This window comes from Salvelinus namaycush, chromosome 8 (genome assembly GCF_016432855.1).
Source record: "Salvelinus namaycush isolate Seneca chromosome 8, SaNama_1.0, whole genome shotgun sequence".
NCBI classification, from domain to species: Eukaryota; Metazoa; Chordata; class Actinopteri; order Salmoniformes; family Salmonidae; genus Salvelinus; species Salvelinus namaycush.
The window spans coordinates 8,638,979-8,762,929 of record NC_052314.1 but is presented as its reverse complement, the minus strand read 5'-3'; the positions used below and the strand labels follow the sequence as shown (position 1 = coordinate 8,762,929).

The 123,951-nt window shown below is 43.9% G+C and overlaps 2 protein-coding genes across 3 annotated transcripts in view; both read left to right on the top strand.

The window, feature by feature from the left end:
• Positions 1-7,977, top strand: part of LOC120051694 (tyrosine-protein phosphatase non-receptor type 5-like) — a 9,905-nt gene extending 1,928 nt beyond the window's left edge. The window contains exons 4-12 of the mRNA XM_038998581.1: positions 19-272; positions 2,471-2,663; positions 3,084-3,168; positions 3,300-3,379; positions 4,662-4,799; positions 4,884-4,994; positions 5,167-5,327; positions 7,484-7,597; positions 7,884-7,977. Coding sequence (XP_038854509.1) covers positions 19-272; positions 2,471-2,663; positions 3,084-3,168; positions 3,300-3,379; positions 4,662-4,799; positions 4,884-4,994; positions 5,167-5,327; positions 7,484-7,597; positions 7,884-7,977 — 1,230 coding nt within the window. The remainder of the gene's footprint in view (positions 1-18; positions 273-2,470; positions 2,664-3,083; positions 3,169-3,299; positions 3,380-4,661; positions 4,800-4,883; positions 4,995-5,166; positions 5,328-7,483; positions 7,598-7,883) is intronic.
• A 24,654-nt stretch (positions 7,978-32,631) lies between these two features.
• LOC120052369 (dual specificity protein phosphatase 8-like) lies at positions 32,632-123,647 on the top strand. 2 transcript variants are annotated; one of them, XM_038999229.1, is made up of 6 exons: positions 32,632-33,155; positions 66,182-66,320; positions 117,238-117,398; positions 117,545-117,704; positions 118,923-119,046; positions 119,442-123,647. In XM_038999229.1, exons 1-6 carry the CDS (start codon positions 32,919-32,921, stop codon positions 120,688-120,690), a joined length of 2,070 nt encoding a protein of 689 aa, XP_038855157.1. In that variant the 5' UTR covers positions 32,632-32,918; the 3' UTR covers positions 120,691-123,647. The 2 variants fall into 2 exon arrangements, with proteins under 2 accessions (XP_038855157.1, XP_038855158.1); XM_038999230.1 differs by lacking the exons at positions 32,632-33,155; positions 66,182-66,320 and adding an exon at positions 104,247-104,940.
• Positions 123,648-123,951: the final 304 nt, after the last annotated feature.

Sequence of the window (123,951 nt, the reverse complement as noted above, 5' to 3'; positions counted from 1 at the left end):
TTGATGTTGTGTCTCCAGGTCTACCGCATTGTGTGTAAGTTGGGGTACGGTGAAGCGTGGTGGTCCACGACGGTGGTGACTAACCATGGGGACAGACGTCAGTCAGTGAGTCGCCAGCCTTCCTTCACCCTGTCAGAGTGGACAGACGCCCAGGAGGACCTGATGAACCTAGAAGCTGAACCCCAGACACCTGTCTTTGACCTGGGTCTGGACACCAGGACGGAGGGGGACATCACCACCCTCTCTGTTACACCTGTGGGCCTGCAAGAGAGGTCAGTGGGAGGATGGAGATGGAGAGGTGATCTCCAAGGGGGGGGGGGGGGGGGGGGGGGTCTGTGTGTGCACAATTGCAATACATTTTTCTTGTACATGGTAAACCCTAATGTGCTGTCGTGACTCATAACTTTTGAGGAAACCTGTTGCACTTCATATATCTGAGTATAGTTACTTAAAGTGATTTTGTAGTCTTTACTCAAATTGATTGTCACTGTGACTCTGTAGGGGGTCCAGATTTGAGTTGTGTTAGCTTGAACATTTTGAGTAACTCACCCACTAAGCCACCCCTCCAATATAATTTCCCAGTGTGCCTTGCCTTTTCGAGTGAATTGTACAGATGTAGGATTTTAATATGATCAATCAAATGTATTTATAAAGCCCTTTTTACATCAGCCGATGTCACAAAGTGCTATACAGAAACCCAGCCTAAAACCCAAACAGCAAGCAATACAGATGTAGAAGGACGGTGGCTAGGAAAAACTCAGGAACATAGGAAGAAGGAACCTAGGAAGAAACCTAGAGAGGAACCAGGCTCTGAGGGATGGCTAGTCCTCTTCTGTCTGTGCCGGGTTGAGATTATAACAGTACATGGCCAAGATGTTCAAGCGTTCATAGATGACCAGCAGGGTCAAATAATAATAATAATAATCAAAGTGGTTGTCGAGGGTGCAACAGGTCAGCACCTCAGGAATAAATGTCAGCTGGCTTTTCATAGCCGAGCATTCAGAGTTAGAGACAGCAGGTGCGGTAGAGAGAGAGTCGAAAACAGCAGGTCCGGGACAAGGTAACACGTCCGGTGAACAGGTCAGGGTTCCATAGCCGCAGGCAGAACCGTTTAAACTGGAGCAGCAGCACAACCAGGTGGACTGGGGACAGCAAGGAGTCATCAGGCCAGGTAGTCCTGAGGCTTGGTCCCAGGGCTCAGGTCCTCCTGGAGGGGAGGGAGAGGTAGAGAGAGAGAATTAGACTTAAATTCACACAGGACACCGGATAAGACAGGATAAGTACTCCAGACATAACAGACTGATCCTAGCCCCCCGACACATAAACTATTGCAGCATAAATACTGGAGGCTGAGACAGGAGGGTTCGGGAGACATTGTGGCCCCGTCCGACGATACTCCGGACGGGGCAAACCAAGCAGGATATAACCCCACCCACTTTGCCAAAGCACAGCCCCCACACCACTAGAGGGATATCCTCAACCACCAACTTACTGTACTACCCTGAGACAAGGCTGAGTATAGCCCACGAAGATCTACCCCACTGCACGAACTCGAGGGGATCGCCAAACCCAGATCACTCTTTTGTTGCTGAGGATTTTCCTGAACAGCAAGAAATGCAAACATGTAGTGTTTAAAAAGGCTTGTAAAGTTGATAATTTCCACTTTAAAATGTCAGACTTGATTTGCCCTGAAGAAAAATGTATCAAGCCCTTGTAAAAATGTAAATATTTAACTAGGCAAGTCATTTAAGAATACATTTTTATTTACAATGACAGCCTACCCCGACCAACTGTGTACCGTCCTATGGAACTCCCAATCACAGACAGAGGTGAAACAGCCTGGGTTCAAACCAGGGACTGTGGTGACGCCTCTTGCACTGAGATGCAGTGCCTTAGACCACAGTGCCACTGCTGTAGTTTCAGTATTCAAACTTCCCTAACTTGGCAGTCATTCTGAATGCAGGTTGCGGGTGATTAACAATTCCACTTGTTGGATATCCTAACTCTGGCTGGATTCCAATAGGAATTAAATATCACTTTGCAAGCATAATGTGATTTGCAGGCTTGATGTGGCCTGTAAACCAGAAGATTCTGAACACCACTGAGTTAGGGTATAACTAGGCCCTCAAAGAAAGGCCTTGTGATATACACTGAGTGTACAAAACATTAAGAAAACCTTCCTAATATTGGGTTGCCTAACTTTTTTTTTAAATGTGTTGATCTGACTTCTCATTTAGTTTTGAGTCAGTACCACAAAAACATTTGAAGAAATAATGAGTTCAATTTACTAGAAGTATTTGAGTTAAAAAAATGTGTATACAAAATTACAGTGTATGCGTCTGTGCCATCCAATGTGTGTGTGTGTGTGTGTGTGTGTGTGTGTGTGTGTGTGTGTGTGTGTGTGTGTGTGTGTGTGTGTGTGTGTGTGTGTGTGTGTGTGTGTGTGTGTGTGTGTGTGTGTGTGTGTTAGGAGGGGCTCCAACGTGTCCCTGACCCTGGACATGTGTTCTCCTGGCTGTACGGAGCCCTATGGCTACGGTGCCCAGCTCTCCCCCAGAGACCAGACTGCCAAGGAGTACCTGAGAGAGGGAACAAACACACTCAGCCCTGCCCAGCTCCACACACGCGCTATGGACGACCAAGCCCTACAGGCAGAGTTCTATGTGAGTAACACACAAACCCACCAAGGAGCTCTCAACACCCAGAGGCTACTATAAACAGTGTATGAGATGTTGACACAGTGAAAGCATTAGCATTCTCAGCTCCATAGAGGATGCATTACACCTTTAGGCTGAGATATACACTCACAATCACACACACTATCTCTAAGACAGAGGTAGGTCTACACAATCACACACTCTCTAAGGTAGATGTACACACTCACTACTAGTGTAAACCAAAGTTTCCCAAAATCAGTCCTGGGGCCCCCTCTGCGTGCACCGACTTTGGGCAACCCTGGTCTAAACTGTGTGTGCAATAGACACAAACCAAGACGAGCACACACAATCATGCACCAGGGAAACCATTTCCTGGACACAACCACACATCACTAAGCTACTGTACATCCATTGTTCTGTTGCCAGGAAACTCCCATGAACTTTGTGGACCCAAAGGAGTACAACTACCCAGGCCTGGTGAGGAAGAACCGCTATAAGACCATCCTGCCCAGTGAGTGGACTCCCAACAGCAGTCATTTCCAATCGCTCTCTGAACCTCACAAATGAAAGCAGAGACACACACACACACATACACACACAGGCAGTTGTCTGGGTCTTGTGATATGGTCCTGTGTTTTCCAGACACACACAGTAGAGTGATCCTCCAGACAGCAGATGAAGATGAATTCCTCAGGACCTACATCAATGCTAACTACCTACAGGTAGGTCTCTGTCTAACTACCTACAGGTAGGTCTCTGTCTAACTACCTACAGGTAGGTCTCTGTCTAACTACCTACAGGTAGGTCTCTGTCTAACTACCTACAGGTAGGTCTCTGTCTAACTACCTACATGTAGGTCTCTGTCTAACTACCTACAGGTAGGTCTCTGTCTAACTACCTACAGGTAGGTCTCTGTCTAACTACCTACAGGTAGGTCTCTGTATATCTACCTACAGGTAGGTCTCTGTCTAACTACCTACAGGTAGGTCTCTGTATATCTACCTACAGGTAGGTCTCTGTCTAACTACCTACAGGTAGGTCTCTGTCTAACTACCTACAGGTAGGTCTCTGTATATCTACCTACAGGTAGGTCTCTGTCTAACTACCTACAGGTAGGTCTCTGTCTAACTACCTACAGGTAGGTCTCTGTCTAACTACCTACATGTAGGTCTCTGTCTAACTACCTACAGGTAGGTCTCTGTCTAACAACATACAGGTAGGTCTCTGTATATCTACCTACAGGTAGGTCTCTGTATATCTACCTACAGGTAGGTCTCTGTATATCTACCTACAGGTAGGTCTCTGTCTAACTACCTACAGGTAGGTCTCTGTCTAACTACCTACAGGTAGGTCTCTGTCTAACAACATACAGGTAGGTCTCTGTCTAACTACCTACAGGTAGGTCTCTGTATATCTACCTACAGGTAGGTCTCTGTCTAACTACCTACAGGTAGGTCTCTGTCTAACAACATACAGGTAGGTCTCTGTCTAACTACCTACAGGTAGGTCTCTGTATATCTACCTACAGGTAGGTCTCTGTCTAACAACATACAGGTAGGTCTCTGTCTAACTACTGCTCCATCTCAACTAATTAATGTACAAGCAATGCCGTCCCAGCCAATAGCCACATAAGTGGACGATTAGGGCCCAGCGGCTTGTAAGCTAGGGCCTTGTGTACAAGTTTACTCATCCATGGTCCTGCGAGAACTACTATGTTGCTGTCACTAGAACTACTGTGTTGCCGTCACTAGAACTACTGTGTTGCCGTCACTAGAACTACTGTGTTGACTTCACTAGAACTACTGTGTTGCCGTCACTAGAACTACTGTGTTGCCGTCACTAGAACTACTGTGTTGCCGTCACTAGAACTACTGTGTTGCCTTCACTAGAACTACTGTGTTGCCGTCACTAGAACTACTGTGTTGCCGTCACTAGAACTACTGTGTTGCCGTCACTAGAACTACTGTGTTGCCGTCACTAGAACTTCTGTGTTGCTGTCCACAGGGTTACGGGGGTGAGGAGCGGGCGTACATCGCTACCCAAGGTCCTACAGTCAACACGGTGGGAGATTTCTGGAGGATGGTGTGGCAGGAACGCTGTCCTATCATCGTCATGATCACTAACCTAGAGGAGAAGAATGAGGTAGGGAGGGAGGGAGGGAGGGAGAAAGAGATAGACCAGAGGTAAATTCCCATGTGAACTCTGGCTCTCTGTTGCCCCTTACAGAAATGTGCAGAGTACTGGCCTGAGGACTCTGTGTCCCACGAGGGCATCCTGATCACGGTTGTCACGGTAACCCAGGAGGACGACTACAGCCTGAGGGTCTTCACTCTGAAGGTGAGACTAAATCTACAGTATGCATCTATACATCAATGCCAAGAACACCAGGACATCACAGGAGGCTGCTGAGGGGAGAACGGCTCATAATAATGGCCGGTACGACGCAAATGGAATGGCATCAAACACCTGGAAACCATGTGTTTGATGTATTTGTGTGTCTGTGAGACAGTGTGATGGAGAGGAGCGCAGCCTCAGGCAGTACTGGTACACCTCCTGGCCTGACCAGAAGACACCGGACAAAGCCCCGCCCCTCCTGGAGCTGGTACAGGAAGTGGAGCAGGCAAGAGAGGAAGCTCTGCCCACCAGCGGCCCTGTCATCGTCCACTGCAGGTGGGGTTGGAAACACAGACATTATACCCACACCTATTACCGTCAGTAGGGAGGACGTCTCAGTGGATTTTTTGGAAGGTCTGTGCCCCTGGAGATAGAAGACTTGTGGCAGCATTGGAAGGTATGTGCACCTAGAGATAGAAGACGTGTGGCAGCATTGGAAGGTCTGTGCCCCTAGAGATAGAAGACTTGTGGCAGCATTGGAAGGTCTGTGCCCCTAGAGATAGAAGACGTGTGGCAGCATTGGAAGGTCTGTGCCCCTAGAGATAGAAGACGTGTGGCAGCATTGGAAGGTCTGTGCACCTAGAGATAGAAGACTTGTGGCAGCATTGGAAGGTCTGTGCACCTAGAGATAGAAGAGGTGTGGCAGCATTGGAAGGTCTGTGCACCTAGAGATAGAAGACGTGTGGCAGCATTGGAAGGTCTGTGCACCTAGAGATAGAAGATGTGTGGCAGCATTGGAAGGTCTGTGCCCCTAGAGATAGAAGATGTGTGGCAGCATTGGAAGGTCTGTGCACCTAGAGATAGAAGACGTGTGGCAGCATTGGAAGGTATGTGCCCCTAGAGATAGAAGATGTGTGGCAGCATTGGAAGGTCTGTGCCCCTAGAGATAGAAGATGTGTGGCAGCATTGGAAGGTCTGTGCCCCTAGAGATAGAAGACGTGTGGCAGCATTGGAAGGTCTGTGCCCCTAGAGATAGAAGATGTGTGGCAGCATTGGAAGGTCTGTGCCCCTAGAGATAGAAGACTTGTGGCAGCATTGGAAGGTCTGTGCCCCTAGAGATAGAAGACGTGTGGCAGCATTGGAAGGTCTGTGCCCCTAGAGATAGAAGACGTGTGGCAGCATTGGAAGGCCTGTGCCCCTAGAGATAGAAGACTTGTGGCAGCATTGGAAGGTCTGTGCCCCTAGAGATAGAAGACGTGTGGCAGCATTGGAAGGTCTGTGCCCCTAGAGATAGAAGATGTGTGGCAGCATTGGAAGGTCTGTGCCCCTAGAGATAGAAGACGTGTGGCAGCATTGGAAGGTCTGTGCACCTAGAGAGAGAATACTTGTGGCAGCATTGGAAGGTCTGTGCCCCTAGAGATAGAAGACGTGTGGCAGCATTGGAAGGTCTGTGCCCCTAGAGATAGAAGACTTGTGGCAGCATTGGAAGGTCTGTGCCCCTAGAGATAGAAGACGTGTGGCAGCATTGGAAGGTCTGTGCACCTAGAGATAGAAGACGTGTGGCAGCATTGGAAGGTCTGTGCCCCTAGAGATAGAAGACGTGTGGCAGCATTGGAAGGTCTGTGCCCCTAGAGATAGAAGACGTGTGGCAGCATTGGAAGGTCTGTGCCCCTAGAGATAGAAGACATGTGGCAGCATTGGAAGGTCTGTGCCCCTAGAGATAGAAGACGTGTGGCAGCATTGGAAGGCCTGTGCACCTAGAGATAGAAGAGGTGTGGCAGCATTGGAAGGTCTGTTCACCTAGAGATAGAAGACGTGTGGCATCATTGGAAGGTCTGTGCACCTAGAGATAGAAGACGTGTGGCAGCATTGGAAGGTCTGTGCACCTAGAGATAGAAGACGTGTGGCAGCATTGGAAGGCCTGTGCACCTAGAGATAGAAGAGGTGTGGCAGCATTGGAAGGCCTGTGCACCTAGAGATAGAAGACATGTGGCAGCATTGGAAGGTCTGTGCACCTAGAGATAGAAGACGTGTGGCAGCATTGGAAGGTCTGTGCCCCTAGAGATAGAAGACGTGTGGCAGCATTGGAAGGTCTGTGCACCTAGAGATAGAAGACTTGTGGCAGCATTGGAAGGTCTGTGCACCTAGAGATAGAAGACGTGTGGCAGCATTGGAAGGTCTGTGCACCTAGAGATAGAAGACGTGTGGCAGCATTGGAAGGTCTGTGCACCTAGAGATAGAAGACTTGTGGCAGCATTGGAAGGTCTGTGCACCTAGAGATAGAAGACGTGTGGCAGCATTGGAAGGTCTGTGCACCTAGAGATAGAAGACGTGTGGCATCATTGGAAGGTGTGTGCACCTAGAGATAGAAGAGGGCAGCATTGCAGAAATCCTCTAAAACCGTGGTTGGTCAGGTCTAATACATTAATGGTTCCTCTTCATCCTCCTCCTCTTCATCATCATCCTCTTCTTCCTCTTCATCCTCCTCCCAGTGCTGGGATAGGTCGGACAGGCTGTTTCATCGCCACCTCCATCCTGTGTAAACAGCTGAGGAGTGAGGGTGTGGTCGACATACTGAGAACTACCTGCCAGCTCCGCCTCGACAGGTCAGTCTACCGTCTGTCTTTCTTTACACCTGTCTGTCTTTGTTTCTTCCCTGACACGTATGTGTGTGTGTGTGTGTGTGTGTGTGTGTGTGTGTGTGTGTGTGTGTGTGTGTGTGTGTGTGTGTGTGTGTGTGTGTGTGTGTCTGTGTGTGTGTGTGTGTGTGTCTGTGTGTGTGTGTGTGTGTGTGTGTGTGTGTGTGTGTGTGTGTGTGTGTGTGTGTGTGTGTGTGTGTGTGTGTGTGTGTGTGTGTGTGTGTGTGTGTGTGTGTGTGTGTGTGTGCGACAGAGGCGGGATGATCCAGACGGGTGAGCAGTACCAGTTTGTGCACCACGTCCTCAGCCTGTACGAGAAGCAGCTGTCCCACACTGCAGAGGAGTAGAGCACCACACCTGTACCTCCATCTTAATGTCACCCTTTAACGCACAGAAAACAACAACATCCTGGCCCCTCCATTTCAGAGGCCCACATACGAAAAGCCCGATCTTGATTTGAGAACTTTGCTTATAAGACGGAAACTGCTGAGGTTGAAGTTTCATTATGCTGCAAGAAATTATTTTAAATAAAACAACTGCTATGAATTAAAACTATTTTACTGATTTGCTTTGAGGACGATGCTCTAAAAGTAGTGATGATGAAACGTTCTGTCACTTCTAACTCAAACATTTGTTTTCACACTTGCCAGAGGTCTATCCAGGATATCTTATCCAGGATGCCCTATCAAGTGCCAGTTAACTTTGGATTATTCAGATTCCTCCAGATCAGAAAAAGTTCAGCCTATATTAAAACAGTGATGTTAAACAATCGCATAGTGAGGGGTCACATGTTTGTCTGAAACGTAAGCATACCAAACTATCCCCTATGAGCAGGATGAAAAGACATGCTCACTGGGTCTCTTTATGTTAAAACAGTACAGCAGCCTTTCAAACTCCTGGTGTAGTCAGGAGTCACCTCATCTTCAGGTTGCATGGTGCTCCGTGTTCATTACCATTGACTGAGCCATGTACAATAGAACTCTACAGAACCATAGAGGAATGTAACCATTAGGTAACTAGGCATTGTGTGCAGTCCCTACAGTATTACAGTGTCATGTGTATGTGCAGTCAGTCCGTCATCATCATGACCTCCATGGTGCCATCATGACCTCACACAGAGGCATCATGTGACCACCGATACTGAGGGGGCGTGTGCATGTCTCATCTCCTGGGTTCACACATGAGCTGTTAGGACCATCACATAGTGGAAGAATCCAGAGAAAGAGGAGTAGCAAAACTTGCCCCTGTTCTTTTTTTTGAAGGTGTAAAATAACCTGGGTGCCAGTCTGCATCGGCTCAGTGACAACCTCTTGTGGAATTGTCATTCCTTGACCATAACAATGGAGTCAGCAAAAGCACAAACAGGTCTGGGACCAGGATAGGAGTAAATCAGATAGGAGCAGAAAAGTACAAATGTAAAGGTTGCGAGAAGAAACAACACTTCAAACTGGAGTTTATCTTAACCCTATTTGATGATTTTGCTTTCTTTCTTAGTTGTTATTTCCCCTCTCACAAAGGATGCATGCTGGGAAAACCTGACCCCCCTAACCCTTCCCATCAGTGCCCCCTCAGTGGTGTTGGGAGGATGACACATCTACTCTCAACAGTAGCCTAAACACATGCGTGATGTTAGCTGCCCATGATTGTTGTATAGATAGGCCAAGCCTAATCCGTATGAAGCACAACAGACCAACTATGGTTGTGTCTCTGATGTTCAGCTGTAAATGTTCTTTTCTGTATCGTGTTTTGACTGTGTTGACTTAAATGGATTGCATGTGCTGTATGGGACTCTCGTAAGTCCACAATCAAAGCGAAGTGATTGGTTGTCCAGCTTTCTGTTGTGTACGGGTTCTCCTATTATGTTGCAATGCTTTTGATACAGTTTGCTTTTGTGAAACCAACCAGAGATATTTTTAGAACATTTTGATACAATTCTTTCGAGTAGATGCCTTGTGTATATTACCATTTACACCACAATGGAATGTAGCTCATACTGTGGTCAAACCATTGGTTTATATCGCAAGATTTGACAGATAAAAAAAATGTGACAACTAACTAAGTTACCTTACAACAACAACAAAAAACACTGATTATGTTTTGTCTACAGTATTACTTTGATGCCTCTAGGCTTTGCTTTAATATGCTTTGCTTTATGTGTCCAAGATTTTATCTTGTTTTCAGTTTTCACAGAGTCCTTAAATATTCCCCATATTCAATTGAATTACATAAGGAAAATCACACTGTGGTTTCCCTCTAAATGTTCACGCTGTAGTTAGGACATGTGTGGAGTGTGGTTTCTCCTCAATGCCAATGTCCATGAGAGGAACAGCTTGCAGCCAGGGTTTAGATGTGGTTAACACCTCCGGTACTTAATATTCTGACCTACAGTGTGGTTTCTCTTGGTGTGTAACTGATTGAATTGGGGCCTGTGACTCTTGGGCAGACGGGCTTTACAACAACATGAGAAATAATATGAGCTACGTGTATGGCAGCTAAAACAATGATTACGAGTTGTATGTAAGAAATCTCTGACAACTTTCATCTTGATTGAATACAACTGGTCAATTACAGCGAACATCACCAGGAGACAATCTCCTTGTTTTGGTTTTAACGGCATCTCCAGAGGTCAGCACTAGTATTTCATCCTCTGATTTGAAACTGACAAAATGTTGAGTTTTGAAGATGGAAAATAGCTGAAACTTGGAGAAGCTGGAAATTAAACTGTGAAATCCTTTCTTGATAACACTTATTGCAATTGATCCAACAGCTTCACTTTGAGTGCTTGTTTTCTGTGCTGACCGGGTCTCATTCTCGTGATTGTAAAAGAAGATAGGTCAAATTGAAATAGCCAATCCAGTGAGCAAAATCGGTTGAATAGACATGGAATATATGTCTCTTTGGTTGAAAATATGTTGAAAGTACATATTTTTGGTTGAAAGTATGTTGAAAATACATCTTTTTGGTTGAAAAGATGCTGAAAATACATATTTTTGGTCGAAAATATGTTACAAATACATTTTTGGGGATGAAAATATGTTGTAAAAGTGTCCTTTTGGTTGAAAATAAATGTAAAGCCAGTTTTCGACCAGTTCTGCTCACTGGGAAAATATCAGACTCCAACCAACCAGCAAACAACCTACTCCTCTCCTCTGCTACTACAGTATTGCTTTAAGTTGTGAGTTTTTGCATCCAAATAAAAGTCGATTTTCATGAATCTGTGTTGTCATTTCTCTAAGAATTCTTTGTCTGACTCTAAATAGCAAAGTTAAAACAAGTTTTTAAAATAACACATTTATGTGAATTCCTTTATCATAGTATTACTTCAGTAATGACACATTTCCATGGAGGATTTACCCCAGCCTTTTACCCAACATGCTCAGACTTTTCTGTTTCCATCTATGTAGCCTGACACCCGTGTCTCACTGGGCCATGGGTCCAGCGGACCCGGAGCCAAGGCAAGGCCCTGGGTACTTTTCAGCGAGCATTTACATAACAATGGCTAACTGTGAACTTTAGCACTTCACAAAGCAACAGTCTTGAATGATGCAGAGGTTGTTGATTCTGCCTGCCACAAGTCTTTAGTGTCACACTCCTGATGGAAACACAATAAAGCTAGAGCTAACATTAACATAAATCACTGGCGACACCCTGGTGTGGGGGTAAGTCTAGATGGAAAAGCACCATGAGGTAACACTCCACAGAGGCTGAGACTTGAGAATCCCTGTTGCAGCAGTTGCCAATTGAAGTAGACAACCATGACCACTAGATGTCAGTCTATACAACGTAATACAGTGCTATATTGTGCAATGAAAACAACACGTAAAGAACGTCCCGTTTTATGAGAAAAAAAGACGTGTAAATCTCACAATGAGCATTGACCACCACTACAATAATATGATTATATTTATATGAATCTAATGCACTTTGGTATAGTGTTGATGTTGCTACTATATTTCTTGAATAGGCCTATAGTAACAGTGCAATTACAATGTAATATATTGTCGCTAACAAAAGGCCAGGGAAGCGAACCAGAGTCGCTGGCAAACACCCTACATATCACCCAATAGGATTATCCTACATGGAGGGAACTGTAATGTGGTTCATATAGTGATGATCACTACAATATGTTTTTGTTCTGTTGGGTAGTGGTGAATGTTTATTTTACCCCTTTTGTTGCTTTTTGTTTAAAGCTGCAATATGTATCTTTAATTGGGCGACCTGACCAAATTCACATAGAACTGTTAGTTATAGATACGTTATTCTCATTGAAAGCAGGTCTAAGAAGCTGTATAGCTGTTCTATGTGCACTATTTCTATGCTTCCCATTCTTACGTTTCGTTTTTGCATCTTTTAGTTTCAGTTTTGTACACCGGCTTCAAACAACTAAGTACACAATATTTTTGCTTATGGAAAATATATTTAGATGGTACAATGATTATGTACACTATACTTAGTTATTTTGTCACATAAACTGAAATTAGGCGAATTATTCGAATTTTAGCAACCAGGAAATGGCAGCGTGATTTCTGCATAGTGCACCATTAACTGGCTATTCTTTATTTTCATTCCCTGCATTGTTTCCATATTTGAGTTAGCACCTGTCTTGACTCTCTCTCGTTGTTTTCTATATCCAATTTGGTCCCTCTTGACATTCTCATAAAATGTGTCTTCGTTTTATTAATGGTAAAGTCATGAAATAAAACATTCTTTACATTGGAAATTGTGATTTAGAGAGTTTATATTTAATTAATGCCATGCTCTTATAGCCAAGGGGGGCATATATATTTGTTTACCTTTATTTAACTAGGTAAATCAGTTAAGAACAAATTCTTATTTACAATGACGGCCTACCGGGGAACAGTGGGTTAACTGCCTTGTTCAGAGGCAGAACTACAGATTTTTACATTGTCAACTCGATCCAGCAACTTTATGGTTACTGGCCCAACGCGTTACCCACTAGGCTACCTGCCGCATATCCTAGGATTCCGCACACCCATCCAGCAACATTTAATCATGGTTGGACAAATCGCTTTTTCCTGTCTCAACAAAGGTGCATGACCCATACCATCCCTGTGTGATTCCCAGCAGCCCGCCGCGCCGCACGTCTCCTTTAAAAACCAGAGTGTCCCTTTAATCCATGGCTCAAAAGGCTGACGTCAACTAACCCCTGAGCCATAGGCTCGGATTGGCTGAAGGTGACGTCAACTTGGATTTTTCTCTCTCTCCCCTCTGAACCATGACCTCATCCTTAGTTCATTTTAGTGCTCTAGCTCACCTTCTGTTCTCCCGGGACGTTAATGCCTAGTAAATGGAGACTGCTTATCTACAATTGCGGTCACACTGCATGCCCCATATGCGAAACAATTTATTATTGTGCTTTAATGTGTTTCGCTCCGTTCTATTCTAGCGCTGTCAACTTTGCACTGGGACAGTAAAGGCTCAGCTGTCGCACATTATTCCATTGCCCTCGACCCATGACAAGTAAACAGTGACCAAAGTTAAAGCGCTTTGAAGAGGGCTGACATGGCACACTGTTCCTTTACACATGGAGGTTAGCTGATCACACATCACCAAGCCGGGGAGACAGAGGTGAGTGTCTATGTTTGTGGACCCCTCCTGTTGTGCAGTGTGTGATCAGTCAGCTATCTGTCAAATAATTCCTACACTATAATTCCTGCTAAATATTACGTTAGCAGGGGGTTGCTAGTTGGCTAGCCACAATAGCGCGCTGCTGCAGCTAGTCCGCCAGTGCGCAACCCCGAATAATGGAAATAATCAAACCTGGGCTTATTTCAGCTTTATTTTGACAAATAGCTTACCGCTTCTCTTCACATTTTCTCTCAGAATTTTATGGTTGGTGGAATGCAGTTATTTTTCTGTTTTTGTTTTGGTGCCGTTAATCATGTGCACGATGAATGGATGCGGTGGTTGTTTTTGCGTGCAAATATCCACACGTCACAAGTTCACAATAGAAGAGTCTACCGCACCGCACCGCACTGTATCATTCTCCATTGACGCACCGCGTGTATAATTTCATTGTCATTATCAAACCATTCACATTTTTGTGAGGTAAAAAAATACCACTAAACATTTTGTCACGATCATATCTATTCCATAGCTGGTCTCCATTGGGTTTATTGTGGTGTGCTGCTCTATTCTCCCCACCATCTCAATGCTGAGACTGGGGGACAGAGTATTGGCAACAGGCCAGAACTACACAAAACTACAAATAGATTGTAATTTGTTTGTTTTCCATCCAATATTAGCCTACCGTTATTGTTATGATCATGTTTTTTATTTTGCAATAACATAAGGTTATAAAACATTATAGGCTACTGCTATTTGCGTTGTTGTTATGTAGGCCTATTGATCATAGAGAGGAGATGGTCAGCTACAGTAGGCAACCTCTGTGTTATGGCAGGATGATCTCTTACCCTGTTCATCAAAGCATTCAGAGGGGTCCTACCTCCTGCACTGTCATCTTCTGCCTGGGGATAGCCCGTTACATTGATAGAACTAGTTTGAATGGAAATATCTGTTCTATTTAGATTTGTGTTTACACCTGGGGAGTATTTTTCTACACTAATACAGGAGTAATGGAGGCCTAGATCACACTTCCACTCACGCCTGGCAAAAAATTACTAATTGAAAGCTACCCCCCCCCCCCCAACAAGCCACACATTCAATATAATTTCTCATTGAGCCTTGCCAAGTGAATTTTAGAGTTCTTGTAAAAAAAAAATGTTTACCCCTTTTTCATGGTGTCCAATTGGTAGTTACAGCCTTGTCCAATCGCTGTAACTCCCATACAGACTCAGGAGAGGCAAAGGTCGAGAGCCACGCGTCCTCCGAAACATGACCTAACGACGCCGCACTGCTTCTTGACCAAATGCCCGCGTAGCCAGCCACACCAATGTGTTGGAGGAAACACCATACACCTGGCGACCAGGTCAGAATGCATTCACCCGGCCTGCCACAGGAGTCGCTAGAGTGCGACGGGACAAGGACATCCCTGCCAGCCAAACCCTCTCCTAACTCCAACGACGCTGGGCCAATTGTGCACTGGGTCTCCCAGTCAGCTGTGACAGAGCCTGGACTCAAACCAGGATCTCTAGTGGTACAGCTAGCAACTGCGATGCAGTGCCTTAGACCACTGCGCCACCCAGGAGGCCCAACATTCAATATAATTTCTCAGTGTGCCTTGCCTTTTCGAGTGAATTGTTGCATTACCACCAATTACTGTATTTGTTAGTGACAGAGAAACATTGTTTAATTCGTTCATTTTCAGTCCTGTGGACTTCAGCAAGTGAGTTCCTACTGTAGGAGAATGTTATCATTACAATTATACTCTTTAATTGTAAACTGACAGTGTTATTGTAACACCTCAAAGAACACTATAAATGTTACACTGACAAATGAACACTAGGTAACACTGGCCAAAATACTGTGTGTGTTCCACAGATTCCCAGCCTATGTGAGGTCTGTAGATGACGTTACTGGGAAGTGAATGATTATCTTGGATGATGTTACCTCATCGTTGGGTGTACTCCAGTTAATCTCTTTGTGTTTGCTTTCCCTCCACAAGCTTATGTGTAATTATTGACCTGAAGAAGACAGGTTTATTTGACATGTATTGCATAGAAGTGAGTTAATTGTTTTAAATGTATTGCAAAGCATTCTTCCTGAAAATTCTTTGTTAAAATAATTTACTCAGTTTGAGACTTCTGGTAATTTTTTTAAAGTCATGTTTCATTACTCTTGGGCTACTACAGCACCAAAAGTTTCATCTATATTTTGGATAGCATTATCCTGACCCTATTTTGTTATTCTTCTCCTGGTTAGTGTATGAACCTGTTCCAATGCAGTTGTAATTGGTCAGTAGTGTTGGAGCCAGCTCTAGCCCCTGTGGTGGTGGTACACTACCCTACAGTACCCACTACACAGCTTCCTCCCTCTGTCCTCCTCGTGCCCCCTGCTCTCCCCAATACGGGCTGTTTCCATGGAAACCTAGCAATCTGCTCCAGTCAGTCTCACCTGTTTCCTACTTCTTCTCTTCTGTACCTCCGACTTTTAGAAATAAAAACAGGCTCCCGCTGGCTATTTTAGCTAGTTAGGGCTTTTTCTTCTAAATCTCTGAGGGTTTCTAAATGCAGGATGGAGGAGACTAGTTGTGCAGGGTAGGGAATGTCAATGTGGTTTGCTATGTTCAGTAAGTATTCTGCGTTGCCATGTTGGATGGATGAGGATGCTGAGGTTGGGGGCTCCCCTTCTCTCCTCTCTTCCCTCCCTTTCAGTCTAGACAGACAAAAGCGAATGAGAAGCGAGCTGTGATGCAATGATGGTGTGAGTTTGTACCTCTACAGATCTAACCTGCACACCCCTCCTCTCCCTGCTGGTACCTCTCTCCTGCTCAATACTACACCCCTCCTCTCCCTGCTGGTACCTCTCTCCTGCTCAATACGACACCCCTCCTCTCCCTGCTGGTACCTCTCTCCTGCTCAATACTACACCCCTCCTCTCCCTGCTGGTACCTCTCTCCTGCTCAATACGACACCCCTCCTCTCCCTGCTGGTACCTCTCTCCTGCTCAATACTACACCCCTCCTCTCCCTGCTGGTACCTCTCTCCTGCTCAATAATACACCTCTCCTCTTCCTGCTGGTTCCTCTCTCCTGCTCAATACTACACCCCTCCTCTCCCTGCTGGTACCTCTCTCCTGCTCAATACTACACCTCTCCTCTCCCGCTGGTACCTCTCTCCTGCTCAATACTACACCCCTCCTCTCCCTGTTGGTACCTCTCTCCTGCTCAATACTACACCTCTCCTCTCCCTGCTGGTACCTCTCTCCTGCTCAATACTACACCCCTCCTCTCCCTGCTGGTACCTCTCTCCTGCTCAATACTACACCTCTCCTCTCCCTGCTGGTACCTCTCTCCTGCTCAATACTACACCTCTCTTCTCCCTGCTGGTACCTCTCTCCTGCTCAATACGACACCCCTCCTCTCCCTGCTGGTACCGCTCTCCTGCTCAATACTACACCCCTCCTCTCCCTGCTGGTACCTCTCTCCTGCTCAATACTACACCTCTCCTCTCCCTGCTGGTACCTCTCTCCTGCTCAATACTACACCTCTCCTCTCCCTGCTGGTACCTCTCTCCTGCTCAATACTACACCTCTCCTCTCCCTGCTGGTACCTCTCTCCTGCTCAATACTACACCTCTCCTCTTCCTGCTGGTACCTCTCTCCTGCTCAATACTACACCCCTCCTCTCCCTGCTGGTACCTCTCTCCTGCTCAATACTACACCTCTCCTCTCCCTGCTGGTATCTTTTTCCTGCTCAATACGACACCCCTCCTCTCCCTGCTGGTACCTCTCTCCTGCTCAATACTACACCTCTCCTCTCCCTGCTGGTACCTCTCTCCTGCTCAATACTACACCCCTCCTCTCCCTGCTGGTACCTCTCTCCTGCTCAATACTACACCTCTCCTCTCCCTGCTGGTACCTCTCTCCTGCTCAATACGACACCCCTCCTCTCCCTGCTGGTACCTCTCTCCTGCTCAATACTACACCTCTCCTCTCCCTGCTGGTACCTCTCTCCTGCTCAATACTACACCCCTCCTCTCCCTGCTGGTACCTCTCTCCTGCTCAATACTACACCCCTCCTCTCCCTGCTGGTATCTCTCTCCTGCTCAATACTACACCTCTCCTCTCCCTGCTGGTACCTCTCTCCTGCTCAATACTACACCCCTCCTCTCCCTGCTGGTACCTCTCTCCTCTCCCCACCCCTCTGCTACTCCTCTCCTCCCCTCTTCACCCCTACCCTCCTCTCCCCTCACAGCCTCGTCCTTGTTGTCCGCACGAGAGAACGATAGAGAATGAGGGAGGGAGGGGGAGAGAGAGAGTGAGAAAGGGAGGAAGAAAAAGGGAGCTAGGGAGGGCGGGCTCGGGCGCCATTAGACATATGCAGCGGTCAGTGTCTGTTGCGCTCAACAGCAGCAACACAGAGAGGATATGATCACGTCTCATCCTGCTCTAGTACTGCACTGTCTGTCTGAAGGACTCTACTGACATAGCCATGCTATGGGGATGTCATAAGGCATGGTAAGGATGACACAGGGATGCTAATATCCTTGGTGCAGTGAGGCTACACTAGCTGCTAGCTAAGGTGAGGAAATCAAATCTGCCTTTGTATTGGTCTTGGGAGAGAGGAGGGGGCGTGTGTGGATCTTTGTTTACATGCATTGCATGTGATGTGTTTTGTACTATGTGTTGTTGTGTGTGCTTTACTTGTATCCCCTCTTACATGTCAAGAGACGGTAGAGGCATTAGTGAGCACAAGATGTTGAAAATACATATTACATATAATACATATATAATACATATTTTCAACCAAAGATACATTTGCTATGTCTTTTCAATGTCTTTTGCTCAGTGTACTGTAGTCCCAGTGTCCTTGTGTTATGCAGGAGGACTCTGTTAGCTCTAGCAGTCTACATATAGAAGTTAGTTAGCTCTTCCATGTTCCAGATGCTGTGCTAGCACTGGGCACATTGCCAAGCAGCCACTGTAGATAGATTGACACCTATGTCAGATTGCTGCCCACTTGCTGGTGTAGGAGATGATGGTAGGAGATGATGGAAGAAAATACCCCTGTTATGTAAGAACTACACTAGGAAGACATGTAATGGATGTTGAATGCTGAGGACAGTTTCAAATGCTCTTATCGTGACATACTCTATTCAATATGAGTCGCTGAAGTTCAGAGTTACAGCGTGATTGAAATTTAAAGGCCATGTTCCTGCATTAGCGGAGACTGCATTCACGGTAAACACTGCATATGTCGGCTCTATTGGAAATACATTAACATTTCTATGGCACAATTTGTAATGCTTCAGCGATACAGATTGAATAGAGTCCTTAGTGATGGAGATTAAGACTGTCGGTTTCACACCTAATTCTGTTAATCTTTCGCTCTCAATCTAATTTCAAACGCATTTTTTTATAAAGCCCTTTTTACATCAGCAGATGTCACAAAGTGCTTATACAGAAACCCAGCCTAAAACCCCAAACAACAGCTCTCTTCTCTCTCTCGTCTATCTCTCTTTCTTCTGCTTCTATATTCTATATAGCTCTATCATATCTCTTCTCTCTCTCTCTTTTCTCTCTCTCTCTTTTCTATCTCTCTCTCATACCTCTATATCAGGGTTATTCAACTCTTACCCAACTAGGTCCGGAGCCTGCTGGTTTCTGTTCTACCTGATCATTAATTGCACCCACCTGATATCCCAGGTCTAAATCAGTCCCTGATTGGGAGGGGAACAAAGAAACAATGCAATGGAACTGGCTTCGAGGTCCAGATTTGAGTTTCAGGGCTCTATATTCTATATCTCTCTCATCTATCTCCATCTCTCTCTTCAATCTCTATCTCTCGTCTCTTCTATCTCAATCTCTCTATACTGTCTCTCGCCTCTTCTATCTCAATCTCTCTTTTCTATCTGTCCTATTTTTGGTATTTGGTATTTTATTACTATCCCCATTAGCTGTTTCAACAGCAGCTGCTACTCTTCCTGGGGTCCAAAACATGAAACATGACATAATACAGAACATTAATAGACAAGAATAGCTCAAGGACAGAACTACAACAATCTCCTGTTTCCATCTCTCTCTTCTATCTGTCATGTCTTCTATCTCCATCTCTCTTCTATCTGTCCTGTCTTCTATCTCCATCTCTCTTCTATCTGTCCTGTCTTCTATCTCCATCTCTCTTCTATCTGTCCTGTCTTCTATCTCCATCTCTCTTCTATCTGTTCTGTCTTCTATCTCCATCTCTCTTCTATCTGTCCTGTCTTTTATCTCCATCTCTCTTCTATCTGTCCTGTCTTCTATCTCCATCTCTCTTCTATCTGTCCTGTCCTGTCTTCTATCTCCATCGCTCTTCTATCTGTCCTATCTCCATCTCTCTCTTCTATCTGATCTGTCCTATCTCCATCTCTCTCTTCTATCTGTCCTGTCTTCTATCTCCATCTCTCTTCTATCTGTCCTGTCTTCTATCTCCATCTCTCTCTTCTATCTGGCCTGTCGTCTATCTCCATCTCTCTCTTCTATCTGGCCTGTCGTCTATCTCCATCTCTCTCTTCTATCTGGCCTGTCGTCTATCTCCATCTCTCTCTTCTATCTGGCCTGTCGTCTATCTCCATCTCTCTCTTCTATCTGGCCTGTCGTCTATCTCCATCTCTCTCTTCTATCTGGCCTGTCGTCTATCTCCATCTCTCTCTTCTACCTGGCCTGTCGTCTATCTCCATCTCTCTCTTCTATCTGGCCTGTCGTCTATCTCCATCTCTCTCTTCTATCTGGCCTGTCGTCTATCTCCATCTCTCTCTTCTATCTGGCCTGTCGTCTATCTCCATCTCTCTCTTCTATCTGGCCTGTCGTCTATCTCCATCTCTCTCTTCTATCTGGCCTGTCGTCTATCTCCATCTCTCTCTTCTATCTGGCCTGTCGTCTATCTCCATCTCTCTCTTCTATCTGGCCTGTCGTCTATCTCCATCTCTCTCTTCTATCTGGCCTGTCGTCTATCTCCATCTCTCTCTTCTATCTGGCCTGTCGTCTATCTCCATCTCTCTCTTCTATCTGGCCTGTCGTCTATCTCCATCTCTCTCTTCTATCTGGCCTGTCGTCTATCTCCATCTCTCTCTTCTATCTGGCCTGTCGTCTATCTCCATCTCTCTCTTCTATCTGGCCTGTCGTCTATCTCCATCTCTCTCTTCTATCTGGCCTGTCGTCTATCTCCATCTCTCTCTTCTATCTGGCCTGTCGTCTATCTCCATCTCTCTCTTCTATCTGGCCTGTCGTCTATCTCCATCTCTCTCTTCTATCTGGCCTGTCGTCTATCTCCATCTCTCTCTTCTATCTGGCCTGTCGTCTATCTCCATCTCTCTCTTCTATCTGGCCTGTCGTCTATCTCCATCTCTCTCTTCTATCTGGCCTGTCGTCTATCTCCATCTCTCTCTTCTATCTGGCCTGTCGTCTATCTCCATCTCTCTCTTCTATCTGGCCTGTCGTCTATCTCCATCTCTCTCTTCTATCTGGCCTGTCGTCTATCTCCATCTCTCTCTTCTATCTGGCCTGTCGTCTATCTCCATCTCTCTCTTCTATCTGTCCTGTCTTCTATCTCCATCTCTCTTCTATCTGTCCTATCTTCTATCTCCATCTCTCTTCTATCTGTCCTGTCTTCTATCTTCTATCTCCATCTCTCTTCTATCTGTCCTATCTTCTATCTGGCCTGTCTTCTATCTCCATCTCTCTTCTATCTGTCCTATCTTCTATCTCCATCTCTCTTCTATCTTTCCTGTCTTCTATCTCCATCTCTCTTCTATCTGTCCTGTCTTCTATCTCCATCTCTCTTCTATCTGTCCTGTCTTCTATCTGTCCTATCTTCTATCTGTCCTATCTTCTATCTGTCCTGTCTTCTATCTCCATCTCTCTTCTATCTGTCCTGTCTTCTATCTCCATCTCTCTTCTATCTGTGCTATCTTCTATCTCCATCTCTCTTCTATCTGTCCTGTCTTCTATCTTCTATCTCCATCTCTCTTCTATCTGTCCTATCTTCTATCTCTTCTGTCTTCTATCTCTTCTCTCTTCTATCTCTTCTGTCTTCTATCTCTTCTGTCTTCTATCTCTTCTGTCTTCTATCTTCTATCTCTTCTATCTTCTATCTCTTCTGTCTTCTATCTTCTATCTCCATCTCTCTTCTATCTCTTCTGTCTTCTATCTCCATCTCTCTTCTATCTGTCCTGTCCTCTATCTCCATCTCTCTTCTATCTGTCCTGTCCTCTATCTCCATCTCTCTTCTATCTGTCCTGTCCTCTATCTCCATCTCTCTTCTATCTGTCCTGTCCTCTATCTCCATCTCTCTTCTATCTGTCCTGTCCTCTATCTCCATCTCTCTTCTATCTGTCCTGTCCTCTATCTCCATCTCTCTTCTATCTGTCCTGTCCTCTATCTCCATCTCTCTTCTATCTGTCCTGTCCTCTATCTCCATCTCTCTTCTATCTGTCCTGTCCTCTATCTCCATCTCTCTTCTATCTGTCCTGTCTTCTATCTTCTATCTCCATCTCTCTTCTATCTGTCCTGTCTTCTATCTCCATCTCTCTTCTATCTGTCCTGTCCTCTATCTCCATCTCTCTTCTATCTGTCCTGTCCTCTATCTCCATCTCTCTTCTATCTGTCCTGTCCTCTATCTCCATCTCTCTTCTATCTGTCCTGTCCTCTATCTCCATCTCTCTTCTATCTGTCCTGTCCTCTATCTCCATCTCTCTTCTATCTGTCCTGTCCTCTATCTCCATCTCTCTTCTATCTGTCCTGTCCTCTATCTCCATCTCTCTTCTATCCGTCCTGTCCTCTATCTCCATCTCTCTTCTATCCGTCCTGTCTTCTATCTCCATCTCTCTTCTATCCGTCCTGTCTTCTATCTGTCCTGTCTTCTATCTCCATCTCTCTTCTATCTGTCCTGTCTTCTATCTCCATCTCTCTTCTATCTGTCCTGTCTTCTATCTCCATCTCTCTTCTATCTGTCCTGTCTTCTATCTCCATCTCTCTTCTATCTTTCCTGTCTTCTATCTCCATCTCTCTTCTATCTGTCCTGTCTTCTATCTTCTATCTCCATCTCTCTTCTATCTGTCCTATCTTCTATCTGTCCTGTCTTCTATCTCCATCTCTCTTCTATCTGTCCTGTCCTCTATCTCCATCTCTCTTCTATCTGTCCTGTCCTCTATCTCCATCTCTCTTCTATCTGTCCTGTCCTCTATCTCCATCTCTCTTCTATCTGTCCTGTCTTCTATCTCCATCTCTCTTCTATCTGTCCTGTCTTCTATCTGTCCTGTCTTCTATCTCCATCTCTCTTCTATCTGTCCTGTCTTCTATCTCCATCTCTCTTCTATCTGTCCTGTCTTCTATCTCCATCTCTCTTCTATCTGTCCTGTCTTCTATCTGTCCTGTCTTCTATCTCCATCTCTCTTCTATCTGTCCTGTCTTCTATCTTTCCTGTCTTCTATCTCCATCTCTCTTCTATCTTTCCTGTCTTCTATCTCCATCTCTCTTCTATCTTTCCTGTCTTCTATCTTCCATCTCTCTTCTATCTTTCCTGTCTTCTATCTGTCCTATCTTCTATCTGTCCTGTCTTCTATCTCCATCTCTCTTCTATCTGTCCTGTCTTCTATCTCCATCTCTCTTCTATCTTTCCTGTCTTCTATCTCCATCTCTCTTCTATCTGTCCTGTCTTCTATCTCCATCTCTCTTCTATCTGTCCTGTCTTCTATCTCCATCTCTCTTCTATCTGTCCTGTCTTCTATCTCCATCTCTCTTCTATCTGTCCTATCTTCTATCTGTCCTATCTTCTATCTGTCCTATCTTCTATCTGTCCTGTCTTCTATCTCCATCTCTCTTCTATCTGTCCTGTCTTCTATCTCCATCTCTCTTCTATCTTTCCTGTCTTCTATCTCCATCTCTCTTCTATCTGTCCTGTCTTCTATCTCCATCTCTCTTCTATCTGTCCTGTCTTCTATCTCCATCTCTCTTCTATCTGTCCTGTCTTCTATCTGTCCTGTCTTCTATCTCCATCTCTCTTCTATCTGTCCTGTCTTCTATCTCCATCTCTCTTCTATCTGTGCTATCTTCTATCTCCATCTCTCTTCTATCCGTCCTGTCTTCTATCTCCATCTCTCTTCTATCTGTCCTATCTCCATCTCGCTTCTATCTGTCCTGTCTTCTATCTTCTATCTCCATCTCTCTTCTATCTGTTCTGTCCTGTCTTCTATCTCCATCTCTCTTCTATCTGTCCTGTCTTCTATCTCCATCTCTCTTCTATCTGTCCTGTCTTCTATCTCCATCTCTCTTCTATCTGTCCTGTCTTCTATCTCCATCTCTCTTCTATCTGTCCTGTCTTCTATCTCCATCTCTCTTCTATCTGTCCTATCTTCTATCTCCATCTCTCTTCTCTGTCCTATCTTCTATCTCCATCTCTCTTCTCTGTCCTATCTTCTATCTCCATCTCTCTTCTATCTGTCCTATCTTCTATCTCCATCTCTCTTCTATCTGTCCTGTCTTCTATCTCCATCTCTCTTCTATCTGTCCTGTCTTCTATCTCCATCTCTCTTCTCTGTCCTATCTTCTATCTCCATCTCTCTTCTATCTGGCCTGTCGTCTATCTCCATCTCTCTCTTCTATCTGGCCTGTCGTCTATCTCCATCTCTCTCTTCTATCTGGCCTGTCGTCTATCTCCATCTCTCTCTTCTATCTGGCCTGTCTTCTATCTCCATCTCTCTCTTCTATCTGTCCTGTCTTCTATCTCCATCTATCTGTCCTGTCTTCTATCTCCATCTATCTGTCCTGTCTTCTATCTCCATCTATCTGTCCTGTCTTCTATCTCCATCTATCTGTCCTGTCTTCTATCTCCATCTATCTGTCCTGTCTTCTATCTCCATCTCTCTTCTATCTGTCCTGTCTTCTATCTCCATCTCTCTTCTATCTGTCCTGTCCTCTATCTCCATCTCTCTTCTATCTGTCCTGTCCTCTATCTCCATCTCTCTTCTATCCGTCCTGTCCTCTATCTCCATCTCTCTTCTATCCGTCCTGTCTTCTATCTCCATCTCTCTTCTATCCGTCCTGTCTTCTATCTGTCCTGTCTTCTATCTCCATCTCTCTTCTATCTGTCCTGTCCTCTATCTCCATCTCTCTTCTATCTGTCCTGTCCTCTATCTCCATCTCTCTTCTATCTGTCCTGTCCTCTATCTCCATCTCTCTTCTATCTGTCCTGTCCTCTATCTCCATCTCTCTTCTATCTGTCCTGTCCTCTATCTCCATCTCTCTTCTATCTGTCCTGTCCTCTATCTCCATCTCTCTTCTATCTGTCCTGTCCTCTATCTCCATCTCTCTTCTATCCGTCCTGTCTTCTATCTGTCCTGTCTTCTATCTCCATCTCTCTTCTATCTGTCCTGTCTTCTATCTTCCATCTCTCTTCTATCTGTCCTATCTTCTATCTGTCCTATCTTCTATCTGTCCTATCTTCTATCTGTCCTGTCTTCTATCTCCATCTCTCTTCTATCTGTCCTGTCTTCTATCTCCATCTCTCTTCTATCTTTCCTGTCTTCTATCTCCATCTCTCTTCTATCTGTCCTGTCTTCTATCTCCATCTATCTGTCCTGTCTTCTATCTCCATCTATCTGTCCTGTCTTCTATCTGTCCTGTCTTCTATCTCCATCTATCTGTCCTGTCTTCTATCTCCATCTATCTGTCCTGTCTTCTATCTCCATCGCTCTTCTATCTGTCCTGTCTTCTATCTCCATCTCTCTCTTCTATCTGGCCTGTCGTCTATCTCCATCTCTCTCTTCTATCTGGCCTGTCGTCTATCTCCATCTCTCTCTTCTATCTGGCCTGTCGTCTATCTCCATCTCTCTCTTCTATCTGGCCTGTCGTCTATCTCCATCTCTCTCTTCTATCTGTCCTGTCTTCTATCTCCATCTCTCTCTTCTATCTGTCCTGTCTTCTATCTCCATCTCTCTTCTATCTCCATCTCTCTCTTCAGCATATCACTCTGCATCCCACTGCTGGCTTGCTTCTGAAGCTATACAGCGTTGGTCCTGGTCAGTCCCTGGATGGGAGACCAGATGCTGATGGAAGTGGTGTTGGAGGGCCAGTAGGAGGCACCCTTTCCTCTGGTCTAAAAAAAGATCCCAATGCCCCAGAGCAGTGACTGGTGACATTGCCCTGTGTAGGGTGCTGTCTTTTGCATGTGACGTTTAACGGGTTTCCTGACTCTCTGTAGTGACTAAAGATCCCATGGCACTTATCGTAAGAGTAGGGGTGTTAACCCCGGTGTCCTGGCTAAATTCCCAATCTGGCCTTCATACCATCACGGTCACTTAATCATCCCCAGTTTACAATTGGCTCATTCATCCCTGTAACTATTCCCTGAGTTGTTGCTGTAAATGAGAATGTGTTCTCAGTCAAATTGCCTGGTAAAATAATGGTTTAATGAAATTCTATCTCTCTCTTCTATCAGTCTTATCTTCTATCTCCATCTATAGAGTAGCTGTACTGTAAAATTTACAGTAAATCGCTGGCATCAATTGGCCAGTAAGATACTGTAATTTATTTTATTAGTACCGCTACTATAATCCATTCTATGCAAATCCATTTTACGGTACCAAAATGTTGGTGTAATCAATTTGACAGTGTATTACTGGAATTACCCATGCAGCGACATTTTACCCAGTGTTTTTTGCAAGTAATTTCTTTTTACATTTACATGTACCTTTTGGTCTTTTAGCGGGCACTCTTGTACTTATCAACCAAGTTGATTAAAAACAACATATCACAGTCATTGCAAGTAAAACGTTTCTGTAACCGTTACTCAAAATGTTGTTATAGTTAAGGATACATTGGTCTTCAAAATAATTGTAATTACAACAAGATTCACTACATGGCCAAACATATTTGTACACCTGCTCGTCGAACATCTCATTCCAAAATCATGGATATTAATATGGAGTTGGTCCCCCTTTTGCTGCTATAACAGCCTTCAATCTTTTGGGAAGGCTTTCGCTAGATGTTGGAACATTGCTGCGGGGACTTGCTTCCATTCAGCCAAAAGACCATTAGTGAGGTCGGGCACTGATGTTGGGCAATTAGGCCTGGCTCGCAGTCGGCGTTCCAATTCATCCCAAAGATGTTCGATGGGGTTGAGGTCAGGGCTCTGTGCAGGCCGATATCGACAAACCATTTCTGTATGGACCTCGCTAAGTGCATGGGGGCATTATCATGCTGAAACAGGAAAGGGTATTTCCCAAAACTTTTGCCACAAAGTTGGAAGCACAGAAGCGTCTAGAATGTAATTGTATGCTGTGCCGTTAAGATTTCTCTTCACTGGAACTAAGGGGCCCGAACCATGAAAAACAGCCCCAGATCATTATCCCTCCCCCAACAAAACTTTACATTTGGCACTATGCAGTCGGGCAGGTAGTGTTCTCCCGGCATCCGCCACACCCAGATTCATCTGTAGGACTGCTAGATGGTGAAGCGTGATTCATCACTCCAGAGAATGCGTTTCTACTGCTCACGATTCCAATGGCTGCGAGCTTTACACCACTCCAACTGATACTTGGCAATGCGCATTGTGATCTTAGGCTTGTGTGCGGCTGCTCTGCCATGGAAACCCATTTCATGAAGCTCCCGACAAACAGTTATTGTGATGACGTTGCTTCCAGAGGAAGTTTGGAACTCGGTAGTGAGTGTTGCATCGAAGCACAGAGGATTTTTACATGCTACGCACTTCAGCATTTGACATTGTTGCTCCTAGACATTTCCACTTCACAATGACAGCAGTTACAGTTGACTGAGGCTGCTCTAGCAGGGCCGAAATTTGATGAACTCACTTGTTGGAAAGGTGTCATCCTATCACGGTGCCACATTGAAGTCACTGAGCTCTTCAGTACGGGCCATTCTACTGCCAATGTTTGTCTATGAGGATTTTATGGATGTGTGCTCAATTTTTTTTTACACATGTCAGCAACATGTGTGACAGGGTGTCCACATACTTTTGGCCATGTCGTGTATCTTATAATATATCTCTGACCATCTCTGGATAGTGACAATATAATACTGAGATATTCACAGCAACTTGATTCCAGAGCAATGAAGCGGAGCAATAAAAGTGAACATTTTAAACTGTAAGAAATGTATTTAAACAGCATTTTACTGTAATTACAAGGGATTCGAGTGAGAATGTTGGCTGTAGGGATTTGCATATTAATGAATACTTGGTGTTTTGTATGAATTGCACTTCTAGAAGCCTAACAAAAGGTTTCCCAACTGGCTATGATGACAAGGCAAAACATACCAAATGTACATGGGTAAATATTCAACCATTAAAATGTTTAAGACCCACTACAACTCTGACCTTTTCCTTTCATACAGTTAATTATTTAGGAAATACTACCACATATCAGTTAAAGTGGTACAGCACTCTCACTAACGGGTGCAACAAATATAGCTTCTTACAAGGCACGCCTTAAAATATGTTAATGTCCCAGTGATTTGTTCTACTCCCACAATACACTGAGTGTACAAAACAGTAGGAACAGCTGCTCTTTCCATGACATAGACTGACCAGGGGAATCCAGGTGAAAGCTATGATCCCTTATTGAAGACACTTGTTAAATCCACATCAAGCAGAGTAGCTGAAGGGGAGGAGACCGGTTAAAGAAGGATTTTTAAGCCTTGAGACAATTGAGACATGATTTAAGTGCCTTTGAACAAGGTATGTTTGTAGGTTCCAGGCACACCTGTTTGAATGTGTCAACAACTGCAACGCTGCTGGGTTTTTAACGCTCAACTGTTTCTCGTGTGTATCAAGAATGGTCCACCACCCAAAAGACAACCAGCCAACTTGACACAACTGTGGGAAGCATTGGAGTCAACACGGGCCAGCAGTCCTGTGGGACGCTTTAAACGCCTTGGAGAGTCTATGCCCCAATGAATTGAGGCTGTTCTGAGGGCAAAAGGGAGTGCAACTCATTATAAGGAAGGTGTTCCTAATGTTTTGTACACTCAGTGTATTGCTCCACGATGCACCATCATTTACAGAATGCTGTAGTAAATATAACAGCATAGCAATACAGTTCTTTATTCTTAAATTGTATCAAATAAAATCAGCAATTGCAAAAAGTGAATATTTAATGATATATTACACTATGCCAACTGATATATGGTGTTTTCTATCATTTTCACTTTAGGCCTTAACAAAGGATTCTAAAATATCAATACTACCGGGCAGAACAGATCAAAAGGACATGGCTAGCCACTCAACCGTTAAAGGTCTGTGACTTGCTGCCACTTTGATCTGTTCCCTATATACGTTTAATTGGTAGGGAAACACTACTACATATCACTTAAATTGGTACAGTACTCTCATTAACAGGTGCAACATATATAGCCTCTTATAAGACACGCCTTGTCACGATCGTCAATAGGAGAGAGTGAGGACCAAAATGCAGCGTGTGGAAAGTACATCTTCTTTATTTAAGGAAAGAAGACGAAAACGACACGAACACTATATAACTAAACAAAACAACACAACAGACGACCGTGAAGCTAATCAAACATAAGTGCTGACACTAAACACTTAGACATAGACAATTACCCACAAATGCATGATGCCCATGGCTGCCTTAAATATGGCTCCCAATCAGAGACAAATGAAAGACATCTGTCTCTGATTGAGAACCACTCAGGCAACCATAGACATACCTAGACACATTCACTCAACCATAGACATACCTAGAAACATTCACTCAACACAAACTCATACACTACACCCAACACCCCCTTTACCATATAACCACCCAAAATGACAAAACACAAACATTCCCCATGTCACACCCTGACCTAACTAAAATAATAAAGAAAACAAAGAATACTAAGGCCAGGGCGTGACACGCCTCAAAATGTTAATGAGCAATAAACAACAATACTGTGCACCCAAGGTTTTTGGCTCTCTACAAAATGCAGTATAGTATTGTATTTTGAATTCCAGTAAATTACTTGCAGCAATTAGCTTGTAAGTTACTGTAGAGTTTCCAGATAAGGTATATAGAATTCCTGAAGTACAGTATATTGCGGTATTCTGTGAGGGTACAGCGTTCTCACTCACGGAGTGAAACAAATATAGCCTCTTATAGCACACAACATTTTCCCACAATGCATCATAATGAATACTGTAAAACACATGTATGGTATTTTACTGTGCATTCTACAGTGTTTTGCTGTTGAAATGACAGAAAAGTTTTACAGGGTGCTTTTACTGATAAGAAAGCTAACAGTGTAGCCTTGAGCTAGATGTGTTGTTAGGCTGAGAGTTCCTCACAGAATAACAACCCTTCCTTCCCCCTCCTCCTCCCCTCCCTGTGCCGTGGCGATAATGTCATAGTAGGGGTTAGAGGTTGTTGAGTAGATCATGGCCCCCGTCCATGGACACTGCTGACTGACTGCTGACCAGAGCTCTCTCTCTCTCAATTCAAGGGCTTTATTGGCATGGGAAACACATGTTAACATTGCCAAAGCAAGTGAAGTAGATAATAAACAAAAGTGAAATAAACAATAAAAATTAACAGTAAACATTACACTCACAGAAGTTCTAAAAGAATAAAGACATTTCAAATGTCATATTATGTTTATATACAGCGTTGTAACGATTTGCAGATATTTAAAGTACAACATGGAAAATAAATAGACATAAATATGGGTTGTCTTCACAATGGTGTTTGTTCTTCACTGGTTGCCCTTTTCTTGTGGCAACAGGTCTCTCTCTCTCTGTGTTTCTCTCTCTGTCTCTCTGTGTTTCATTTTCTGTGTTTCTCTCTCTGTGTTACTCTCACTCTGCATGTCTCTCTGTGTCTCTGTCGCCCACCATGTCCCTATTGGACAGGACTGAATGTTTCTTGTTTTTCTCTCACTCACACACACGTTTCTGTCTCCCACCTCTCTCTCATACATACACAGAAATTCTTTCCCTTTCTCTCTCACACACTCTTTCTTCCTCTCTCCCACTCCTTACACACATGCTGCCTTTCTTTCTCTCTGTCTCCATCTCTTTCACCTCTCTCTTCCTCCCATTCTCTCTGTGTAGTACATGGTATGTAAATGGTACATTTCTACTCTCCAGGAAAGCTATACTGGCTCCTGTTGTTGTCGTGGAGATGTTGTCCTGCTGCATTGTTTACAGTCCTGTATTAGACGCAACCTCTGTTTCTTCATGGGAAAGCCTCTCTCTCCCCCTGTTCCTCTCCCTCTCTCTCTCTCTTACTTTCTCTTTCGTCTGGGGTGTAAACCTTCCTTTACACAGTAAGCGAGAGGAGAGGTGACATGTATTTTTCATGATGCAGCGTAGCAGAGAATAAATAAAATACCATGGCTGCTCTGCACCATCTTATGTAAAGTAGCACTTTCTGTCACCCCATCAGACAGTACCTCGGAATGTAATGTTTGTCCATCATGGGATTTCCTCAAATGTTTGGTCTACACTGTGTATGTGCAAATGTGCATGCATGAACGGTGTGTGTGTGTGTGTCAGCTAACAGTATGACAGTTGTGGCGGTGGGAGGGAAAGTCATTGTGTGATGGAGGAGAGGAGCTTATAGAGGGGTCTCTGTGACATGTGACACACACACACACACACACACACACACACACACACACACACACACACACACACACACACACACACATACACACAGGCTGTTTATCTGTGTCCAGACCTGCTCTGTGAATTCCCCCCTAGCTTAATTTATCTCAGCTCCTCAGTTTCCTGTTTCACGAGCTGCCACCCAAGAGACCTTGCACCCACCACAACACACACACACACACACAGTTTCAATTGTAGTACAGCGCTGTAGTCAGTGTCTAAAGGCACTGTGTATTGTTGTAATTTCACCTGATAGTCCTCATAGTAGATTCCTCAGATCTCAGAACAGATTGAGCTCAGGGATGATCCAGAGCCCCTGTGAAGTCCTAACATGTTATATATTTGTTTAGTACCTTGGTTGTTTTTTATATGCGAAGCCTGCAAAGAGACTGTAAATGCAAGAATACTTTACACTTGACATTGCGGTTATGGTACTGATGTAGTTTGTTTTAGGTTGCTCTCATTAGCAGCCCAGGGTCTGGCATACAGGATGGAACATGGAAGACAGCTACTTTGTCCACTTGGTCACTATGTCATGTGTGGTGTGAATCATCACTATGTCATGTGTGAATCATCACTATGTCATGTGTGGTGTGAATCATCACTATGTCATGTGTGGTGTGAATCATCACTATGTCATGTTTAGTTTCAATCATCACTATGTCATGTTTCATAACTTCTCAGGATGATTGTTTCAGTACACCTTAAATCTGTCTCATAACCCTCACACCCATGTGTTTCAAAACTCCAGCAAAGTTTTGTCTCAAAGTTGGTCACAGCTCAATTGCCACTAGTGTGTTACAAAGCATTTCATTTGAACAGTGTGTAGATGATTCACTTTAGATGGATCTTTCACATACAGGTTAGAATGTTTGACTTATAACCATCTACATGAAAAGTGCCTCCACTCACTCACTCTCTCACTCTCTCTCTCTTACTTCTCTCCTCAGACACCATGGCTCTCCTGAGGTCCGTTACAGTCGCGGTAGCTTCTCTCCTCCATTGACATCCTCTCTTCTCCTCTTCCACCACCACCACCCCTCCCCCATCCATCCACCCCTCCACCCTCAGCACCACCAATCCCTCTCTCCACCCCTCCACCCTCAGCACCACTCCCTCTCTCCACCCCTCCACCCTCAGCACCACCAATCCCTCTCTCCACCCCTCCACCCTCAGCACCACTCCCTCTCTCCACCCCTCCACCCTCAGCACCACCAATCCCTCTCTCCACCCCTCCACCCTCAGCACCACTCCCTCTCTCCACCCCTCCACCCTCAGCACCACCCCTCCCCATCTATCACCCCTCCACCCTCAGCACCACCCCTCCCCCATCCATCCACCCTCAGCACCACCTCTCTCCCATCCATCCACCCCTCCACCCTCAGCACCACCCCTCCCCCCATCCATCCACCCATCCACCCTCAGCACCACCCCTCTCCCATCCATCCACCCATCCACCCTCAGCACCACCCCTCCCCCATCCATCCACTCATCCACCCTCAGCACCACCCCTCCCCCATCTATCACCCCTCCACCCTCAGCACCACCCCTCCCCCATCCATCCACCCTCAGCATCACCTCTCCCCCATCCATCCACCCTCAGCACCACCCCTCCCCCATCCATCCACTCATCCACCCTCAGCATCACCCCTCCCCCATCCATCCACCCTCAGCATCACCCCTCCCCCATCCATCCACCCTCAGCACCACCCCTCCCCCATCCATCCACTCATCCACCCTCAGCATCACCCCTCCCCCATCCATCCACCCATCCACCCTCAGCACCACCCCTCCCCCCATACATCCACCCCTACAACCACAGCATCACCCCTCACCATCCATCCACTCATCCACCCTCAGCACCACCCCTCCCCCCATACATCCACCCCTACAACCACAGCATCACCCCTCCCCATCCATCCACCCATCCACCCTCAGCACCACCCCTCCCCCCATACATCCACCCCTACAACCTCAGCATCACCCCACCCCCCCTTCCATCCACCCATCCTCTCCACTCCTCACTGACCTCGTTGCTGCCCATCGTTGTGGCATCATGGCGGGGGAGAAGGGACCAACCAGGCGGAGTGCCATGGACATCAAGCGCCTAGCGGGGCTGATCCAGAGGGGGGCGGGTCGTCTACTGGTGATTGACAGCCGGACGTTCTCGGAGTACAACGCGTCCCATGTACAAGGGGCGGTCAACGTGTGCTGCTCCAAGCTGGTGAAGAGGCGACTGCAGCAGGACAAGGTGTCCGTCACCGAGCTACTACAGCCCAACGGCAAGGTCAAGGTAGGTCAAGGGGACATGGGTTAGAGGTCAGGGGTCAGAGTTCGAGAGTGGATGGAAGTTACAGTTTATTGTCCTTCAAGAATAAATATTTTCAACAGCTCACCAGTTACACTGCACAGTTCACAACAGGAAAACATGCTGGTAATGAGGGCCAAGGGGCTGCCTACAGTGTATCATTCTATCATAGATATCGAATCTAGATTCTATTTCTATGCATTCTATGTCTGTGTTCCAGGAGACCAGCACCAGTCATTAGTTCAGGATTATTTCCCGGATGTGAGAGATACTTTTTGAATTGATCACTATGTTGATAACTGTAAGGGCGGGAGAAGAACAGCAGCCTAAGGACATGAACATTATCTGCTATTGTTCTATGCAACAGTGTCAGGTAGAGGGCTGTGTACTGTTCTGTTCTGTAGTCAGTCTGTGTCTCTCTGGCTAGCTCCTACTCTGCTCTGGATTTCTGGGTGCTATATTTGGCAGGCAGGCAGGCAGGCAGGCTGGCAGGCGGTCATACTGTAGGTTTATTGCAATGAAACCGAATCCTCCCGTTTTCCATGACTTCTGCTCCCAATATGACAGCCTTTTTTCCATGGCCCAGCCATGGCATGCTACGCGAATCCTGTATTTTTAGTCGCTGTGTGAAACTGGAGGTTGGGTGTTTGTCTGGGTGCATGTCTGTGCATGTCTGTGTGCATGCGCGCGTGTGTGTGTGTGAGGGTGGTTGGGTGTGTGCATGTCCGTGTGTGTGTGTGTGTGTGTGTGTGTGTGTGTGTGTGTGTGTGTGTGTGTGTGTGTGTGTGTGTGTGTGTGTGTGTGTGTGTGTGTGCTCCATCCAGTATTTTTACATGATGGGTAAATCCATCTCAACAGAGCTGTGGAAATGACCTCTTCCTTCCCACAGCACCAACAAGACAGAAACAATGAAGACAGTGGCGCAATTTGAATGTAATTACACCTGTAATGCCAAAGAACACGACCACGCCATTGATTCTGTGATGCTATAAGATATGGATGACACATGCCCTTAGTATTGTGATGACGGAAACATTTGGGGGAATTTTTTAGGTGTGACACACACAGTTTGAGTGGCGACTCATAAAAGCCAGTCGTCTACTTCCCGATGTGAACCAGCGGGCCCTGGATGCCTGACCTGTCATGTATGTGTGTGGCTCGTGCTTCGTCTCATTCTCTCCTTCCCCCTAGCTGCTTATATTCATGATTTAGCACTTGGAGTCAGTCCTTCCAACTCAGCCTGTCAATGTAACTACCCATCCACCCTCAGTGAGATGTAGAGGTGTCTAACCCGCTCTACATGAGTGGAAGCAGCAGTGCCTTAGACCTTTATTCAACTTAATGAATATATGTATTTGCTCCCTGGGATTGAAAGACATCTTTAGCTGGCTGGAGAAGCTTGGCATTCCTTCCTTCCTTCCTCCCCCTCTCTCTCTCTCTCTCTCTCTCTCTCTCTCTCTCTCTCTGTCTCTCTCTCTAGAGTCATTATTACCCTGAGCAGAATGCTGTTGCACAACTCTTCTTTTAATAGACCAGTGGCTGATGTCTCCCAGTCAGTGTGTAGAGGCTTTGGACTGGTCGGAAGGCTAGAACTGGTTTACATCAGGGCTGGGTTCAATTCCAATTTCAGAAAGTGAACCCAATTCAAAGTTTTCCTAATTGAAAAGCATTAAAGATAATTGAAATTTCAGACTACATCCTGAATTGAGTGGAATTTAAATGGAATTGGTCCCAACCCTGGGGTGTAATCATTACTCCAAACTAGAGGTCGACCGATTAATCGGAATGGCCAATTAATCGGGGCTGATTTCAAGTTTTCATAACAATCGGAAATCTGTATTTTTGGGTGCCGATTTGCCGATTATTTTTAATGTAATTTTTTATTTTTATTTTTTTACACCTTTATTTAATCTTTATTTAACTAGGCAAGTCAGTTAAGAACACATTCTTATTTTCAATGACGGCCTAGGAACGTTCTGCCTTGTTTAGGGGCAGAACAACAGATTTTTTACCTTGTCAGCTCGGGGGATCCAATCTTGCATTGATTACATTGCACTCCACGAGGAGCCTGCCTGTTAGCGAATGCAGTAAGCTAAGTTAAGTTGCTAGCTAGCATTAAACTTATCTTATAAAAAACAATAAATCAATGACTGTCATTGCTCCAATGTGTACTTAACCATAAACATCAATGCCTTTCTTAAAATCAGTACACAAGTATATATATTTAAACCTGCATATTTAGCTAAAAGAAATCCAGGTTAGCAGGCAATATTAACCAGGTGAAATTGTGTCATTTCTCTTGCGTTCATTGCACGCAGAGTCAGGGTATATGCAACAGTTTGGGCTCTTTGCGAACTAATTTGCCAGAACTTTACGTAATTATGACAACATTGAAGGTTGTGCAATGTAACAGGAATATTTAGACTCATGGATGCCACCCGTTAGATAAAATACGGAACGGAATAAACGTTTTGTTTTTCGAGGTGATAGTTTCCAGATTAGTCAAAGGTATATGGTTTAGAGAGAAATAGTCGACGCGTTATAATTCCTGTAATAACTTGCGGCTGAATTTGAAAGGGGTTCCTTCGTTATTTTACCGTTCATGTCTTCCATAGAGAATGTCTTGATCTACTTCAAATAAGGTCTGTTTCGTGCAGGCTTAAACCGCCTCGACGTTTTGATACCCGTGTAAATCTCACTAGGATAAGGTAACGTTTGTCAACATATTTTCATAAATCCACTCTACAATTTTTTTTATCTTCGCTTATATTTAGCCAATATTGATCAGAGTTACCTTGTCCTATGGATATCTATACAGTTATAAAATTGGCACGGTGATGGAAGCCTACACGAAACACAGACCTTATTTTAAGTGAATCTAAAAAATATCCTATGGAATAAATGAAGGAACCGCTTTTCAGATTTTGCTAGGTGTCATGGGAATTATGATTCGCACTTTGGTTGTCAATTCTTACCATGCCCATTATTAAAATAGGATTTCCTGCATATAGAAATTAAAGTTTTTGTTTTCAGACTCTTCAGTATCATTGTCACTTCAGAGCTGTGTGCGTGTGTATTTATGTATTATATTAAGTTAAAATAAAAGTGTTCATTGTTCATTCAGTATTGTTGCAATTGTCATTATTACAAAAATGTGTGTGTGTGTATGATATATATATATATATATTTAAAAATATATATATATTATTAAATAAATCGGCCGATTAATCGGTATCGGCTTTTTTTGTCCTCCAATAATCGGTATCGGTATCGGCATTGAAAAATCATAATTGGTCGACCTCTACTCCAAACATTTGCAAAACGTTCTATTGTGCAACAAAAACTAACGTGTCTATTGGACAGATTCAGGTAGGTCCCCGTCCCTGTTTGCTGAAAATGTCTGGAGTAATGATTACACCCCAGGTTAACATAATCATTTAGGGCCCGATTCTGATCCGAGTTAAGCGCAAGTACATAGCTTGCTATTCACCTGCTATTCGTTTTGAATACGCCGTATTCTGACCTTGACTTAATTCCCTAGTAATTCCACCACCTTTACGCACGAGGAAACTGTGAATAAGTTCTAGCGAACCTACCGGTTCCAAGTGGAAAAAGCATCTACTTAATTTTTTCCTGATAGAAATAACACCTTCTCCATCCACTGTAATGTACTTGGTATTAATTTGATAAGAGCTATTGATAAGAGCTAGGTAAATGAGTTCTCCGTTTGTATAAGGGAATTGTAAATATAAGTGACACTTGTTTTAGATATATTTTACCCTATAATCGCTGGAGACAAATGTGAAACCAGTCACATGGCAGCAAACTGAAGCATATCAAGCACAGTGAAGTTGATGAAATGCTGTGCCATTATGCAGAATATTAATTGTACAGACTTCTAACTTGCAGGGATGGGCACTCTTGATTGTCTTATAGACTACCCTGACTTTTTTTCATTTCTATCATGTTAAATATTAGTCACTATCAGTATCGACCGTCAGTAGACCAAATAACAACACAATTCAACTAACAATTTACTGTTAGTTTTCTTCAGTTGGTATCATTTCATTTCATTTCATTGTTTCATTTACCTTCATTTGCTTCCTCTGTAAACGCTGGCCATGTGGTTGTTGCTGATGATCTTTAGTAACAGTTGATAATATTAAAAAAAAAGGTGAATTAAATCATTATGGAGCGCAGACCATGCCGTGACAGTTTGAACTCGCAGGCACAATACTTAGCTGTGTCATCACACAGTTCCATGGTTAGTGCAGGCAATAGATGAGGGTATAGCCTACTACTGTACACTATTATCCCTATTATGATTATATGTACACCAGTGGTGTAAAGTACTTAAGTAAAAATACTTAAAAGTACTACTTAAGTAATTTTTGGGGGTATCTGTACTTTACTTTACTATTTATATTTTTGACAACTTTTACTTCACTACATTCCAAAAGAAAATTATGTACTTTTTACTCCATGCATTTTCCCTGACACCGAAAAGTACTCGTTACATTTTGAATGCTTAGCAGGACAGGAAAATGGTCTAATTCACTCACTTATCAAGAGAACATACCTGGTCATCCCTACTGTCTCTGATCTGGAGGACTCACTAAACAGAGAACATCCCTGGTTATCCCTACTGCCTCTGATCTGGAGGACTCACTAAACAGAGAACATCCCTGGTCCTCCCTACTGCCTCTGATCTGGAGGACTCACTAAACAGAGAACATCCCTGGTCCTCCCTACTGCCTCTGATCTGGAGGACTCACTAAACAGAGAACATCCCTGGTCATCCCTACTGCCTCTGATCTGGAGGACTCACTAAACAGAGAACATCCCTGGTCATCCCTACTTCCTCTGATCTGGAGGACTCACTAAGCAGGGCACATCCCTGGTTATCCCTACTGCATCTGATCTGGAGGACTCACTAAGCAGGGCACATCCCTGGTCATCCCTACTGCATCTGATCTGGAGGACTCACTAAGCAGAGAACATCCCTGGTCATCCCTACTGCATCTGATCTGGAGGACTCACTAAGCAGAGAACATCCCTGGTCATCCCTACTGCCTCTGATCTGACTCACTGAACACAAATGTTTCATTTGTAAATGATGTCTGAGTGTTGGTGTAACGATAGTCGTCATATTCCTCCTCCTCAGACGAGGAGAGGAGAGAGGGATCAGAAGACCAATGTGCAGCGAGGTATGTAGACATCATGAATTTATTAGACAAGACGAACACTGAACCGAACTATACTTGATAAATACAAAATAACAAACAGACAACGTAGACTGACCTGAACATGCAAACTACATAAAATGAAGAACGCACGAACAGGAAAGAACGAACGAACGAATGAGACGAGACAGTACCGTGTGGTGCAATAAACACAGACACAGCGACAATCACCCACAAACAAACAATGTGAAACCACCTGCCTCTAATTGAGAACCATATCAGGTCACCCATTTACCAACATAGAAACACATAACATAGAAATGCCCACCCACACTCACGCCCTGACCGACTAACACATACAAAACAACAGAAAACAGGTCAGGAACGTGACAGTTGGAGCCTCCCCCTGGCTATCCGTCTTGTTTGCTTAATTATATGGAATTTGAAATTATTTATACTTTTTCTTTTAATACTTAAGTATATTTGAGCAATTACATTTACTTTTGATACTTAATTATATTTAAAACCAAATACTTTTAGACTTTTACTCAAGTAGTATTTTACTGGGTGACTTTCACTTTTCTATTAAGGTATCTTTACTTTTACTCAAGTATGACAATCGGGTACTTTTTCCACCACAGATGTACACTAATCTTCCAGTATTACCATGGGTTAAACAGTTCAATATAACTAAATGTAATAAATTGGTGAGGTGTAGTCACTTTTTAGGACACAAGCTCAATACAATACAAAACTGTATTAATAAGGCTTGAAATTACTTCGATGCTTTCTAAATATAGCATAATCAAATTATAAAATGACTAACTATAAGATTTGACCTTCCTTATAACTGTAAAATACATATTTCTATGTTTAGTGTTAGAGAAAATGTGCATATTTTCTAAAGTTCTCTGTTGATCAAAGCGTCTGCCCCCTTTGCTGTAAACGTCTCACAGAGCTCTAGCTTGGCTTCCTGAACTCATTAGGAACTCGCCTTCCATCTCATATTAATCCTGTCCATCTGTGACAAACAGAAACTGTTGTTTCTTTAAAATCTATGAATTATTTTTAGATTAATGGCTATAAATCGATCTCTGAATGTGCTACCGTGATGATTGCAGGCATGTGCTTTGTCAGTGGCTGTGACAGAGCGAATGAAATGGAAGGAGGGACGTCCCAGCTTCAAGTGGTTTCAGATTTCACATCCTACGTCGCACAGGCTCAGAAGAAAATACTACTGTGTCCTTGGGAACCAGGGATATCACTTAAAGCGAGCCATTTCGATCTATGGTATCCACAGATAGATGAGGAAGTGAAAATGTCGGTCGGAACCGGTACCAGAAACATGCAGGTCCCCTAAAAAGGGTACCTTACATCAAAGAGGTTTTAAAGAACTTTTGATTCCCAGGAGGACCAGTATGAATGGAAAAAAAAGATGGAAATGTACTGTAAGTTGCTCTTGATAAGAGTTTCTGCTAAATGACTAATGATTTGAGAAAAAAAATGAGTTGAGAAAAAATATATATATCACGCCCTGACCTTAGAGATCCTTTTTATGTCTCTATTTTGGTTGGTCAGGGCGTGAGTTGGGGTGGGCATTCTATGTTTTTGTTCTATGTTGTCTATTTTTATGTGTTTGGCCGGGTGTGGTTCTCAATCAGAGGCAGCTGTCTATCGTTGTCTCTGATTGAGAACCATACTTAGGTAGCCTTTTCCCACCTGTGTTTTGTGGGTAGTTATTTTCTGTTTAGCTGTTTTGTTTGCCTGACAGAACTGTTCGCTTTCGTTCTCCTGTTTGTTGTTTTTGTTTCGATTGTTTTTTTGGAATAAATCATGAACACTTCAAACTCTGCACCTTGGTCCACTCTTCCTTCAGCCCACAAGAAGCGTTACAATATCACCATCTCTCTGTCTCTCTGTCCTGGTCCCCCCACCTGTTTATCACCATCTCTCTATCACCATCCCTGTTTCCTCTCTTTCTCTCTGCCCCTCTTTTCTCTCTCTGTCTTCCCCGTTTTGCCCTGTTGCTGGCTAGCTGTTGGTATTCTCTCCACCACAGTAAAGAGGATAATGCTGCCGATTTAATGCTAGGCTGGATAAAGCTGGAACTAGCCGGGTGACACGGGATGGCCACACGGCCCCAGAGTCCTTTGTTATTGGCTAAGCATGACATCATCCCCCTTTGTGTGGCCACTGGCAGGCCGTGAGCTGGGCACGTGCAGAGCGGCTGCGCGGTATTAATGCAGGCTCCCGCCCCCACCACACACACAGACACACACTGCCTCCCACAGGGCTTTCAGCATCACCAGGGGCCGCCTCAGCGAGCCTGTCTCAGTCAGCCGATGAAGCAAAGGACATCATTGTGGGTCCTTGTGGGAGTGAATGTAGGAAGCTGAAGAGAGAGGGGGTATTCATGGGTGGGCTACCTCCTGCCTGCATCCTATTGAGTCATAATGGCAGGCGTCCCCCAAGGCTCTACTATGCTCGGCCCTTTCAGATTTTATCATCACAGGATTAGGTTGAGTGAACTAAGTGTATGGACAGGAATAAAAATGGTGTCCTCCCTCCCTACATAACCCCCATGTAATTCACTGTACTGACTCTACTAGGCTTAAACTAGGTCAGTTAAATACTGTAGGCTGTGTGTGTGAGCGTATTTGTGTGTAGTGTGTGGGTGGACCTCGACCTCAGCAGGAGCATGGTCCCTAGTCAGTGACTGTGTGATGGTCAGGCCGGGTTGTTTCTTGACTTCAGCAAAGCTAATCTTCCACGCTGCTCCATGCTGCTGGATGTGGTGTAGGAGTGAATCAGGGCCAGGACCAGGGCAAGTCTTAAAATATGGCCCAGAGGTTGGCTAGCTCCAGTCAGGGCCAGGGCAAGTCTTAAAATAGGGCCCAGAGGTTGGCTAGCTCCAGTCAGGGCCAGGGCAAGGCCTGAGAGATGGCCCAGAGGTTGGCTAGCTCCAGTCAGGGCCAGGGCAAGGCCTGAGAGATAGCCCAGAGGTTGGCTAGCTCCAGTCAGGGCCAGGGCAAGGCCTGAGAGATTGCCCAGAGGTTTGTTAGCTCCAGTCAGGGCCAGGGAGACTCTTAGACTAGCATTTAGGGAGGTCACCAGGCTCTGTTCTGTACTGCACTGTATGCTGACTGACACAGTGCAGTTCACCAAATTCAAATCAGAGTCGCAAACACTCTCTCTCTATCACACACACTCTTCTTCTGTCTTCTTCTCTCTCCAGTTTTATTTCCACTACAAACAATTTTAACACGTTTAACCTGAACTGATGTTCAAGTGTCACTGGTTAGTCTTTGATACTAATTGGTCCTTTTGCTGGAAGACTGGGTTCCGGCTGCACGTGTCCCGTAAGCCATTTACTAAATATTTATCTCTGTCACCTACCGGTATCTACCTGCTAAGGATCCTGGGTAATGACTTAATGAAGTGTAATGCCTCATGGGATTGCCCCACCGCAGACACGACACCTAGAAAAGACGAATACATTGTCTTCTTACCATATGACAAATCTCTTACATAATTTGTCTTGAATATGGATAAGAATAGCAAAATGGATAATGTTACAGTATTTGCATGATGAGCATTGAGCACTATATCAGGAACTATAGATTTGTGTTATTTACATTCACTAGTAGTGACTGAAATGGATTAGCAGTTTACGGTATCATCCTTATTTTAACTTAGGACTGCAGTATACAGTTCGATGCACAAGTGTGATATCCTGACCCTTGACATTGACATTATTTCCAGGTAATGGTAGCGACGGAGTTAGCATATGCGAGTACAGTGTCATACTTATTTCCATCCAGGACAATACAGTGGTGTAGACATTGTTTTTAGGTCCGTATCCTGTTCTAGCCAGGTGTACAGTATCATGGCTATAGCACCACTCAGGATAACTAACCCGCTGGTTGTCATAGCCAGGTAGCCAGGTTGATGGTAACAGAAGGGCGCAGCAGGATGTTTGGCGATTTTTATGACACCGCCTGGAATGTTTTGGTGATTTCCTGAGGCAGACATTTTTAGCAACACTCACATTTTAGCCCCGACCGTGGCAATACTGTGGGAGAGGCTATACAGACATGCCTGGTGCCCAATATTATGATGTACAGTGAGGAGAAGAAGTATTTGATACACTTCCGATTTCGCAGCTCTTCCTACTTACAAGGCATGTAGAGGTCTGTAATTTTTATCACGGGTACACTTCAACTGTGAGAGATGGAATCTCAAAAATCCAGAAAATCACATTGTTTGATTTTTAAGTAATTCGTTTGCATTTTATTGCATGACATAAGTATTTGATACATCAGAAAAGCAGAACTTAATATTTGGTACAGAAACCTTTGTTTGCCATTACAGAGATCAAATGTTTCCTGTAGTTCTTGACCAGGTTTGCACACACTGCAGCAGGGATTTTGGCACACTCCTCCATACAGACCTTCTCCAGATCCTTCAGGTTTCGGGGCTGTCGCTGGGCAATACGGACTTTCAGCTCCCTCCAAAGATTTTCTATTGGGTTCAGGTCTGGAGACTGGCTAGGCCACTCCAGGACCTTGAGATGCTTCTTACGGAGCCACTTCTTAGTTGCCCTGGCTGTGTGTTTCGGGTCGTTGTCATGCTGGAAGACCCAGCCACGACCCATCTTCAATGCTCTTACTGAGGGAAGGAGGTTGTTGGCCAAGATCTCGCGATACATGGCCCCATCCATCCTACCCTCAATACGGTGCAGTCGTCCTGTCCCCTTTGCAGAAAAGCATCCCCAAAGAATGATGTTTCCACCTCCATGCTTCACGGTTGGGATGGTGTTCTTGGGGTTGTACTCATCCTTCTTCTTCCTCCAAACACGGCGAGTGGAGTTTAGACCAAAAATCTCTATTTTTGTCTCATCAGACCACATGACCTTCTCCCATTCCTCCTCTGGATCATGCAGATGGTCATTGGCAAACTTCAGACGGGCCTGGACATGCGCTGGCTTGGGCAGGGGGACCTTGCGTGCGCTGCAGGATTTTAATCCATGACGGCGTAGTGTGTTACTAATGGTTTTCTTTGAGACTGTGGTCCCAGCTCTCTTCAGGTCATTGACCACGTCCTGCCGTGTAGTTCTGGGCAGATCCCTCACCTTCCTCATGATCATTGATGCCCCACGAGGTGAGATCTTGCATGGAGCCCCAGACCGAGGGTGATTGACCGTCATCTTGAACTTCTTCCATTTTCTAATAATTGCGCCAACAGTTGTTGCCTTCTCACCAAGCTGCTTGCCTATTGTCCTGTAGCCCATCCCAGCCTTGTGCAGGTCTACAATTTTATCCCTGATGTCCTTACACAGCTCTCTGGTCTTGGCCATTGTGGAGAGGTTGGAGTCTGTTTGATTGAGTGTGTGGACAGGTGTCTTTTATACAGGTAACGAGTTCAAACAGGTGCAGTTACTACAGGTAATGAGTGGAGAACAGGAGGGCTTCTTAAAGAAAAACTAACAGGTCTGTGAGAGCCGGAATTCTTACTGGTTGGTAGGTGATCAAATACTTATGTCATGCAATAAAATGCAAATTAATTACTTAAAAATCATACAATGGGATTTTCTGGATTTTTGTTTTAGATTCCGTCTCTCACAGTTGAAGTGTACCTATGATAAAAATTACAGACCTCTACATGCTTTGTAAGTAGGAAAACCTGCAAAATCGGCAGTGTATCAAATACTTGTTCTCCCCACTGTATGTCACGCAACGAGAGTTGAGTGTGGACGAACAGATTCGGTTAAGACCTCCGAGCTGTAATAACAATGGTTCTGACAGTTCAGTCAGTCATCCAAAATGAGCCCTCCCCAGCTTGCAAGTTTATGCTTGTTTCTAGAAACTTCCGCGAGAATTTGAAACTTGTCTGCAGAAGTTATCGGACTACAAAATTAACATGTGCTTTAGCTGTCACCCTGGCCTGGTATTAGCTACACTATCTGGCTACTTCCCATTCCCTACTGCAGGACAGCAGTGCTCGGCAAGTGGGAATGGGTTGCGAAGGACACACTGTGCCCTGTGTTAGGGTGCTTGAGGAGTTAGGGTGCTTGAGGAGTTAGGGAGCGTGAGGAGGTAGGGAGCGTGAGGAGGTAGGGAGCGTGAGGACGTAGGGAGGGTGAGGACGTAGGGAGGGTGAGGACGTAGGGAGGGTGAGGACGTAGGGAGCGTGAGGACGTAGGGAGGGTGAGGACGTAGGGAGGGTGAGGACGTAGGGAGCGTGAGGACGTAGGGAGCGTGAGGACGTAGGGAGCGTGAGGACGTAGGGAGCGTGAGGACGTAGGGAGCGTGAGGACGTAGGGAGCGTGAGGACGTGGGGAGCGTGAGGACGTGGGGAGCGTGAGGACGTGGGGAGCGTGAGGACGTGGGGAGCGTGAGGACGTAGGGAGCGTGAGGACGTAGGGAGCGTGAGGACGTAGGGTGCGTGAGGACGTGGGGAGCGTGAGGACGTGGGGAGCGTGAGGACGTAGGGAGGGTGAGGACGTAGGGAGGGTGAGGACGTAGGGAGGGTGAGGACGTAGGGAGGGTGAGGACGTAGGGAGCGTGAGGACGTAGGGAGGGTGAGGACGTAGGGGGGGTGAGGACGTAGGGAGCGTGAGGACGTAGGGAGCGTGAGGACGTAGGGAGCGTGAGGACGTAGGGAGCGTGAGGACGTAGGGAGGGTGAGGACGTAGGGAGGGTGAGGACGTAGGGAGGGTGAGGACGTAGGGAGCGTGAAGACGTAGGGAGCGTGAGGACGTAGGGAACGTGAGGACGTAGGGAACGTGAGGAGTTAGGGAGCGTGAGGACGTAGGGAGCGTGAGGACGTAGGGAGCGTGAGGACGTAGGGAGCATGAGGAGTTAGGGAGGGTGAGGACGTAGGGAGCGTGAGGACGTAGGGAGCGTGAGGACGTAGGGAGCATGAGGACGTAGGGAGCATGAGGAGTTAGGGAGCGTGAGATTTGGATCAAGGGGTCCAGAGGCAGGGTGTTTGTGGGTGAGGGGCAGTGTGTGGTGAACGGTCATCATCGGTCATTTGAGTGATTTGGTCACACGATACACCCCCCCCCCCCCCCCCCCCTACACCCCCGCTAGCACTTCATAATAGCTCCACATAAAGCATTCAGAATGGATTAGTTAATAGTTTATTCATAATTGATTAATCATTACTCCATTCATAAGATGATGAATGTAGGTCCTTATAAACCATTTACTAATCAGTTAGATGTTATCAGCTAAAGTGTGGGGTATAAATACTTTATAAATCATTTATAAATGTTTTGAGTGACCAGTGTAATTTCTCACAAAAAGATGAACAGATGGACATTCCAACAGTACATGATGTTCCTTAAGGTCTCAAAATGACCTGGATCCTATCAATGGTTAAACAATAAGCACACAAACAGAGGATGTTAAAGAAAATATTTTAAACATTTTATTCCAAAACAGTAACTTCAAACTTCAAACTATGCTGAGTAAAGTAACATAAGCATTTCTTGGCAGTGACTTTTCTACCATAACCAAAGTGTGGATTACAGTCACACCTCAGAGCAGTCTAATATCGGTTAACCCAGAAATAAAATCTTGTGCAATTTGGTCAGCTGCATGACTAAATTATGGGTCCATACTTTTATTGAACCTTTATTTAAACGTTGAGATTAAAAATCTCTTTTTACAAGAGAGCCCCATACGTGTTAGAAATTGGGAGTTGTGGTTTGCTGCGAAGACTCCACCCAAAAGCAAAGGCACCTACCCCCACCTCAATCACATAACAGGAGTAATGAAGGCACAAATGCATAAAAAACTAACTAAAAGTCCATTTAAAACTTCTTATGGATCAAATCCCGTTAGCAGGATCGATTTGACAACATCCGGTGAAATGGCAGAGCACCAAATTCAAATTAAATGAATAGAAATATTTAACTTTCATACAAGTACAATACACAAGTACAATACACCAAAATAACGCTTAACTTCTTGTTAATCCAGCCACCGTGTCAGATTTCAAAAAGGCTTTACGGCGAAAGCAAACCATGCTATTATCTGAGGACAGCACCCCATCAAACAAACACATGACAATCATATTTCAACCCGCCAGGCGCGACACAAAACTCAGAAATAACTATATAATTCATGCCTTACCTTAGAAGATCTTCTTCTGTTGGCACTCCAATATGTCCCATAAACATCACAAATGGCCCTTTTGTTCTGGAATAGTAGATCTGAATAGAAAACACTCTGAAGTTTCTAAAACTGTTTGAATAATGTCTGTGAGTATAACAGAACTGATTTGGCAGGCGAAACCCCGAGCACAATCCATCCAGGGATTTTTTTTTTAGAGGTCAATCTGTTTTCCATTAGATTTCTATGGCAAGCCCGTTTTAATAGAAATATGCTTGCAGTTCCTATGGCTTCCACTAGATGTCAACAGTCTTTAGAGGGAGTTGAAAGTCCGTGTTGCCCAGCAACAGCCCCAAAACATCACTGCTCTAGAAGAGATCTGCATGGAGGAATGGGCCAAAATACCAGCAACAGTGTGTGAAAACCTTGTGAAGACTTACAGAAAATGTTTGACCTCTGTCATTGCCAACAAAGGGTATATAACAAAGTATTGAGAAACTTTTGTTATTGACCAAATACTTATTTTCCACCATAATTTGCAAATAAATAAATTAAAAATCCTACAATGTGATTTTCTGGAATTCTTTTTCTCATTTTGTCTGTCATAGTTGAAGTTTTAAGTGGGAGAAGTTGCACAATTGGTGACTGACTAAATACTTTTTTGCCCCACTGTAGACATAGACAATAACCCACGAACTACCCAAATGAATATGGCTGCCTAAATATGGTTCCCAATCAGAGACAACGATAGACAGCTGTCTCTAATTGAGAACCAATCTAGGCAACCATAGACATACATACACCTAGACTAGACACTGCCCCATAAACATACAAAACCCCTAGACAATACAAAACACATACATCCCCCATGTCACACCCTGACCTAACTAAAATAATAAAGAAAGCAAAGATAACTAAGGCCAGGGCGTGACAGTACACCCCCCCCCCCCCCCCCCCAAAGGTGCGGACTCCGGCCGCAAAACCTGACACAGAAGGGGAGGGTCCGGGTGGGCCTTCTTACGGCGGCGGCTCGGTGTGGGACGTGGACCCCACTCCACCATAGTCAATACCCGCTTTGGTGGCGCCTCTGGAGCGAGGACCCTTACAGCGAGTCCCGGACTGAAGACCATCCTAGAGGGCGCCACTGGATGGAGGGGCAGCTCCGGACTAAGGGGTGGCTCCGGACTGAGGGGCGGCTCCGGACTGAGGGGCGGCTCCGGACTGGCGGGCGGCTCCGGACTGGCGGGCGGCTCTGGCAGCTCCTGACTGGCAGGCGGCTCTGGCAGCTCCTGACTGGCGGGCGGCTCTGGCGGCTCCTGACTGACTGACGGCTCTGGCGGCTCCTGACTGGCGGGCGGCTCTGGCGGCTCCTGACTGGCGGGCGGCTCTGGCGGCTCCTGACTGGCGGGCGGCTCTGGCGGCTCCTGACTGGCGGGCGGCTCTGGCGGCTCAGGACAGACGGGCGGCTCTGACGGCTCAGGACAGACGGGCGGCTCTGACGGCGCTGGGCAGACGGACAGCGCAGGCGGCGCTGGGCAGACGGACAGCTCAGACGGCGCTGGGCAGACGGGCAGCGCAGGCGTCGCTGGGCAGACGGGCAGTGCAGGCGGCGCTGGGCAGACGGGCACACCTGTAGGGAGGAGACGGAGAGACAGCCTGGTGCATGGGGCTGCCACAGGACCCACCAGGCTGGGGAGACCTACAGGAGGCTTGGTGTTAGGAGGAGGCACCGGAAGGACCGGGCTGTGGGGGAGCACTGGAGCTCTGGTGCGCAGTCTTGGCACCACTCCCCCAGGCTGGATAACTACTCTAGCCCGGACCCGCCAGAGTGCAGGCACAGGTTGAACCGGGCTGTGGGTGAGCACTGGAGATCTAGTGCCTACTATGCGCACCTCTCACTTAGGCTCCACTCCCACATTTGCCCGGCACGAGCGGAGCGCAGGCATAGGACGCACTGCACCCTCCCAGCGCCCCGGAGACACAGCACGCAGAGCCGGCGCAGGATAACCTGGACCGAAACGGCGTACCGGAGACCAGACACGCTGAGCAGGCACAATACGCCCTGGCTGGATGCCCACACTCGCAAGACACTTTCGGGGGGCTGCCCTATAGCGCACCGGGCTATGGGCACGTACTGGCGACACCGTGCGCTTAACCGCATAACACGGTGCCTGACCAGTAACGCGCTGCTTATAATAAGCACGAGGAGTGAGCTCAGGTCTGCTACCTGGCTTAGCCACACTCCCTGTGTGTCCCCCCACAAAAAAATTCTGGGGCTGCCTCTCGTACCTGTCGCGCTGCCGTGCTGCCTCCTCATATCGCCGCCGCTCAGCCTTCGCTCCCTCCAGCTCAGCTTTGGGGCGGCGATATTCCCCAGCCTGTGCCCAGGGTCCTTCTCCGTTTAAAATCTCCTCCCATGTCCAGGAGTCCTGATATTTTGGCCGCTGCTGCTGCTGCTGTTGCTGCCCGTTACCATGCTGCTTGGTCCTTTTGTGGTGGGTGATTCAGTAACGACTGTCTTCGGGTGAAAGAGAGGAGGACCAAGATGCAGCGTGAATATCATCCATATTTAATGGGAAATACTTAAACACCGAACAAAACAACAAACCGACAAAAAGGAACGAAGACGATACAGTCCCGTAACGTGACACTAAACACTGGTACACTGGAATAGGAACAATCACCCACCAACAAACAGTGAAAACAGGATACCTTAATATGGTTCCCAATCAGAGACAATGACAAACACCTGCCTCTGATTGAGAACCATATTAGGCCAAACAACAAACCCAACATAGAAACACAAAACATAGAATGCCCACCCAGCTCACGTCCTGACCAACTAAACAAAGACTAAACAAAGGAAATAAGGTCAGGAACGTGACAGCAACTCTGCCTAGAATGCCGTATCCCGGAGTCGCCTCTTCACTGTTGACGTTGAGACTGGTGTTTTGCAGGTACTAAACTAAGCAAAAAAAGAAACGTCCTCTCACTGTCAACTGCGTTTATTTTCAGCAAACTTAACGAGTGTAAATATTTGTATGAACATAACAAGATTAAAACACTGAGACATAAACTGAACAAGTTCCACAGACATGTGACTAACAGAAATGAAATAATGTGTCCCTGAATAAAGGGGGGTCAAAATCAAAAGTAACAGTATCCGGTGAGACAAAACCGCGACTCGTCAGTGAATAGCACTTTTTTCCAGTCCTGTCTGGTCCAGCGACGGTGGGTTTGTGTCCATAGGCGACGTTGTTGTCTACAAGCCCTCAGTCCAGTCTCTCTCAGCCTATTGCGAACAGTCTGAGCGCTGATGGAGGGATTATGCGTTCCTGGTGTAACTCGGGCAGTTGTTGTTGCCATCCTGTGCCTGTCCCGCAGGTGTGATGTTCAGATGTACCGATCCTGTGCAGGTGTTGTTACATATGGTCTGCCGCTGCAAGGACGATCAGCTGTCCATCCTGTCTCTCTGTAGTGCTGTCTTAGGCGTCTCACAGTATGGACATTACAATTTATTGCCCTGGCCACATCTGCAGTCCTCATGCCTCATTGCAGCATGCCTAAGGCACGTTCACGCAGATGAGCAGGGACCCTGGGCATCTTTCTTTGGTGTTTTTCAGAGTCAGTAGAAAGGCCTCTTTATTGTCCTAAGTTTTCATAACTGTGACCTTAATTGCCTACCGTCTGTAAGCTGTTAGTGTCTTAACGACCGTTCCACATGTTCAAGTTCATTAATTGTTTATGGTTCATTGAACAAGCATAGGGAAACAGTGTTTAAACCCTTTACAATGAAGATCTGTGAAGTTATTTGGATTTTTATGAATTACCTTTGAAAGACAGGATCCTGAAAAAGGGACGTTTCTTTTTTTGCTAAGTTTATTTAATGAAGCTGCCAGTTGAGGACTTGTGAGGCGTCTGTTTCTCAAACTAGACACTCTAATGTACTTGTCCTCTTGCTCAGTTGTGCACCGGGGCCTCCCACTCCTCTTTCTATTCTGGTTAGAGCCCGTTTGTGCTGTTCTGTGAAGGGAGTAGTAGACAACGTTGTACGAGATCTTCAGCTTCTTGGCAATTTCTCGCATTGAATAGCCTTCATTTCTCAGAACAAGAATAGACTGACGAGTTTCAGAAGAATGTACTTTGTTTCTAGCCATTTTGAGCCTGTTATCGATCCACAAATGCTGATGCTCCAGATACTCAAATAGTCTAAAGGCAGTCTAAAAAGACAGTTTTCAGCTGTGCTAACATAATTGCAAAAGGGTTTTCTAATGATCAATTAGCCTTTTAAAATGATAAACTTAGATTAGCTAACACAAAGTGCCATTTTGAACACAGGAGTGATGGTTGCTGATAATGGGCCTCTGTAAACATATGTAGAAATCTGCCATTTCCAGCTACAATAGTCATTTACAACATTAACAATGTCTACACTGTATTTCTGATCAATTTGATGTTATTTTAATGGACAATTTTTTAAATGTTCTTTCAAAAACAAGGACATTTCGAAGTGACCCCAAACTTTTGAACGGTAGTGTAAGTGTTTAGTCAAATCATTAGTTAGCTAACTATCTATCACATGAATTGTGCAAAAATATGATACTTAACGTTAACTAGCTAAGCGCTAGCCAGTCAGTCAGTGGCGCTGACAGATTAAACTGGTATCAACAAAATGTGTTTCACTCTATCCCATAAAACATGACATTGTTAACTATGCATGTATGCCATTAGTTGCAATAAATATTGTTGTTGCCAAAGGTTTGCTGCAGATTCACCACTAGTGGCAAACGTTTGCAAAATCTGGCAATATTTTGTGGCACACTATCTAGTTTGCATCAAATTTGTCACAAACTAACGGGATGTTTGCAGCAACAAATTCATTTCTGTAAGGGAATTTGTAAATAACTAGGTTACAAAAATGTACAAATGTGGGAGTAATGATTAATAAATGATGAATAAACTATTTAGTAATCCATTATAAATGCTTTATTATGTGGAGGTATTATAAAGTGCTACCACACCCTTTCACAGCAAATGATAGAGGGGACCTTTGCCCCAACACGACAGACAGACAGACAGACAGACAGACAGACAGACAGACAGACAGACAGACAGACAGACAGACAGACACACACACACACACACAGACACACACACACACACACACACACGCATAGCAGTGCCAGCTGCCAGTGCCAGTCAATGACATCATATCACCATTGAGTGTTATCTTTACTGACGGGGTTGTTTGTACAGTCTCAAACCCTGCTGGTAGACTAAAGCTTTGATGGTTAGAACCAGCACCCACCTGCATCTACAGCGCCTTCAGAACGTATTCACACTCCTAGACTTTTGCCACATTTTGTTACAGCCTGAATTCAAAATGGATTAAAGATGGTTTTTATGGCAAAGTGAAAATATGTTTTTAGACATTTTTGTTAATTCTTCAGAAATGTCATATTTACATAAGTATTCACACCCCTGTCAATCAATACATGCTAGAATCACCTTAGGCAGTGATTAAAGTTGTGAGTCTTTCTGGGTAAATCTCTAAGAGCTTTCCACACCTGGATTGTACACTATTTGAACATTATTATTTGTTTAATTCTTCAAGCTCTACCAAATTGGTTGTTGATCATTGCTATACAGCCATTTTCAAGTCGTGCCATTGATTTTCAAGTTGATTTAAGTCATAACTGTAACTCGTCCACTCAGGAACATTCAATGTCGTCTTGGTAAGCAATTCCAGTGTACGGTGCATTCAGAAAGTATTCAAACCCCTTGACTTTTTTCACATTTTGTTACGTTACAGCCTTATTCTAAAATTGATTAAATCTTTTTTCCCTCATCAATCTACACACAATGCCACATAATGACAAAGCAAAAACAGGTTAAAAGCACACCTGTATTTGGGGAGTTTCTCCCATTCTTCTCTGCAGATTCCCTCAAGCTCTGTCAGGTTGGATCGGGAGCGTCACTGCACGTCTATTTTCAGGTCTCTCCAGAGATGTTCGATCAGGTTCAAATCCGGGCTCTGGCTGGGCCACTCAAGGACATTCAGAGACTTGTCCCGAAGCCACTCCTGCGTTGTCTTGGCTGTGTGCTTAGGGTCGTTGTCCTGTTGGAAGGTGAACCAAAAAATGTCTGCAGCATTGAAGCTCCCCAAGAACACAGTGGCCTCCATCATTCTTAAATGGAAGAAGTTTGTTGGAACCACTGGACGCCCTGCCAAACTGAGTAATCGGGGGAGAAGGGCCTTGGTCAGTGAGGTGACCAAGAATCCGATGGTCACTCTGACAATGCTCCAGCGTTCCTCTGTGGAGATGGGAGAACCTTCCAGAAGGACAGCCATCTCTGCAGCACTCCACCAATCAGGCCTTTATGGTAGAGTGACCAGACTGAAGCCACTCCTCAGTAAAAGGACGATGACAGCCCGCTTGGAGTTTGCCAAAAGGCACCTAAAGACTCTCTGACCATGAGAAACAAGATTCTCTGGTCTGATGAAATCAAGATTGAACTTGGCCTGAATGCCAAGTGTCATGTCTGGAGGAAACCTGGCCCATCCCTGCAGTGAAGCATGGTGGTGGCAGCATCATGCTGTGGGGATATTTTTCAGCAGCAGGGACTGGGAGACTAGTCGGGATCGAGGGAAAGATGAATGTAGAAAAGTACAGAGAGATCCTTGATGAAAATCTGCTCCAGAGCGCTTAGGACCTCAGACTGCTGCGAAGGTTCCAGAGTTTAAGAGGATCTGCATAGAAGAATGGGAGAAACTCCCCAAATACATGTGTGCCAAGCTTGTAGCATCATACCCAAGAATGCACTGTATGTACTGAACAAAAATATAAAGGCAAAATGTAAAGTGTTGGTCCCATGTTACATGAGCTGAAATAAAATATATCAAAAATGTTCCATGTGCACAACAAGCTTATTTCTCTCAAATGTTGTGAGCAAACTTGTTTACATCCCTGTTAGTGAGCATTTCTCCTTTGCCAAGGCAATTCATCCACCAGACGGGTGTGGCATATCAAGAAGCTGATTAATCAGCATGATCATTACACAGGTGCAACTTGTGCTGAGGACAATAAAAGGCCTCTGAAATGTTTTGTCACACAACACCTGTAATGCCCGGGGTGTCGTGGATGCAAGGAGTCAAACGCAGGAGACAGAGAGTTCAGAGTAGCGTTCAAATTTAATTCCCCACACGGGTGAAAACACGACGCTACTCTAACCCAAAATGCTTCACCACAAGCAAAGTGAGAAACACAAATAAACATAAACCAACGAACATGTATCCTGACACACAAGAATGTACAGGCTGTACACACAACAATCCCGCACACCCAGCAGGCCGGGCTGCTGGGTAATAAAGCCCCACAAATCACCCTAACCACAAACAGGTGTCAATAATCAACAAAAAGGGAGGGGGAGGAAAAGTCAGTAGCAGCTAGTAGGCCGGTGACGACGACCGCCGAGCGCCACCCGAACAGGAAGGGGAGCCACCTTCGGTGGGAGTCGTTACAACACCATGCCACTGTTGTCTCACGTTATGAGGGAGCGAGCAATTGGCATGCTGAGTACAAGAATTTCCAACAGAGTAGTTGCCAGAGAATTATCACACCCATCATTATCGTATTTCCCAGCATGCTGGATTGCTGGTAGATTTAACAAAAAATTGTTTGTGCATTTACTTTGATTGATTGATTAACCTTATGTTACACAAAGATAAATAACATACATTTTCTAAATTAATCGAATCTAAATGAATCCAATTTTTTTGCACCCGTTACTGTAATGTTTGTTCCAGTTCAGACTATTTGGGTAGTCCCAACCCGGACACTCATTCTGAGTGCATGTTGCATTTGAATGAAACATCTTATGGTGTCTGGATTCAAACACATCACTTTACAAGTCATCAAAATGTGACTTGTGAGTAGGGTGGCACAATTCTGTTAACTTTGGCAAAATTCCCAGGATTTCCAGAAATTCTGGTTGTGCATTTACTGGAATGGAAGCAGGAAATTCAACCAGGATTTTGGAATAATCTGGGAGTTTTGCAACCCTACTTGCAAGCCTTATAACTAATGGTATGAAGGATGACCTTACAGGGTACTGTGATGTTGCATTTGATAGCAAAGCTCCGAGGAATGCTTAAAAATTGCTATGCAGTTTACCGATCCCTGTATCACTTTATCAGAAGCACGTGATCAATGACGTACGAAGCTTCGTTTTGTCGAACAACCACCTGATTGGTTTGGTATTGGTTTGGTAGAAGTCAAAACGGCTACGCTATGCATGTGCTATGGAGTGTGGGACGTCATCTATAATCATTTGGCTGTTCTATATTATTTTGACCAGCAGGCGCCACTAGTGTACACTGTGTTAATCAAAGCCTCGAGAATTTAACCTATTTTCGACCGAATTGGCTGGAAAACGTCAACGCTTCAGGAAGCTTCATTTCCCCATCACTACAGGGTACCACTACAGTGACAAGTGTTTGTACCCCTTTAGGAACACATCTAAACCTTTTTCTCTGAGAGTTGACTACAATGGCCTGAAACTCATCAGGCCTGCAAGTCACATTATGCTGGCTTGGAAGGTGATGTGTAATTTCTATTGGAATCAAGCCAGTGTGGGGATATCCATGTTTAGAATTGTTTTCATCACCTGCATCCTGTATTCAAAATGACTGCCACGGTTGGGTAGACTAAGCTACAAGACTACCTGAAGTGTCTAAAGTGGAACAACCATTTCAGTAACAGGGGCAATAAATCCAAGCAACATATTGGATTAGTTTAGAACATTTTATAATTTTTATTTGAGTAGCATAAGGTGATTAAAATTAATAAATCAATCATGCACAAACAATTAAAAAAAGAAACCTGCAATAGAGTTTGCTGGGAAATATGATAATGATGGTAGTGGTTTTGGTTCAAAGTGATGTGTATGAGTTTCAGGCTCCTGTATCAGGGTAAAAGTAGGCCCTCAAAATAACGCTTATTTTGTTGATTATTTTTTAATGATACCATATTCACTTAGGATCTCACTTGGTGAAGTAAATATAACCGAAAATGTCTCTGTCACTAACAAATACAGTAATGTGTGGTAACTCTACAATTTACTCGAGGCAAGGCACTCTGGGAAATATTTGAAGGCTTTACACTAAGCAGTATGTTAATTTAACACTGTTCCCATGTCTACATGGGTCCACAGACTCAACACGGTCAGTGTTAATTTAACACTGTCAGTGTTCATGTGTTTATTTTTTAACACGGGTATATATGCTGTGTCTGTCTTCTCTGCAGCAGCAGTTGAAATCATTAGGTTTCTACCTAGAACATTTTATGCTCTCACTGCAGGCCATTTTCCCTACTGCCTGTGTCATGTTTGTTGCTCATAATGTCCTATTTGAAGCCAGACCTCTCGTTATTGTACACAGATAAAACACCCGCTGAGAGGCAGAGCGTGAGGTCTTAGACTCACAGGCCAGTAACGGAGGGGAAAACGCTCTCCCACTCCCTCCCTCCCTTCTTCTCTTTCTGTGGAGGAGGTAAGAGAAAAGACATCTACTTACATCCTGCTGTGATGCTCTCTCTCAATTTCAATTTAAGGGGCTTTATTGGCATGGGAAACATATGTTTACAATGCCAAAGCAAGTGAAATAGATAATAAACAAAAGTGAAATTAACAATATAAATTGAACAGTAAACATTACACTTACAAAATTTCCAAATGATCATAGATGCTTCATCTCTCTTTCTCTCTCTCTGTCACTATCTCTCTATTTCTGTCTGTCTCTCTCGCTCTCTCTCTGTCACTATCTCTATATTTCTGTCTGTCTGTCTCTCTCTCTCTCTCTCTGTCACTATCTCTCTATTTCTGTCTGTCTGTCTGTCTCTCTCTCTCTCTCTCTCTCTGTCACTATCTCTCTATTTCTCTGTCTGTCTCTCTCTCTCTCTCTCTCTCTCTATTTCTGTCTGTCTGTCTCTCTCTCTCTGTCACTATCTCTCTATTTCTATCTGTCTGTCTCTCTCTCTCTCTCTGTCACTATCTCTCTATTTCTGTCTGTCTCTCTGTCTCTCTGTCTCTGTCTCTTTGTCACTGTCTCTTTCACTATCTCTCTGTCTCTGTCTCTGTCTCTCTGTCTCTCTGTCACTGTCTCTGTCTCTGTCACTATCTCTCTATTTCTGTCTCTCTCTCTCTCTCTGTCTCTGTCTCTGTCTCTCTGTCTCTCTGTCACTGTCTCTGTCTCTGTCACTATCTCTCTATTTCTGTCTCTCTCTCTCTCTCTCTCTCTCTCTCTGTCTCTCTGTCACTGTCTCTGTCTCTTTCACTATCTCTCTATTTCTGTATCTCTCTCTGTCTCTGTCTCTCTGTCTCTGTCTCTCTGTCACTATCTCTCTATTTCTGTCTCTCTCTCTCAATTCAATTCAATTCAAGGGGCTTTATTGGCATGGGAAACGTGTTAACATTGCCAAAGCAAGTGAGGTAGATAATATACAAAAGTGAAATAAACAATAAAAATTAACAGTAAACATTACACATACAGAAGTTTCAAAACAATAAAGACATTACAAATGTCATATTATATATATACAGTGTTGTAACAATGTACAAATGGTTAAAGTACACAAGGGAAAATAAATAAGCATAAATATGGGTTGTATTTACAATGGTGTTTGTTCTTCACTGGTTGCCCTTTTCTCTCTCTCTCTCTGTCTCTGTTTCTCTGTCACTGTCTCTGTCTCTGTCACTATCTCTCTCTCTCTCTCTCTCTCTCTCTCTCTCTCTCTCTCTCTCTCTCGCTCTCTCTCTCTCTCGCTCTCTCTCTCAATTCAATCCAATTTGCTTTATTGGCATTACGTAACAACGTACATATTGCCAAAGCGTACTTTGGAGATTAAGTGAGACATTTACAATATTAACCTCTAATTCCTCCCAAACCCGGATCCGGGAGCACCCCCATCAGTAAAAAAGCTGACTAGCATAGCCTAGCATAGCGTCACAAGTAAATACTAGCATCTAAATATCATTAAATCACAAGTCCAAGACACCAGATGAAAGATACACATCTTGTGAATCCAGCCATCATTTCTGATTTTTAAAATGTTTTACAGGGAAGACACAATATGTAAATCTATTAGCTAACCACGTTAGCAAAAGACACCACTTTTTTTACTCCACCAGTTTTTTACTCCATCAGTAGCTATCACAAATTCGACCAAATAAAGATATAAATAGCCACTAACCAAGAAACAACTTCATCAGATGACAGTCTGATGACATATTTATTGTATAGCATATGTTTTGTTAGAAAAATGTGCATATTTCAGGTATAAATCATAGTTTACCATTGCAGCCACCATCACAACTCTCACCAAAGCGACTAGAATAACTACAGAGAGCAACGTGTATTACCTAATTACTCATCATAAAACATTTCTTAAAAATACACAGCGTACAGCAATTGAAAGACACAGATCTTGTGAAAACAAGCGTAAACACAATATAGCGTTATATTAGCTTACCACAATAGCAAACATCACAACAGCATTGATTCAAGCCAAAAATAGTGATAACGTATAAACCACCAAAAGATATTAATTTTTTCACTAACCTTCTCAGAATTCTTCAGATGACAGTCCTATAACATCATATTACACAATGCATATAGAGTTTGTTCGAAAATGTGCATATTTAGCGGCACAAATCGTGGTTATACAATGTGATTAGTGGCCAAAAATTCAAGCAATCTGTCCGGCGCCATCTTGGAGAGGCACCTATTCTAATCGAAAACTATTCATAAACTTGACTAAAAAATACAAGTTGGACAGCAAATGAAAGATAAATTAGTTCTTAATGCAATCGCTGTGTTACATTTTTAAAATTAACGTTACTTCAAGCATACAGCGTGCGCTAAAGCGAGACGCACCGAAATTCATGGCGGAATTATTATTTGACATTTGTCAACATAAGTACGAATTAACAGCATAAAGACTGCTTACTATTAGCTGAGCTTCCATCAGAATCTTGGGCAAGGTGTCCTTTCTCCAGAACAATCGTCTTTGGGTTGAAAGATGTCCTCTTGTCCTGTCGAAATAGCCGCTAACGTTAGCCACCCACTGGAGAGGTGTCCAACTCGTGAAAGCGCATCAGAAAGAAATCCAGGAAAATTGCAATAAACTGCTATAAACTGCTATAAGTCGGTTTAAATTAACTACCTTATGATGTCTTTAACACCTATAACGAATAAAAACATGACCGGAGATATAGAACTACTAAAACGAAAGCGTTTGCAGGACGCCATTGTGATGTCTTCTTGCGCCAGGCGCACCGTTGAAAAGGACGGTACTTCCGTTCCACGGTCTTATATAGGGTCCCAGATTGCGCAATCCACTCCATTCAAATTCTCCCCGCTTACTGACATCTAGAGGAAGACGTATGCAGTGCATGTAGCCCGATGGCTTACATGGGGACTTATAAACTGGCCTCAGAACAGGGACCTCGATTTCTGAAATCTCACTCCCTGACAGGAAATGTGCTGCAGAATGAGTTCTGTTTCACTCAGAGAAATAATTCAAACGGTTTTAGAAACTAGAGAGTGTTTTCTATCCAATAGTAATAATAATATGCATATTGTACGAGCAAGAATTGAGTACGAGGCAGTTTAATTTGGGAACGAAATTATTACATAGTGCAAATAGCACCCCCTATTGCCAAGAGGTTATTAACATCATTAAAATAATAATAATCAAGATTGTCAACGGGACAATCAGTAACAATAATAATCAAGGGTAAAAATAACCATACAATTAACAGTAACAATGGCATGAAGGACATGTGCAGGTTGGTTTGTCTCTCAATCTCTCTGTCTCTCCCTCTCTCACTCTCACTCTCACACTCACTCTCCTCAATTCAATTCAAAGGGCTTTATTGGCATAGGAAACATATGTTTACATTGCCAAAGCAAGTGAAATAGATAATAAACGAAAGTGAAATATACAATAAAAAATGTACAGTAAACATTACACTCACAGAAGTTTCAAAGGAATAGAGACATTTGGAATGTCATAGTATGTGTTATAACTATACAAATGCACAATGGGTTGTATTTGCAGTGGTGTTTGTTCTCCACTGGTTGCTGCGGTGATGCACACTGTGGTATTTCACCCAGTAGATATGGGAGTTTATCAAAATTTGATTTGTTTTCGAATTCTTTGTGGGTCTGTGTAATATGAGGGAAATATGTGTCTCTAATATGGTCATACATTTGGCAGGAGGTCAGGAAGTGCAGCTCAGTTTCCACCTCATTTTGTGGGCAGTGTGCACATAGCTTGTCTTCTCTTGAGAACCAGGTGTGCTTTCGGCGGCCTTTCTCAATAGCAAGGCTATACTTACTGAGTCTGTACATAGTCAAAGAGTTCCTTCATTTTAGGTCAGTCACAGTGGTCAGGTATTCTGCCACTGTGTACTTTCTGTTTAGGGCCAAATAGCATTCTAGTTTGCTCAGTTGTTTTGTAAATTCTTTCCAATGTGTCAAGTAATTATCTTTTTGTTTTCTCATGACTTGGTTGGGTCTAATTGTGTTGCTGTCCTGGGGCTCTGTGGGGTCTGTTTGTGTTTGTGAACAGAGCCCCAGGACCAACTTGCTTAGGGGGCTCTTCTCCAGGTTAATTTCTCTGTAGGTGATGGGTTTGTTATGGAAGGTTTGGGAATCGCTTAGTTTTAGGTGGTAGTAGAATTTAACGTCTCTTTTCTGGATTTTGGTAATTAGCGGGTATCGGCCTAATTCTGCTCTGCATGCATTATTTGGAGTTTAACGTTGTACACGGATGATATTTTTGCAGAATTCTGCATGCAGTCTCAATTTGGTGTTTGTCCATTTTGAGAATTCTTGGTTGGTGAGTGGACCCCAGACATCACAACCATAAAGGGCAATCTCTCTCTATCTCTCTCTCTCCCTGCCTCTCTCTCTCTTTCTCTCCCCGCCTCTCTCTCTCTCCTCTCTCTCTTTCTCAGTTGTACCTATGCAACACCTGCATTGTTAATGGTAAAAACAGCAGTATAGTAGTGTAGTGCTGCTGCCTGCTGGCTGGTGAAGGGGGAGGGACTGAGTCTTTTCATATGCTGCAGTATGTCAACTCCAGAGGTTATTGACCTCTAACAATGCAGTAATCATTCTCTCTCTCTCTCTCTCTCTCTCTCTCTCTCTCTCTCTCTCTCTCTCTCTCTCTCTCTCTCAATTAAATTAAATTAAATTAAATTCAAGGGCTTTATTATCAAGGGACACATATGTTAACATTGCCAAAGCAAGTGAACTCAGATGGTATCAGTGGACTCAGATGGTATCAGTGGACTCAGATGGGTATCAGTGGACTCAGATGGTATCAGTGGACTCAGATGGTATCAGTGGACTCAGATGGTATCAGTGGACTCAGATGGGTTCAGTGGACTCAGATGGTATCAGTGGACTCAGATGGGTTCAGTGGACTCAGATGGTATCAGTGGACTCAGATGGTATCAGTGGACTCAGATGGGTTCAGTGGACTCAGATGGTATCAGTGGACTCAGATGGGTATCAGTGGACTCAGATGGGTATCAGTGGACTCAGATGGTATCAGTGGACTCAGATGGTATCAGTGGACTCAGATGGTATCAGTGGACTCAGATGGTATCAGTGGACTCAGATGGGTTCAGTGGACTCAGATGGGTTCAGTGGACTCAGATGGGTTCAGTGGACTCAGATGGTATCAGTGGACTCAGATGGTATCAGTGGACTCAGATGGGTTCAGTGGACTCAGATGGTATCAGTGGACTCAGATGGGTTCAGTGGACTCAGATGGTATCAGTGGACTCAGATGGTATCAGTGGACTCAGATGGGTTCAGTGGACTCAGATGGTATCAGTGGACTCAGATGGGTATCAGTGGACTCAGATGGTATCAGTGGACTCAGATGGTATCAGTGGACTCAGATGGTATCAGTGGACTCAGATGGGTTCAGTGGACTCAGATGGTATCAGTGGACTCAGATGGGTTCAGTGGACTCAGATGGTATCAGTGGACTCAGATGGTATCAGTGGACTCAGATGGGTTCAGTGGACTCAAATGGTATCAGTGGACTCAGATGGGTGTCAGTGGACTCAGATGGGTATCAGTGGACTCAGATGGTATCAGTGGACTCAGATGGTATCAGTGGACTCAGATGGTATCAGTGGACTCAGATGGGTATCAGTGGACTCAGATGGGTGTCAGTGGACTCAGATGGGTATCAGTGGACTCAGATGGGTATCAGTGGACTCAGATGGTATCAGTGGACTCAGATGGTATCAGTGGACTCAGATGGGTTCAGTGGACTCAGATGGGTTCAGTGGACTCAGATGGGATCAGTGGACTCAGATGGGTTCAGTGAACTCAGATGGGTTCAGTGGACTCAGATGGGTTCAGTGAACTCAGATGGTATCAGTGGACTCAGATGGGTTCAGTGGACTCAGATGGTATCAGTGGACTCAGATGGTATCAGTGGACTCAGATGGGTTCAGTGGACTCAGATGGTATCAGTGGACTCAGATGGGTTCAGTGGACTCAGATGGTATCAGTGGACTCAGATGGTATCAGTGGACTCAGATGGTATCAGTGGACTCAGATGGTATCAGTGGACTCAGATGGTATCAGTGGACTGCTGTACTGGAGGTTGTGTTTAAACGCAGACTAGGTGGTCAGGTTGAGATGCTATCTACCCTCTCAGATGGTCACTGACCACACAAAAGTAAAGACGGGGAACAACAGTCTTTTACAGGTGTTGTAATGTACTCTTCTATTCTGTACTCATCCATTCTGTACTCATCATCCATTTTGTACTCATCCATCCATTCTGTACTCCACCATTCTGTACTCCTCCATTCTGTACTCCTCCATTCTGTACTCCTCCATTCTGTACTCCTCCATTCTGTACTCCTCCATTCTGTACTCCACCATTCTGTACTCCTCCATTCTGTACTCCTCCAACCATTCTGTACCCCCCCATTCTGTACTCATCCATTCTGTACTCCTCCATTCTGTACTAATTTATTCTGTACTCATCCATCCATTCTGTACTCATCCACTTTGCATCACTGGCATTTGCTGACTCAAAAACATGTTTTCACTTTTTCATCATGGGGTGTTCTATGCCGATGGGTCAGGAAAAACATGCATCAGTCACCTGTGTGTCTGTCAGCCAAGACACTCTGGTACGGCTGCTGTGTAACGTGAAGCACAAACACACACTGACACACACACATTGACACACACACACACACTGACACACACACACACACACACACACTGAGGCACGCACACACACACACACACACACACACACACACACACACACACACACACACACACACACACACACACACTATTGCAGAGTAATAGACTCTCTGATACACACACCCATCCACTGCATGGCTTGAACTGTGTGTACCATCCACACTATAGACCTGTGTGTCTACCATGACCCACTGCACGGTAAAGCTCACAGAGAAAGACAAGGGGGCCACTGAGCAGTGAACAGTGTTCTTGGAGGAAGTGTTGTTTTGCCCAGCATCTATAGTGTAGTCTTTATGCTATCTGAAGGTCGGAGGAAGTGTTGTTTTGCCCAGCATCTATAGTGTAGTCTTTATGCTATCTGAAGGTCGGAGGAAGTGTTGTTTTGCCCAGCATCTATAGTGTAGTCTTTATGCTATCTGAAGGTCGGAGGAAGTGTTGTTTTGCCCAGCAGCTATAGTGTAGTCTTTATGCTATCTGAAGGTCGGAGGAAGTGTTGTTTTGCCCAGCAGCTATAGTGTAGTCTTTATGCTATCTGAAGGTCGGAGGAAGTGTTGTTTTGCCCAGTATCTATAGTGTAGTCTTTATGCTATCTGAAGGTCGGAGGGAGTGTTGTTTTGCCCAGCAGCTATAGTGTAGTCTTTATGCTATCTGAAGGTCGGAGGAAGTGTTGTTTTGCCCAGCATCTATAGTGTAGTCTTTATGCTATCTGAAGGTCGGAGGAAGTGTTGTTTTGCCCAGCAGCTATAGTGTAGTCTTTATGCTATCTGAAGGTCGGAGGAAGTGTTGTTTTGCCCAGCAGCTATAGTGTAGTCTTTATGCTATCTGAAGGTCGGAGGAAGTGTTGTTTTGCCCAGCAGCTATAGTGTAGTCTTTATGCTATCTGAAGGTCGGAGGAAGTGTTGTTTTGCCCAGCATCTATAGTGTAGTCTTTATGCTATCTGAAGGTCGGAGGAAGTGTTGTTTTGCCCAGCAGCTATAGTGTAGTCTTTATGCTATCTGAAGGTCGGAGGAAGTGTTGTTTTGCCCAGCATCTATAGTGTAGTCTTTATGCTATCTGAAGGTCGGAGGAAGTGTTGTTTTGCCCAGCATCTATAGTGTAGTCTTTATGCTATCTGAAGGTCGGAGGAAGTGTTGTTTTGCCCAGCATCTATAGTGTAGTCTTTATGCTATCTGAAGGTCGGAGGAAGTGTTGTTTTGCCCAGCAGCTATAGTGTAGTCTTTATGCTATCTGAAGGTCGGAGGAAGTGTTGTTTTGCCCAGTATCTATAGTGTAGTCTTTATGCTATCTGAAGGTCGGAGGGAGTGTTGTTTTGCCCAGCAGCTATAGTGTAGTCTTTATGCTATCTGAAGGTCGGAGGAAGTGTTGTTTTGCCCAGCATCTATAGTGTAGTCTTTATGCTATCTGAAGGTCGGAGGAAGTGTTGTTTTGCCCAGCAGCTATAGTGTAGTCTTTATGCTATCTGAAGGTCGGAGGAAGTGTTGTTTTGCCCAGCAGCTATAGTGTAGTCTTTATGCTATCTGAAGGTCGGAGGAAGTGTTGTTTTGCCCAGCAGCTATAGTGTAGTCTTTATGCTATCTGAAGGTCGGAGGAAGTGTTGTTTTGCCCAGCATCTATAGTGTAGTCTTTATGCTATCTGAAGGTCGGAGGAAGTGTTGTTTTGCCCAGCAGCTATAGTGTAGTCTTTATGCTATCTGAAGGTCGGAGGAAGTGTTGTTTTGCCCAGCAGCTATAGTGTAGTCTTTATGCTATCTGAAGGTCGGAGGAAGTGTTGTTTTGCCCAGCAGCTATAGTGTAGTCTTTATGCTATCTGAAGGTCGGAGGGAGTGTTGTTTTGCCCAGCAGCTATAGTGTAGTCTTTATGCTATCTGAAGGTCGGAGGAAGTGTTCTTTTGCCCAGCAGCTATAGTGTAGTCTTTATGCTATCTGAAGGTCGGAGGAAGTGTTGTTTTGCCCAGCATCTATAGTGTAGTCTTTATGCTATCTGAAGGTCGGAGGAAGTGTTGTTTTGCCCAGCATCTATAGTGTAGTCTTTATGCTATCTGAAGGTCGGAGGAAGTGTTGTTTTGCCCAGCATCTATAGTGTAGTCTTTATGCTATCTGAAGGTCGGAGGAAGTGTTGTTTTGCCCAGCAGCTATAGTGTAGTCTTTATGCTATCTGAAGGTCGGAGGGAGTGTTGTTTTGCCCAGCAGCTATAGTGTAGTCTTTATGCTATCTGAAGGTCGGAGGAAGTGTTGATTTGCCCAGCAGCTATAGTGTAGTCTTTATGCTATCTGAAGGTCGGAGGGAGTGTTGTTTTGCCCAGCATCTATAGTGTAGTCTTTATGCTATCTGAAGGTCGGAGGAAGTGTTGTTTTGCCCAGCATCTATAGTGTAGTCTTTATGCTATCTGAAGGTCGGAGGAAGTGTTGTTTTGCCCAGCATCTATAGTGTAGTCTTTATGCTATCTGAAGGTCGGAGGAAGTGTTGTTTTGCCCAGCAGCTATAGTGTAGTCTTTATGCTATCTGAAGGTCGGAGGGAGTGTTGTTTTGCCCAGCAGCTATAGTGTAGTCTTTATGCTATCTGAAGGTCGGAGGAAGTGTTGTTTTGCCCAGCATCTATAGTGTAGTCTTTATGCTATCTGAAGGTCGGAGGGAGTGTTGTTTTGCCCAGCATCTATAGTGTAGTCTTTATGCTATCTGAAGGTCGGAGGAAGTGTTGTTTTGCCCAGCAGCTATAGTGTAGTCTTTATGCTATCTGAAGGTCGGAGGGAGCGCATGAAAACAACATGAAGAAAAGGGTTAAAGAACCCCCTTCCAGTGGTGGTTTAGAGCTGCAATGCGATAGGCTAGGCACTGGTCATGTGACCAAAACCTGCCTGACAACATGGAGAAGGAGCCTGGCTGGCGTGTCACACACACAGCATAGACAAACACAGCCTTTCTTCCTCTTTTACAAACACATTGTGACAAAGCATCTACAGCATGCTGATGCATTGAAGGTGCTTGTACTGTCCATTTACACACATGCATTTGGATGGAATGTTTTGTATTTAACAGATAATATGTCATCATTATTTAGCCGTTATTTACTGTTACGACATCGATTCCTGGATATCAATGTGAAAATACCTTTAGATTTTTTTTTACTCTGTCCAGATGATGTAATACTTGTAATACTGTAATGCTATGTTCCCAAATGTTGTTTCAGTAACCCCATGCACCACCCACCCAACCCCCTCTATATCACATGATTTAAAATGAAGATAAATGTGTGCTTTAATGCAAACAGCATTGCTGTTTTTATCAGTGCAACTTGTTTTACTCATGGGTTATGACAACTTCATATTCCTTTTGCAATAAATGATACTAACCCAAACCTCCATTGACATCTTCTTGCTCACTGGTGTTTCTACAGGTTGAGATGGGCAGGAAACAGGAAGTGGTGGTGTACGACCAGAGTTCCAAAGAGGCGGGGCAACTGTCCAAAGACGGCTTTGTCCACATCCTGCTGGGCAAGCTGGAGGGCACCTTCCATCGAGTCTCCCTGCTCACAGGTAGGCACTTGCTGTGTGTGTGTGTGTGTGTGTGTGTGTGTGTGTGTGTGTGTGTGTGTGTGTGTGTGTGTGTGTGTGTGTGTGTGTGTGTGTGTGTGTGTGTGTGTGTGTGTGTGTGTGTGTGTGTGTGTGTGCATACGAGTGTGCGAACCACCATCCTGGAATCAGTGTTTACAAGCAGATGGTGTTTCACAGCTGATCCAAAGTCAGTTCCTGTGTGTATATTACAATGTGGCCTGCATTGAACAAGTAGGCATGGTGCAGTGTGCGATGCTTCTGTTTGGACAGCAGGTATCACTAGTGGGCAACATCTGTAATAGTGTTCATCATTCTTTCACTCACTCATTAAATGTTCCACTCATACATTGTTAATAATGCATTGATTTATTATATGACATATTGTTCACTCTGTAGAAGGAAGGAATAGGAAAATAGTCATTGTGAACATCTATGAGTTTTGCATTGCAGACCTCTCCAAAGAGTCCCCCACCCCTCTCTCTTTCACTCTCCAAGTCCTTTGAAATTGAGGCTTAAGCTTAAATTCAACTATTAATACCTGTTTCTCAAATCAGCCAGTCTTATTTACCATGCTTAATAGCTTTTTCGTTTTGGCTGGTAAGCACCCTCAGACTTAGAAAGGAGGCCTGACGTGGGTATTAATCTGGCTCTGAAGAGACTTAATACCTTCTCAGTATCTATCTAGGACTGCAGCGCTGCAGAGAGACAGTGGCAGTAAGCACACAGATGCTCACACACACACGCAATAATCTCCCTCACTCAGGATTGGGAGAGAGACAGTGTGTATGTGTGTGAGTGTGCATATGTGTGTGTAAAGTTGTTTCCTACCCCTGCAAATCTCCAAAAGCATAGTAAGATTAAACTTTCCATGAGTCATTCACACATAATCACACACACACACACACACACACACACACACACACACACACACACACACACACACACACACACACACACACACACACACAAGTAAGCCTGGAATTTTCCATTTCAGCTTTTTGATGAGGCTACCACCTATCCCTCTTAAAAAAGACCCATCAGAGATTCTCTTCTCAGTCTTTCTGCATCTCTCTCTCTCTCTCTCTCTCCCTCTCTCTCTCTCTCTCTCTGTCTCTGTCTTTGTGTCTCTCTCTGTCTCTCTCTGTGTCTCATCTCTCTCTCTCTCTGTGTGTGTCTCTCTCTCTCTGTGTCTCTCTCTCTCTCTCGCTCTCTCTTCCGTTCTCTGCTGTTTCCACGACAACAGTGGAAGAGAATATGCTGGAGGATGATTCAACCAATGGGAAAGACTTTTGTTGTGTGGTATCGGGGTCAGTGGTGTTAACAGTCATAGCGGAATAATGTGTGTGTATGTGTCTGCATGAATGCATGCATTCGTGTGTGTGTGTTTCGGGGTCATGTGCGATAGATAACAGTGGTCTGTCTCCATCTGAGCTCCATATTACTGGGTCATAAACAGGACTGGCAGTCTGAGCCAGTCCACTACCTGTAAGGATGTTACTTCCTGTTTAGAGTGGCATGTGTGGGCATGCATGTGTGTTTGTGAGAGAGAGAGAGACAGACGGACAGTGTGTCAGCTCCCCTGCTGTTCTGAGGGAAGCAGCGCTGGCCGGTTGGCAGGGCGGCATGGAAGTGACGACGTCAGGGGTCAGAGGCCAATCTGTGCCAGCTTGACCATCTGACATCTGGTCATGCGTCGTGTGACATTGGTTCTGGCGTCTGGTCACACGGGTGTTAATTGCCGTTTTTCACCTGTCTCTCTTCTTCAGTCTTCAGCATATCAGAATTAGACCTTCAGTTAACAAAGTTCATTTATTTCCCCCATCCTCCATCCCTATCCTCAGATTCATTTAACAGTTATTCTGGTTTAATTGTCTCAGAATACCCAGGGAATACCCCATTTCTTCCCCCCACTCCCCCAGTCTTCAGGGAACAGGGCCTGATTTATGATGTCATTAACGGTGCCAATGACTTCATACCAAGGGATGGCTTGATGTGGGCCCAACAGCTCACACACTCACTCACTCACACACACAATTATAAACGTGTACACACACACACACAATTCTAAACATGTAGACGCATACACACACAATTATAAACGTGTACACACACACACACAATTATAAACATGTAGACGCATACACACACATACACACACATACACACACACACACACACACACACACACACACACACACACACACACACACACACACACACACACACACACACACACACACACACACACAATTCTAAACATGTAGACACACATAACAGCACAGTGCTCCAAGGGAGATAAAGGAAGAGGGACGGCTAGGATAGAGAGATGAAAAGAAAAGAAGCCTTTAAATGGGATAGACAGAGTGAATAAAGGAATAATTGCAGCAGTTTGGTCTCGCTGTCTGGGGGAGAGCAAATTTACTGCCTAAACTGTAATGTACACACAGGCATGTTAAATGGAGGATTAAAACACACACGTGCTGCTATGGACACACAGACACACACACACACACACACACACACACACACACACACACACACACACACACACAGTCCTACCAGGGCCAGTCCAGTCCCCAGTGGGTGGAGCCAGTATGTTTGTTACAGTGGTTAGCTGACAACAACACTAGAGCATAGCTCTTATCCCATTGTTCCTATGTTAGCATAGCTATCATAGGAGAGAGAGGGGGAAAGAGAGAGAGAGAGGAAGCCAGAGAGATGTTTGTATGAGCAATGCAGGCATGACTATAAAATCAAATCAAATGTTATTTTCATATGCGCCAAAATACAGCAGGTACCTTACCTTGAAATGCTTACTTACAAGCCCATAATCAACAATGCAGTTGAAGAAATAGAGTTAAGAAAATATTTACTAAATAAACTAAAGTAACGTAGAGAGAGAAGAAAAGGAGGATATAGAGGGGGTCATCTAGGGTTAGCAGAGGTAGAGAGATATAAATTAGATGGGGAGAGAGAAAGGTAGGGTCCCACTTTATTTGGATAGTCTGGATAGATGGTCTACAGATGGTCATACTATCAACAAACTATCTGTTAATAAGCAACTGCTTGTCTAAGGTTACGGTTAGGGTTAGCGTTAGGTTTAGAATAAGGGTTAGGGTTAGGGTTAGTAAACAGTCAGTTGAAATGTTTGTCTGTAGAGCATCTACAGACGAACTATCCAAATAAAGTGTTACCAAAAGAAAAGATGCAGATGATGAGAATGCGCCCTCTGCAGATGAGAGTATGTGAAGAGAGAGAGAGAGAGAATAGGAGAGGATGGAGAGAGCGAGAGACAGCGGTGCAGCTTCCGAGTGAGCAAGCTCTGCAGATGAGATGAGGACAAAGGCAGAGATTGGAGATAGAGAGAGAGGTAGAGAGGTAGGGGGAGATGCAGGTGTGAGAGTGTGTGTGTGGTCTTCAGATGTGCAGTGACTGTTTGTAATCTCTCCAAGTGCCATCTGCCTGTTTTTTTCTCAGGATTACTAAAGATACACACCAAAGTGGAAGGGAGAGGGAAAGAGAGAAAGAGGGAGAGGGAAAGAGAGAAAGAGGGAGAGGGAGAGGGAGAGGGAGAGGGAGAGGGAGAGGGAGAGGGAGAGGGAGAGGGAAAGAGAGAGAGAGAGAGAGAGAGAGAGAGAGAGAGAGAGAGAGAGAGAGAGAGAGAGAGAGAGAGAGAGAGTGAGAGTGAGAGTGAGAGTGAGAGCGATTAGAGAGAGAGGGAGTGAGAGCGATAGCGAGCGAGAGAGAGCAAGAGAGAGAGAGAAAGAGAGAGGGAGAGAGAGAGAGAGAGAAAGAGAGAGGGAGACAGAGAGAGAGAGCGGGAGAGGGAGAGGGAGGGAGGGAGGGAGGGAGGGAGGGAGACAGACAGACAGACAGACAGACAGACAGACAGACAGACAGACAGACAGACAGACAGACAGACAGCATGTGCCACTTGTGCCTAGATGCCCTACATTGGCAACGGGGATGGAATGGGAAAATAAATCATCAAATCCGTATGCTACTTGCAAGATCCATCCAAAGCCCTGTACATTGTGTGCAATCATTACTCCACCTCCACCAATGTGTAGCAATGACATCAGGAATAGCCATTTTGAGCCAGAATGCTCAGCACACATTAGTGACGGAGAAGGGCAACATCTTATGAGTTCCAACCCAACTTCCCTATTTAAATAAAATAAAATAAAATGTTATTGGTCACATACACATGGTTAGCAGATGTTATTGCGAGTGTAGTGAAATGTTTGTGCTTTTTGTTCCAACAGTGCAACAATATCTCACATGTAATCTAACAATTCCACAGCAACTACCTAATACACACATATCTAAGTAAATTAATGGAATAAGAATATATACAATACCGTTCAAAACGTCGGGGTCACTTCAAAATGTCCTTGTTTTGAAACATTTTTGTCCATTAAAATAACATCAAATTGATCAGAAATACAGTGTAGACATTGTTAATGTTGTAAATGACTGTTGTAGCTGGAAACGGCAGATTTTTTATGGAATATCTACATAGGCGTACAGAGGCCCATTATCAGAAACCATCACTCCTGTGTTCCAATGGCACGTTGTGTTAGCTATTCCAAGTTTATCATTTTAAAAGTCTAATTGATCATTAGAAAACTCTTTTGCAATTATGTTAGCACAGCTGAAAACTGTTGTTCTGATTAAAGAAGCAATAAAACTGTCCTTCTGTAGACTAGTTGAGTATCTGGAGAATCAGCATTTATGGGTTCGATTACAGGCTCAAAATGGCCAGAAACAAAGAACTTTCTTCTGAAACTCGTCAGTCTATTCTTGTTCTGAGAAATGAAGGCTATTCCATGCAAGAAATTGCCAAGAAGCTGAAGATCTCGTACAACGCTGTATACTACTCCCTTCACAGAACAGCGCAAACTGGCTCTAACCAGAATAGAAAAAGGAGTGGGAGGCCCCAGTGCACAACTGAGCTAGAGGACAAGTACATTTGAGTGTCTAGTTTGAGAAACATACGCCTCACAAATCCTCAACTGGCAGCTTCATTAAATAGTACTCGCAAAACACCAGTCTCAACATCAACAGAGAAGAGGCAACTCTGGGATGCTGGCCTTCTACGCGGGGGGGGGGGGGGGGGGTTATTTTAGATACTCTTTGGAGAGTTAGGATTTCAGATGTTTTCAGAAGATGGGAAGAGACTCTGCTGTCCTAGCTTCAGGGGGAAGCTGGTTCTACCATTGGTGTGCCAGGACAGAGAAGAGCTTTGACTGCCCCCATAGGGGTCAGAGGGCCAAGAGACCAGAGGTGGCAGAAAGAAGTACTCGGGTTGGGTTGTAGGGTTTGAGCCTGGAGGTAGGGAGGAGCAGTTCCTCTTGCTGCTCCGTAGGCAAGTACCATGGTCTTGTAGTGGATGCAAGCTTTGACTGGGAGCCAGTGGAGTGCGTGAAGGAGCAGGGACACATTGGAGAACTTGGGAAGACTGAACACCAGGCGGGCTGTAGCGTTCTGGATAAGTTGCAAGGGTTTGATGGCACAGCAGAATGGAGATGACAAGTTCCTGGATTAGGACTGGCGCCGCTTCCTGTGTGAGGTAGGTTCATACTCTATGGATGTTGTAGAGCATCAACCGGCAGGAGGGAGTCACTGCTTTGATGTTTGCAGAGAACGACAGGGTGTTGTCCAGGTAACGCCAAGGTTTTTGCACTCTGTGAGGGGGACACCGTGGAGTTGTCAACCTTGATGGAGAGGTCTTGGAGCGGGCAGGCCTTCCCCGGGAGGAAAAGATGCTCAGGGTTGTTGAGGTTGAGCTTTAGGTAATGGGCCAACATCTAAGCTGAGATATCTGCCAGACACGCAGAGATGCATGTCGCCACCTGGGTGTCAGAAGGGGGAAGGAGAAAAGTAGTTGAGAGTCCCTGAGGGACACCAGTAGTGAGAGTACGTGGTGCAGACACAGATCCTCTCCACATCATCTGGTAGGAGTGGCCTGTCAGGTAAGAGTGTGCAGAGCCTGAGATGCCCAGAGGGTGGAGAGGAGGATCTGATGGTTCACGGTAGAGGTCGACCGATTATGATTTTTCAACGCCGATACCGATTATTGGAGGACCAAAAAAAGCCGATACTAATTAATACAACAATACTGAATGAACACTTTTATTTTAACTTAATATAATACATCAATAAAATCAATTTAGCCTCAAATAAATAATGAAACATGTTCAATTTGGTTTAAATAATGCAAAAACAAAGTGTTGGAGAAGAAAGTAAAAGTGCAATATGAGCCATGTAAAAAAGCTAACGTTTAAGTTCTTTGCTCAGAACATGAGAACATATGAAAGCTGGTGGTTCCTTTTAACATGAGTCTTCAATATTCCCAGGTAAGAAGTTTTAGGTTGTAGTTATTATAGGAATTATAGGACTATTTCTCTCTATACCATTTGTATTTCATATACCTTTGACTATTGGATGTTCTTATAGACACTTTAGTATTGCCAGTGTAACAGTATAGCTTCCGTCCCTCTCGTCGCCCTTACCTGGGCTCGAACCAGGAACACATCGAAAACAGCCACCCTCGAAGCATCGTTATCCAGTGCTCCACAAATGCCGCGGCCCTTGCAGTGCAAGGGGAACAACTACTTCAAGGTCTCAGAGCGAGTGCCGTCACCGATTGAAACGCTATTAGCACACACCCTGCTAACTAGCTAGCCATTTCCCATTGGTTACACCAGCCTAATGTCGGGAGTTGATAGGCTTGAAGTCATAAACAGCTCAATGCTTGAAGCACAACGAAGAGCTGCTGGCAAACGGACAAAAGTGCTGTTTGAATGAATGCTTACGAGCCTGCTGCTGCCTACCACCACTCAGTCAGACTGCTCTATCAAATATCAAATCATAGACTTAATTATAACATAATAACACACAGAAATACAAGCCTTAGGTCATTAACTTCTAGTTCCTCCCAAACCCGGATCCGGGAGCACCCCCATCAGTAAAAAAGCTGACTAGCATAGCCTAGCATAGCGTCACAAGTAAATACTAGCATCTAAATATCATTAAATCACAAGTCCAAGACACCAGATGAAAGATACACGTCTTGTGAATCCAGCCATCATTTCTGATTTTTAAAATGTTTTACAGGGAAGACACAATATGTAAATCTATTAGCTAACCACGTTAGCAAAAGACACCACTTTTTTTACTCCACCATTTTTTTATTGCATCAGTAGCTATCACAAATTCGACCAAATAAAGATATAAATAGCCACTAACCAAGAAACAACTTCATCAGATGACAGTCTGATAACATATTTATTGTATAGCATATGTTTTGTTAGAATAATGTGCATATTTCAGGTATAAATCATAGTTTACCATTGCAGCCACCATCACAACTCTCACCAAAGCAACTAGAATAACTACAGAGACCATCGTGTATTACCTAATTACTCATCATAAAACATTTCTTAAAAATACACAGCGTACAGCAAATGAAAGACACAGATCTTGTGAATCCAGCCAATATTTCAGATTTTCTAAGTGTTTTACAGCGAAAACACAATATAGCATTATATTAGCTTACCACAATAGCCAGAAACACAACACCATTTACCAGCAGCAAAGGTTAGCGATCGTAACAAACAGGCAAAAGATATATAATTTTTGACTAACCTTGATATTCTTCATCAGATGACAGTCCTGTAACATCATATTACACAATGCATATAGGGTTTGTTCGAAAATGTGCATATTTAGCGGCACAAATCGTGGTTATACAATGTGATTAGTGGCCAAAACTTCAAGCAATCTGTCCGGCGCCATCTTGGAGAGGCACCTATTCTAATCGATAAGTAATCATAAACTTGACTAAAAAAATACAGGTTGGACAGCAAATGAAAGATACATTAGTTCTTAATGCAACCGCTGTGTTAGATTTTTAAAATTAACGTTACTGCGCAATACAGCGTGCGCTAAAGCGAGACCGCACCGAAATTCATGGCGGAATTATTATTTGACATTTGTCAACATAAATACGAATTAACAGCATAAAGACTGCTTACTATTTGCTGAGCTTCCATCAGAATCTTGGGCAAGGTGTCCTTTCTCCAGAACAATCGTCTTTTGGTTGAAAGATGTCCTCTTCTCCTGTAGAAATAGCAGCTAACGATAGCCACCCACTGGAGAGGTGTCCAACTCGTGAAAGCGCGTCACAAAGAAATCCCAGAAAATCGCAATAAACTAATATAAACTGCTATAAGTCGGTTTAAATTAACTACCTTATGATGTCTTTAACACCTATAACGAATAAAAACATGACCGGAGATATAGAACTGCTAAAACGAAAGCTTTTGCAGGACGCCATTGTGATGTCCCTCTTGCGCCAGGCGCCCCGTTGAAAAGAACGGTACTTCCGTTCCATGAGCTTTTATAGTCCCCCAGATGGTGCAATCCACTCCATTCAAATTCTCACCGCTTACTGACATCTAGAGGAAGGCGTATGCAGTGCATGTAGCCCCATAGCTTACATGGGGACTTATAAACTGACCTCAGAACAGGGACCTCGATTTCAGAAATCTCACTTCCTGACAGGAAATGTGCTGCAGAATGAGTTCTGTTTCACTCAGAGAAATAATTCAAACGGTTTTAGAAACTAGAGAGTGTTTTCTATCCAATAGTAATAATAATATGCATATTGTACGAGCAAGAATTGAGTACGAGGCAGTTTAATTTGGGAACGAAATTATTACAAAGTGCAAATAGCACCCCCTATTGACAAAAATTAATATGGTCAAATCCAGAAACTATATTTTTGTAAACAAAACGTTTATTCTTTCAGTGAAATACGGAACCGTTCCGTATTCTATCTAACGGGTGGCATCCCTAAGTCTAAATATTGTACAACTTTCAATGTTATGTCATAATTATGTACAATTCTGGCAAATTAATTACGGTCTTTGTTAGGAATAAATGGTCTTCACACAGTTCGCAACGAGCCAGACAGCCCAAACTGCTGCATATACCCTGACTGCTTGCACGGAACGCAAGAGAAGTGACACAATTTCCCTTGTTAAAAGAAACTCATGTTAGCAGGCAATATTAACTAAAAACGCAGGTTTAAAAATATATACTTGTGTATTGATTTTAAAGAAAGGCATTGATGTTTATGGTTAGGTACACATTGTTGCAACGGCAGTGCTTTTTTTGCGAATGCGCTTGTTAAATCATCACCCGTTTGGAGAAGTAGGCTGTGATTCGATGAGAAATTAACATGCACCGCATTGATTATATGCAACGCAGGACACGCTAGATAAACTAGTAATATCATCAACCATGTGTAGTTAACTAGTGATTCTGTTAAGATTGATTGTTTTTTATAAGATAAGTTTAATGCTAGCTAGCAACGTACCTTGGCTCCTTGCTGCACTCGTGTAACAGGTAGTCAGCCTGCCATGCAGGCTCCTTGTGGAGTGCAATGTAAGGCAGGTGGTTAGTGCGTTGGACTAGTAACCGGAAGGTTGCAAAATCGAATCCCCGAGCTGAGAAGGTAAAAATCTGTCGTTCTGCCTCTGAACAAGGTAGTTAACCCACCATTCCTAGGCCGTCATTGAAAATAAGAATGTGTTCTTAACTGACTTGCCTAGTAAAATAAAGGTTAAAAAAATGTAATTCAATCTGCCACAATCGTTGTTCAAAAATGACGATTACCGATTGTTATGAAAACTTGAAATCGGCCCTAATTAATCGGCCATTCCGATTAATCGGTCGACCTCTAGTTCACGGTGTTGAAGGCACTGGATAGATCTAGGAGGATGAGAACAGAGGAGAGAAGTCTCTGATCCGCCTTAAAGCCTGACTGGTTAGGTTCAAGAAGATTGTTCTGAGAGAGATAGCGAGAGAGAGCTCAAGTGTTTTGGAAAGAAGGGATACCGGTCTGTAGTCTTTGACTTCAGAGGGGTCGAGTGTTGGTTTCTTGAGGAGGGGAGCAACATTTTGAAGTCAGAGGGGCAGCCAGTGTTCAGGGATGATGCGGGAAGTGAGAAATGGGTAAGGTCTCCAGAGATGGTCTGGAGAAGGGAGGAGGGGATGGGGTTGAGCGGGCAAGTTGTCGGGTGCCCGAACCTCACTAGTCACAGGATTTCATCTGGAGAGAGAGGGGAGAAGGAGGTCAAGGCGTAGGGTAGTTCTGTGTGAGTGGTACCAGTGGACTCAATAGGCTGAGTGAATGAGGAGCGGATGTCATCAACCTTTTTTTCAAAGTGGCTGACAAAGTCGTCAGCAGAGAGAGAAGGGGAGGGGTGGAGGATTAAGGAGGGAGGAGAAGGTAGAAAAGAGTGCTAATCTGTTAATCCTCCTGGTATTGTGCAGCTTCTGCTCAGAGCTCTGAACAGGCCTGGAGGGATGGCTGCAATGCTAACATGCTAACAGTTAACAGGCCTGGATATTGCTGTAATGCTAACATGCTAACAACTAACAGGCCTAGGGTAATGGCTGTAATGCTAACAGTTAACAGGCCTGGGGTAATGGCTGTAAAGCTAACATGCTAACTCTGAGTCTCAGACTGCCTGTCAGTCTGTCAGCCTGATGAGGAAACATAAACACATCATAATAGGGAGACGTTAGGAGATGAAAGAGACCGCGCACACACACACACACACACACACACACACACACACACACACACACACACACACACACACACACACACACACACACACACACACACACACTCACACAACACACACACACACACAGAAGCCGCTGTGCAAGTGCCTTTAGGCCTTGATGAGATTGGGTGTGGGTGTGACTGCACAGTCTACAATGCAAAGTTTAATCCAATTATGTGTCATTCCTCTGTGCTCTTATACAACAGGGCGGCGGCCCTTGTGTGTGTGTGTGTGTGTGTGTGTGTGTGTGTGTTTCTGTGTGTGTGTGTGTGTGTGTGTGTGTGTGTGTGTGTGTGTGTGTGTGTGTGTGTGTGTGTGTGTGTGTGTGTGTTTCTGTGTGTGTGTGTGTGTGTGTGTGTGTGTGTGTGTGTGTGTTTCTGTGTGTGTGTGTGTGTGTGTGTGTGTGTTTCTGTGTGTGTGTGTGTGTGTGTGTGTGTGTGTGTGTGTGTTTCTGTGTGTGTGTGTGTGTGTGTGTGTGTGTGTGTGTGTGTGTGTGTGTGTGTGTGTGTGTGTGTGTGTCTGTGTGTGTGTGTGTGTGTGTGTGTGTGTGTTTCTGTGTGTGTGTGTGTGTGTGTGTGTGTGTGTGTTTCTGTGTGTGTGTGTGTGTGTGTGTGTTTCTGTGTGTGTGTGTGTGTGTGTGTGTGTGTGTGTGTGTGTGTGTGTGTGTGTGTGTGTGTCTGTGTCTGTGTGTGTGTGTGTGTGTGTGTGTGTGTGTGTGTGTGTGTGTGTGTGTGTGTGTGTGGCGCTGAGTTCATCTTGGGAGACAGACTCTCACAATGCAGCCGTTCAGAGAGGTATTCCAATGCGCTATATAAAGCGGTCTGTGTGTGTTTGTATGTGTATTGGTTAGATAGACCTATTGAGGAGGTGAGATAATTCACGTCATTCCATCCAGCTGAGTGACGGTCTGTGTGTGTGTAGATGTCCATTTATTGCAGGCCTGTAGCATGACATGTCTGAGGTCTCGCCACCATTCTCAGAATGGAAGCTTTGTGTTTCTCTTTCCTTTCCAACACCGGGTGGAAATTCCCATATCCTATTGGCTATAGACCCAGAGTAGCACACGCTTATATTCAAAGGCAGTTACAGTGTGTGTGTGTGTGTATTCAGTATTCTATATGTGGCCTGTGCAGGATTCAAACCAACAACTCCGGTATTCCAAGGACAGTGCTCTTACCAACTGAGCCAATTGGAATCAATGGCCAAATGATAATCCCAGCACATTTTACAAGCACTCAACTGCTCATACGCTTTGTATAAAGCCTTTTTAATGTGGGAATTAAGCCACCATAAAGTCCACTGTAATACATGGAGCATGTTGCCATTTGGCACAGATTTTGTATTGAATTGCATGGCTTTTTCAAAATGTTCTCTAGCAACCTCACTACATTATTGACTACCAAATGGTTCGAGCTGAATAATGATTGGGATGTGTGTGGTCTGAAGTGGATGTATGGGATCATATGATTGGATGGTTTAGGTTCCCAGCTGCATTTTGATTGGTCACAGTTGAGGTCATTGAGGTCACAGTTATTATGGTTGGCTGCCATGGGTCATGGCCCTGTCTCTCGCTCTCTCTTTATTTCTCCCTCTCTCTTTCCCTCACACTTCTCCTCCAGATCTCCTTCCCCCTCTCCCCATTCACACCTCTCTACCCTCCCTGTCATCCCCCTCTTCTTCCTCTCTTCCTATCTGATCCTTCACCATTACGCTCCAGGTTCTCCTGCCAGATCAATGATTTCATTGAGAAGAAGCCAGTCGTGCCATTAAGAGGTCACCATCCCACGGGTCTGGCACATTATTCTCAATGACCTCCTCCCCTTCTTCCTCTCTCCTCCTCCCCTTCTTCCTCTCTCCTCCTCCCCTTCTTCCTCTCTCCTCCTCCCTCTTTTCCCTCCACCTTTCTCTGTCTCTCTGTCTTCTCTCCCTCTGAGCTACCCCTTTCCTCGCCTCGCTGATCCCTTCCTCTTATACCTCTCCTCCACCTCCCTTCTCCTCCCTTTCCCCCTTTCCTCTTCTTTCTGATCCCCTCTTCTCATGCCTCTCCTATCCGCTCACACTCCTCCACCTCCCCTCTCCTACCTTTCCCCCATCCCTCCTCCCTCTGCTCCCTCTCTCTCTCTCTCTCTCTCTCCCTCTCTCTCTCTCTCTCTCTCTCTCTCTCTCCCTCTCTCTCTCTCTCTCTCTCTCTCTCTCCTCCTCCTCTCCTATTTCATGGTGCAGAGAACAGAGGTTTATATTTAGCTCCAGTCTCCTGCGGTCGTCACATCTGGCGCCAGTGGCCTGTGCGCTCTCACCCTGCCCTGTAGACACACACACACTGGAGAAAAACCTCATACTTGCACTCTAAATAGTAGGCATTTTAGGTATGCGAAAATATAACGTTTTATAGTATGTGGAATTTTGAAAATCAACTATGCTTTAAATGCCATGATGGTATATGCATTTCGGCTTTTCATGTAGAATCGCTGCACACTTTTGAGGAAGAGACTCATGTGTGTTTGACAACATTTGAAAATCAGCTGATAATGAGATAAGCGGACACGCTGTACCCAAATAAACCTATGGCAAGAATGAACACATTAACATACAGTGCTGGCAAACACACATACACGCCTGCACACACACGCGAACACACACGCAGTCCCACACACACAACTCAGAGGTACTGGTTTTCTTAGCTGTAACAGTTTTCTGTAGCAGTGTTCTGTAACAGTTTTCTGTAACAGTTTTCTTTAACAGTTTTCGGTAACAGTTTTCTGTAACAGTTTTCTGTAACAGTTTTCTGTAACAGTGTTCTTTAACAGTTTTCTGTAACAGTGTTCTTTAACAGTTTTCTTTAACAGTTTTCTGTAGCAGTTTTCTTTAACAGTTTTCTGTAACAGTTTTCTGTAACAGTTTTCTTTAACAGTTTTCTGTAACAGTGTTCTGTAGCAGTGTTCTGTAGCAGTGTTCTGTAACAGTTTTCTGTAGCAGTGTTCTGTAACAGTTTTCTGTAACAGTGTTCTGTAACAGTGTTCTGTAACAGTGTTCTGTAACAGTTTTCTGTAACAGTTTTCTGTAACAGTTTTCTGTAACAGTTTTCTGTAGCAGTTTTCTGTAGCAGTGTTCTGTAACAGTTTTCTGTAGCAGTGTTGTGTAACAGTGTTCTGTAGCAGTGTTCTGTAGCAGTGTTCTGTAACAGTTTTCTGTAGCAGTGTTCTGTAGCAGTTTTCTGTAACAGTGTTCTGTAACAGTTTTCTCTAACAGTTTTCTGTGCGAGTGTTCTGTAACAGTGTTCTGTAGCAGTGTTCTGTAACAGTGTTCTGTAACAGTGTTCTGTAGCAGTTTTCTGTAACAGTTTTCTGTAGCAGTGTTCTGTAACAGTTTTCTGTAACAGTTTTCTGTAGCAGTGTTCTGTAACAGTTTTCTGTAGCAGTTTTCTGTAGCAGTTTTCTGTAACAGTTTTCTGTAGCAGTTTTCTGTAGCAGTTTTCTGTAACAGTTTTCTGTAGCAGTTTTCTGTAGCAGTTTTCTGTAGCAGTTTTCTGTAACAGTTTTCTGTAGCAGTTTTCTGTAGCAGTTTTCTGTAGCAGTGTTCTTTAACGGTTTTCTGTAGCAGTGTTCTGTAACAGTTTTCTTTAACAGTTTTCTGTAGCAGTTTTCTGTAACAGTTTTCTGTAGCAGTTTTCTGTAGCAGTTTTCTGTAGCAGTTTTCTGTAGCAGTTTTCTGTAACAGTGTTCTGTAACAGTGTTCTGTAAAAGTGTTCTGTAACAGTTTTCTGTAACAGTTTTCTGTAACAGTTTTCTGTAACAGTTTTCTTCAACAGTTTTCTTCAACAGTGTTCTGTAACAGTTTTCTGTAACAGTTTTCTTTAACAGTTTTCTTTAACAGTTTTCTGTAGCAGTGTTCTGTAAGCAGTGTTCTGTAGCAGTGTTCTGTAGCAGTGTTCTGTAGCAGTGTTCTGTAGCAGTGTTCTGTAGCAGTGTTCTGTAGCAGTGTTCTGTAGCAGTGTTCTGTAACAGTGTTCTGTAGCAGTGTTCTGTAACAGTGTTCTGTAACAGTGTTCTGTAACAGTTTTCTTTAACAGTTTTCTGTAGCAGTTTTCTGTAGCAGTGTTCTATAACAGTTTTCTGTAGCAGTGTTCTGTAGCAGTGTTCTGTAGCAGTGTTCTGTAGCAGTGTTCTGTAGCAGTGTTCTGTAACAGTTTTCTGTAGCAGTGTTCTGTAACAGTTTTCTGTAGCAGTGTTCTGTAACAGTTTTCTGTAACAGTGTTCTGTAACAGTGTTCTGTAACAGTGTTCTGTAGCAGTGTTCTGTAACAGTGTTCTGTAACAGTTTTCTGTAACAGTTTTCTGTAGCAGTTTTCTGTAGCAGTTTTCTGTAGCAGTTTTCTGTAGCAGTTTTCTGTAACAGTTTTCTGTAACAGTTTTCTGTAGCAGTTTTCTGTAGCAGTGTTCTTTAACGGTTTTCTGTAGCAGTGTTCTTTAACAGTTTTCTTTAACAGTTTTCTTTAACAGTTTTCTGTAGCATTTTTCTGTAACAGTTTTCTGTAGCAGTTTTCTGTAGCAGTTTTCTGTAGCAGTTTTCTGTAACAGTTTTCTGTAACAGTTTTCTTTAACAGTTTTCTGTAACAGTGTTCTGTAACAGTTTTCTTTAAGTTTTCTGTAACAGTTTTCTTTAACAGTTTTCTGTAGCAGTGTTCTGTAACAGTTTTCTGTAGCAGTGTTCTGTAAGCAGTGTTCTGTAGCAGTGTTCTGTAGCAGTGTTCTGTAGCAGTGTTCTGTAGCAGTGTTCTGTAACAGTGTTCTGTAGCAGTGTTCTGTAGCAGTGTTCTGTAACAGTGTTCTGTAGCAGTGTTCTGTAGCAGTGTTCTGTAACAGTGTTCTGTAACAGTGTTCTGTAACAGTTTTCTTTAACAGTTTTCTGTAGCAGTTTTCTGTAGCAGTTTTCTGTAGCAGTGTTCTATAACAGTTTTCTGTAGCAGTGTTCTGTAACAGTTTTCTGTAGCAGTGTTCTGTAGCAGTGTTCTGTAGCAGTGTTCTGTAACAGTTTTCTGTAGCAGTGTTCTGTAACAGTTTTCTGTAGCAGTGTTCTGTAACAGTTTTCTGTAACAGTGTTCTGTAACAGTGTTCTGTAGCAGTGTTCTGTAACAGTGTTCTGTAACAGTTTTCTGTAACAGTTTTCTGTTACAGTTTTCTGTAACAGTGTTCTGTAACAGTGTTCTGTAACAGTTTTCTGTAACAGTTTTCTGTAACAGTTTTCTGTAACAGTTTTCTGTAACAGTTTTCTGTAACAGTTTTCTGTAACAGTTTTCTGTAACAGTGTTCTGTAGCAGTTTTCTGTAGCAGTGTTCTGTAAGCAGTGTTCTGTAGCAGTGTTCTGTAGCAGTGTTCTGTAGCATTGTTCTGTAGCAGTGTTTTTTAACAGTTTTCTGTAGCAGTGTTCTGTAACAGTTTTCTGTAGCACTGTTCTGTAAGCAGTGTTCTGTAGCAGTGTTCTGTAGCAGTGTTCTGTAACAGTTTTCTGTAGCAGTGTTCTGTAACAGTGTTCTGTAGCAGTGTTCTGTAGCAGTGTTCTGTAACAGTGTTCTGTAACAGTGTTCTGTAGCAGTGTTCTGTAACAGTGTTCTGTAACAGTTTTCTTTAACAGTTTTCTGTAGCAGTTTTCTGTAGCAGTTTTCTGTAGCAGTGTTCTATAACAGTTTTCTGTAGCAGTGTTCTGTAACAGTTTTCTGTAGCAGTGTTCTGTAACAGTTTTCTGTAGCAGTGTTCTGTAGCAGTGTTCTGTAGCAGCGTTCTGTAACAGTTTTCTGTAGCAGTGTTCTGTAACAGTTTTCTGTAACAGTGTTCTGTAGCAGTGTTTTGTAACAGTGTTCTGTAACAGTTTTCTGTAGCAGTTTTCTGTAGCAGTTTTCTGTAGCAGTGTTCTGTAACAGTTTTCTGTAGCAGTGTTCTGTAACAGTGTTCTGTAGCAGTGTTCTGTAACAGTGTTCTGTAACAGTGTTCTGTAGCAGTTTTCTGTAGCAGTTTTCTGTAACAGTTTTCTGTAGCAGTTTTCTGTAGCAGTGTTCTGTAGCAGTGTTCTGTAGCAGTGTTCTGTAACAGTTTTCTGTAACAGTTTTCTGTAGCAGTGTTCTGTAACAGTTTTCTGTAGCAGTTTTCTGTAGCAGTTTTCTGTAGCAGTTTTCTGTAGCAGTTTTCTGTAGCAGTTTTCTGTAGCAGTTTTCTGTAGCAGTTTTCTGTAACAGTTTTCTGTAGCAGTTTTCTGTAGCAGTTTTCTGTAGCAGTTTTCTGTAGCAGTGTTCTTTAACAGTTTTCTGTAGCAGTGTTCTGTAACAGTGTTCTGTAACAGTTTTCTGTAGCAGTTTTCTTTAACAGTTTTCTGTAGCAGTTTTCTGTAACAGTGTTCTGTAACAGTGTTCTGTAACAGTTTTCTTAAACTTTCTGTAACAGTTTTCTTTAACAGTTTTCTGTAACAGTTTTCTGTAACAATGTTCTGTAGCAGTGTTCTGTAACAGTGTTCTGTAACAGTGTTCTGTAACAGTTTTCTTTAACAGTTTTCTGTAGCAGTTTTCTGTAGCAGTTTTCTGTAGCAGTGTTCTTTAACAGTTTTCTGTAACAGTGTTCTGTAACAGTTTTCTGTAGCAGTTTTCTGTAGCAGTTTTCTGTAGCAGTGTTCTTTAACAGTTTTCTGTAGCAGTGTTCTGTAACAGTGTTCTGTAACAGTGTTCTGTAACAGTGTTCTGTAGCAGTTTTCTGTAGCAGTGTTCTTTAACAGTTTTCTGTAACAGTGTTCTGTAACAGTGTTCTGTAACAGTTTTCTTAAACTTTCTGTAGCAGTTTTCTGTAACAGTTTTCTTAAACTTTCTGTAACAGTTTTCTTTAACAGTTTTCTGTAGCAGTGTTCTGTAACAGTTTTCTTTAACAGTTTTCTGTAGCAGTGTTCTGTAACAGTTTTCTGTAGCAGTGTTCTGTAGCAGTGTTCTGTAGCAGTGTTCTGTAGCATTGTTCTGTAGCAGTGTTTTTTAACAGTTTTCTGTAGCAGTGTTCTGTAACAGTTTTCTGTAGCAGTGTTCTGTAAGCAGTGTTCTGTAGCAGTGTTCTGTAGCAGTGTTCTGTAACAGTTTTCTGTAGCAGTGTTCTGTAACAGTGTTCTGTAGCAGTGTTCTGTAACAGTGTTCTGTAACAGTTTTCTTTAACAGTTTTCTGTAGCAGTTTTCTTTAACAGTTTTCTGTAGCAGTTTTCTGTAGCAGTTTTCTGTAGCAGTGTTCTATAACAGTTTTCTGTAGCAGTGTTCTGTAACAGTTTTCTGTAGCAGTGTTCTGTAACAGTTTTCTGTAGCAGTGTTCTGTAGCAGTGTTCTGTAGCAGCGTTCTGTAACAGTTTTCTGTAGCAGTGTTCTGTAACAGTTTTCTGTAACAGTGTTCTGTAGCAGTGTTCTGTAACAGTTTTCTGTAGCAGTTTTCTGTAGCAGTTTTCTGTTACACTTTTCTGTAACAGTTTTCTGTAACAGTGTTCTGTAACAGTGTTCTGTAACAGTTTTCTGTAGCAGTTTTCTGTAGCAGTTTTCTGTAGCAGTGTTCTGTAACAGTTTTCTGTAGCAGTGTTCTGTAACAGTTTTCTGTAGCAGTGTTCTGTAGCAGTGTTCTGTAGCAGTGTTCTGTAACAGTTTTCTGTAACAGTTTTCTGTAGCAGTGTTCTGTAACAGTGTTCTGTAGCAGTGTTCTGTAACAGTGTTCTGTAGCAGTGTTCTGTAGCAGTTTTCTGTAACAGTTTTCTGTAGCAGTTTTCTGTAGCAGTGTTCTGTAGCAGTGTTCTGTAACAGTTTTCTGTAACAGTTTTCTGTAGCAGTGTTCTGTAACAGTTTTCTGTAGCAGTGTTCTGTAACAGTTTTCTGTAGCAGTTTTCTGTAGCAGTTTTCTGTAGCAGTTTTCTGTAGCAGTTTTCTGTAGCAGTTTTCTGTAGCAGTTTTCTGTAACAGTTTTCTGTAGCAGTTTTCTGTAGCAGTTTTCTGTAACAGTTTTCTGTAGCAGTTTTCTGTAACAGTTTTCTGTAGCAGTTTTCTGTAGCAGTTTTCTGTAGCAGTTTTCTGTAGCAGTGTTCTTTAACAGTTTTCTGTAGCAGTGTTCTGTAACAGTGTTCTGTAACAGTTTTCTGTAGCAGTTTTCTTTAACAGTTTTCTTTAACAGTTTTCTGTAACAGTGTTCTGTAACAGTGTTCTGTAACAGTTTTCTTAAACTTTCTGTAACAGTTTTCTTTAACAGTTTTCTGTAACAGTTTTCTGTAACAATGTTCTGTAGCAGTGTTCTGTAACAGTGTTCTGTAACAGTGTTCTGTAACAGTTTTCTTTAACAGTTTTCTGTAGCAGTTTTCTGTAGCAGTTTTCTGTAGCAGTGTTCTTTAACAGTTTTCTGTAACAGTGTTCTGTAACAGTTTTCTGTAGCAGTTTTCTGTAGCAGTTTTCTGTAGCAGTGTTCTTTAACAGTTTTCTGTAGCAGTGTTCTGTAACAGTGTTCTGTAACAGTGTTCTGTAGCAGTTTTCTGTAGCAGTGTTCTTTAACAGTTTTCTGTAACAGTGTTCTGTAACAGTGTTCTGTAACAGTTTTCTTAAACTTTCTGTAACAGTTTTCTGTAACAGTTTTCTGTAACAGTTTTCTTTAACAGTTTTCTGTAGCAGTGTTCTGTAACAGTTTTCTTTAACAGTTTTCTGTAGCAGTGTTCTGTAACAGTTTTCTGTAGCAGTGTTCTTTAACAGTGTTCTGTAACAGTGTTCTGTAGCAGTGTTCTGTAGCAGTGTTCTGTAGCAGTGTTCTGTAACAGTGTTCTGTAGCAGTGTTCTGTAACAGTTTTCTGTAACAGTTTTCTTTAACAGTTTTCTGTAGCAGTGTTCTTTAACAGTGTTCTGTAACAGTGTTCTGTAGCAGTGTTCTTTAACAGTGTTCTGTAACAGTTTTCCGTAGCAGTTTTCTGTAACAGTTTTTTGCAAATGTATTAAAAATAAAAAACAGAAATACCTTATTTACATACGTATTCAGACCCTTTGCTATGAGACTCAAAATTGAGCTCAGGTGCATCCTGTTTCCATTGATCATCCTTGATATGTTTCTACAACTTGATTGGTGTCCACCTGTGGTAAATTCAATTGATTAGACATGATCTGGAAAGGCACACACCTGTCTATAAGGTCCCACAGTTGACAGTGCATGTCAGAGCAAAAAGCAATTGTCCGTAGGGATCCGATACAGGATTGTGTCGAGGCAACATATCTGGGGAAGGGTACCAAAACCCAGTGTTCTCCATCATTCTTAAATTGAAGAAGTTTGGAACCACCAAGACTCTTCCTAGAGCAATCAGGGGATAAGAGCCTTGGTCAGGGAGGTGACTAAGAATTCGATGGTCACTCTGACAGAGCTCCAGAGTTCATCTGTGGAGATGGCAGAACCTTCCAGAAGGACAACCATCTCTGCAGCACTCCACCAATTAGGCCTTTATGGTAGAGTGGCCAGACGTAAACCACTCCTCAGTAAAAGGCACATAACAGCCTGCTTGGAGTTTGCCAAAAGGCACCTAAAGGACTCTCAGACCATGAAAAACAAGATTCTCTGGTCTGATGAAACCAGGATTGAACTCTTTGGCCTGAATGCCAAGCATCACGTCTGGAGGAAACCTGGCACCATCCGTACGGTGAAGCATGGTGGTGGACCATACAGAGATGGGCTCTCTGGCAAAAAGGATTTGGGGCATTTGGAAATGATTTTAACTTAAATATTATGTATTCATAGAGTACTGTAAATACCAGTAGAGGCTTCTCAGAGGAGGAAGGGGAGGACCATCCTCCTCATTGAATTAAATAAAAATATTGAGACTTTTAGATAAAACTACACAAAATATATTCACGTCACCAAATACTTGATTGAAAACAAGGTCTACAGTAGCCTCTATAGCACTTTGTAGGGTAGCACCATGGTGTAGCCGGAAGACAGCTAGCTTCCGTCCTCCTCTGTGTACATTGGGTTCCCAAGTGGCACAGCGGTCTACGGCCCTTCATCTCACTGCTAGAGGGGTCACTACAGACCCTGGTTCGATTCCAGGGTGTATTACAACCGGACATGATTGGGAGTCCCATAGGGCTGCGCACAATTGGTCCAGCGTCGTCCAGGTTAGGTTTTGGCTGGGGTAGGCTGTCATTATAAATAAGAAGTAGTTCTTAACTGACTTGCCTAGTTAAATGAAGGTTAAGTAAAAAATAAAACATTGACTTCAATACAAAACCTAGGAAGATCATGGTTCTCACCCCCTTCCATTGACTTACACAGTAAATATGGCAGCTTCTGGAGGATGTCCTCCATACTATCCAAACTCTTGCAGCATGAACTGACATGTTGTCCACCCAATCAAGGATCAGAGAATGAATCGAGTACTGAAAGCATAAGCTACATCTAGCTAGCACTGCAGTGCATAAAATGTGGTCATTAGTTGACTCAACTAAGACAATAGTTGAACAGTTTTGAACAAATGTATATCTTCAACAATGAAGGAGAAGCGAGAGCGAGAGCGATATATTTTGTCATTTTTTTTCACTTTCAGTTTCACTTACTTAGCTAGCAAATGCAGCTAGCTAGTTTAGTCTACTCAAACACCCTACTCAAATAGAGGGATGTTATGTTAGCTAGCTGGCTATGACTATCCAACACTGCTAATATGGTAACAACGATGTAGGCTGTGTGTAGCGGTTAGCAGTTACGACATGGTTTGGCTTGGAAAGGTAGCAGCCTAAACCTATCAATATGACATTGAACTGGGTGAATGGAACAGGAATGACAGTTAGCCAATATGTTGTAATAGAAATAAGGCCATGCTCATAAAAACATATCGTCCTCCCTCATCTTAAACAGTAACGACCGCCACTGATAAATACATATTTAACACACACACAGTAAGACGCTGGTGTTGTAAATACATGTTAAACACTCCCGTTGAGCCTCCTGGGCTTCTGTTTCCTGTTAAAGGCTGGAGATTTTCCATCCCCGTGGCAACAGCAGGCTAAATTTGGAGTTCCAGTCGAGCCTAAGGCCCCCGGTCCATCCAGTGAGGAATGCTGCAGTTTGTCATCATTCCATTCCCAGTCTTCCTCATTTCCCTCCTGTTTTCACTCTGTCTCTTTCTCTCACACACACACACACAATAGACATAACCGTACCCATACACACATACACAACATACACAAATTCCCACAAATACACACACAGTTTACAAACACAAACATACATACAGACACTTAGGCTGCCACAAAACCTTTACTTCCTGCCTCTTGTGTAACAACTTCCTATTTCAGATGAGGCGAAGTGACGTCAGGGTCAGTGTGGGAGAGGGAGACGCCTATGGCGGGTGGATTGTGTGTGTGTGTGTGTGTGTGTGTGTGTGTGTGTGTGTGTGTGTGTGTGTGTGTGTGTGTGTGTGTGTGTGTGTGTGTGTGTGTGTGTGTGTGTGTGTGTGTGTGTGTGTGTGTGTGTGTGTGTGTGTGTGTGTGTGTGTGTGTGTGCGTCAAAGCCATAGAGATCCTCAGAGATCCTGTATGTATTGAATAGGGCTGGGAATTATCAGGGACCTCGTGATACGATTTTGTCAACATGCTTAGGTGCCGATACGATATGTATTGCAATTCTCACGATTCTATATGCATTGCGATTCTATACTGTGATTTTATTACGATTTGATGTTCCAAACATATTTCTTACCATATGTCTGTTGCAGAGGGACAAGAGAGAGCCATGAGAAAACGAGTTTTGATCAGTCATGGAAATAACAATACTGAAAACAAATTGGCTCCCTATTTAAAAAGAAGATGGAGAACAAGCTATGAAGGAAACATACTGTAGTTTTGGTGCAGGTACAGCCAACTAGCACAACAATGATATTGCAACATTGTCAAAACGATACGATATATCGTCAATTATAAACGGGGTGGTTCGAGCCCTGAATTCTGATTGGCTAAAAATACTTTTTACTGTTCTAATTACGTTGGTGACCAGTTTTTAATAGCAATAATGCTCCTTGGGGGATTGTGGTATATGGCTAATATACCACTGCTAAGGGATGTATCCAGGCACTCCACGTTGCGTCGTGCCTAAGAACAGCCCTTAGCCATGGTATATTGGACATATACCACACCCTCTCGGGCCTTATAGCTTAAAAATAATATCCCGATATGTAACTGTATTGATTTCTTCCCTCATCATTAGTATTGATGTCGATGGGGACAGCATGGCTGGCTCCTCTGAGCCTTGCGTCATCTCTGGCTCCATTGTTCTCTGTCAGGACACTCAGCTAATGATGTCACTCACTGCTGGATGGCTGTGACCACAGTGCTGCCTTAACACACACACACACACACACACTGTTCTGTCTCTCACACTCTGTTTTGCTGCGAAGACAGGAAAGCACACCCTAACCCAGTACGCTGAGATATCCGCTGTCCACATCTCCGCCCAAACACAGCCCTCCTGGGGATAGATGTTTATATAGATGTTTATTTTACACTGACATGACTTTACCCAGAATATATCTTCTGGTGTTGGGCTCTTCAACTCTTACCCTACGAGGTCCAGAGTTCTGCTGCTTTTCTGTTCTACCTGACTATTTGCACACACTTGGGGTCCCAGGTCTAAATCAGTTCCTGATCAGAGGGCAAGAATGAAAAAGAAAGCAGTGGAACTGGCTTTGAGGTCCAGATTTGAATTGACGGGTTCTAGTGCATATTATGTCAGTTGGACGGATTCTAAAAAGACTCGCATTGTCCTGTAACGCTTTTTCTAAAGTCTCTTTCAGACCAAACTTGCCTGTAGGAAAATTTGAATTGACAGGTGAATAAAATCGAGCACACAGTCATGTGATGAGAGAACTCGATCCCCATTCACTGGCACGAGGGAGAGCTTGGTTTGTTGTTTTGAAAAGTTTGTTGTTTTGAAAGTGTATTGGAAAGTTTCTTAGTGGCTAGCTAAAATTTTATTTTGGATCCTGTGATGCAGTTGGCATCAGTTGCTGGGACCGCTAGTCTCTGTACAGTGATCCTGCCGACCAAAGCCGGGTCTGAGGAGCTATTTGCCTTAGGTAGCTAGCTAACAGCTAGGCTAGCTACCTATCAAGCTAGCAGGGTTTTCTTGAGGGCTTGAACGCAGCCCGTGACGTGGTTACCCATTTTGTCTGGGACTGCGGATTTTACCGGGTTTGTGGCTGTCTAGATCCCTGCTGTTTGTTGTTTTAAACCTGCCCTGTCTGGAACTGGGAGGAGTAACAGTGGAACAAGGCGGAACAACATGGTTGTGGATGGAATTGCAGAATCTCCACATGAGACCTGGATGTAGACTGAGGACAAAGTGAGGGAAATGATCTCTGAGAAATGGAAAATGGACCCCAGGAAGATTGAGGTGGAGCGCGCCCACAGGACTGGAAAACCCACCACCGGCCCAGGTGACAGGCCCAGGCCGATAGTGGTCAAGTTCTCGAGGACAAGGTAGCTGTTCTGGAAAGAGCCAAGAACTTGAGAGGAACGTATATCTTCCTCAACGAGGAGTATCCTGAAGCTGTGCGCCAGAAGAGGAAATAACTTATCCCAGCCATGAAAGCTGCCAGAGTGTGTGGGGACATTGCTTACATCCGCTATGACAGGCTGGAAGGGAGAGACAGAGCCAAACCTATGGGTTTGTAGCTTCAACCCTGCAGCACACACCAATTGGTTAATGCTGAATGTATCTTTTTTTATCTTGCTTTGATGCTCTTTTCCATACTATGGATCCCCATTAGCAACAGCTGTATGTCATAAATGTTGACGTTTTTGCCAAGGAGATCTTAGTCACGCAATTTTACATATTACTAAGATGTTGCAGTATTTCTCAATGAGAAAATGTGCATGAAAACAAGTCATCTCTTGTTGAATGACAACAAAGACTTTGAAGAATTGAATTGAATTGAAGAATCCCTACATTTGGCCAATCACTGACGAACTGGTGTAGACATTGGCTACCAACTTCGGTTTGCCTCGAGAACATTTTTTGTTTGCCCGAACAGCTGGGGGAAAAAACATACCGAAGTCCAAAACTTACAAAAACGTCACAAAATGTTGTGATAATATATGCACAAACTCTTCCGAACTCTTTCAGCTGTGAAGATTGCAGACGCCTTAAGGAAGAAGAGAAACGGAGAGAGAAGATTAGAGGAAAATAAAGCAGATAAGGAGAGAGAAGATTAGAGGAAAATAAAGCAGATAAGGAGAGAGAAAGAGAGCGAAAGGTGAACTACTGTGTGTGTGTGTGTGTGTGTGTGTGTGTGTGTGTGTGTGTGTGTGTGTGTGTGTGTGTGTGTGTGTGTGTGTGTGTGTGTGTGTGTGTGTGTGTGTGTGTGTGTGTGTGTGTGTGTGTGCGCGTGTACGTGTGCGTGTACGTGTGTGTGTGTGTGTGCGCAAAACCATCCATCTGGCGTAAACAGGGAGGTTGTAAACCTAAAGAACTCTGTCAGGGAAAGACAGAGAGGAAAGAGAAGAAGAAGATGTCTCTCTACTACCATGGACCGTAACCGTTAAGCCTTATTATCCTTTGATTCAATATTTACCTTCGTAAAGCTTTCAATGACTATTTACATTAAATCAATATCTGCTTCTCAATCCATAGTGACCACCCCACTGTGCTACAGCTTCCTATGAGCATTACGATGAATAAACCATCCGTTATGCTAGAATACACCCACCCTGATAGACAGTCTGCTCTAGGGAAATTAGACCTGAGCCACACACACATGTCCACACACACGTACACACACACACACAGACACAATAACGTAACCATTTAACCAACCCCAATCCCCCGTTATCATATGGTAAACAAACACACAAACACACACACACACATACACCTTCCCCTATCCACAAACTCTGATGTGGATAAACACACATGCAAACATACGGTACACACACACACACCATCTCCTCAACACACACACACGCACGCACACACACACACTGTCACCTCCATACACCAGTGAGCACCTCAAACTGGGATTCTGAAGAAGCTCATCTGGCTGGTGAGAGGCCGTATGGTCCTGACTGGCCCCCTATGGAGTGTGTGATGGCTTTCCCTACCCCCGTGTGTGTGTGTGTGTGTGTGTGTGTGTGTGTGTGTGTGTGTGTGTGTGTGTGTGTGTGTGTGTGTGTGGTGTGCGTGCGTGCGTGCGTGCGTGCGCGCGCGCGCGCGTTTGTATAAAGTCTGTATGTCTGTGCAGAGTCTGTATAGTCTGTATGTCCGTTTGTATAAAGTCTGTATGTCTGTCTCCAGCATACTGACCCCCTCTCTGTGGGGGACTATCTCACCAACCCTCTCCCTCTACCCCTCTATCAATTCAATTTCAATGTTAGGGCTTAATTGGCATGAGAAACATACAGTTGAAGTCAGAAGTTTACATACACCTTAGCCAAATACATTTTAACTCAGTTTTTCACAATTCCTGACATTTAATTCTAGAACGAATTCCCTGTCTTAGGTCAGTTAGGATCACCACTTTATTTTAAGAATGTGAAATGTCAGAATAATAGTATAGAGAATGATTTATTCCAGCTTTTATTTATTTCATCACATTCCCAGTGGGTCAGAAGTTTACATACACTCAATTAGTATTTGGTAGCATTGTATTTAAATTGTTTAACTTGGGTCAAACGTTTTGGGTAGCCTTCCACAAGCTTCCCACATTAAGTTGGGTGAATTTTGGCCCATTCCTCCTGACAGAGCTGGTGTAACTGAGTCAGGTTTGTAGGCCTCCTTGCTCTCACAGGCTTTTTCAGTTCTGCCCACACATTTTCTATAGGATTGAGGTCAGAGCTTTGTGATGGCCACTCCAATACCTTGACTTTGTTGTCCTTAAGCCATTTTGCCACAACTTTGGAAGTATGCTTGTGGTCATTGTCCATTTGGAAGGCCCATTTGCGACCAAACTTTAACTTCCTGACTGATGTGTTGAGATGTTGCTTCAATATATCCACATAATTTTCCTGCCTCAGGATGCCATCTTCTATTTTGTGAAGTGCACTAGTCCCTCCTGCAGCAAAGATGGTCACTGGGTTTGAAGGTAGGCCTTGAAATACATCCACAGGTACACCTCCAATTGACTCAAATTATGTCAATTAGCCTATCAGGAGCTTCTAAAGCCATGACATAATTTTCTGGAATTTTCCAAGCTGTTTAAAGGCACAGTCAACTTAGTGTATATAAACGTCTGACCCACTGGAATTGTGATACAGTGAATTATAAGTGAAATAATCTGTCTGTAAACAGAAATTTGTGGAGTGGTTGATTAATGAGTTTAAATGACTCTAACCTAAATGTATGTAAACTTCCGACTTCAACTGTATGTTACCATTGCCAAAGCAAGTGAAGTAGATAATAAACAAAAGTGAAATAAACAATACAACAAATGAACAGTAAACATTACACTCACAAAGTTCCAAAATAATAAAGACATTTCAAATGTCATATTATGTGTAAATAGTTAAAGTACAAAAGGGAAAATGAATCAACATAAATATGGGTTGTATTTACAATGGTGTTTGTTCTTCACTGGTTGCCCTTGTCATGTGGCAACAGCTCACAAATCTTGCTGCTGTGATGACACACTGTTGTATTTCACCAAATAGATATGCGAGTTTCTCAAAATTGGATTTCTTTTCCAAGGCAAGAAGGGCCTTCTATGGCATCAAAAGGAACATACAATTCGACATACCAATTAGGATCTGGCTAAAAATACTTGAATCAGTTATAGAACCCATTGCCCTTTATGGTTGTGAGGTCTGGGGTCTGCTCACCAACCAATAATTCCCAAAACCAAATTGAGACTGCATGCAGAGTTCTGCAAAAATATCCTCTATGTACAACGTAAAACACCATATAACGTATGCAGAGCAGAATTAGGCCAATACCCGCTAATTATCAAAATTCAGAAAAGAGCCATTAAATTCTACAGCCACCTAAAAGGAAGTGATTCCAAAACCTTCCATAACAAAGCGAGGGATGGTGTGCACGCCATCGCCACAAAAATAACCTCTCTCTCAACGTCAACAAATGAAGGAGCTGATCGTGGACTTCAGGAAACAGCAGAGAGAGCACGCCTCTATCCACATCGACGGGACCACAGTGGAGAAGGTGAAAAGTTCCTCGGCGTACACATCACCGATGATCTGAAATGGTCCACCCACACAGACAGTGTGGTGAAAAAGAAACAACAGCGTTGGAGGCTGAAGAAATGTAGCTTGGCCCATAAGACACTCACAAACTTTTACAGATGCACAATTGAAAGCATCCTGTTGGGCTGTATCACCGCCTGGTACGGCAACTGCACTGCCCACAACCACAGGGCTCTCAGAGGGCGGTGCGGTCTGCCCAACTCATCACCGGGGGCACACTGCCTGCCTTCCAGGACACCTACAGCACCCGATGTCACAGGAAGGCCAAAAAGATCATCAAGGACATCAACCAACCGAGCCACTGCCTGTTTACCCCACTATCATCCAGGCAAGGTCAGTACAGGTGCATCAAAGCTGGGACCGAGAGACTGAAAAACAGCTTCTATCTCAAGGCCCATCAGACTGTTAAACAGCCATCACTAGCACATTAGAGGCTGCTGCCTATAGGCATAGACTAGGAATCACTGGCCACTTTAAGGAATGGAACACTATTCACTTTAAAAATGTTTACATCTGGCATTACTCATCTCATGTGTATATACTGTTTTCTATACTATTCTATGGTATCTCATTTACTTAATAATGCTTACATATCTTGCATTACTCATCTCATATGTACATACTGTTTTCCTGTACTATTCTACTGTATCTTAGTCTGTTACGCTCTGACATGTGTATTGGGTATATGTTGTGTAATTTGTTAGATATTACTGCACTGTCGGAGCTAGAAGCACAAGCATTTCGCTGCACCCGCAATAACATCTGATAATCACATGTATGTGACCAATAACATTTTATTTGATTAGAGAGAGAGAGAGAGAGAGAGAGAGAGAGAGAGAGAGAGAGAGAGAGAGAGAGAGAGAGAGAGAGAGAGAGAGAGAGAGAGAGAGAGAGAGAGAGAGAGAGAGAGAGAGAGAGAGAGAGAGAGAGAGAGAGAGAGAGAGAGAGAGAGAGAGAGAGAGAGAGAGAATATAACATGCTATCACATTCAACACATTATAGTCAACATGCATACTATTCACATTAACAGAACTTTCCATTACATATACTGTAGCTCTTGTATTTGAAAACGTGTTGCTGTAAGTTATTAAGCTTATCCTTTCAGACTTTCAAACCCGTTCAAACATTGATAGACCATGGAGACGGCAGATGGCTTTCCTTTAGGTGTATTAGAAGTTGACATTTTTTAAAGACAGAATCAGAATAATTTTTTAAAGACAGAATAATGTGTTCTTGTGCATTTTACCCGTCTCTGTCTGTACGAGCCCTAAATGTGCTGTACTGTACTGTAGTGCCCCTCCCTCCCTTCTGTCAAGTGTGGCCTGGGGTGTGAGACAGGCAGGCAGGTGGTGCAGCTCCTTCTGCGCAACCTATCCTTGCCCTGCTGTACTGAGACAACCTAACCTAACAGACTTTACAGGCAGGCAGGTGGTGCAGCTCCTTAGGCACAACCTATCTCTGCTGTGCTTTGAGAACCTAACCTGACACACTTTATGGGGATGGAATGAGGAAGAGGTTATTGAGCCCTCTCTCCTAACTAGAAGAGGAAGGAAGCTCTCACTCTGCCACTAAGAAACACATACACTATACCACTGTTTTGCATAGGTGGAAATACCAGGGTTGTGCGTTAGGTAACAACACCATCTACATAGGCGTACAGAGGCCCATTGTCAGCAACCATCACTCCTGTGTTCCAATGGCATGTTGTGTTAGCTAATCCAAGTTTATAATTTAAAAGGCTAATTGATCATTAGAAAACATTTTTGTAATTATGTTAGCACAGCTGAAAACTGTTGTTCTGATTAAAGAAGGAATAAAACTGTCCTTCTTAAGACTAGTTGAGTATCACCTTCTTTAGAATAGTTGAGTATCAGGAGCATCAGCATTTGTGTGTTCGATTACAGGCTCAAAATGGCCAGAAACAAAGGACTTTCTTCTGAAACTTGTCAGTCTATTCTTGTTCTGAGAAATGAAGGCTATTCCATGCGAGAAATTGCCAAGAGACTGAAGATCTGAGTGGGATGCACCAGTCCACAACTGAGCAAGAGGACAAGTACATTAGAGTGTCTAGTTTGAGAGACAGATGCCTCACAAGTCCTCAACTGGCAGGTTCATTAAATAGTACCCGAAAAACACCAGTCTCAACGTCAACAGTGAAGAGGCGACGACGGGATGCTGCTCAACTGTATATACAGTTGAAGTTGGAAGTTTACATACATTTATACCCTGAGTACACTGCTCGCGTCGCGTGCGCGAGCGTTGCAAAATAAATTTAGAAATCTATATTATTCAATTATTGCACACACATATTATCCACACTGCTCTCGCGCGCCAACGAGCGTCTGCGTTGCCAAGGGCTAAAATAGAAGTAAGTTTATATTTGTGACGCAGATCGCGCTGCAAGTCCTTCCTCTCCCATCTCCTCATTGGTTTATAGAAGCAGGTGACTGAAAGACGAACGAGGTCGGTGGCAGTAATGCACCTAATTTATGAAAGTTGCCAATCGCAATATAAAGTCCAGAGAAGAAAAGGCCTGGAAGGAGGAGAGATGACTAGAAACGATTCGGTTGACTGTTTTATGTGTGGATAAATTGTCGGAGTAGAGGACCTTGTGCATTTCAGGTAAAATAACAGCTCAATGTTTATATCCCAGGACAAATTAGCTAGAAAGTGCAAGCTGGCTAAATAGCCATAAATGTTTAATGCTTTTCGACCTGTCCCCAAATTAATGTAATTGGTTCAGAGTTTGTTTTGATATTTTAACATGCGTGTCGTGATTGCGTTTGGTGTGAGGGGACAAAATACATTTATGCACGATGTCGCACGATGGCCCACGATGGCGCACGAGCGCAGCCGGTTTGGGTTCCGTGTTTGGTTGGAGTCATTAAAACTAGGTTTTCAACCACTCCACAAATTTCTTGTTAACAAACTATAGTTTTGGCAAGTCGGTTAGGACATCTACTTTGTGCATGACACAAGTAATTTTTCCAACAATTGTTTACAGACAGATTATTTCACTTATAATTCACTGTATCACAATTCCAGTGGGTCAGAAGTTTACATACACTAAGTTGACTGTGCCTTTAAACAGCTTGGACAATTCCAGAAAATGACGTCATGGCTTTAGAAGCTTCTGATAGGCTAATTGACATCCTTTGAGTCAATTGGAGGTGTACCTGTGGATGTATTTCAAGGCCTACCTTCAAACTCAGTGCCTCTTTTTGCTTGACATCATGGGAAAATCAAAAGAAATCAGCCAAGACCTCAGAATTAAAATTGTAGACCTCCACAAGTCTGGTTCATCTTTGGGAGCAATTTCCAAATGCCTGAAGGTACCACATTCATCTGTACAAACAACAGTACGCAAGTATAAACACCATGGGACCATGCAGGCGTCATACTGCTCTGGAAGGAGATGCGTTCTGTCTCCTAGAGATGAACGTACTTTGGTGCGAAAAGTGCAAATCAATTCCAGAACAACAGAAAAGGACCTTGTGAAGATGCTGGAGGAAACAGGTACAAAAGTATCTATATACACAGTAAAACGAGTCCTATATCGACTCATTCAGCAAGGAAGCAAGGAAGCAAGGAAGAAGCCACTGCTCCAAAACCGCCATAAAAAAGCCAGACCAAGGTTTGCAACTGCACATGGGGACAAACATCGTACTTTTTAGAGAAATGTCCTCTGGTCTATTGAAACAAAAATAGAACTGATTTGGCCAAAATGACAATCGTTATGTTTGGAGGAAAAAGGGGGAGGCTTGCAAGCCGAAGAACACCATCCCAACTGTGAAGCACGGGAGTGGCAGCATCATGTTGTGGGGTTGCTTTGCTGCAGGAGGGACTGGTGCACTTCACAAAATAGATGGCATCATGAGGAAAGAAAATGATGTGAATATATTGAAGCAACATCTCAAGACATCAGTCAGGAAGTTAAAGCTTGGTCGCAAATGGGTCTTCCAAATGGACAATGACCCCAAGCATACTTCCAAAGTTGTGGCAAAATGGTTTAAAGACAACAAAGTCAAGGTATTGGAGTGGCCATCACAAAGCCCTGACCTCAATCCTATAGAGAATTTGTGGGCAGAACTGAAAAAGCGTGTGCGAGCAAGGAGGCCTACAAACCTGACTCAGTTACACCAGCTCTGTCAGGAGGAATGGGCCAAAATTCACCCAACTTATTGTGGGAAGCTTGTGGAAGGCTACCCGAAACATTTGACCCAAGTTAAACAATTTAAAGGCAATACTACCAAATACTAATTTAATGTATGTAAACTTCTGACCCACTGGGAATGTGATGAAAGAAATAAAAGCTGAAATAAATCATTCTCTCTACTATTATTCTGACATTTCACATTCATAAAATAAAGTGGTGATCCTAACTGACCTACGACAGGGAATTTTTACTGGAATTAAATGTCAGGAATTGTCAAAAACGGATTTTAAATGTATTTGGCTAAGGTGTATGTGAACTTCCGACTTCATATATATATATGTATGTAGACACCTGCTCGTCGAACATCTCATTCCAAAATAATGGGCATTAATATGGAGTTGGTCCCCTCTTTGCTGCTATAACAGCCCCCATCCACTCTTCTGGGAAGGCTTTCCACTAGGTGTTGGAACATTGCTGCGGGGACCTGCTTCCATTCAACCACAATAGCATTAGTGAGGTCGCGCACTGATGTTATAGGCGATTAGGCCTGGCTCGCAGTCGGTATTCCAATTCATCCCAAAGGTGTTCGATAGGGTTAAAGTCAGGGCTCTATGCAGTACAGTCAAGTTCTTCCACGCTGATCTCGACAAACCATTTCTGTATGGACCTCGCTTTGTGCACGAGGGCATTGTCATGCTGAAACAGGAATGGGCCTTCCCCAAACTGTTGCAACAACGTTGGAAGCACAGAATCGTCTAGTGTTAAGATTTCCCTTCACTGGAACTAAGGGGCCTAGCCCGAACCATGAAAAACAGCCCCAGACCCTTATTCCTCCTCCACCAAACTTTACAGTTGGCACTATGCATTCGGGCAGGTAGGGTTCTCCTGGCATCCGCCAAACCCAGATTAGTCCATCAGACTGCCAGATGGTGAAGCGTTATTCATCCCTCCAGACAACGCGTTTTCACTTCTCCAGTGTCCAATGACGGCAAGCTTTACACCACTCCAGCTGACGCTTGTTTGTGGCTGCTCGGCCATGGAAACCCATTTCATGAAGCTCCCGACTAACTATTCTTGTGCTGACGTTGCTTCCAGAGACAGTTTGGAACTCGGTAGTGAGTGTTGCAAACGAGGGCAGACTATTTTTACATGCTACGCGCTTTAGCACTCGGCGGTCCCATTCTGTGAGCTTGTGTGGCCTACCACTTTGCGGCTGAGCTGTTGTTGCTCCTAAACGTTTCCACTTCACAATAACATCACTTACAGTTGACCGGGGCAGCTCTAGCAGGACAAGAATTTGACGAACTGACTTGTTGGAAAGGTGTCATCCTATGACGTGCCACGTTGAAAGTTACTGAGTTCTTCAGTATGAGCCATTCTACTGCCAATGTTTATCTATGGAGATTGTATGGCTGTGTGCTCGATTTTACACACCTGTCAGCAATGCATGTGGCTGAAATAGCCAAATCCACTCATTTTAAAGGGTGTCCACATATCTTTGGCTATTTTGCTGCACCTGCGATAACATCTGCAAAATATGTGTACGCAACCAATAACATTTTTTTTTTTTTCTATATGTTACTTTACTTGTAGGGCCAGTAGTTTTTCTTTACCAGTCCTGGTTATATTTAGCCTGGGTGCCAGTCTGATCTGCAGGCATACGTGTGCAGTAAATAAAAGTATTCCCCCTTCGTTTTTAACACCCTGTCTGCAATTCCTTAAAGACCTGCTATTCGGGGCCTTGTTATCCTGTCGGGGAGAGGAGACAGGGACAGGAGGGAAGAGAGGGGAAGGGGAGAAGAAGTGGACGAGGGAGGAAAGGGAGAGAGGACAACAAACCCCATTGAAGTTCACCAACTGATGGTCACCTACAGTGGGGAAAACAAGTATTTGAAACACTGCCGATTTTGCAGGTTTTCCTACTTACAAAGCATGGAGAGGTCTGTAATTTTTATCATAGGTACACTTCAACTGTGAGAGACAGAATCTAAAACAAAAATCCAGAAAATCACATTGTATGATTTTTAAGTAATTCATTTGCATTTTATTGCATGACATAAGTATTTGATACATCAGAAAAGCAGAACTTAATATTTGGTCCAGAAACCTTTGTTTGCAATTACAGAGATCATACGTTTCCTGTAGTTCTTGACCAGGTTTGCACACACTGCAGCAGGGATTTTGGCCCACTCCTCCATACAGACCTTCTCCAGATCCTTCAGGTTTTGGGGCTGTCGCTGGGCAATACGGACTTTCAGCTCCCTCCAAAGATTTTCTATTGGGTTCAGGTCTGGAGACTGGCTAGGCCACTCCAGGACCTTGAGATGCTTCTTACGGAGCCACTCCTTAGTTGCCCTGGCTGTGTGTTTCGGGTCGTTGTCATGCTGGAAGACCCAGCCACGACCCATCTTCAATGCTCTTACTGAGGGAAGGAGGTTGTTGGCCAAGATCTCACGATACATGGCCCCATCCATCCTCCCCTATATACGGTGCAGTCGTCCTGTCCCCTTTGCAGAAAAGCATCCCCAAAGAATGATGTTTCCACCTCCATGCTTCACGGTTGGGATGGTGTTCTTGGGGTTGTACTCATCCTTCTTCTTCCTCCAAACACGGCGAGTGGAGTTTAGACCAAAAAGCTCTATTTTTGTCTCATCAGACCACATGACCTTCTCCCATTCCTCCTCTGGATCATCCAGATGGTCATTGGCAAACTTCAAACGGGCCTGGACATGCGCTGGCTTGAGCAGGGGGACCTTGCGTGCGCTGCAGGATTTTAATCCATGACGGCGTAGTGTGTTACTAATGGTTTTCTTTGAGACTGTGGTCCCAGCTCTCTTCAGGTCATTGACCAGGTCCTGCCGTGTAGGTCTGGGCTGATCCCTCACCTTCCTCATGATCATTGATGCCCCACGAGATGAGATCTTGCATGGAGCCCCAGACCGAGGGTGATTGACCGTCATCTTGAACTTCTTCCATTTTCTAATAATTGCGCCAACAGTTGTTGCCTTCTCACCAAGCTGCTTGCCTATTGTCCTGTAGCCCATCCCAGCCTTGTGCAGGTCTACAATTTTATCCCTGATGTCCTTACACAGCTCACTGGTCTTGGCCATTGTGGAGAGGTTGGAGTCTGTTTGATTGAGTGTGTGGACAGGTGTCTTTTATACAGGTAACGAGTTCAAACAGGTGCAGTTAATGCAGGTAATGAGTGGAGAACACGAGGGCTTCTTAAAGAAAAACTAACAGGTCTGTGAGAGCCGGAATTCTTACTGGTTGGTAGGTGATCAAATACTTATGTCATGCCATAAAATGCAAATTAATTACTTAAAAATCCTACAATGTGATTTTCTGGATTATTGTTTTAGATTCCGTCTCTCACAGTTGAAGTGTACCTATGATAAAAAATTACAGACCTCTACATGCTTTGTAAGTAGGAAAACCTGCAAAATCGGCAGTGTGTCAAATACTTGTTCTCCCAACTGTAGTTGGCTACTCAAAGAGATGGACATGAACTTACTGGACACTAAAAGCCAATTTATGCTTGCTTTAAATAATGACAATAGTCACACAATATGGCCTCTAGGGAGTGCCACAGCTGTGTTGACAACTGAGGTTGATATCATTTCCAGACGGGTGGATAGGAACTTGTAATTGAGGGCTTACTAAGCATTGCTGTGTGTGTGTACGTACAGTACGTTCATGTGAGAGTTAGTGATGATTCATCAAGAAAATGAATTTAGCGGATGCTTTCATCCAAAGCATTTTACATGCATACAACAACTGAGCTACAGAGGAACACATGGCAGGGTTTTCAGCGCTTATTTCCAAATGACCTAGTTCTTCTGCCTCTCTCTCTGACCATCGTGGACCACAGACGCTGGCCTACTGCTAGTTCCACCACTGTAGTCACTCACTCACAGGGTTATAGGAATAACAACTTCCCTCTAATCACAGATCTTGGATCAGTCTGCCCTTCCCAATCCAAACCTCAACCATTACGAGGCTAAAAACAAAACTTTACAATGTAGCTCATTCAGTTAACGATTTTTACTGCAACAATGTAGTATATTTTACAATTGTTCTGTGATCATACCTGAAGAAAATGATTGGCGTTGACATTAGAAAGATAATCTAGATAATCGTAGGATTAGGGTGACAATAACTAAATTTTAACTTGATCAAAATGATTATTTAGATTTTCACTTCCTAAAACAGAGCAGCTAATCCTCGTTGCTTAGCATGAGGACATTTGGCCCATAGAAATAAAATCTATAGAACGGGCCTCCCCATTCAAAGCAATGATGGCGTAATGGGTGGATTCTATTTCTATTCTATTTCTAGCCTGAATTCAACATTTATAATATTTTTTTACACACAATACTCTATAATGACAAAGTGAAAACATGTGTTTCGATATTTTTTGCTAATTTCTTGAAAATGAAATACAGAAATATCTAATTTACATGCTGTAAGTATTCACACCCCTGAGTCATTACTTTGTAGAAGCACCTTTGGCAGCGATTACAGCTCTGAGTCTTTTGGGGTATGTCTCTAAGAGGTTTGCACACCTGGATTGTACATTATTTGCCCATTGCTCTTTTTAAAAGTCTACAAGCTCTGTCAAGTTGATTGTTGATCATTGCTAGACAGCCATGTTCAAGTCTTGCCATAGATTTTCAAGACGATTTAAGTCAAAAATGTAACTAGGCCACTCAGGAACATTCAATGTTGTCTTGATAAGCAACTGCAGTGTAGATTTGGCCTTGTGATTTAGGTTATTGTCCTGCTGAAAGATGAATTTGTCTTCCAGTGTCTGTTGGAAAGCAGACTGAACTAGGTTTTTCTCTAGGGTTGTGCCTGTTCGTATAGCTGTATTCCATTTTTTTTATCCCAGAAAAACTCCCTATTCCTTTCCGATGACAAGCATACCTATAACATGATGCAGCCACCACCATGCTTGAAAATTCCATGCTTGAGTGGTATTCAGTGAAGTGTCGTTTTTGATTTTCCCAAAACATAACACTTTTTATTTAGAACAAAGTTAACGCACTGTAAGCGCGTACAAATTCTCTAAAGCACACAAATGTAATTTGATACATTCACACTAATATGTGATACATAACACACATACACTTGTTGTTCAGTGTGAACACACACTATCTAATGAAATACATACTGGTACACACACATTGTTCAGTACATGCACGTTCTAAAACTCAGTGTTTAATTAACATCCCTTCTCTACACACACACACACACACACACACACACACACACACACACACACACACACACACACACACACACACACACACACACACACACTGCGCATCAGAAAACATACCCTATTTAATTAAACACACATAGGCAATGAGTGTGTGTTTTGCAAAGGCAGAGAGTGATGTGTTTCAGAGGGAGCGATGTCATCTACTTGTTGTATACACACTGCACATTATAAATAACAAACTATATAATTGAACACAAACACACAGAGATGCAGTGTGTATCTTGCTAAAACCCATAGAGCAGTAGTTGCTGTCTCTCCCTACTCCAGCTCACTAGGCCCCTGAGGTGACCACATATTTGTCTGGTGAGTAAGGAATGCGGTTACATGCCATAGACATTAGCTATGACGGAGCACTGGCTCCACAAGAGAGGGAGGGAGTGAGGGAGGAAGAGTGGGAGGTAGGAGGGGAGAGGGGGAGGGCAGGGTCAGAGTCTGAGCTCACGGCAAGTGAGCTCATTCACCCTCCGGGCGAGCGAGCGAGGAGAGAGAGAACAACTACGTCATCCTCTACACAGAGGAGCGGGAGGGAGAGAGAGAGGGAAGCAGGGAGGGAGGGAGGGGGAGAAGTGTGAGCGAATGAGAGACGGGGAGAGCGAAACAGCACAACAATAGGGTACTGCTCTTCTGCCTGTGGGCTCACACACACGGAGAGAAGGCACGGAGAGACACTCAGTAGCAGCTACAGACAGACAGACAGACAGACATGTACACTCTTTCCTCTTTCTTCTCTCCATAGTTCTTCCTTTCATTATTCCTCAAAATACTGCTGGACCTCTATGGCTTTGGTAGATATTATAGGAAAAATATGATTCTTGGTGGATTTGAACTGAATGAGTTCTAGAATTGACTTGTGGAACTTGTGGGCAGTACATCTACAGATGTTTGGGAGTAGTTTACTTTCTGGAAGTGGGTTCCGTCCGTTCTCTTGAGTTCGGGACTAAGGTTCCTTCCCTCCTTGGACTTGAGTTTGGACTTGGACTTGGTCAACACCAGTGGGAGTAGTGACAGCTGGGACTTTGTAGTGTGGAATTTTAGACCGGACCGGCTTTCCCTCTGAAGTTTTTCGGAACAAGTGATTTGTTTGTTTAGCCGTTCTGCTAACTTTTTCCTGTTGGACTCCATTGGTCTGGACGGCAGTCAGTGTGTTCCAGATCTGAGTGCACTAGAACGCGTGTATGTTGAGCGTGTTGAGGGTGATGCCTCTGGACGTGGTCATAGCCCCGGCTGAGGACTGTTTCTGGCCTGTCCTGCAGGAGTCAGACAGGAGGCTGAAGATCAGAGTCCGCAGGACCAAGGAGGGGAGGGCGCTACGAGGTGTGTACTGACCCAATCTGGGGAGGACTGTCAGTAGGTTAGAAAGAGATGACAGAGAAAGGGAGAGAGAGAGCTCAGCGCTGCAGTACACTGTAAAACATTTCCTGTATAATTGACAGTAAGTTACGGCAGCAATTGGCCAGTGAGTACAGATACTGTAATCCATTTTACGGTACCAATTGTTTTACTGTAATCTAATTTACAGTATTCACGGTAACTTAATGCCAGAGCAATGAAACACAGTACAATACAGTAAAAGTGAGCATTAAACAGTACACATTGTTGTCTACAGTATGTTACTGTAGTTATAAGGGATTATAGCAAGCAGCATGGCTGTAGGCATTTTGAATTGATGAATAATCTATGTTATTTATCGCTTGCACATCTAGAGGCCATAGGTAAATATGGACATAGGTAAATATGGACATAGGTAAATATGGACATAGGTAAATATGGACATAGGTAAATATGGAGGTAAATATTCAACCATTAAAAGATACTTTCTCTGCTACTTTTTTATTTTACCTTTATTTAACCTTACACCTCTGACCTTTTCCCTACATACATTTAGGTGTTAGGGAACTACTGCCACATATCACTTACATTGGTACAGGTCTCTCACTAACAGGTGCAACAAATATATCCTCTTACAAGGCAAGCCTTAAAATATGTTAATGAGCCAGCAATTCTTTCTCTGGACACATTAATTCTCAACAATGCACCATCATTTACAGCATGCTGCAGTAAATATATATAGCAAAACAGCATGATAGTACTTTATTGTTGAATTGTTCAAAAATAAAATCAGCAATTGCTAATAGTGAATATTTAATGATATATTACACTATGCCAACTGATATATGGTGTTTTCTATCATTTTCACTTTAGGCCTTAACAAAGGATTCTAAAATATCAATACTACCGGGCAGAACAGATCAAAAGGACATGGCTAGCCACTCAACCGTTAAAGGTCTGTGACTTGCTGCCACTTTGATCTGTTCCCTATATACGTTTAATTGATAGGGAATCACTACCACATATCACTTAAATTGGTACAGTACTCTCATTAACAGGCACAACATATATAGCCTCTTATAAGACATGCATCAAAATGTGTTAATGGGTGAGAAACAACAATACCATGCACTAGAGTTCAAAAGGTTTTTGAACTGTATTCTGAATTACAGTAAATCACTGGCAACAATTGGCCAGTAAGTTACTGTAGAGTTTCAGGACTAGGTTTGAAGAATTCCTAAAATACAATATATTACTGTATTCTGCGGGGGTACTCACGGGTACAACAAATAAAGCCTCTTACAAGGCACGGTTTAAAATATGTTAATGAGCCACAGAGTCTTTCCCCGCCCACAACAGTTTTTCACAATGCAACATAATTAATACTGTAAAACACATTTACAGTATTTTACTGTGCATTTTACAGTGTTTGACTGTTGAAATGACACGTCTTAGTGTGCTGTAAAACAAATGTATGGTATTTTACTGTGCATTCTACGGTAATCTACTGTATTCAGTTTATACAGTATCAGACTGTTGATTAATACAGTTACATGGTCCTCCCTAGTGGCGCAGTGGTCTAAGGCACTGCATCACAGTGCTAGCTGTGCCACTAGAGATCCTGGTTTGAGTCCAGGCTCTGTCACAGCCGGCCGCGACCGGGAGACCCATGATGCAGCGCACAATTGTCCGGGTTAGTGCTCACGCTCCCTCCACCTGTGGTCATTGACATGTAAAACTATCACAAAGGCCCATTTCTCCTGCCCTCTGTTGCTCTCTCTGGTTCTCCCACTCTATTTTCTCTTTCTCTCTCTTCTGCATCGGCAGTGTGTGAAGCCAGCTATGTTACACCTTTCACACAGCAGAAGATGAAGTGTTACATTTCCAAAATGTGTGTGGTGCACAGTGTGCATTGATATACTGTACAGTTTGTGTATTTCCAACATAACGTGTGTTTGTATGTCTAGCTATATACACAGCAAATGATCCAGTGTTAAATCAACACTGGGACAGTGTCTATACAGGTCCACACTTTTCAGTGTTAAATCAACACTGGGACAGTGTCTATACAGGTCCACACTTTTCAGTGTTAAATGAACACTGTGCTTAGTGCTGACACTATTACACTTTGTTAGTGTTAGGTAATTTACACTTAGTGTTACACAATAACACCTCATATAGTATTTTTAACACAATGAAGTGTATATAGTTTGCACCAATGGTGTTATGCAATAACACCTCATATAGTCTTTTGAACCATTACGCAAAGCAGTCTATTGGGTTTAGGACGTTACAATAGTATTTTCACATCTTCATTGCAACATGCTCTTAAGTACTTCCAAAAACATCCAAACTGGTAACCAATATGCTGAAACTTTAGTTACATAATCATGGACCACTTAAACTGGTACAACACTTCCGCTCACGGGTAGATAAAAATAATGTGTTGAAAGTCACGCCCACTCTAAGCCACGCCTCAATATCATTCCCCACTGTGCCTTTCCTTTTCGTGTAAACCGAGTTACTTTCCATGACTGTATTTGTTAGTGACAGAGACATGGTTGTTTTAATTGTTCATTTTTGCTCCTGTAGATGAATGTTACCGTTAAAATTAAACTTTTATGACAATACATTACATATATCATAAGGCCTCACTTTTATGGCCAAGTTTTACCGTAACACAGGGATGTTAAGAACCTCCTGGTTTACAGGCCACATCAGGCCTGCAAGTCACATTTTGCTGGCTTGCAAAGTGATGTGTAGTTCCTTTTGGAATCCAGTCACAGTTAGAATATCCAACAGTTGGAATGTATATTCACAGGCAACCTGCTTTCAGAATGACTGTCAAAACCATTTCAGTAATGGGTGCAATACATCTAACTAACTGATTGGATTAGTTTAGAAAAATGTATGTTATTTATCTTTATATAGAATAAGATTAATCAGTCAATCAATGAACATGCAAAAACATAGATATTAAAAACAATCCTAAAAATCAACACTAGGTAACACTGGCCAATTTGCTGTGTGTATAGATGTACTGTAGAGTGTGTATACTGCATCAGAGTATAGTATGCATGTGTTTCAGTGCAGTGAGCTGGTTCAGTGCAGTTAGCCCAACACCTGGTCCTGTTCACACTGCACATTGCGTGCTCGTATGCATGTGTTCACACCACAGCTTCAAGGCAGATGGGCAGATTAGCCCAGAGAGAGACAAAAATCACACGTTTGTCGTTACCTGTTGAGAATAGAGGTGTTGTTAATGGTTCTTTTTAGATTGTGTTGCCCTCAGGTTAGCTGCCTAGCTGCTGCAGACCAGCCTCACTACTTACACTCAAACACACATAGTTAAATTATAATGCTACCATAACATATGGATCTAGATTAGCTAACACATGTATTGACATTGACTTTTTCTTAAATATATTGATGTACATACAATTCAGTTTTTTAGCTGCCATGTATACTGAAATAAAACTCAACAAAAAAAATATGTTAGCCACATGCTAACGCTACCGTACTGACGTATAGATCTTTGTTAGCCACATGCTAAATCTACCGTCACATAAACATAGGCACAAACAGATACTGGTTGCCCTTCAATCCTCTATATTGCAATTGTGGTGTTCTTTGTAACATGCTGATCTAGTGGCTACCCTCAGGCCCCCTGCTGCTGTAGCAGACTCTTTGTGGAGCAGAGTGGAGTGGGGCATGTGTGCAATGATGTCATAGCGGTGGGGGAGACACATTGAAATGCTAATGTCCCCTACAGAGCACAGGGGACAGCTGGAGGGGCACAGAGGATGGTGTCATGTCTCTCCCATATGAACGATAGAAGAGAGGGATGGATGGAGGGCAGTCATTCAGGCAAATCAATGCCCCCGGGATGGAGAAGAGAGGGAGAGTGTGCGTGTGTGTGTGTGCATGTGTGTGTTCCCCTCCATTAAGGCATAATGCAGCTGAAAGCCTCACACACCCATGCACACACACACACACACACACACACACACACACACACACACACAAACACACAGAGAGGGGTCTAGTATTGAGGGCCAGTCAATAGGACCAACAGCGTAATGTTACAGACAGGCTCTCTCTCTCTCTCTCTCTGTTCAGTCAATATCTCAGTGATTTCAGGCTATACAAACAGACCTTGTATCATAACTCACCAATTCTGGTTAGAGCTTTGGGCCAGTAACCGCAAGGTTGCTGGATCAAATCCCCAAGCTGACAAGGTAAAAATCTGTCGTTCTGCCCCTGAACAAGGCAGTTAACCCATTGTTCCCTGGTAGCCCGTCATTGTAAATCAGAATTTGTTCTTAACTGACTTGCCTAGTTAAATAAAGGATAAATTCACCAGAAGACAGTGTTTGTAGTAATGGAGGAGGTGATTTGTGTTGGTGAAAAAGCATTTCTGCTTTCCAAATTATGGCAACAAACAATCCATGTGTTTCTGTGTCGAGCAGGGATCATTTGTCCTCATGAACTTGCACAAGCTTTCCATTTCTTTCTACAATACATTGATATATGTTGATATACACTTCTTGTAAACGTGTTTCTCTATGAAATTCATTCATATGTGGCGCATTTTTAGATTGTATTGATTTGTGTACATTACCCTACTTCTCCCCATTGAGTGCCCTGTGGAGGGAGAGAAGGAAAGATAAAAAGGGGAGAGAGAGACCATTCGGTAAACGAGGGAGGGCCCGGCCGCTCCGAGAGAGGAGAGAACAAAACACATTATATAAGCTGCGGAGTGTTGGGACAGTGGAGATGGGATGTGGGGGGGAATAGGAAGTCTGTGCTGGCTGGTGGGCCCATTGTGACGCCCTCTTTCCAGTGAGTTGTTTACCATGCATAGACTGAAAGGTGGATGGCTACTCAACAACCAGGGTCAGTTTGGCTATTCAGTTCATAATGGTGAAGGTGAGACTGTGGGGAACGGGCAACTGGTCCAAGAACAGTTGTTTTGAAACTAAAAGGAGCAGGAGCTTCAAACGACAGGCTTTTTTCAGTTTGAGCTGCACTTGCTTGACCTAATTGCAGGCGTTGGGTCACTTAGTTGGGTTGTTTTCTTGAAAAACTGCTGGGTTATTGTTGCTGGGTGCTGGGTTATAGACAGGTTGGTTGTTTAGCAAGAAAACCAACGCGTGCACAACTAGGTGGCATAACAGACGGGGTTGGCTTCGATTATTGACAATATGTAAGCTATATTTAGTCTCCAGTGTTTATTGAAAACATAAATACATTTCCACAATGAGGACTTGTTGCCTCTCAAATACATTGTTTAAAAAATATATATATATTTAACCTTTATTTAACTAGGCAAGTCAGTTAAGAACAAATTCTTATTTACAATGACGGCCTACAGCGGCCAAACCCGGACGACGCTGGGCCAATTGTGCGCCGCCCTATGGGACTCCCAATCACGCCGGTTGTCAGGGTCTGTAGTGACGCCTCAAGCACTGAGATGCAGTGCTTTAGACATTGTTACAATTATTGGTTTGCTAGCTAGCAAATTTGAGCCATATTAACATTAACATGAAATCATTCAAAACAAGACATGATATCAAGAACAAGATGAAAGGAGCTGAAACAAGCCACCTACGATTCCCCACATGGCAGCTTCTTGTTATTCTTGCCAGCAATCTGGCCATCCAGAATCACAACAACACACTGACTTCTGCCCCATGGAAGCATGTGCATCGTTTTGGTGATGTTGTCAGATAATCCATCTATCGGTGCTGTGAGATCTGTGAGATCAGAAGACGAGTTGTAGTTTAGTAGGGGCGTGGCATTCAGATAGTTATAGCCAACCTTGAGAATAAATGTCATTCCTGTTCATCTGTTCTGTTGCATAGTTATCACATGTTAAGGTTGAACATTAAATTCTGTAGCTTCAATGACGCTTATGGAAATGTATGAGTTCCCTAAAAACCCAAGTAAATTCCATTGTGGGGATATATTAAGTCATATACCCTACTAGACAATAAGGTATATAAATAATTGCATTAAAAAAAATGTATATAGACTCTTTAACAAACTAATTTACATTTTCACATTACATTCTAAATAAGCAGTGTCAACAAATGTCGGCACATGCATCCAAACCAGCAAGTCTGTGGAGGTCTGCAGGGCTTCCATGTCGTTTGGAGGGGGTGAGCCAGAGCTTGGTGGAGTCCCGCGTTGAAAAGGGTCTCTGGCTCCCCCTGTACAGCAGCAATGTTCTTGGCAAGACCTCCCCTGCTGGCAGGCACAGGATACTGAGGGGGGGGGCTTCCTTGCATTTGTCTCTAGTGGCAGTGGTCTCTGACTGTAGTGCCGGACACACGACAGCCACTGGTCGAGAGAGGCTCCTGGGTGGTTATCCAGGATATACCTATGCACCGGCTTGGCCAAGCAGTACAGACCAAACTTTGCAAGATGTTGGCGCTATGTAACCATTTGTGCCCAACCCTACACAGAGGTTTAACAAGATCCCATTTGAACACCGATACTCTGGTTTTTAAAGTAAAAAATGGATTGTGCCATTTGAGTGTGTGACCTCAAGACAACGCTGCATTTGTCCCCTCTGGCTGCCTGCGATGCCCCTTTCCATACCCCAACAACACAGCCTGGAGCCCAGTCCATGAGCAAGCCGCAACGCACTGCTCCTACCACCAGGTGGTGCCAAGATCTGTCCCTCCATCAGCTTCTTTGCCTGGAGTAGGATCAAACGCCCATTCTCATACCCCATCAACAACGTGGAGCCCAGTCACCAAGCGTGCCACCTGTCACTTCTATCACCTCCTCTCCACTTTTCTGAACCTCAATCAACCTTTTGTGATTCGGGGATGTGCATGGGTGGAGGCCACAAGAATGGTCTGAAGAGACAGTAGGTTTGGGGTGTTTTCAGGGAAAGTGATGTTGTTTAAAAAGGAAACTGTGTTAGGGGAGCTTGAGAGGAAGACTCTTGGTCTAGTCTCAGAGGAACCAACCTCCCAACCTGCCCTCCCAGCACACCAACTTCTGTAATTCCTGCCTCCATTTCCTCACCTGCAACTTCCACCGCATCAACAATAATGACCAACCCCTGCTCAGTTCTCACTACACCAGAGCCACCCTTGGGTGCCTTTTGAGTACACTTAGTGGCAATCTCTGTAGAGAAAAGCCTCATCACAGAGATTAAACTTTCTGCGGTTCCAGCAGTCCAAGGAATGGCCCAGTCCCCTGCACACCACTCGCTAACCACACTTCCTAAATAAGTTGTAGGAAGCCCTGGTTCTCTCCCAACACCGTTACAGAGGGCAGGTGTAAGCCCCCAAACCCTTATAGATCTGCTCTTTGTTGGATTGGAATTCGCCAGCTGCAATTCCAGATGGCTTCAGCATCTCTTACTTTTTTAGGTGCACCTGTCACTTTACAATTTCTATTCAGCCAAAAGCATGTGTTTTCCCCACTCACTGTTTCTTTGAACATTCTGATGACCACCACCTTAGTAGTGGCCTCCTCCGACAATTTCTCCACAGTGAACAGATCAAACTTAGCTTTTTTGTTTTCATACCTGGTCTAGAACTCTTTCAACAGAGCTGCTGCCTGGAAACTCACATCGAACCTATTTGCTAAAGGCAACCCAAGAATGCAGTTTATAACACCTGGATTGAATTTAAGGGTATTTTGCAAGAACTTTCTGGAGAAGTCCAATCTGAACAAATCCAGTGGTTTCCCATCTTTAAGTTTCAAGAGAAACCGCACACTGTGGTGCTTCCTCATGCCTGGCTTGGGGTCTGACATGATGCAGGCCCACTATGAATAACCAAATGTCTTAGAAGGTACAACGAGCTGAAAAGGGGTTAGGCTATACTAGGCTAAAAGGCTAGTAGGCTATGGCTAGCAGGATGAGGAGGCTAGCAGGCCGAGGTTCGCCATCTTGCAAGCTATCAACAAAGCTATCAACAAAGCTAACAAACTAAACTAAAGCAAACCAGCAAAACTAGCCGGCCAGCACGCTAAATCTAAAATAGATAATAGCTGACAAACAATTAACTATAGTGAGGATACAGGAGAGCTAAGAACAGAGAAGGCTAGTAGGTGAGCAACCCAACGGTTAAGTTAGACAGCAATTAGCAAGCTAGCAGGCTAGAAAACTAACAAACAACACAACTAACAGCTGCCAACACTTAGATACCTTGACAAGAAAGCTAAAGCTGGCTAGACAAAAAGGAGAACAGGAAGAAAGGTTGACGCAAAGAGAGAGAACAGTAAGCTAACACAAGCTGAGGGGCAAGTTAGCCAACTGCTAGCAGGCTAGACTAGCCAGAAAGCTAATTAGCAAGCTAGCCAGCCAAAAAGCCACCCCAGCTAAAAGTTAACAAACAATTTGCTATACCGGGCCACCCTACACAACCATAAGCAACTAGAGCCAAAAACTGAGAAAGCTACCACAAGTTAACAAGAACTAAACATACTAACAAAAGTAAAGACATAAGGAAAAGCAAAGACCCAGAGTGCCCCTGCCACACCTGGGCTCTCTCCTCCAACAGCCTGGTTTCAAAAAGACAAGAATCAATAACACAAAAGTAAATCTGAAGAATGTGTGTGTATATATATATATATATATATATATATATATATATATATATATATATATATATATATATATATATATATATATATATATATATAGGACATTTATTCTCATGGTTGGCCAATAACATCTAGCTGAAAGCCAAGTCCTTAATAAGCCACGCCTCCTAAAAAGAACCTAAGGATTACACTAAAAAAGACCCAGCTGCTAGGTCAACATAGCATGAAAGTAAAAAATACCCAATTGATGGTTAAATTAACCTATGTTTGGTTAATCCCAACAACCCAACATGTTGGGTTATTCACGCAACCTAACTGGCTGGGTCAAAATAACCCAACGTGCTCTGTCCACTGTCTGTTTTTAGCCCATCATTTTTTTTTGTGTTGGTTGCATCCCAAATGGCACCCTATTCCCTATGTAGTGCACTACTTTTGACCAGAACCCGATGGGCCCTGATCAATAGTAGTGCACTACATAGTGAATAGGGTGCCATTTTGGGACGCAGACCTGGTGTCTGACTGTGTTTGGTCATAAGACTAAAAGTGATCTCAGCGCTTACAGACAGTTGACTTTCTGATGTCATCTCATCAGACAGCTGGGCCTCAGTATGTGACAGGGTATTTTCAGTGATGTGTGTGTTTGGATTGAAATGGAGAGATGTGTCATCCGGTGCTTTTGGGGGATGTGAGTGCATGTCTCTCTGGGTACTTTCTGAGTGTGAGTGTCTATGCGTGCGTGTGTGTGTGTATGAGGGCACAATATATGTGCGTGCCCTTGGTGGATTTTTCCATAGTGACAGCACCCCGGGGACAATAGAAACAACAGTCAACCACATCATCCCATGTTTGTTGCCATAGCAACATTAACTCTGAAGGCCAGGTTACCAGCGACGGTGACGGGGAGATTGTGTGTTATCAGTGGTGACTAAGAACACAGCACAGGACCACTGTAAACGTTTGGACATCCCAGTGGTGTGTGTGATGATGGGTGTTGACCCAATGTTACTGAAACGCTATAGGCCTCAATAGACCCATGCAGGCACACAATCGTGACTCCTCATTTCTGCTCTCTGTACCTGAGGAGAGGAAGGGAGGTTCTCAGAATATCCCATGCTGACCCTGTCCTCTCAACAACTCTCCTGTAATGAAAAGGGACATGTAACTTAAGTGATGTGTTTTTTTCCTGTTTATGTAGCGTTGTAGTGTGTGAATAAAGACCTTTACATATGGAGGAAGGGTTTAGAATGAGGAATATATCATAGACTCCTGCTGAAACAAAGTGTGCTAATTGAGGAAAGAGGGACTCCCTTAGTAATAACAAGAGCCACTCTTTCTGTCTTTCTCTTTCACTCACTCACTCACTTTCTTTCTTCATTTATTTATTTATTTATCTTTCTCTGCCTGTCTGCTGCATGTGGAGAGGTGATGTCATCTTTCTGCCGGTTGCCATTAATAGCTGGATACGGGCAGGCCCTCCTCTCCTCTATCCTCTCTTCTCTTCTCCTCTCTCCTCCTCTCCTCCTTTCCTCTCTGATCCTCTGCTCTCTGGTCTTAAAGGGACAGGCACCAGATATAGCCGTCTGTCTGTCTGCCTTTCTGTCTATCTGTGTGTGGGTCAGAATACACTCTGCTCTCGCTGACTCCACCACGACCCATATTCAGCCCAGCAGATATTGCTCTGCGTTCAGACCCGTAGGTTAAGCTGAGGTTACAGGGCCAGTTATATATTACTAGAAACTGAGGTTACAGAGCCAGTTATATATTACTAGAAACTGAGGTTACAGGGCCAGTTATATATTACTAGAAACTGAGGTTACAGGGCCAGTTATATATTACTAGAAACTGAGGTTACAGAGCCAGTTATATATTACTAGAAACTGAGGTTACAGGGCCAGTTATATATTACTAGAAACTGAGGTTACAGGGCCAGTTATATATTACTAGAAACTGAGGTTACAAGGCCAGTTATATATTACTAGAAACTGAGGTTACAGGGCCAGTTATATATTACTAGAAACTGAGGTTACAGAGCCAGTTATATATTACTAGAAACTGAGGTTACAAGGCCAGTTATATATTACTAGAAACTGAGGTTACAAGGCCAGTTATATATTACTAGAAACTGAGGTTACAAGGCCAGTTATATATTACTAGAAACTGAGGTTACAAGGCCAGTTATATATTACTAGAAACGGAGGTTACAAGGCCAGTTATATATTACTAGAAACTGAGGTTACAGGGCCAGTTATATATTACTAGAAACTGAGGTTACAGAGCCAGTTATATATTACTAGAAACTGAGGTTACAGAGCCAGTTATATATTACTAGAACCTGAGGTTACAAGGCCAGTTATATATTACTATCAAAGTGCTTACTTACAGCTTTGTGTGTGTGGAGTTAAAGGGTGTTGTGTTGTAGCCTGGTGTGTGTTACACTTTTAGGCTATGTCATGTCATGTCCTGTGTGTGCTAGTTTAGCAGGGGGATGTCATGTCTTTGGGTGTGTGTGTGTGTGTTTGGCAGTAGCCCAGAAAGGGTCAGGCAGGACTGAACCAAGATTAGGTTCTAATCCTTCTGCTGGGGCTCAGGGTTTCCTTGAAGCACTCCTTCTTCCCTCCCTCACTCACTCCTTCCCTCGCCTGGCGAGGTCATTCGCTCTCCCCTTCTCCTCCCATCCAGCCAGAAGTTAAACAACCGTGGTAATGCAGAGTAAGTGTGTGTTTTAGTCAGATTTTGAAAGGGAGTGTGAGCAAATGTGTATTATATATTTGTGTGCTGCTGTATGAATGTCTATGGTTAGTGTATGTACTGCACAGTTGTGTGTGTGCTGCGCATCTGTGTTTTATTTAAAACATGTAACCTGTATTTAACTAGGCAAGTCAGTTAGCTGCCTTGCTCAGGAGCAGAACGACAGATTTTTATCTTGTCAGCTCAGGGATTTGATCTAGCAACCTTTTGGCTACTGGCCCAACACGCTAACCACTAGGCTACCTGCCGCCCCAGGTGGTAGTGTGTGTGTACTGCACGGTTGTCAGGGGGATGTTACTGGGCCTCTGTGCTGGCCCTGCACCTGTGGCCTCTCTCATTCCCCAGCCCTGACGCAATGCTCTGCTACAGGACATGAGCTCATGAAGGAAACAGAGCCACACACACACACACACACAGTCTTTAACACACACACAGACCAAAGTGGAGCCGTCTGCACTTAAAGGGCCAGCCACACACATTCCTCACCGCCCAGCAGCCAAACTATCTCCCAGAGTGCAGCAGAGAACAATTTCCTACTGAGCCGGGAGCAGAAACCCTAACCCACAATCGAGCTCCAACTGTTATGCATGTACACAGTTTGAACTGGTTCAGCCATGTTGTTGAAACACAAGTCTGTAATGTAAGGGGATTCAGTGCACAGTCAGGGAGAGTAATAAAAAAATATATAATAATAAAACATGATAATACTTTTTCTTTCACTTAAAAAATGTGGAGCAAGTTATGCAGATCAGTAGGAAAAATAATATAATTTTAATCCAGGCAGGAAAATGTTACAACTGTGCAAGGGGTGTGTAGACTTTCACTTGACAACAGGGAAAATGTAACGTCAAGCAGGTTTCTGTGTTGGAGTTGTGAGTTCTGTATGTGCATGAGCAGTAGCTCCCAAACGTTTGCTGATTTCGGAAATTGTATTTATTTCTCTGTCTCTCTCTTTTTCTCCTTTAGGGGGCTTTGCTGCATTCTCCTCCTGTTTCCCCGGGCTTTGTGAGAGCAAGCCAGCTCTGCCTATGAGCATATCCCAACCCTGCCTACCTGTAGCTAACATAGGACCCACACGCATCCTACCGCACCTCTACCTGGGATCACAGAAAGACGTCCTCAACAAGGTGAGCCCGTAGCAGTCAAGGGGAAGTAGAGGGAATGTGAGAGGAAAGGAAGTACAATAAAGCATTAGCTTTGTTGTTGTTGCTCTCTGTTATTGCCTTTTCTAACAGTCCCCTGTCTGCATGTGTCTCTCTCTGTCTGTCTGTAGGACCTGATGGTTCAGAATGGAATCACGTACGTGCTGAATGCCAGTAACACCTGTCCCAAGCCTGACTTCATCAGCGAGAGCCACTTCATGCGGATCCCTGTCAATGACAACTACTGTGAGAAGCTACTGCCCTGGTTGGAGAAAACCAATGAATTCATCGGTAAGTCATGATTGTGTGTCTTTGCATGTGCAGAGAATATAATATATACCATTTAGAAGTGGCTTTTATCCAAAACGACTTACAGTCATGCTTAAATGTATAGGTGGTCCCAGGAATCAAACCCACTTTCTGGCGGTGCAAGCGCCATGACCTACCAACTGAGCTACAGAGGACCATGATTATGCACGTATATGCAGAATATGCACTAGTAGTAGTAACCTGAGCAGGAGCGGTGTATGTATGTCTGTGTATTGGGGCTCCTGAGTGGCTCAGCGGTCTAAGACACTGCATCTCAGTGCTAGAGGCATCACTAAAAACCCTGGTTTGATTCCAGGCTGTATCACAACCGATTAGGAGTCCTGTGGGGTGGCGCACAATTGGCCCAGCGTCGTCCGGGTTAGGGTTTGGCCAGGGTAGGCCGTCATTGTAAATAAGAATTTGTTCTTAACTGACTTGCCTAGTTAATTAAAGATGAAATAAAATAAAAGAATGTCATACAACATAGTGAAACAGGCCTCATATTCAGTATATCACAATATTGTAATGTATCACCCTCCTTGTTTTCACAAGTGGTACACTCCCAAAGCGAGGTTAATCGTGATGACGACGAGCCCCTGTGCTGAAGAGGTGGTTTGTTTTCTATGGGTGTTCCGTAGACGGGTTGGTTGTTTAGCAACAAAGCCGATGCGTGCAGAACTATGGTTCAAACAGACGGGTTTGGCTTAGATTGCTGCTAACATGTAAACTATATTTAGTCTCCAATATTTGTTGAAAACATAAATAGTTGCACAATGAGCACTTGTCTCTCAAATACACAGTTGTTGGTTAGCTTGCCAGCTAGCAAATTTGAGCCATATTAGCATAGACGTGTCAGTCAGTCATAACAGCTCAAATTAAGACATGGTATCAAGAACACGATCAAACGAGCTGAAACGAGACACTTACGTTTCACCACATGCCAGTTTCTTGTCATTGTTGCCAGCTGTCTGGCCATCCAGAAGCACAACACACTGCCTTTTGCCCCATTGAAGCGTGTGCATCATTTTCGTGACGTTGTCAGCGAACCCGTCTATTCTCCCGGGAGACTTTCTATTCTAACTAACTCAAATTCGATGGGTGTTTCATTCTCCCAGAAGACTCTCTGTTCTAGCTAATCCTGTTCCTGGGTTTTGTGTACAGCCGTGTGTGTTCACACGTGTTTGTTCCCCCCTCCCACAGACAAAGCCAAGGTGTCAAACTGCAGAGTCATTGTGCACTGCCTGGCTGGAATCTCACGCTCGGCAACCATCGCCATCGCATACATCATGAAGACAATGGGCCTGTCATCGGATGATGCCTACAGGTACACTCTCTACCCGACGCTCCCCACCAGCTGAGCTTAAGTTGCAGCATCTTTAAAAAGTGGACTCAGTGTTTCAAGAAATGCTATACGCTCATCTGTACCCCCCAGTCTTGAGAAATGACATTCTTCTGGTTGTCAGAGGAACTAGTGTACAGTAGGAACTAGTTGTGTTGTCTGGAGATCCTAGGATCATCTTTTGTGTGGCAGTTAGTTCACACCAGTTCATTCGGGGGTAACCTGCTTCTTAAATACACGCAACCCACCGATGAATATTAGGTTTACACAGGAAGTAGCTTAGAAGAACTTTACAAAGTATTTGTTTTGCTTTACTTTGCATCTGGAGCCCCAACTCTAACTGGAACTAACATTTTGCCCTCTTATTTCCTCTTGACCAGGTTTGTGAAGGACCGACGGCCTTCAATATCGCCCAACTTTAACTTCCTGGGCCAGCTGCTGGAGTTTGAGAAGGGGCTGCGGCTCCTCCAGGCGCTGTCAGACGACAAGACCTCAGAGGGCAAAGGTCAATCCCAGGGCTCAGAGGTCAACGGGTTCAGCTCAGGGTCAGAAGTCAACGGTCACCATGACACTTCATCAATAGAGCCCCAGACCCCACCAGAACCGAAGCTCCCCTCGCCGACTTCTCTCCAGCAGGGCTTCAACGGCCTCCACCTGTCGGCCGAGCGCATCCTGGACACTAACCGGCTGAAGCGATCCTTCTCCCTGGACATCAAGTCTGTCTACTCCCCCAGCAGCCCCCACTGCCTGCGCCTGGCAGCGCCCACACACTCCGAAGACGTGCCCAAGCTATGTAAGCTGGACAGCCCCCCTGTCAACGGTGTCTGCCCTCAGTTCTCCCCTGTCCCAGACAGCCCCAGCTCGGCCGAGTCACCTTTCCCTTCCCCGGGGTGCGGCGGCAGCATCGGAGGTCTCGACGTTGGGGGTCCCAGTTCTGGAGGTCCATCATCGTCCAGGCCCAGGAGGAAAGCCAAGCACGGCTCTGGATCTGGATCCACAACCAGTTCCCCGGTACACCCCCAGTCCCTGAGTCTGACTCTGGGACGCTCCCTGCCCGTTCACAAGAGCCCCAGCCTGGATGAGAGCCTGAAGGGCTCCATGCTTCTCTCTCTGCCCCCCAAAGAGTCCGGAACCATGTGGACCAAACACAGAGACACAGTACAGGCCACCACCCCAGTCACACCTGTCACCCCCACTGCCGACGCCCCCTGGTACTTCGGGGCTGAAGAGGTTGGGGAAGGAGGGATGGAACTAGGAGGAGACGTAGGAGGAGGGGTGGAACTAGGAGGAGGGGTGGAACTAGGAGGAGATGTAGGAGGAGGGGTGGAAGTGCGATTCGGAAGCAGCTCTGCATATGTGGCGTTCGGTTGTAGCGAGGGGGTGCGGCTACGGGAGAAAGTGCAGCGGGACAAAAGGGCATCGTCGTCATCAGCGCCATTACAGAGGGATTCCTCAACGAGCGTCGCCAACGGGACGGCCTCCAACAGCACCGAGAAGCAGTTCAAGCGGCGCAGCTGTCAGATGGAGTTTGAGGAGGGCATCTCCGAGACACGTTCCCGGGAGGAGCTGGAGAAGATGGGGAAGCAGTCCAGCTTCTCTGGCAGCATGGAGATCATCGAGGTGTCCTGACTAACCGCACTCCTGACCACAACTGGCCCACGCAGGGAGGAGGGGAAACGGACCTGAAGGAGGAGGGAGGACAGAGGGGGGAAATTTACCCTCCCCAAACAGACCGTGTTAAAGACTCAAACTCTGAGAAGACAGAAACATCAGAGAGATTCCGGGAGTCCCTTATCTAGTTAGTGTTCCTGGACTAGACATGGGGTTCAGCAGGCTGTCGATTTCCTAGGTTACATTTACAGTACTACCAACCAAAGCTCTGAAGAGAACAACTACGGGGAAAGACGGAGAGCTATGGGGCACTGACACTGAACTATGAACTGTGAACTATTTCCTCTGTATGGTGTCAGTTAAAGAAAAACAGATCCAGGGGCAAATCTCAAACAACACCCATATAGTGCACTACTTTTGGCCAAAAGTCACCAAAGGTATAGTGCTATTTTCGTTATTGGGTGTCATTTGAGACATAGCTAAGTGCTTTCCTCCCAAAGACTTCAATCCCCAGCATGCCTCAGTCTGCCCCTCCCTTCATTTCAAAGACTTCAGCCCCAGAGAACCACAACCCCCAGCATGGCTCAGTCTGCCCCTCCCTTCATTACAAAGACTTAGAAAGAGCTCTGTACCCCAGAAACGCACCACAGCACAATGCAGAGAGAGACTATTCAGACTCTCCTAAGAGTCTATACCGGTGGTACTGCATCAAAACAATGACGAATCCTCCATGTTGGCGTGTCAGCCCATCATGGTTTACAAAGACTTTGCAGTTTAAGAGGACTCATAGTGACTGATAAAGACTGGCATTGTATTTTCCCGCAATACTCGTCTGCTTCCTTGTTTCCCGTGTTTAACAGTGTGACGTGACTGTTGGGGCGGTGGGGAGGAGAGGAGTCAGGTCTAAGTTACGCCCTCCCTGTAGTGGAGTTCAGTACTCGCATGTCTCACTCCACACCCCCCAAGTATACCCCACCCCAGCCTCTCAGAGCATGCTCCAGGGTGGCTGGCGACAGACAGACAAATACTATATATACTATATGAATATATATATAGCGATTTTAATGGACTTTTAATCAAAAACAAAAAATCTCAGTTCTGGTTGTAATTTATTTGATCTGTTCATTCTGGTAATGAGAAATAATAGAATGTTTTGTGGACTTTTTTCTTTTCCTTCGTTAATCTCAGTTTTTGTTGTATGGTATTTATGAAACACATACAACCACACACTCATGCACACACAAACTCATGCACACACACACTCATGCACACAAAACTACAAGCAAGCAATATGTGCTGTTCCTTGTTTGGAGGAAGAGCGATGTATTTTGGGTTTCATCTGACGTTGAAATGCACTTTTCTGTTCCTCTTCAAAAACGAGTATCCCATCCACTTCCTAAGAGGGTACCAACATACTCTAACCCAGGGGTGGGAAAACTACAGCTCATTCAATCCAGCCCATGGGAGGTTTCAGTATAAACAACTAACACAATGGGGGGCAAATTATTATTTGGGGTTTAAAAACTACTCTAGGCCACACTTGAATGTCTAAAACTAGATAAAATGTTTGTAGAAATTATAATAGACCTGTATATTTTCAAATAACTGCCCTTTTTCTGGCCCCGAAATTGATTTTGACAAACAAATCGGTTCCCAAATCTTCTGTGCTACCCTCAGTTGAATTTCTAAATCCTGATGTGGCCTTCGAGCCAAAATGTTTGCCCACCCCTGCTCTTACCTCTGGTGACATCACCGGATGTGTGGTATTGTGAAGAACAGTCCCTATGAGCATGAAAACGTTGAATTTACATTGAAAAGATGTTGAAAATACATATTTTTGGTTGAAAATATGTTAAATATGTATTTGTGGTTGAAAATACGTTGAAAATAGGTATTTTCAACATCTTATGTTCACCGAGATGACTCTTCAGTTGAGTGTAATTAAGATGTTATTTCTTGTGATTGTGGGTTCCTACAGTTAGTGCATCTCCTGGGAGATGGTTAATGTGTGTGAGTGAGAATGAAGAACTTTATTCAACCCAGTACTAAAAAGCAGAATTATTGTAGGAAGGACTGTTGATTTCTCCAGGGCTCATGACAACAACTACCGGTATATGCAAGTAGATCCACACAGTTGACAATGTTAGAGACATCCACTGCTAAACTCACTCTGTTGGCTAGTTTCCAAATACACCCACCCACACACACACAGAACTGAACTGTGTTGGGATATGAGAGAAGCCCATAGCTGAAACAAATCCCCTCCACACATACACACACAGACACTTATAGTCACATACAAAGATATACCACCACCTTTCGTTTGTTCTCAGGGGATCTTTCAGTGAGCCAAGCCTGGTGCAGGGTACACAATTGCTTGCACATCAGCACAATGCATGTCACTCCCTCACTATCTCTATCAGTCTATCGCTCTCACTCTCTTATTTTCCAAAGGTTTGATAAAAACAAAACAAAACGGAAGGGATGAAACTAGAACGTGATTCAGAAGTGAATAAATGAATGCTATTGCTCTGCTGGTGCGAGATTGTCTATTTATTTATGATGTACGTATATGTGTTTTTTTCTTTTCCTTTGGTTAGCTTTTCTCTATTGTGACCTTTGACCTATACCTTTGTGCTGCTGTAAGGTCAGACCTGGATTTCCTGTGTTCAGTTTTCTGAGGCTTTCCTTCTAGTCTCTTAATTTTTAAAAGATGTCGTTATAATTATTTAAAAACATGTTAAGAGAAGATGCAGGCTGTCCCAATTGCTATAATTGTTGGTATTGATGTATTATTATTATTATTGTTGTTATGTTGTGTAAATAGCAAGGTATCTAAGAATATTGATGAATTTAGGTACATTTTTTAAATAAAATCCTGATACCTTAGGCTGCTTGACGCAAAATACCTCAGGTTTTTCCTTCCTTGTACATGTTTTGTGAAAATGAGACAAAAATACAAAAATGACAAAATATGAACTGTTCTCTGTCTCTGTTTTGGTTTTAGGTGAGTCCGTCTTGGGATGGTGGTCCACATGGGATAATTGCAGGACAAAACAGCCATACAGGCTGGCATATGGATAAATACCAAGCCATACAGCCTGGCATATGGATAAATACCAAGCCATACAGCCTGGCATATGGATAAAAACCAAGCCATACAGCCTGGCATATGGATAAAAACCAAGCCATACAGGCTGGCATATGGATAAATACCAAGCCATACAGCCTGGCATATGGATAAAAACCAAGCCATACAGGCTGGCATATGGATAAAAA

Bases quoted from the DNA above. Each gene is read 5' to 3' on its own strand.
- LOC120052369 (XM_038999229.1), top strand. From the start codon at position 32,919: ATGGCGGGGGAGAAGGGACCAACCAGGCGGAGTGCCATGGACATCAAG. The intron at 66,321-117,237 runs GTAGGCACTTGC...TTTCTCCTTTAG, and splicing joins TCGAGTCTCCCTGCTCACAG to GGGGCTTTGCTGCATTCTCC. The intron at 119,047-119,441 runs GTACACTCTCTA...CCTCTTGACCAG, and splicing joins TCATCGGATGATGCCTACAG to GTTTGTGAAGGACCGACGGC.